The sequence below is a fragment of the Urocampus carinirostris genome, chromosome 2 (assembly GCF_059441175.1).
Source record: "Urocampus carinirostris isolate Australia breed hairy pipefish chromosome 2, RoL_Ucar_1.0, whole genome shotgun sequence".
Classification (NCBI taxonomy): Eukaryota; Metazoa; Chordata; class Actinopteri; order Syngnathiformes; family Syngnathidae; genus Urocampus; species Urocampus carinirostris.
The window spans coordinates 33,974,818-34,118,996 of NC_142350.1; the positions used below are offsets into that span (position 1 = coordinate 33,974,818).

Here is a 144,179-nt window from a genome sequence, read left to right on the forward strand (position 1 = left end):
CGGACTGGCAGGACGGGGAGTCGGAATGGCAGGCGTCAAATCCTCCCGGGACCCCATTCAAGGCACAGCATAGGCCACGACGGGCGGGGCCGTGGTTCGAACGGGGAGGGAAGGATACCTCAATGGGTGCTTGCCAAACGGCGTCCTCCAGCTCTCCCCAAATCGCGCAGGGATCGTTCGCTGAGTTCAAATGTTGGCTGGCTCATTCTGTCACGGAATGGAGTGGAAGGGGTGACCGGACCAGAACGGAGGCAGGAAGGGAGAACTCACTGTGACGATCCAAAACTTTTATTTACCAAAATAAAGGTTGTCCATAACTCAGGGACAAGACCGACCAAACAGGTTTTAACAAAACGTGCAAACACAGGCTTCTTCCAACTCCACAAAACAGGACAAGGCATAACAGAACGGACAATGTGTATATAATGAGCCAGCACCCGCAAAGCCCACAATCCAGCCTTAAATAGCAGACACGCGATTAGTTGAACTGCTTCAGCTGGTGTCCAGGGGGCGGGGCAGACCGGTTGCCAAGGCGACCATGACAGAGGTCTCCAGACCGGAACCTCGGGGGGGAAATTAAATCTGAAAGATATGGGGGAGCAAGTCCATGCATGATTTTGTATGCTACCAACAGAACCTTCAAATCACATCTTAAGCTAAAAGGGAGCCAATGCAGGTTAGCTAAAATCGGTGATTTGATCAAACTTTCTTGTCTTAGTTAAAAGCCTCGCTGCAGCATTTTGTACCGGCTGAATGCTCTTGATCTTGGACTTCGGGAGACCAGATAGTAGTGCATTACAGTAATCGAGACGGGAGGTAATAAACGCGTGAATTATAACCTCCGACAGAGACAGCATAGGGCGAATTTTAGCAATGTTGCGAAGATGGACAAAAGCTGTTCTAGTAATATTCTTAACGCGTGTTTGAAAGGACAGATCGGGGTGATATTACATTTGTCAATGTTCAGAACCGTTTTTGAGAACAAGTCACGGCATTTAGATGGACCAATAACTAGCATTTCGGTCGTTTCAGGGTTAATGCACAAGAAGTTGAATGACATCCATTCTTTTATCTCAGTGAGGCAGGTCTCCAAATTTCCACAGTTTAGTGTGGCAGATTCCTCCATCGGAAGATATAGTTGAATGTCATCTGCGTAGGAATGAAAACTGATATTATACTTGCGAATAATATCACCTAATGGAAGCATGTAAATGCTGAAAAGAAAGGGGGCAAGTACTGAACCCTGCGGAACACCACAGGTAACTCTAAAGGGCTCAGATGTCATTTCACCATATTTAACACAGTTTTCCAAGGGTACATTTATTGAAGACTGTTTAAAGAATTGTCGGCTTACCAAATTTGGCCCACCTTCTGAAAAGTTTCGACACCCCTTCCATAAGCCAATATAACACTGAAAGACTTTGAGCCAATGAAAATATTTAAAACGTTTTGATAAATGAAGCACAAAACCAAATGCGATAATGTTTGAAGCTTTTTCAAAACAGATCAACGGGCTCTTCAGCTATCCTTGGGAAGCACCCTTGAGCCAGTGTTGGAGACCCATGCTCTAGAAGATGATAAAAATCACAGTTTGAGAGTTGATTTATTACAGTAAATATTTTTATGAACGTCAATTTAAGCAACAGATTTTAGATTTGCAAATGTCAAGGTTGGAACAGTCCATGTTTCTTGCATCAGTAGATCATAATTGCACAGTTACAATATGTTCTGTTAGTGGTAATGACCTAATTTATATGCTTTGCTTGTTTGTATTGTCACATTTCGCCATTTCCTTCACAAAGTATTCGAATGTAATCATTTACAACTACTCTACAGTCGTTAAAGCTCTTTTTTGGCCAGAGATCAGCAAACCTGAATATCAAATGACTCCCTAGGACTGCAACTTTAAAAGCAAGGCGTCTGAAGAAAACCTGGCAACGGAAAAACGAATATTAAAGATTTATATTTCAATCATGCTAGGACTAAACAGCTGTAGATTATTTGAAACAGCTGGCAAAAGAAACAGATGAGCGACTCTTTGCAGGACCAACAGTACACCTTCTGCCTGTTGATTGTTTGTTTGTTTGTACATGATTCAAATTGAATCTTTTCTTCCGGCGCCGTCACGAATGGCAGCCACTCCAGCAGCTCCCGTGTTTTTTTCGATTGTCCAGCAGCTCCCGTGTTTTTTTCGATTGTTCTCGATTGTTCTCAGCTCAGGGATGCTGCTGGAAATGTGAATTTTCCTTCGGGGATGAACAAAGTATCTATCTATCTATCTATCTATCTATCTATCTATCTGTTCTCACATTGGTTACATAAGACTTGTGTTTTTCCATAACAGACCAAGTGAATAATTATTAGCCATGTCTAAACAGATGGTCATGTGACAAATTTCAGGACTTGTTGATCTGTTGTAAAACAATTAAAAATGTTCTTGGTGAGACAGGCTGACGACTGGATATCAAAACACTAACACTTCCTTTCTAGCAGATGACAGTCTTTCATTTGAGCATGAGCAAATCATAGCAGCAATTTGGCCTTGGTTGGGTGCTGGACTTACCTCTGGCACACAACCCTTGGTCCCTGGGCGTGGGTGGAGTTTTCTCCATTTGGTTTCTTTTTTTTTCTTTTGGAAGACTGAGGATGTGTACCTGTTCACAACAAACCGTTAGATAGCACAATCAAAAAACACTTGGGGTATGAATAATCCAATTTGAGTCAAAAATCAACTTTTTGCAACAGTATTAACCAACTTTTTTTTTTTAATTCAAATGTCACACTTTACAATTAGCTGCAAATAAGTATTTGAACACCTGCAAAAATTAATGTTAATATTTGGTACAGTAGCCTTTGTTTGCTATTACAGAGGTAAAATGTTTCCTGTAGTCTTTCACCAGGTTTGCACACACTGCAGGATGGTTCTTGGCCCACTCCTCTGCACAGATCTTCTCTAGATCAGTCAGTTTCCAGACTGTCTCTGAAAAACACGAGTTTGAGCTCCCTTCAAATATTTTTGATTGGGTTCAGGTCTGGAGACTGGCTGGGCCATGCTAGAACCTTGATATGCTTCTTACAGTGCCACTTTTCCTGGCTGTGTACTTTTGGTCGTTGTCGTGTTGGAAGACCCACCCATGACCCATCTTCAATGCTCTGGCTAAGGGAAGGAAGTTTTTCCCCAAAATCTCACAATACCCAGTTATCCTCTCTTTAATGCAGTGCACTCGTCCTGTCCCATGTGCAGAAAAACACCCCCAAAGCATGATGACCCCACCCCAATGTTTCAAAGTAGGAATCGTGTTCTTCAGATTGTACTCTTCATTCTTTTTCCTCCAAACCCGCTTGGTGGAAGTATGACCAAAAAGTTAAATTTTTGTCTCATCTGACCACAAAACATTCTCCCATGACTCCTGCGTATCATCCAAATGGGCATATGCAAACTTAGGATGGGCCTAGATATGTGCTGGTAGAAAGCAGGGGGACCTTTCATGCCATGCATGTTTCCAAATCATGACGTCTTGGTGTATTACCTACAGTGACCTTGAAAATGGTGGTGCCAGCTCTTTTCAGGTCATTGACCAACTCCTGTCGTGTAGTTCTGGGCTGATTTTTCACCTTTCTTAGAATCATGGAGACCCCACCAGGTGATACCTTGCATGGAGCTTCATTCCGGTTGAGATTTAGCTTCTTCCATTTTCTAATAAATGCTCCAACAGTAGACCTTTTTTCACCAAGTTGCTTGGCAATTGTTCCGTAGCCCTTTCCAGCCTTGCGGAGGTGTACAATTTTGTGTCTGGTGTCTTTGGACCGCTCTTTGGTCTTCGCCTTGTTACAGGAGGTAAGTCCTACTGGTTGTATGGGGTGGACAGGTGTCTTTATGCAGCTAACGACCTCAGAAAGGTGCATCTGATTCAGGATGATACATAGAGTGCAGGTGGACTAACAGGTATTTTAGGTTCAGAATTCTAGATGATACACAGGTGTTCAAATATTTATTTGCAGCTGTATCACACAAATAAATTGTTAAAAAATCATGCATTGTGATTTCTGGGTTTTTCTTTTTAGTTTCTCTCTCACAGTGGACATGCACCTATGATGAAAAATTTTAGACCCCTCCATGATTTCTAAGTGGGAGAAATAGCAAAATAGCAGGTTGTTCAAATACTTATTTTCTTCACTGTAGTTTAAGTTTTTCTATTAGCTTGGCTGATGGCTAGGATACAGACCTACCTAAGGTATATTTTTATAAAGCTCCATATGTGTATTCCAGTCAGATTCATTTTTTTAAAAATATGTCACAATTGAAATATGAAAGTAACTCTTGTAGCAGATACAAAAGTTAATCGTGTGATGTGAAACATGATTAGGGAAGCATACTTTGATAACAAGATGCAAAGGTGATCAATTGCTAGCAGTCAGTCACTCACTGTCTCTAAGAATTCGGCCAAACAGTTGAACGGTGTGTTATGTACTTGAAAATTGCCCCGGGGATTTCTGTTTTGGGAATTTTGGGTACGAAAAACTCTGATACCAACTGTTTTTAGAATTCAATTTGGTCCATATTGTAAACAAGTTTATGATGATGTTTCCTGCCCTTTGTAACATATTTTGTTCCTAACCTTCATGGACAAAACATCCAGGCTCTTCCAAGTCGTTGAGGGGGTCCCTTTTGGTGGCCTCAGTATTGCATCTTTGCAGATAAAACCCCTTACTGACGAGTCTGGGGACTCTGGGTCGCAACCAAGTGCAGATGTTTTGCAAGTTCCAAGAAAGACCACACAGAACTGACTGCACTATAGCGTACTGGTGGCACCTGGTCCAAAATAACAAATCATTGTTCATGCTTCAACTGGGATGGTTCAAACTGACCCATGCGATCCGTATCAAGTATGATCCAGGCCAAAACTGCTAAGGTGGAATCAATTGTTTTCCAGATAAAAAGAAAAAAAACAATCGACTCCTAAAACATTTACTGTGGTATATTCTCAAATGTGTTTCCGCAGTGCAGTGGTTAGCACATTCACCTAACACGCAAAGGTGCCAGGTTCGAGACTGGGTGGAAACATATTTTAGCCTGGAGAGGGATGGGCGCCACCAGGCTGTACTAGCCCAAGACACCACCGGAAATGGTGCTGCTATGACTCTAGTGGTTAAGGGATCCAACCAACCAACCAACCATCCTGCTCTTTGTCTTTCAGAATTAAATGCTTCGATGCTGCAATTTCATCTTCACAAACTGGTATTTTTTTTTTTTGTATTGGAACTATTATATTCTCAGTTGCCAAAAAAAAAAAAAAGCATAAAGGCATATGTATCAACTGATCCATGCTGCTCCAGTATCGATTATCGGATAGGAAAAGTGGCGTTCAAGGTACCCCTATATCTAAAAAGAATCAGAAGAGTCGTTCTGTGAGTACAGTACACTGGCAAAGAGAACAAATGGACATTTTTATGACAATAATATACCAACAATGTAAGAACACCGCTTATCCTGAGTAGGGTCGCGGGGGTGCTGGAGCCCATCCCAGCCATCCTCGGGCAGTGGGCAGGGGACACCGTAAACTGGTTGCCAGCCTGTCGCAGGGCATACAGGGACAGACAACCACTCACTCATTCACACCTAGGGACAATCTGGACCGGCCAATTCACCTAACATGCATGTTTTTGAATGTGGGAGGAAACCGGAGTGCCCGGAGGAAACCCACGCGAGCACGGGGAGAACATGCAAACTCCACACAGGAGGTTCGATCGCATGACCTCAGAACTGTGCCGCACACGCGCTAACCACTGCGCCGCCGTGCTGCCCTACTACCAACACTAGTAAGGACAAAATACCCACAATGTTAAGAGAACAGACATACATTACAGAACAAACTAAGACCCTTGCAGTGCGTACTGTGACCAGACTAACTGTTTAAATTATAGATTAAATCTGTAAATATTTTTGCATAATTTCAGTCGTAAACCCAGACTGTACCGGAGTTTCACACCACGTAAAGACACACAACCTTTGCTCGTTGTTCAATTGTAGGGATTTTAAATTCTCCATATCCTTTCAAATTATGAGCTCTTTCTTGAATTTCAAACATTTTCTGTACATTTATTGGCAACATTTTGTGAAAAGTTTTCAATAAAGTTATAGTTCTGTTATATTTGACAAGGTCCTAAAATTTAACAGCTTAGACTGCAGAAAGAGCTTATGCGTATGGTCTAAATAACCAGCATTGTGAATAATTCGCAGAGCTCTTTTTTGCACTGTAACTAACGGTTCTATTGAATTTTGATAAGCGTTTCCCCACAATTCACCATGATATGCCAAGTATGGAAGGACCAAGGTACAGAACAAAAACTGGAGTAAGTCTATATTAAGAAATGGTTTTATCTTGTTCAAAACTGCAAGGCCTTTGGAGATTTTACTTTTTATGTGTCTGACTTGAGGTTTCCAGGAAATGTTTTATCAATTATTGTCACGACCGGTACTAGCAGGCGACCCAAATGCATAACGTTTCACACAATGCTTTATTAAGGGATACGGGAAGGTCTCGCAAACGAAAAGTGGCAGGAGATCGGAAAAAGTCGGGCAGCCGGGACGAGCGGAAGTCAGGGATCGATACAGGAAATGGAATCAGACAGGATACGGGTAGCCGGGACAGGGGAACGGCGCTAGGATCGGGGATCGATACAGGAGACAGAATCAGGATACGGGTAGTCGGGACAATAGAGCTGAGCTTGGTTTGGGTATCGATACAGAAAACAGAATCAGGATACGGGTGGCCGGGACAGCAGAATGGAGCTTGGATCGGGGATCGATACAGGAAACAGAATCACGATACAGGTAGCCACGCCAGGAGAACAGAGTTTGGATCGTGGATCAATACAGGAAAAAGAATCAGGATACAGGGAGCTGGAACAGGAGAACGGAGCTTGGATCAGGGCTCGTTACAGGACATAGGATAAGGGTAGCTAGGACAGGAGAACAGAGCTTGGATCGGGGATCAATACAGGAAACAGAATCAGGACACGGGTAGCTGGGACAGGAGAACGGAGCTTGGATCGGGGATCGATCCAGGAAACAGGTAGGGATCAAAACGGGAGCCAGAGTCAAAAGGGCTTGCCTTGCATGCCCTCAGGTTCGCAGACGGACTGAACAAGAATGACGTGTTTAAATAGGAGGAGGATCAATTAGGGCTAGGGCTGAAATGGTGAGCGCAGGTTAGGGCAGTTGACAAATCATGACAATTATGACTCCAAAGAATTTATTTTCAAGTCAGGTCAAGTCAAGTCATTTTTATTTGTATAGCCCTTAATCACAAATAATCTCAAAGGGCTTCACAGGTTATTACACATGAGCAGTTTAGGTTATTCATATGCTATAGAGTAGAAGTGAGTTTTAAGCTTAGATTTAAACATTTCCACTGAGGTTGCAGATCGGATCTCAGGGGGTAGAGCATTCCACAACACTGCCCGGATGGAGAACGCTCTCGAACCAGCGGAACACTTCTTGGCTCTTGGGATCACCAGAAGACCGGCGCTCTCAGAACGAAGGCTTCGGGCCGGAACATAGCGGGAAATCAGACCTGAAAGATATGAGGGGGAAAGTCCATGTATGATTTTGTATAATAATAAGAGAACCTTGAAATCACATCTTAGGCTAACAGGGAGCCAATGCAGGTTAGCCAAAATTGGGGTGATGTGATTGGACCTTTTTGTCCTAGTTAAAAGCCTCGCTGCGGCATTTTGTACCAGCTGAAGACTCTTGAGTCTGGTCATCGGAAGACCAGAGAGTAGTGCATTACAGTAATCGAGACGGGAGGTAACAAACGCGTGAATTATAATCTCCGCATCCGACTGAGACAGTATAGGACGAATTCCATATTTTCCTTACTTATCTATTAAAATTGAGTGATTGATTGTGTCGAATGCCATTTTCAGATCTAGAAAAATACCAACTGCATACTTTTTCTGATCAAGTGCATTTGAAAAATCCTCGACTGCCTCAGATATCGCCATTGAAGTAGTTCTTAGCCTTTGGATCCATATAGACCTACATGTCAAGTCAAGTCAAATTTATTTATATAGCCCTTAATCACAAAAATGTCTCAAAGGACTGCATAGGATTACAGTTACAAAATTACACAATTACCTGATCTTAAACCAGCATGCGGGCAAGGAAAAACTCAAAAACCTCAGTGTGAGGAGAAAAGAGAAACCTTGAGAAAGGACCTCACATGTGGTAATCCCCCTTCCAGGATTGACCAGGGTGAATTACAATTAGCATTACTGTACACATAATAGTAAACATTAGGTAAGATGTTGAAAATGTCCGGAAAGTGCATGACATCAACGACGCCCCCAGCCTGCAAACCAGTCCAGAAAGTCTATGACGGCCACGACGCTGCCTCCCGTCTCTGCCAGCTGGTAAATGCAGGGGTTGACATGCTGCAGGTCAGACGCCGGTCCGCTGACCCATCCCAAATCATCCTTCTCCTTCGTATCAGCCAGGCAGGCGTCGGAAAGAGACAGGACAAAACAGAATATGAGGTGGGCATCAATCATATGCTTTGGAATAGTAGTGTGTCTTAAGCCTCGATTTAAAAACTTCCGTTGAGGTTGCAGATCTTATCTCTAGAGGCAGGGCGTTCCATAACACTGGGGCCCGGATGGAGAACGCTCTCGAGCCCGCAGACTTCTTTGCTCTCGGAGTCACGAGTAGACCGGCATTTTCCGAGCGCAGACTCCGTGCAGGAACATAGGGGGAAATCAAATCGGAGAGATAAGAGGGTGCAAGCCCATGCAAACATTTATATGTTAATAAGAGAACCTTAAAGTCACATCTTAAGTGGACTGGTAGCCAGTGCAAGTTGGCCAATATAGGAGTAATATGCTCAAACTTTTTGGTCCTAGTCAAAAGTCTAGCTGCCGCATTCTGAACCAGCTGCAAACTTTTAATGCTAGACATCGGGAGACCAGAAAGCAATACATTACAGTAATCAAGCCGAGAAGTAATAAACGCATGAATTAAAATCTCTGCATCTGATTGGGACAGCATCGAACGAATCTTCGCAATATTACGGAGGTGGTAGAAAGCTATTCTAGTAATATTTTTCACGTGTAACTGAAACGACAGATTAGGATCAAATATAACACCTAGATTTTTGACCGAGTCACTATGGGTGATATTACATTTGTCTAGGTTCAGGGTAGTGTTTGAAAACAACTGACGACAGTGAGCTGGACCAATAATCAACATTTCAGTTTTTTCTGGGTTAAGGCGTAAACAATTATTTGACATCCATCTTTGAATCTCAGTAAGGCAAGCCTCCAGATTTCTAAAACTTAAATGTCCATTTTTTTCCAGTGGCACATACAGTTGAGTGTCATCTGCATAGCAATGGAAGCTAATATTATACTTGCGGATAATGTCACCAAGCGGGATCATATAAATACTAAAAAGAAGGGGGCCAAGTACAGAGCCTTGAGGAACACCACAAGGGACATTAGATTGTTTAGAGGTCAGATTGCCATAGTTAACACATTGCATCCTGTCTGACAGGTAGGACCTAAACCACGAGAGTACAGAGTACCTACATTTATTATTTGGTGTTTTTGTCTTAAATTAAAAAGCTTTTCCAAAATTTTAGAAAATTGGGGCAGCAGAAAAACTAGTCTGTAGTTGGTAGATCTGTTTTTTTCATTACTGTTGTATAGTGGTATTACATTTGCAATTTTTATTTTTGTCGGAAAACAACCAGACTAAAAAGCTAAATTACAGATGTATGTTAATAGCTTTGCAATATTTAGAAAAAAATGTTTGACTACTAACATGTTAATATGTAGTCAGTTGAGGTTTCACTTTTACATTTTTTTCACAATATTGGCTACTTCCCTTTCATCTGTAGCTGGTAGAAACATTCTAAGGATGCAAATCGTGTCTAAAGCAATGAGTACTCCAGCTCCCAAGAACTGAGCTCTCTGTCACTCGTAGTAGTTTTGATGATTATAGTGATTAGAAGAAGTAGAAGAAGAAGAGCTTTACTCAACCCAGACCATACTCCGGTTTTGCACTTGAAAGAGGGCATATTACATGCTCTAATCTGGGATTGCAGCATGTTCAGTTAAGCATTCAAGTGCTGATTGTGCAACCTAATTACTTATATAATGGGCTATTTGAAACTGTTAATTGGTTAGGTCGTACGTGCCGACTGTCAAGTCCTGAGTGTTAGCTGATGTCATTTTGTATCTAGGTTGAGGTCCAACATTCTGCCTTGGATAAGATTTGAATGAGGTGTTATATAACTAAAATATCAATATTTGAGGAAGGAAATGAAAAGAACATTTTCAGTTAAATGTCCATCTCAGAGTTGTTTGCCCCTTTATAGAAGAATACGCATATGTTTGCAAGCAGGGTCTCATCATCCTTACATCTCCAGCAGCTGCTCCATTTTTACTGCTCTTGCGGTGGCAAGTTTAAGGTCGGATGTAGGACAACAGCAGGCGTATTACATCATGTCATGTCCGCAGCAGGAGGTTCTTGGAAAACTTGCCTTTCATCCTTGATGGTGCACACTCTCATGCTGAATTGGAACCCGAGGCTCACCGTTGCTCCCATGTCACATGAGGGAACTGGGTCAGAGGCCAAAAAAGGAGGAGGGGTGCCATATTTGTGGCACTAAATCAAATGACTCAAATTTTAACAACTGAAACCTTCTACAAATCTCCTGCAGGGAAGTTTTGGATCATATATCAAGGACTTGTCATCAGATTTTTTATGGGGAGTCATCATGCTTTTTTTATTCTTTATTTTGCTTGGTTTAAGGATACAAAATATACATGTTGTTTTGTAATATTGTATGCTGTTTTTCCATCCAACCATCTATTTCACATGAAGAAGAGATCATTCAACTTCTAGTCTGTCAGCACTAAGGCATTCAGCTGTCAGCTACTTAAAGCTTTGCATAAGAGATTACCGCAGCTACTAATTACAGTGATGCATAAGGTAGAAGGTTAAATGTCTTAAGGAAGAGGCGTCAAAGTCAAACGTAAGGGCCGAATAAAAAAATTAAGTTGCGAGCCAAGGGCCGAGCTGATCAGAAGTAGAACATTCTAAAAAGACTCGCAAAGTCAAGTGCAGGGGTCGCCAACCTTGTTCAAGCTAAGGGCTACTTTTTGTTACTACCGTATTTTCCGCACTATAAGGCGCACCTAAAAGTCTTAATTTTTTTCAAAAGCTGACCATGCGCCTTATAATACCGTGCGCCTTATATATGGATCAATATTAAGTCGCAAAGTCTTGCAACTAATGCAAGCATCCGCCGACTAGATTTTCCCCCGAACAAGAAGTAGTCTACGGTGTATGCTGGGATTTACCGGCGTTTCATTGGCTAACCAATGTGTCAATCATCATTTGAATCGATCACTATTGGCTAAAGTTATTTGGAAGTAAAGGGGGCGGATCCTTTTTATCATTTACAGGCTTGCATAGGCTAAAGGGGCAAAACAAACCCTGCAATTGGCCGAAAAAGATGTGTCAATCATCAGTTGAATCGATCTCTATTGGCTAAAGTTATTCGGAGGTAAAGGGGGCGGATCCTTTTTATCATTTACAGGCTCGCATAGGCTAAAGGGGCAAAACAAAGCCTACAATTGGCCTGAAAAAGATGTGTCAATCATCAGTTGAATCGATCACTATTGGCTAAAGTTATTCAGAGGTAAAGGGGGCGGATCCTTTTTATCATTTGAAGGCTTGCATAGGCTAAAGGGACAAAACAAAGCCTGCAATTGGCCGAAAAAAAAGAATGTGAATAGCATGTTGGGTAGAACTACAGCATAGAGTAAACAGTATTTTACTATTCTGTACTGTATTTGTAAATATTTTACTCTCCTAGATTTACTACACTCACGGATATAAGAGGACCATGGTTGCACATTATTATTGAACGCAACGACTTCGGTGAGCTACTCCGGCTATATATTTTCCCAGTATCTTGTTTCAGAGTGATATCGATGTTTCTGTGATGAGTGTTTTTTTAAATTAAACTCAATTCCAAGTGTTTATTGTCATATGCACAGTAAAGTTGCGAGCGAAAAAGAAAATAGAAACTAAGGAATGGTTGGCATTTCTTTAATCCCAAGACTTTAACCTTCCGAATGATATTTGGAACGATGCATTTGAGTGACATCGTACGGACACCGCATCCGCACGTGTCTACGACACGTATTTGCTTCTTTGCAAGCTTTCGGAATGTTAAGGGGGTAATAAGTTTGATTGAACTATCTGACTGTTTTGTCGACGTTCCCATTGTAGTGCCTTATAATCCGGTGCGCCTTATGTATGGAAAAAATAGGACCAAAAACTATTTTTGGGGGGTGCGCCCTATAACCCGGTGCGCCTTATAGTGTGGAAAATACGGTAATTAGCACAGATGACTACCAGTTTTGATATGCATTTTTAAAATAACACCTTATCATGTTATTACTATGTTGCTCCTATGTTATTACCAGTCAACTATTGGTAGTAGGGTATAAGACTCAGTCAACTATTCAAAAAGTCATGTTACAAGAAAATCACAAGGACCGCAGGCACCACAATGGTGACCTGTGGTCTAGTGAATATATTTTAACCCACTGAAAAGCTAACAGATAATATGATCAGACAAATAAAGCAGTATTTTCTTTTAGTTCTGTCAGTAATCTTTTATTTTCAACAGGCACAAAAGACACATTTCCATTGTGGTGGGCCGTGAGAGCTTGCCAGGCCTCCTCTGCTGCCTTTAAAAATATCAGAATCATGTGATTTTAATTGTATTTTGTCATCAATGCTTATTAAAGAACTCCTAACTTCCTTTCAGTGCTTTTCCCCTTGGTTGTGCTGCTGCCCTACGTATGTGTTTAATCAAGCATTTCACCAATCACATTTAAGCCGTTTGTTGTTACCATGCTCATAAATTTGCCCAGAGGCCTGCAGAAGCAGCTCTAGAGGCCCTCGTGAGACCTAACAAGTGACAATGAAACTGTAGGTTTAGCCAATTTTTAGTTTGGCCACATCAAAGCCTTCTTGCAGGCGTAATGAAACGTACCCTAAGGAGCGAGAAGGCACCAAAGTGATTGCGCCAACAGCGGTTAAACAAGGAAGTACAATGTTGAGTTGATTTAAGCTTTTCTCAAGCAGGAAAAGTTTTTTTCCGCCACTTTTAGCCCACGAAATACAAGCGATACCCATGGCTCTTATTAGGTAACCTTGGCTGGGCTTCCCCAAAAGATTTATACGCAGCGAGTACGTTTTCAGGGAAATGTTGCTCCACAACAACAAGGTAAAAATATACGGATATCTTATAAAGACTTGTATGGGTCATTGTTTGGGGCAAGCAGAAACTTTTGTTTTGGGGACCTAATGAAATCCCTAAATCCCAAAACAAAGAGAATTATTTGGAGCTTCTTTCTCTCATTGCTGAGACACAAGGATTTATTTAACACCTGTCCACCAATCAGTGTTGAGAATAATAGTTATATAACGGCGTTATTTTTTCAATAACGGAGTGATCGAACTACCGCTAATAATTTTTTCCATCGTTACAATGCCGTTTCCATCACTGACGGACAAAACGATTAATGTGTTTGTATAAAAATATAAAGTATATTCTTTTTTCTTGTTTTATTTTTTTTTCCTCTTTATTGTATTTTGTCCTTTGATTTTTCCCCGAATTTTTTTCTTTATTTCTCTATTTTTTGCCACTTTTTAAATCATTCCGTGCATGTTACATAAAAATAATTGTAAATGTAGCAATTACAGCATCAAAAACAACCTGAATAGGATCCGAAAGAGCCGAGTTAAAAAAAAAACGGTTCTTTAAAATTTGTCAGAATTCCCATCTCTTCAAGTGAACTCCGGTCAAAGCGTCACCACGATGTTTCGTATTTGCTCAAAAAAAATTCAGATTCTTTGACATACAACTCTCTTTCAAGTAACATAGTTATTTTCCGGGCAGCACGGTGGCGCAGTGGTTAGCGCGTGTGCGGCACTGTTCTGAGGTCGTGAGATCAAACCTCCTGTGTGGAGTTTCCATGTTCTCCCCGTGCTCGCGTGGGTTTCCTCCGGGCACTACGGTTTCCTCCCACATTCCAAAAACATGCAGGTCAGGTTAATTGGCTGGGCCAAATTGTCCCTAGGTGTGAATGAGCGAGTGAATTGTCTGTCCCTGTGTGCCCTGCGATTGGCTGGCAAACAGTTCAGGGTGTCCCCTGCCCACTGCCCGGAGATAGCTGGGATGGGCTCCAGCACCCCCGCGACCCTACTGAGGATAAGCGGTGCAGATAATGGATAGATGGATGGATGGATAGTTATTTTCCCGAGCTACTAGTCAAGTCATGTTTATTTGTATAGCCATTAATCACAGGGAGTCTCAAAGGGCTGCACAGACCACAGATGATTGCAAACTCCAGACCTTACAATATCCCCTGATCTAAAACCTACATGAGGGCAAGGAAAAACTCAAAACCTCAGCATGAGGAAAATGAAGAAACCTTGAGAGAGGACCGCACATGAGGTAATCCCTCTTCCAGGATGACCAAGCTGCAACAATTAGTTTTACTATGGAGTAATTCAGTTACTCAGTTACCTTTCAGAAGAAGTAGTATCTACAACAAATATATATTTTTTAGAAATAATGTGCCCAACACTGTCTCTCATCGAGCATTTAGTGGGACATCTGGCAAAATACAAAACAACATGATCACTGCTATTGCTGAAGTGATGGGGGAAGAGATCAGAAGGGAAGTTAGAAACTTGTTAAACACCGTTCATCTTGGATGAGACAACTAAACTATTGATTAGTAAAGTAAGCCTAAAGAAACTCTATAGGTTAGATGAGACAATAATTCCTATTTTAATTATAACATTTACAAAATGATCTGTGTACACACACTACGAACAAATCTTACCTCATCATTCGAAGTATTTTTAGAGATCAGAAAAGATTAGCAAAAAATATTTAAATGAGGACAACAACATAGCCAAGTTTTCCTTTTTTTCCATCCATTCATTATCTAGCTATGCTCGGGCAGTGGGCAGGGGACACCCTGAACTGGTTGCCAGCCATTTGCAGGGCACAAAAAAAACTTTTAATAAGAAAAAATTATACGTAAAATGTGCAAAACTTTCTAGCAATGGCTTAAGAATTGATTTTTTTGCCGTACAAAAAATCTTGGATATGTATCTGATCACAAACATTTAAAGGACACGTGCATCTCTCCTCATTTGAAGGATTTTCTCTTCTACGGGTTCATCTTTGAATGATGGCAGCTAGCAAAAGGCCGCTGACCCACATTGACCTCAGGCGGACCTGCGTGGGAAAGACGGGGGTGGATATGGACTGCTTCCCCACAAACTGCAGAATTCTGAAGTCTGGGAAAAGAACTATCGTGTTTTCCATTGGTAAACTGCTGTAGCCATTGAGAAGTACAAATGGATTTATTAATTGTGTATTAACAAGAACCTTAGTCAGTGAACATAGCAGTGACGTGTGGTGGGGTTCAAGTCCAACGAGGTACTGTCAGATTTACAAATGAATGAACCTTCAGCTTATTAAATCTTTAATTTTAATAAATTCATAATTAATAATATATTTATAAATGAAGTCTATGCGCCGCTATCAATAGATAGATAATCCTCAATTATAAAAAACTCCAGTCAACGAGAAAATACTGGATGACTCTAATTCATGTTAGCTTGCTAATACTTTGACTAATGATTTTTTTTGTTCATCACTTACTTCAGGTTCAATTTTCCTTCTCACAGTTGCGGTCACCTGTCTTGCTTGTCTTGATTTCTCACACACAACTTTGTACGGCCACCCTTTCTCTCACAACTCTCACTCATCACTTTTTAAACACTCTGTCTTCTTGGCTCTAGCTAGTTCCATGTCTTCCATTTCATGTACCAAGAACTCTTGTCTCTCTTGTTATTCCCGTACCAGCCGTTAACGATTACATGTATCTTCGGAACTCTTGAACTATCACCATCACTGTTTGGGATTTCCGGAACACTGACCCGTTGCCTGCATCTTGGACTACAATTGTACCTGACATCCCGTGTACCGAACCCTGCCAGAATAAAAGAACACCTTTGCTGTACGAATCAGTATTCCTGCACTTTGCTTTCGCACCACCCCGAAAATTACTTTGTCCCTCCCACGTGTAATTGTTTCCACTTCATGATAATCCTTGACCGTAAAAATGTCATCCATTCCGTAGTCAATCTCAATTGGGCATTTGCCAGATCAGAGGCTGTAATTTTCCAAATACAAGTAATATCCAACTTGCAACCTGCTCCACTTATGTCCACACATGCCACAATGTCACTTGGTACTCAATTTTTCCAGCAGATGCAAAAACGTTTTTAATTCAATGTCTGGCACTGCAACACCCTAGAATTTCAGCCAACCGGCACAGCGATTTATCACTATAGTTTATTAATAAAATTGGACCTGTTGTCAGAAATGTCTATGAAACTGGTAGCCCTTTGCACTTAACAGCAACAAATAGGTAGTAATCAGCTATAGACTGATTGATGGCCCCTTTTATATGTACAGTAATCCCTTGCTATTTAGTTTTTATGGGTTTGCTAATGCAGGGATTTTCAGTACTTTTACAGTACTTTTATTTGTTAAACAAAAGCTTCAAAAATAGTTTGGTTTTGGGCTATAATAGAGTTTGTAATTGTGTAATAATTGCGTAAAAACTGTGAATAAAGCTTTCTACTGCACAGATTTTGCCTATTACGGGGTCAATTTTCAACCTAACCCTGTGGTAAACAAGGGATTAGTGTATTGCCGATGGGAATGGTACACAAAATGAAGAGAAAAGGAATAAACACTGGAGCACACCTGAACTGACTGGTTGATAGAGAAATAATTTACAATCAATGAAATAAGAGACAAAAAATCATGGTCTTGAGTGTCAAGGGAAGTACGTCCCTAGACAAAAAAATCCTTTCTCTTAAGGCCCGGTCACACAGCCTTTCACAGGCGTATTTTGGCTGAATCACGGCCAGAAATTTCTGCCCGTGAAGCAGACGCTGTTGGACGCTTTGAGATCGCGATACAGACGAGATACAGCAGTGCTTTACACGCGGTAAGAAATTCACACGTGGTTGGCCGCGCAAAAAAGTTTTGCGCTGCTCAAAACTTTAGACCACGGGTAACCGCGGGCGGCACACGCGGTACACACGAGGTAAAGACGCGGTGCGAACGTGCTAGGACGTGCTATGGCCGCGGCCAAGACGTGGTTACACACGGGTAGGACGCAAAATTTTAGCGGGTAATCACGGGTGAGGCACGGTCATAGCACGTTTGTTCTGCGCCTGTATCGTGGTGTTATCACGTGCATTAGCGTGTGTACCGCGTGTAAGAACGGTCAAACGCGATGCAGCCGCGGTTACCCGCAATAAGGACGCGGAACAGTCGCCGGCGTCTGTTTCGCGGGCATACCACGGGTAAACAGCGGGTTTAGCCAATTTTGCACATTTTCCACCGCGTCTGTTTCACGGGCAGAAACTTCTGGCCGTGATTCAGCTGCGATACGCCCGTGAAAGGCTGTGTGACCGGGCCTTTAGGAATTCCAAAATGTCAAAAGCTGGGAAAGTAGTAAAAATTTCAGCAGATGCATTCCAGGCTTTGATGACAAACAGCAGACCCAATTTAAGGTCTTCCATACATCAAAATTGTACCCCTCACCATTGGCAGATTCTTTTCTATTCTTTCTGTGGTCAAGGAAAACAATGCACATCTGGTTCTCCCTTAACCAACCGAGCTGCTAGAGAAATTTTATTTCTGCCACATTTAAAGAAAGTACGTAGCACCAGGAGGTTTTCCAAATCCTGCTCCAGGAATCCCCTTTTAAATTTGAGCACCCACCCGCCCAAAGTTCTATGAGTGGTCCCTGTAAAGAGATGCAGCTTACTGTTATAAATACAAGACCACATGCTGTGTGCACCTTGACCTTCGTGGAGCATGATTCAGAGGCCCTCTCAGAAATGTTATGGTTCTTTGGAGAAGAACCTGAGAGAAGATTTCAATATTGTAACAACATCTTGTGTTATGTGATGCTGGGCGCATTACTGAAAAAAAGGTCATTATTTACAGTTACTAGATACTTCATTTAAAAAGTAATTGCGTTACCCAGTTACAAATTACCGTATACTCTCACATTAAAGCCCACCTCTTAAAACGTATTAGAAGAAGCCCTATAATGACATAAATTGAAGAAAACCGGTACACCAAACTGTATAAGGAATGAACCCTTCATATGTCTTGAGAGCTTGCAAAATAAAACAGCCAAGACACTCCATATCCATTTTGTCTTTTGTCTTCAAACCACTTGAAGAATTCCATCTCCATTTCTGTGTAATGTCTAAGACAGAATAATTTTATATCAAGAGGCCCTGCCAGATGAAACGCGCTGACTACAAAAAGCTAACTGGAAAGAAACGCTGTAAAAAGGTAATGCAACTGAAAGGTGTTTTAAAGGCACAGCAGCGCTTTTTCATGAGACCCTGGAAGTCAAATGAAAAAGCAACAAAGGCAAACTACAAGGTTGTGACGCTGATTGCTAAGAACTTCAAACCTTCCACGTATGTAAGTATATTAAAGACTGTTTCATGAAAATAGTTGAGAAAAGTTTGCAAATATTTGTCTGGCTTGTAAAACTTTGGTCCAGAGAATTGAAGACATCTCATTAAATATTAAGAGAAAATTAAAGGCAAAAGGAACCAAGTTAAACCTTTTTTGTTAGCCTTCGATGGATGCATCCGACACGGCTCAGTTACTGATTTCTTTGAGACTTGTGGACAATGAATGAATGATTGACTGAACATAGCTAACTGGAAACGAACGCTGAGAAAAGTTGAAGCAACTGGAAGCTGTTTTAACGGCAAAGCAGCGCCTTTTCACGAGACCCAGCAAGTCAAATAAATATTCTACAGAGGCAAGCTACAGACGCGAGTTACAAAGCTGGGCTACGAGGTCGCTGCGCTGATCGCCAAGAACTGCAACCCTTTCACCCGGGTGAATTTATTAAAGACTATTCAAAGAATGCCAGGCTAAATAGTCGGCCCTCATACATTTTCAGCTCACCAAATCTGGCCCTCTTTCTGAAAAATTTGGAAACATCTAGTGTAAGAGGCACGTTGTATTGCAAAAATAATTTTACCAATAAAAAAGACCATAATTCAGCACTCTTTTACCGTAAATGATATTCTCATATTTGCCCCATTGATTTCATTGTTCCCGCATACGCCACTCCCCCTAACCACGCCCTGCCAACCATTTGTGACTGATGACACAACCAACTTTGCACGTATAAACTGACCCCCTGATCTCAGTATTTTATTTTATAGATTAAAATACTTTTTGGATGAGAGCATATGCGGGAGGGAGAGTATAAGAAAATAAATAGGGACGAATTACGTCCTCGGACTGTGCTTGAGATGACACCGCTCTAACTAATTAGTTCTGATTGGTACATAGCTATAAACACGCCAGGCTATTGCAGAATCTTGTGATCAGCGTTGTGTTGCTGGCACATAGGGAGTCGTGTTCTATTTCAAGAGGGATCGATTAAAATACAGAAAACGTGATCTGTAACAAAAGTTTAGTCACAAAATTGTATTAATAACATGTTACAGTACTCGTTACAGGGACATTACTCCTATCACTGGTGTTGCAACAAAGTGTCATTTAATTTAATCTACAGATTTGTTAATCAAAAAGATCAGGAAGGCTAAACCAAACAAGCTTAAGCAAGATTAGCCTTCCCAATCTAAATGGATTCATCTGCATGACCTTGTTTCCCTTCAAAAGTGAACGGGGAGGCTCACAGTTTCATCAAGTAAGTGACTGTCTGCAAGGAATGATCAAGGCTAGTAATGCTGCTGATGGAAACTTGAAGGGCCCTGGAGAACTTCTCAGTGTATGCTGCCACTTAGCGGTGAACCTAGTTACACATCCTGAGAAATTCCCAGAACAACTAAGAGGGCTGACATCGTCGTCATGGGCGGGATATTTTTCCTAATTTAATCAAAAAATAGTCAAACAAAAATATTCTCACAATTAACGCTTTAAACTGCTAATGAGGCAAGTTTATTTATTATTTATTGAATTTAAGTACACAAAGTGGCACAGATATAATATAAAGAGAATCCTTGTTTATCACTGGGTTACGTTCCAGACTGAACCCGTGATAGGCCAATTTTGTGAAATAGTAACCCTTTTTTACAATTACTACAGATTTAAATGCTCCATTTTAAATTTTAATGATGGACAAAAAACGTTTTAAAGGCCCAAACATTTGTTTAACAAATAAAACTTTATACTGTACCTAAACAGATTTATTTATTCATTTTTCTTACCAATGCTTACTCTTTTTAGGACTGTTTAGCTGTTTTTGTGATGTACTGTTTTAGTCAAACTAGCTGACTGAAATATGAGTATAAATAGTAACAACAGAGTAAAACTATGATTATTTCGGAAATGCATAACTAATTGATAGCCCTTCGCGCTAATCCTAAACAAAAAAAAGAAGCTCTCGGCTTCCAAAAGGTTATTAATCCCTGATCTATCTTTATCTAAATATTTTGGGGGGGAACAAGATGACGAATAATATCAGAATGTAAGGGCAAGCAGATCAACCAAAATATCAATATAATCGATACTGAACTAGTACTTGGATAGGATCTGTACTATTTTCTTTTGTTGTTGGATGATCGTGACAATCATCACAGTTCACGGATCCCTTAACCACTTGGGTCGTAGGGGCACCTATTCCTGTGGTGTGTCTTGGGGAAGTACAGCCAGGTGGTGCCCACCCCTCTCCGGACTGTATTTTGAGGTAGGGGTTTGATCCTCCACATGAAACAGATAATACTTGTGTTTCCATGTTTACAAGTAGCAGGAAAAGCCTCCCGATCCGACTGAGATGCAGCACCTACATCATCTGGCCACCATTGTTTTTCATTGCAATGCTTCATCCCACTTTTCAGAGATGAACCGGACCTCTGCATTGACAGGCAGCGACATGTGACTATACTAATATTAGATCCTAAATCAGTGGGAGAAAGCTCTTGAGGATCATGATGTACAATTTGTGGCTTTCATATTTTGTATTGAGAAACAAACTTCATGGCGATCACGTTACGTCTTTTTGTTTTCTGTTGTGATAAATTAAAGGCATTTTGTTTCTTAATTTTGAGTTTTCATATTTTTGTTGAGAAACAAACTTTGTTGTCGGAAATGATGCCCTATTACGTCCTTTTGCGTTTGTGACAATGTGAAAACCCTTATTTTTTGTAATATTTTGTTAATAAAATGACAATTAATCCCATAATATGTCAAATAAATTCTATAAATACATAAACAATCCAATAAAATGGCTCAATTAAAATACAAATAGATGTGAAATGAAGACATACTCATACATACATTATAACTTTACAATTTGATCCAAATGTAGTTCCACTTTATTTGCACTGTTGATTTTATTATTCAAATTTTGTGCCATGAAAGGTACCGTATTTTCAGGGCAATAAGGCCCCCTTAATCATAGGAGGCACCTTCAAAAATACCCCCTTTGTAATTTATAGCTATACATATATATATATATATATATATATATATATATATATATATATATATATATATATATGTATATATATATATATATATATATATATATATATATATATATATATATATATATATATATATATATATATATATATATATATATATATATATATATATATATATATATATATATATATATATATATATATATATATATATATATATATATATATATATATATATATACCAGCTCAGTAGCCTAGATGGTAAGGCGCCCGCTTTGAGACTGGGAGGTTCGGGTTCGCGCCCCGGCCGAGTCATTCCTCAGACTTAAAAAGTGGTCGGCGGCGCCCTCTGTTGGCTGCGGCTGCATCGGCTCGCTACAACGGGTCAGGTGCAATCGACATTTCGTTCTGTGTACATTGTTACACAGAATGACAATACAAGGAAATTATTATTATTATTATTATTATATATATATATATATATATATATATATATATATATATATGTATCCATCCATCCATCCATCCATCCATCCATCCACCCATTGTCTGCACCGCTTATCCCCAGTAGGGTCGCGGGGCTGATGGAGCCCATCTCAGCTATCTTCGGGCAGTGGGCAGGGGACAGCCTGAACTGGGCACAGGGCACACAGAGACAGACAATTGGCTCGCTCATTCATACCTAGGGACAATTTGGATCAGCCAAATAACCTGAAATGCATGTTTTTGGAATGTGAGAGGAAACCGGAGAGCCCGGAGGAAACCCACGCAAGCACAGGGAGAACATGCAAACTCCCCACATGAAGGTTCAATCTCATGACCTCAGAACTGTGCCGCACACGTGCTAACAACTGTGCTGCCGTGCTGCCCTATATATATCAAACTACAAGGCACATGGGTTTCAAACAGAAAATAAAAAAAAACTATTTCATCAAACGTAAAAATTTAGGGAATCTGGTTTCACAACTAAAACGAATCGTTTCATTAATAAATGGTTACCATATGTAGAAGCATTTCAATATAATTATGTATTTTAGAATGTTATTACTGTATATCCAGCTCTATAAAGGCGCACTGCAAATTTTGGGTTTTTGGGTGTGCCCTGTAGTCTGGAAAATATTGTATTTTAGTTGTCTTGTTGACATTTTTAGATAGTTTTTGTTATTTTGTTAACTTGCTGCTTTTTTGGTTCGACTCTCTTGACATTTGCTCTGTCGTTGAAGTATTTTATTTTTTATACTGTTAAAAGTTTTTACATTTTATTGTTTACAATATTTGCACCGTGACTTAATTTTCAAATTGTTGTGCAATGGAAGGTATTATCGTTATCATGTTGACTTTGTTATATTTCTATTCTTGTTACATTGCTATTTTTTTTTTGTTTGACTAGCTTGACTTCTGTTCTGAAACAGTTGTAATAGAAATATTTATATCTATTTCACAGTTATTAAACAAAAAAATAACAATATAGGCTGTTTTTATTGTAATTACAAACAAACTTAAGGGTTTAGGGGTTCAACTATGTAATGATCATGAGATTTCAAGCAAAAATTATCAGTATGTGAACTTTATCGACTGATACTACCATGTATTTACTTGGATCAGACTGATACCAAAAATCCCAGTACTGCCCATCCCTAATGGATGAAACTCAATAATGATTTATATTATGTGTACAATTTGCTATTCTTAAAAAGTAAAATTTTCGCATTGAAAGTTTCCGTCTGTCATGACATGTTGAAAGCAAGTGAGTAACCTGTTCCAGTGCAATCTTTGCATAAGTTATGTATTTTGAAGCATTACCTGAAATAGATTATAACAATCGTCCCTAAAAACATGCTGTTTGGATACTGTAGAACATTTACTGTCCATTCTTTAAAAAGCATTCGTCATAGCAAAGACATAGGCAACAAAAAGCTGTACTGCGAACATGACAAAATGTAAATTGCCTGTTAATAATGTGCCGATTATCAGACCTGCTACGGCTCCCAAGCTTTGTTGCCATGAAGAACTCTGCACTGCCATAGCGGCTACTGCTCCAATAGACACCCCAGATGTCCCCACTACCCCCAGCAGTGCCCCAGCTTTCCCTCCCTGTCCCAATACTGGTGATAAAATCTCCACCCCGGCTAATAAAACGACGGAAACGATCGCAGCCCCGACGATGACTTTCGCCCCTCCGGCTGCATGTCTGACAAGGGGCCCCCCGACGGTGGCCCCCAAAGTCAGCTGGCAAAGTTTTGCGGCGATAATTGCCGTCTTCAAAGCTTCTCGAGAAGAACTATCGATCATGCGATCGCTGATATTGCTCACATCCTGCTGTTGGCCTTTAGGAACGTCCCTGATGTGATCTCCGGCTTGTACGGTGAGCATGGCGATAACAAAAGTTGCCAGCATTCCCATGCATCCTACCAACATCCAGAACTTAAAATCGGATGACCTCATTATCAAATAACAGATAACTGCTACTAATGCCACCAGTGCGATAAACACATAATGGTGGCCACCATACCCAAGCAAGCCGGATAGCGAGGTGACAACAGCAACCACAGTCATGGGGATACCAGAAAACGCCAAAAAGTCCACATATTTGATCATGACGGTTTTGATCCAGTCTTGGAGAGTTCGTTGTTTCACGCTTGCCTCCTTGGCCTCTGTCTTCTTCCTCTCCAGCCCCTCTCGCAGCTTCCGCTCAGCGGCCCACGTCGTCGCATCTGCCGGGTCCTTCCCATTATTGATAGTAAGGATCCTCTCTTCTATTTGTACAGCTACCCTTTCTCTCTGCTCTAAATCTGAAATTTCGAGTTCTTTCCTTTCCTTGTCCCAAAGTGCAGACCCTTGAGTACAGCAAGCCTCACCTTGCTCCCAAAGAAGGTTGAATAAAAATCGCAGAAATGGTTTGAGAATGTTGAAAACGGTCAGTGCACACAGAAGTCCAGTCATACTGTAATTATTCACGATCACTTCGATGAAGGAACCTAGCGTAGCCCCGCTGATCGTGGTTCCGCAGGCGCCAGCTAGTCCGGCGTTTACCCACAAGTTTGCATAATTCAGTCGAGTCGCTCCGCAATTCCTCGTGGTGACAAACAAAGAGGCCACCACGGCAGCCATGACGACGCCGGCGACCACTGAAGTCATGGCAATGGTCAGCGCAGAAGCTCCCATGAGGGCCCCGAGTCCGAGAGCACCCACAATTTTGATGTCTTCGATCAGCGGTTTCAGGTAAGTGGTTGAGGTCAGGGCAGCAAAGGTCTTGTCAACCGGATCATCTGTGGCTCCCATTATGGCACCTCCGACAGCTCCTAGCACGAAACCCGTAGCTGCTTCCTCTGAAAGGAAGGGGGAAAGACTTTGAAAATATTTAGATTACAGATGTTCCATACCACATGTTTTATCCAATTGTTGGCATAGTTTTTTGTCTTTTTCCTAAACCTTCATTCAGTGGACAACTAGGAAACGAAATGTTGCTTCATTTATTTTTAGCTGTTTATCTTAACGTACTGATTGCAAGGGGCAATTTGAACCCCCTAATCGACTTGTTATGCATAAAATGAATAAATGAACAAAATAGATACAAACATTATATAAATACACTACCCACTCAGATAATTTGGGGTTTCCCATGAAAAAGTGACACTTTTATTCATCAAATGAATTGTCCGATATCTGTTTCATTTTGCCCAGATTGATCTCCTTTTTTGGGTCAGTCTCACGTATGGCTTTTTATTTTGCCACTCTGCCTTGAAGGCCAAAATTTCAGAGTAGTCTCTTCACTCTAGATGTTGACACTAGTGTTTTGCGAGTACTTTTTTAACAAAGCCGCTTAACAAAGGTGTCTATTTCTCAAACTAAAGACCTTGTCCTCTTGCTTGGTATTGCTGTGGGGATTTCCATTTCTCATTCTCCTTTGGTTGGAGTTTGTACTATTTTCACAAACATACCGTAGTAGGAGAGTCTGAAAATTTCTTAGCAATTTATTGAATGGATTTTCCTTAATTTCTTAGAACAAGAATAGACTGTTGACTTTCACATGAAAGTTCTGTTTGTCTGGCCATTCTGAAAGTTCTGTTTATCTGGCCATTCGAAAGTTGAATTACGCCCACCAATGTGATGCTCCAGATACTTGATTGGCCAAAAGGAAAGTCAGTTTTATAGGTTCTCTAACCAGCTAAACTGTTTTAGCACTACATAATCGCACCAAGGTTTTCTAATCATCCGTCAGCCTACTAATCACACTAGCAACACCAATGTACTAGTAGAACTCTGAAGCGCTGGTTGATGCAAGTAGGCCTCGATACACCTATTGTATATATTACATTTAAAATCAGACACGTGCAGCAAAATTTGTCATTTACCACATTTAACAATGTGTGGGGTGTAATTCTGATTGGTTGAGTCTCATCTTTATTGAAAAAAAATGTGTTTTTCCTTTAAAAATAACAACATTTTGAAGCAACAGCAGACTTTTGAGCAATTGTGTAAATTTTGGTATAGTTTTTTTAATTCTTTAGTTTATAACAAGAAAACTCAATTTACAATCTACTAATAGGAAACCAAATTAACCTTCTTTTTTTACTCCCCAAAAAACATTAATTCATTTACTTTCTATCCCCTTATCTTATTACAACTCTTTTCAAGGGACAATTTGAACTGGTCAATCGACCTACTATGCATGTTTTAAGGACATGGGAGATAACCAGAGTGCCGGGGGGAAACCCACTCAGACATGAGAAGAACATGCAAATTCTAGAGAGGGAGATATATTTAAAAATTATCCAAACCTTTTGGAAATTGTCACATTTCTGAAATGTTGATAGTTGTCAAAATCACACGGATGAAAAAAGAGTGGCTGTATTAACTAAAACCACCCAAACATTAATTTGTCTACATATATGTATCTATTATCTGCATCGCTTATCCTCAGTAGAGTCGCGGGGGTGATGGAGCTGATCCCAGCTGTTTTCGGGCAGTGGGCAGGGGACACCCTCAACTGGTTGCCAGCCAGTCGCAGGGAACACAAAGACATTCAACTCACTCGCACGTTCACACTTAGGGGCAATTTGGACCGGCCAATTAACCTGACATGCATGTTTTTGGAATGCGGGACGAAACCGGAGGGCCCGGAGGAAACCCACGCATGCACGGGGAGAACATGGAACCTCCGCACAGAAATCTGGTGGCTGGATTTGAATCCATGACCTCAGAACTGAGGCCGCGGATGTGCTAACCATTCAGTTGCCGTGCCATTTATTTTTGGTTTTCATACTTCCTATTTTATTTTAAAACTCTTTAAACATACTGTGTTTTGGACAAAAAAAATTGGAGATTTTCGATACCAATTTTTTATTCATAAACCATGACAATACTCAAGCCATCGATGCTAGTAGTCATCGATGCTGGACCTCATACCTGTCCAATAAGTACATAGATCAAATTCTGTTCCCGAATATGACTGATATCATTAAAGAAATATCTTTAAATCACAAGATATATAAATCTTTTTTATAATATTGCATTCATTGAATAATGATGTATTATTCCTTTAAATAAGAGTTTATACGTTAACTTTCCACTAGAAGTAGGACGATAAAAGTATTGCCTATTAACATGACTATGATCCCTTATAAAAGGCTTGTAGTACCACTGATACAACAAATATGTATCAATACTTGCCTATCCCTAATTTCATTGTGGACATAATTGTATATTTAGATTTGGATTGCTTTTATATAGGGAGGTTTAATACCACTTTTTTCAGAGCCAAATCGATACCCAAATCGTGAATAGTCGTCAGTACCAAACTACATATTGATTCAATGAATGAATGAAAACTTTATTTCGAACATTAAAATAAAAACAGGACCAAAACAATGACTCAATAACAAAATAATGTCAACATAACATGTTCGAAAAGGGGTAGTATGAAGCAGACGCTTATTTTCCCTACCCCTTCATCTTCCCTATTAATTACATTCTATAGAAAGCTCCTCTTTTGTGTCTAAATACAACACGGTCTAAACTTAAAGATACACACATTACATAGGTCGGGTTGTATATTGATAGAATTAGTTGAGAAAGTTATGTTCCCTGTGTAAAAAAAAAGATATTTTAAAGAAATACCCTTAAATCCCAAGATAGTAATTACCTTAGTAATGTAATTATTTAATTTACCATTCAGTATGGTGACTGAAGTACAGACATACACAACAGATTGGTTTGCTCATGCTGAATTTCACGTACATGATTTTTTTCCAAAATGAGTTTGCATAATCATTATTGTCTATCCTCAAGGTAACATTATAGTAAAAAGCTGGTGACTTCTGATTATTTCAATTCTTGCAACGTGAAGTCTACAGAGACTGGTTAATCAGGTTTGACAGGCAAACCACCAAATGCATTTTTGTGTCAAAACTAAGTGCTGGATACGATGTTATGTATTATTAAAGGACTTAACTTTTGAAAATATTGTAAGCTTTAAGCAAAATTGAGTCTTGAGACAATTATATATAGTCTTTGTCTTATCCCCGAGCAAGAAATCGGTTTTATCAGTGCTATTTTGAGAGACCTAAGACTACAGTTTAGCTAGTGATGATTTACTCACTCAGTTTTCTTTTTGTCGTCATGTTTGCTGTGCAGAAAACTGAAAAAGAAGTCCTCCAGATATGCCCACCAGGACTCGGCCTTGTCTTGTCAATCTAACTACCTAGCCTCTTGTTGATAATGCAACTTTTAGACACACCCACGCAAAAACCCACATGTTCTAATCACCCGAATCACTATGCAGTACCGGTTGAGTTTCTTGTGTGCACATGTGCAACAGCATCCCAGCATGACGGTTTTTTTTTCAGCACCAGTGACTTTTGTAAATTGTGAAATAGGAAAAAACAAATCTGTTACAAGGATTGTTTACTGTATATCATTTTCGCTTTTTCCTGTCATTGTGTGAATCATTTTTCCTTGGCAAATACAGTAACCAACCTTAATTCCAGCAGCCCCCAGTAAATTGAGGTTTGAGACCCCTGCGCTAAGTAATACACTGTGTTCCTTTAGGGTTAGGAAAGTGGGAAAGGAAATATGCTATGTCAAAGGGATGGTGCCACAATATATTTGATCTAGTTCTCCCATAAAATAGAAAATGATTTATGATGTAAATTATTGTTAAATAAGTAAATGAAGGGACCAATGAAGACAGGTTGCAAAAAAATTGATATGGGGGAAAAATCAAGAGCTGAACATGACAGAAAATGAGCAAAAAGAAGACAGAAGAGATGAAAGATCGAACATATCTGAACAAGACACAAGCCTAAATAAATTAGCTTTAGTCATTCAGAGGAATAAAATAAGGAGCATGAGAATATTTTGGAAGAATACCACCCAATCGTGGAATTAACTCAAGACTGTCTTTTGTTTAAAGAATGCATTTCAATTCCACTAAAACTTAAAAAGAAGAGCTCGACAAAGGACACGTGAACATAATGCACATGTGCAGTGAAATGGCGCGTTATCTGCAAAGAAAAATGCCAACATGATAACATCACGTCCTACCAGAAAAGCAAGAAATGGGGGTAAGAATCACACACACAAAACCAATCTTGCGAAATATAACATTCCTAAAGAAAAGTTTAATAAGAATTGAGCATTGGTGTCTAATGTAATCCCTTTCCAGTAAATTTGCTCCCAAATGGCTCTTCACTATATTACCAATAATCATGAAGGTAGATTTGATCTTGGTGGGGTCATTGGCCTTTTTGTTTTAAAGTGATCACATAATATTGGTGGAGACAAAATACTGTTTGCTCTATATTAATGGGGACACGCCCCTTTTGTCCATGCCAAAACTAGCTGTTAGCCAATAATAATGTAAAATTATGCACATATTTAATTTGTCTTTGTTTTACATGTATTACACTCCTATTTATAATAGCCTTTATCTGTTTCGCTAGGAGCGGCAGTGGCTCAGGAGGTAGAGCCCTCGTCTTGGGATCAAGAGATCCGTGTTACATGTCGAAGTGCCCTTGGGTAAGACACTGAACCACTAATACCCCCAATAAGCAGGTTAGCGCCTCACATGGCTGCACGGCCGCTATTGGGAAATGTGAAGCACAATGTAAAGCGCTTTGGGAAGTCTTGCGCTGTATAAATGTATAAATGCAGATCATTTCATATTCAGGGAACATTTAAAACTTTTAGACTTTTAACTTTCTTTAATCATAGTTCTCTAAACAATTAAGTTCCATGGTCGTCGGGGGACCACTTCCTGTGTTGTACCTCGGGTAAGTACAGCCTGACGTACAGTGATTGGTGAGGAGCTGGCTGGCTCCCTCGCTCACTTTAAAGAGTTGTCTAATGAAGCCGTTACGTTTGCAACCTACACACCACAAACTCGGGGAATTAACTCTAAAGTGCTGAGATTAAAAATATCGTATTTTAATTTTCCGATCTTAACAAATGTAAAGTCAACAAAACAAAATCCATGAAAATTCTGACCAATCACGTCAGCTCTAAAAAGGAAAAAAGTGTCCTGACGCCGATTGGCGGCTGCTGGATCCTTTGTCGGCTCATAAGGCCAATACGTTCGCAGACGACACATAATTTAACAGTTTTACGAAGGTGCCGCAATTTCCCGAATTCTGGAAATAAACTCTGAGCTGCAATGAATCTAAAATGTTACATTGATAAAATGTTTCATACCAACAATGCATTGTATTTTTTTTTCTGCATCAATACTTGATAATGGTAGCCACCATTAACGTCTCAGCTGTCTTTTAAAGCAAACGGAACGTATAAAACGCGGAACCATTGTTTCTTTTTGGTTGCGTTCAGAATAATTTTTGTGTTACTCTGTGATGGCCGCCTTGTCCGCGCGTGGGTAAACCATGGGAGATGTCGGTAAATATTTCATTTTTCTTGTATTGTAGTTCTAACATATACAAAACATCCTCCATTATTTATGTAAATCATCTTAAACTGTACTTAAAATGAATGTTTGAAAATAAATAGTGACGTAAACGCAATATATATATATATATATATATATATACAGGTATATATATATACAGGTATATATCACCAACTTTACAACATAGGCCCAGTTTCCAAGGATTACCTTGAAAATCGTTTTGCCTATTCTTTTCTGACATACTTTTTATCTTATTTTTTCTCTTTAAAGTCTTCATTACCTGATTATCTTGAAGCGTCTAATCTTATTCCTAACGATATTCTCAATTGTTAACAATGGCAAACACGACAATTTAAAATGATTTTTAAAGCAGCAACCAACTACACGATTCTTATTTGACACATTTGATAATGGAATTATTTTCTGCTTCCTCTTTTCATGTGAATTTCTAATGTCCACCTTTGGATTTTTACATGATGTATGTGAAGCTCACCTAAATGGTATATCCCACAAGAGCTATCAATTGTGTTTTCATCTGCAGATGTGCTTGAGTCTCCTTTGGAGGACACAAATGAGCTGAGTAACTCAGACGAGGATAGTGTTGACAACATGTCATCTGATGGAGAAGTTGACGAAAATGTGGATGGAATCAATGATGGAGAGGATGCAGAAGATGAAGATGGAAGCCAAGAAGAAGAGGAGGATGCCAATCCCAATGCTGGCTGGGCAGAGGCGATGTCCAAAATTCTGGGAAAGAAAACCTTGAAAACCCAACCTATTTTAGTGAAAAGCAAACAACTGGAAAAGAAGAAGATACAAGAAAAACAGGAGCAATTGGAGAGAATAGAAAAGGTAATCGTCGGCCTTCCACAATCTCTTATTAGATCATTGTTCAATTTTGAATTTATAAAAAATGAACAAACAAATCTATCTTCATTCAAAATTCGAACATGTTGTTATTCTAAAACGGCTCAAGAGAATTTCAATGATCACTCATTAGCTTCTATTTAGCTGGTATGATGGTGTAAAAGGCTCTGCTTGAATTTCTTGTTTGCCAGAATGACAAGAAGCGAAAATGGGAGATGATGTGCCGAGTGAAACCCGATGTAGTGAAGGATCGGGAGGTTGAAAAAGCTCTGCAAAGAACTGCTACACGGTATGTTAGCGATTTGTGTTAGTGGTAGGACTTGGCAATACTGGAATTTTTTTTTATATCCGATCCAAGTAAATACTGACCAGTATCGATCAATAACGAACTGTTAGTTTCTTTTGGCTTGGAAATTTCATGATCCCTGAATAATTGTAATGTATCAATGTAACAAAAAATACATATATTGTATAACAATCTCATCAAGACAACAAAAATACTGTATTTTCTGGATTATGAAGGCGCACCGAAAACCCTTAAATTTGCAGTGCGCCTTTTATAGAGCAAGAAATACGGAAAATAAATTCATAAATGCATAATTACAACCAAATGCTTCACCACAATAACAATTTATCAATAAATAAATTCAATTCAGTTGTGAAACCAGATTCCTCTAATATTAATGTTCGATAAAGGACGTTTTTTATCGTCTGTTTTAATCACACGCGCTGTATAGTTCGAAACACATTATACATAAAAAAATTCACCAGGAATTATTTAAGAAAATGCGAATTATAACCCCAAAAATTCGGCATCTTTCATCGCACAATATTTTGAAAATAAAATCACTCGCGCAAATAAAGTAACCACAATCTGATCCAATCCAATAGTTCTAATGTACGTATAGTCATACAAGAAACTAACATTACTGCAGTAATATCTAAAATGGGAAGGCAGTATAGATCTTTAGACAATTGTTTTGTTCCTATCCAACTACTTTGATAATGATATTTGGAAAGATCTCCCCATTTTAGTGTGTGGACTGTGTTGTTAACACAAGTAAACGTAAAGGCTGATTTTTTGCTCATTTCTTTTCCGCTCAGAGGAGTCGTGCAGCTGTTCAATGCGGTGAGAAAGCACCAGAAAATTATTCATAGTCAGGTGAAGGAGGCTGGTGGCTCTGTGAGGAAGAAGGCAAAGATACTTTCCTCAGTTTCCAAAAAAGACTTCATCGATGTATTGAGGAACTCCGACAATGGAGCCAAAATCACAATCAAAAAAGAGGAGGACGTCGGCGTGAGTGATGACAATTGTTTTCTTTCTGTGACTCCTTAGTAAGTTATTTTTTGTCTACAAGTGCAGCGACTAACCAATTAAAAACAACTAGTGTAATATCAAATTAGTCAACTATTTTATACTACATCTGTACGATTGGGGCGGCAGTAGCTCAGGAGGTAGAGCGATTGTTTTAGGATTTAAGGGTTTGTCCGTGTTACATGCCGAAGTGTCCTTTGGTAAGACACTGAAACCCCAATACCCCCAATAAGCAGGTTAGCGCCTTACATGGCTGCACAGATCACGGCCGCTATTGGGAAATGTGAAGCACAATGTAAAGCGCTTTGGGAAGTCATTGACTTGAAATGCACTATATAAATGCAGATCATTTCATACGATATGCAAAATACCTACTGTATGGTTTAGCTTGCTAATACTTTGAATGATTCTATTGGGGGCTGAGGTATTCGCCAAATTGGATTTGTGTCTCTTTGTATGTGCAGTCACACAGCACAGTAATACTGTAAATTCTGGACTATGGAGCACACCTGGTTTTAAGATGCCCCCAGGACATCTTTATAGGAAAAAAAACATTTTGTACTGTAATTGAAATTCTCTAACCCTTGTAAAACTAAGATACAATTTAAAAAAAAAAAATCAAATATCTATATACAAAAGGGAAAAGACTATACGTTTTGTGTGGTTTTACCGTATTTTCCGTAATATAAGACCCCGGGAGTATAAATTGTAACCGCCAAAAATGCATAATTAAGACTTGAAAACCCATATGAGTCGCGCCGGAGTGCAAGTCGCATTTTGGGGGTAAATTTTTTTGATAATATGCAACACCAAAAACATACATGACATCTTGAAAGGCAATTTAAAATAAGATCAACGGGCTTAATAAGTTTGTACACTATGCAAAAGTTACATGGTTGACATGTCTGTTAATATCAATAACATCAATACCTATGTTATTTAGTTGAAACTAGCATAAAAAACATGCTTCCAAACCATCACTTTCACTCCAAATCACTAAATCCAATCAAATGTCCTTTCCATGTCACTGTCACATTCCCCCCTATCAACCCAGGCCTAGTTTAGTGCGAGAATGTGAAATCATTTCCGTTAATACCGAAAATGTACAACTCAAAGACATAATACAGTAGTTTGCAAAATTTTACATCAGTCTTACCAAAAGTATGTTTATTACAGGCCAAACTATGAAGAAAAAAAACGGCTACTCATAATCCGGGAAATTTGGTATATATACATCAAGGCGTGGCTGGGTTTAAACAAAGCGTGCTGTGGCTGACAGCCTATAGCTTATTTTGTATGTGTGTGACTGTTTAAACTCCGTTTTGAATGTTTGTATTTCATGTTGAAACCAAATGTGTCCGTTTATCTCCACAGGGTGATGAAGTGACGGAGAAACCGGCATGGAGTGTCCTTAGCGACGACTACATGATGGGAGCGAGCATGAAAGATTGGGATAAAGAATAGGTCATGTTGCAAACAGTACCTTGTAAAAATGGAAAACGTTCCAATTGATAACTAAGCCAAACAAACGTTGCTGACGACTGTGAAATGGGTTCGATTGACCGTGTCAGCAGGGGGCAGTGTTGTGTAAGGGAGCTCCTATACTCTCCGCTTTGACCTCTTTAAATAAAATAGGACGACATTCTTCATTGAATTTGGGCCTACTCCCAAGAATGTCGTTAATGTGAGGACACGAAGACAAACATTATGGATGCGACTCTGTAAGCTGAGGTTTTGTTAAGGTTGTTTTTTATCATTTATAAATATTTTGTGTGTTTATAAATACCATGCTTCTTCAAAATTAAAAAAAGGTTTTTGAGACTGCAAGGTATAAACGTAGCTTATCATTTTTAAGCTTGCTGTACATTTAAATATATTTTTGGTCTGTGTTTTGAGTGTTTAAAGTCACTTGTTTTAAGACATGTTCTGTCTTTCATTGAATGTTTAGGGGACATTGTGTATTGTTTAGTGCCTCCGAGTGGTAAAAGGAGAAAATAAGTTCTTCTTTTTTTTTTTTTAAACTGATTAAGCAAAAATACATAAACGATCAGCATTCTTTAAATGGACAGTGTAAGATTTTGTGTGGTCTGTGCAGCCTTTTGAGACTTTTTGTGATTAAGTGCTAAACAAAATAGGCAAAAATAAACCAAGATAGATAACTGAACTGTTTAAAATACTCGTAGATTGAGAAACTTGCATTTTACTGAAAAAGGGCCTCACCTATAAAATGCTGACATGATTGTCTGCCATCTTGCTGCTATCTGTACCCGAAAAACCATAACCTCATTAAAGGCTGGGCAAAAGAATAACTGCAGTTTGGTCACTTTGCGTCTCCATTGTTTGTATTCTTACTTTTTCATGATTGTGCGCCATTTTGATGCTAGCGGTACACCCAAAAATTTCAGAAAAGCTGGGCAAGAATATGAGAAAGTGACACGAATTGGTCACTTTGAGTCTCCGTAGTTTGAATTCTTCCTAAAAAAAATAAAGAAGTTTGTATCGTTCTTTGTTTTGTACCACTCATTTTCTGATCATATGACACAAAACGGTGAACTCTAGTGGGTGGTCAAATATTGCACAGTGTTCTTTTAAGTCCACCTCTGTCATGAGACCAAATTTGAGGTATCGAGCTGGCTTTGTTATTAATTTGTGTATACACCTCAGGGAAACGTCTGATCAAAGGTCGGACCGGCACAACTGTGGTCCTACGTTGGCACACGTCGTGATGCCATCCTGGCCAACAGCCCTGCCTGAAAACACCACCACGCTCCAAAATGCCTTGGACAAGTTAAAAGCTGACCTCTATTTCCAGGCTCTCAATGTCATACGGAAACTACTGAGTGACAGACCAGCTAGACTGGTTTCATCGGATCAAGATTGATTTTTGGCTCATGGTGTAGGAATTAAACAAATACTAAATTTAAAAAAATACAACTCAAAAATGGGGGGGAAATATCGAGGAAAAAATATAACAAGAGTTGATGAAAAGGGGGAAGAAAGTACAGTATGTCCAATGAAATCGACATGATTGTGCTGATTTAGATATTTTTTTCTTTTTACGTATGATTATATCTCTTGTGTGGAGATGAGATGTAATTTATGTTACTCAAAGTGCCTTGTTTTTAAAATCTCATTTTATAACATAATTAATTGTAAAAAAAAATTGGAAACAGGACCAAGATAAGCTGCGTCTGTTTCCTGTCTGGCCTTTTTTTTACTCTTCTGTTTTGTCAACTGTTTATCAAAGCTGTTGTTTTTAAACTTATAACCTTAGGAATGAGTGGACAGGTGTAAAAAGATAGTGGGATGTTAAAACGTGTTCCATGGGATGGGCAGGGCACCTGTATGATGCGACAGGGGTAAACCAGTCAAAGCTGTCGGGCCCTGCTGTCTTGTCCCGTTTCATCTGGAGGGATGAAAGCATGACCAATCTGGTTTGCCGAGGTGCTTAACTTGTTTGGGCATATGGGTTGGCCATGGTCCAAACATTTTTGTGTGTGTTTTTTGCTACTTTTTCCCTTTTTTAAATTTCCTTTGTTTTAGTATGTGTTTGTCTTGCTGTCGGTCACCCCTCTCGAGGGATATGACCAGGGTAGATAGATGGATAGGTGTCTTGGGAAAGTACAGCCTGGTAGCACCCATCCCTCTCCAGGCGAAGACGAGTGGGAAAAAAATACAAATGTCGGTCCAAACAAACCAAAACAAAAAATATTCTGCTGACCTTAGAAATGCTGCTTCTTGTTATTGCAACATTGTGAAAGTGATCTCCAACAATGACCTCATTAGCATAAATGCCAACGTTTTGACATAAAAAGCAGTAGAAAGCGAGCACCCTATTTCTAAGTGCGACAACACAATCCGTTTGCATTATATAACAAAAAAACATGTGCTTTTTTTAAACTGGAAGTGGAAAATTTATACCGAAACGGAAATCAAATGCAATTGTTGGAGCGGTATATATTTACGAACAAAGTCAAGAATTTGTTGTTATTTAAATTGAAATAGCGGTAGGTTCTTTTTAAAATCCGTGGGCATTTCTATGGGGAGAAAAGCAGTAGTTTAACGCATAAAGTTGTAATGTTGCTGAATATGCATTTATTAACGAGTTCCATAGAGTCATGTTTACAAAAATGATGTTTTGACTCGGGTGTGTTGGGGGGACCTCGAAAAAACCTTGATAGTCCTCCCGAGGATCTATATTTAAGACCCCTGTTTAATTTGTGGTTACATCCAGGATTCGTGCGAGTACTTAAACCTGTTAAAAATGCTTTTTATGTTGCGTGGTAATGCTTGAATTCTGGGTCAAGTGCTTGAAAATGCTTAAAATTGTTACAATTTCCATGTTTCCTGGCAGTCTGACACATTAAATGAAGAAAAATAAAACAAATCTGCTTAATAATAGTGTGGCACCACAGCTGGGTGGTTAGTGCACAACCCCAGGGTGTGGAAGGTCTAGGTTTTGATTCCAGCTATTGCGGCCTCCTTGTGCAGAGTTTGCATGTTCTCCAGGTGCCTGTGTGGGTTTTCTCCGGGCAATCCGGTTTCCTCCCACAAATTAAAGAAATTCATGTCAGGTTAATTGCGCAGTCCAAATTGTCCCTAGTTGTGATTGAGCGAGTGAGTTTTCTGTCTCTGTGTGCCCTGCGATTGGCTGGCAACCAGTTCAGGGTGTCCCCTGCCCACGGCCGGAAGACAGCTGGGCTGGGCTCCAGCACCCCCGCGACCCTAAATTGCTGCACTTATTTTCATTGCCCTAAGATAACTGGGCTCCAGCACCTCCACGACCCTAGTAGTGCAGTGGATGGATGGTCATATCCAAGAGGGTAGGTGCATTAGACTAGTCATTGGAAATCTGGCCCTTTTTCGAGAACCAGCTCTTTCGGCAACAACAAAAAAACATTCTTTTGATCGCTGCAGGATTTCTTCCTTTGAACGTACTGGAAAAATTGAAAAAATTGCCTTGAGAGTGCTTAAAAGAGCTTAAATCTGCCCCTGAAAATAGGTGTACAAACCCTATGCAAACGCGCTAATATGAGTAATTTCATAGCCACTATGGACATGATAGGCTGCCAGTGGTACCCTGGGAATGTTTTTGATATTTTTTTCTTTGCTTAATATTACTCCTGAAATTCCTGAGTATGGCCCACATATTCGCCTAAACCTGGGGAATATATGCACGAGAAGTTATCAACAAAAGAAGGCGGAAGAGAGCTAGCTAGACAGGTTGTCTGCACACTGCTGGATGCACATCTGCTGTAACAGTATGTCGCGTTTTATCCTGGCATGTTGACACAATCTGCCGAGGTCACGGGACCGACCGCTTGACAATTGAATCACCGTCCTCATCCGTCTAAATTTGTCCACCTAAACAGTGACATCATTTGATAAAAGTGGGAAAGAATGTGTATCTGTAGCTCGGCTCCCCTTTGGACTTAGGTTTAAAAATTCCTATTGTGCTTTCCTGGATTTCACTAGAAATACATTTCTATCAAAACGGGAGGTAGTGTTGGGCCAGACTTGTTCATATTTGGGACATTTAAAACCAATAGATTTTGCTGTATGATGTAATGCTACCAAAAATGAGTGCTCCAATGCACAAGGCAGAATATAAACAAAGGAGACTCTAAGTGACCTAACCACACCATTTTACTTGTTGTTCCCGACATACATTTCAGGTGGATTGGCCAAATTGTCCCTAGGTGTGAATGAGCGAGCGAGTAGTCTGTCCCTGTATGCCCTGCGATTGGCTGGCAACCAGTTCAGGGTGTCCCCTGCCCACTGCCCGATGATTGCTGGGATGGGCTTCAGCACCCCCGCGACCCTACTGAGGATAAGCGGTGCAGGTAATGAGATGAGAGATGAGAGAGATAAATATATGACAAAATACACAACAAAATAAATTACCAAATACACAAAAAAATACATGACAAAATACAAAACAAAATAGCTAGATAGCTAGATAGCTAGATAGCTAGATAGATAGCTAGATAGATAGATAGATAGATAGATAGATAGATAGATAGATAGATAGATAGATAGATAGATAGATAGATAGATAGATAGATAGATAGATAGATAGATAGATAGATAGATAGATAGATAGATAGATCCTTTATTCATCCCCGCAGGAAAATCCACAAAAATACACTATAAAATAAACATAGAAATATATACCTGACCAAATACACAACAAAATAAATGACAGACAAATGACAAAATACATGATAATTGAACCTGCGACCTCTTTATCCCAAGACGAGCGCTTTGCCTCCTGTGTTACTGCAAAAATACACAACAAAATACTCAACAACATACACAATAAAATATAGAAATAAATAAATGACAAAGTACAAGACAAAATAAATGAAAACATACACAATAAAATACATAAATTAAACTAAATGACAAAATAAATGACAAAATACACAACAAATTACACAATAAAATACACGACAAAATAAATACCAAAAATAAATGACAAAATAAATGAAAAATACATGATAAACTACAAGACAATAAATGACAAAATACACAACAAAATACACTAAACATACGTGCCAAAATACACAAGAAAATACACGACAAAATAAATACCGAAAATAAACGACGAAATGATAATAATAATATTAGTATATCATTTATTTAGGTATTAGAATATGTGTTGATGTGTTTATTCATTTATAAGACATGTGTTAGTGTATTTGTTTGAGCGTTTATAGATTGATTTGTACCTAATATGGTCCTGTACGGTAAAGTCATTGTTTCGGGAGGGAAGGAGTGGAGTTAAGGTGCGCAGGGGGACACGTGGTCTAACGGTTCTCTTATAAATACGATCCAAGCGACCACGAGGTCCACAAGCCTGGCGCACGTCAGACACAAGCAGTTGCTGGGATGAGGAGGACGTGCCAACGCACCACAGCGCAAACGAGGAATTCGAACGTTCAATTCTTTGGGTGCATATTGGAACGTGTCACACTTTCGGATTCCCCCACGTGGATTTTATCGAGAAAATCACCTCGAACCGCAGCAAAACCAGTCTGGATCATGCATTCAATCCCCGAACCCATTTTGGGAGCTGCAACAAGTCCTCCGATGCGGTGAATGTGTATTCGAACCCTGCGGGCCCACAGCATTATCCACTAGCCTCAATTTGTGTTTCTAATCTTGTTTTCGCTTCACTTCGGAGACTTTTATGGCGAGCCAAGAATTGGCTACACTTTTACGCACAGCAGTGCGCCAGCGCAGTTGAGCGTAGAGCACTTTAAACGAGTGTTTGAGTTGTAAATAACCCAAAGGAATTCTTCCCAGAAAGCAGTCAGACGCAGATTTTTATTCAGGAAACGCTTTTGAATATTTGTGAATCTGCGATTGTCTTTTTTTGCGCGCAAATGCAGTCAGCGGATTTGGGCCCCTATCGTCCATCCGCGTCTTCCGAGTCAAACCGTGAATATTCCTCGACCCAAGAATAGATTTCACCTTAAGGGGAAAAGATGAACCTGTGTTTTGTGAGTTTCCTCCTCACTTTGGATTTATTCACCGTTGCGCTGAGTTTGTCCACGTGCAGCATCCTGGACATGGAGCAATTTAGGAAAAAGCGCATCGAGGCGGTTCGGGGGCAGATCCTGAGCAAACTCAAGCTCGCTGCTCCCCCGGAGGACTTTCCAGAACCGGAGGACGTTTCTAGAGACATTGTGGCCATTTATAATAGCACCAGGGACCTGTTGCAAGAGAAAGCAAATGAGCGGGCGGCCACTTGTGAGCGCCAACGAAGCGAGGAGGAATATTACGCAAAGGAGGTGCACAAGATCGAGATGCAACCCATGTATCCATCCGAGAGTAAGTGCGCTTTAAATTTCAATCGTAGCTATTGCATATGTCAACCTCAACCAATTGATTCCCTTATTAATGATTGCTATTCCACGCATTAAAGGTGGGGTGTGTCGTTTGAGGTGTCCTTAAAAAGTTGAAAGTTTAATATTTTTTCTTTAGAGTATGTGATAGAAAATGATCAGCTGAGTTCAAAGAACCCTTATGCAATATCTTCTACTGCGCTAATCTTCTTTTCTTTTACTTCTATCAGAGCTGTTCAGGGCGGAACACATTAGGTCAGAGGAATAGTGCTTAATAGTGATGTCATGCTCGTTCCTGCAAGTTTTTGTTTAACTCTTGGGGTTATAAATAACTTTATCTACACTGGAGGTATTTCAACCAGGCAATGCCCACGCCTTTGTGGTGTTTAAACTTTTTGATAATTTTTTTCTTTTACTTTTAACCACTCAAAATGTTCAAGGAGACCTTAGCTATACATACATACATTCTGGGGATGCCCTCAATAAATTGTTTCTTAAATGTTTTTTTTTTATGCTAACTCATCAAAACCATCAAAAAGACAAAATGTGTAAAAATACCTTGAAAGGTTAATATTTCTATCTTTCAGTGTAGCATGAAAATGGTGAAAGTAAGAAAATGCCTGCTTCTAGATGAGTCCAAATGCCAACCAAACCCAGAGAAAGATAAAAAAAAGAAAAGTTTATCCGAGCGGCTCTAAAAAATGCACATACTTGCACGCGCATTATGAATGAGCTGACTGAGCCTGCAATGATAAAACAAGCCAGTAGGTGGCAAAGGAGAGTAACAAAGTTTCAAATTAAGTACGTCTCCTTTCAGCAGTAATGCATCTTACAAACAAAACAAAACACCTATTTATTCACAGCAAAAGAGACAATGTATAAAAAAAACTAAAGTAATCAGTGTGAACAAGTTCAGCTAGTGTTCACCGTTCACAAATCTCTTAACGTCCAGGGTCGTTGGGGCACAACTTGGTGGTGTGTCTTGGGCAAGTACAGCGTGGCGGCGCCCGCGACAGTATTAGCAATCTATGACGACTTTGTCATCTGCTACCAGTGACTGAGACATTCCGCGTTAGAACCAAAATGGGCAATTTGAAATGATTATTACGTTATTGTTCTTGGTTGCACTAAACCCTACCATTAATTCCATTCCACTTGCTTCCATTGCTCGTAAACAAAGTAGCTTTCACTCCCATAATGGCGAAAAAGAGAACTAACACATTTTCTGAACCAATGACTATGCTGAACAGCTTGCATTTAGAAGAACAATATAGTGGAACCTCGGTTCTCGACCATAATCCGTTCCAGAAGCCTGATCGAAAACCGATTTGTTCTATCACAGAAATCATTTTTCCCATTAAAAATAATGTAAATCGTTTTAATCCGTTCCAACACTCTGAATGTTTACCTTCAATGTTTAACGTAAACATAAAGCTAACCCAGGCTATTCGTACGTTCACGTTATCGTAATCTTCCGTACGAAATATTACGCTAACATGATTGTGTAAAAATAAAAAAATCAGGTCGTTTACAAGTCATTTAGCACCCGGGTCTCCACAACAAGTGGTGAGCGGTTCATTGGAAAAGGGGGTCCGTTCCAACACTCTCAATGTTGGGCTCTGTTCCAACACCCTGAATGTTAAGCGTAAACTTAAAGCTAACCCAGGCTAATCGTACGTTCGCGTTATCGTAATCTTATGAATAGGATTTCTTACCTTTGTGGTGGTCAGCAGAAGGCGCTCGCACACCTCCTTCATATTTGGCTATTATTTCTTTCTTACGCACTACTTTTCTTTTTTTACCTGTAGCAACTTTGCTGCTTGCACTGACTTTCTTCAGAGGCATAATAAGGGGCTAAAACACCCGTACGCCGCTCAGCATCGCACCCTAGCGTACGCACTTACGTGTTACCGGCGTTCAAACTCGGATTTTTTTGACCGAACAGCGAAGCAAGAATTTCTCGAAATTTTTGGTCGGACTCCGATTTGTTCAAACTGAGAGGCGTTCGAAAACCGAGGTTCCACTGTATGTAGACTTTAGCGCTCCCAGTGGTAAAATATGTAATTCATCAACACCCTACATTGTTTTTGACAATAAGCAAAATTATACAAAGTATCAAACACTTATTTTTAAGTACTCATAAGTCGAGATATTTCCATTGATTTTTAACATGAGCCTCACCTAGACGTGGCTGATATAATTGTACCCCATCTTGCTGCTATGGGTATCCCCAAAAACAAAAAGCCTATGAAAGGCGGGGCAACAAAATTGTGGGAAAAAATCAGTGCGGTTTGCTAACTTTGAGTCTCCGTGATTTATATGTTTCCTTGTGCTTTGTCGCGGTCACTTCTGGTTACACTACACAATAGTAAAACCTAATGGTCAAATACCACACTGTGTCCCTTTAATCCCCAATGCAGAAAGAAAGAAATTCCACAGGGTTCATATATGCAAGCGACGTCACAATGAAAAATGCAGGCGCAGGAACGGTAACAAAAACAAACGTAGCATGACATTCTGACTGCCCTTTAGCTTTGAATCGTATCCTGTGCTGTGTGAATGCCTTTAATATGAGGCAATTGGGCCCCAATCCAAGTGCAGTCAGGAAAGCATTAACAGGTATAAATAATACCAAAGGGGGGGGAGAGCACAAACGGATCACCAATGATGTGAACGGGTTACACTGGCCAAGTTTCTGCATCCTAAGACCGATGCTCAGCAGAGGGGAAGACCGCATTGCTGCTTCTTCAGTTTTGTTGATTTAGTCTCTTTCATTTGAAACGGATTGTGAAACTGAGCATAAGCCTTTTTCAGCTGGTTGCCAGATAATCATCAGAGGCCGTAATGTTTGGCCCGAAAACAGATTTTCGAGACCTCTCGCAGTAATTTGAGGTGTCTAGCTTTGAAACTCAACAGGCTCCGCCCACAAGTCTAATTTGCTTTCCTCGAAAAATCAACCCCACACGCATCCATACGTATACACGGTATGCTATATATGTGCGCACATTTCTGACCCTCACACAAGAGCCCAGTGTCTTCTTGCGCAAGGACTGTGATAGTGAAATGGCAACCAAAAGGGGAATTCCAACCATTTTGCACGCAAATGTTAACTTGTCAGTGGGAATTGTTCCAGTTACGCAAGGTCGAGGGGGCTCTGCAGCTGTTTTGTTAACCGTGACAAAAGTAAACACTATGTCACCGTGATGTCACTGATTTGCTTTTCTCGAAAAAAAAAAAGCTCTCGTGATGATATTCGTCTATGCTCTCATTATTTGCTCAAGATCCCAATGTTGATTTGTTTACATCAGTTATGCCAAACATAGCTCCCGCAGGCCTGATCCACCTTGTTGAATGATTTATTTGCCATAAATTTCTGAGTATGTCCCTCTGTCATTTCTATAAAAAGTTATGATTTGTTTTTTTAAATAAATGCCAACCAAATGTTCTCTCTGGCCGTGTAAAGGCAGTGTTGAGTTTGTATAGTATGGTGAGTTGGTTTAGGTCTAAACTACATTCACTCAACTGTTAAAATAAACTTGTTAACACGTTCAATGTCAAACATGTAATTGTTTTCTTCCCATTTTCCGTGAATAGAGTTTGTATGTTCTCCCCGTGCTTGCGTGGGTTTCCTCCGGGCACTCCGGTTTCCTCCCACGTTCCAAAAACATACATTTCAGGTGATTTGGCCGGTTCAAATTGTCCCTAGGTGTGAATGAGCGAATGAGTTGTCTGTCCCTGTGTGCCCTGCGACTGGCTGGCAAACAGTTCAGGGTGTCCCCTGCCCACTGCCCGGAGATGGCTGGGATGGGCTCCAGCCCCCCCGCGACCCTAATGAGGATAAGCGGTACGGCTGATGAGATGAGAATAGAATATACCTTTATTGTCATTGTTACAACATGGGTTGAATATATTGTGACAACGAAATTGGACGTGGCACTCCAGTACCACATTTTACAGTGAGGATAAAGAAAACAAAGAAGATAAAGGAACAAAGAAGATATTTGTACTGTCCTTGTTACAGGCTTTGTTTTCCTCCGGAGGGGGGTGTATGAAGGGGGTGAGGGACAGACAGAGATGGCCGGATCCAACTAGATGTTTGATATTATACATGTGTGTAGAAAAGATCCCTTGTCATCCATGATTATAATATGTGGAATAGGTTTCTGAATAATAAAGCATCATCCTGAAAGATAGAGGTAAAGATTCGGAGTTGACATTCTTTACCGATCCGGCCCGCCTCTGAACAGAAAGTCTGGGTCCGGCCCCAAAGCAGAACTGAGTTTGACATCCCTGGTTTATATTTAATAAGGTCATTCATGCTTTCTTTTATTTTACTCACTTTCTTTTCTTTTAAATTTTAGCACTTATAATAAAAAGGTAAAAAATAATGGTTGGCTTCATTGGGTTGAAAAAATTGGTTTTGGGCTGGGCCAGGAGAAAAAAGTGATTATTTTTCATTATATCTGCTGTTAGTTTTGAACACAATACATACGGAATTCCAGAATTATAATTCAGACCTATCTAGTTTTTTCATCTGCGTAGATGTTTAAATATACACGCAGACACATGTTGTTATTCATTTTATATCTGTTTCGAAATTGATTCATCAATTTGATATTGAAACACCCATAATTAAAGATAATATCAGTGTCTGAAATAACGTCTGCCCGGACGCCCGGGGCGTGCATCTTTTACGTCGGGCGTACAACTTAAAAAAACTTCTCCGCCCGGGTGTCCGACAACTTGGTCAAGAAAAAAAAAATCTTTCGTTTTTATTTTTTTATTTTTTTTCAAATCAAACGTTTGCTTTATTCCGATTTGAAATCTTCGTTTGGTTTGGAAATTTTGGAGTTTTAGTTCATTAGGAAATTTGCATACACGGCAGCCAATCAGAAGCCTTCAGCTAAAGCTTTTTCATATCTAGGGTATCCTACCTGACTTCCTGTGCTAGATGGTGGTTATATCAATATTCTTTCCTCCTTTTCTTGGGTGAACATACTGTCACGACCAGAACGGAATCAGGACCCAATTGCGTAACATTGACCACAAGTTTTATTGAAAGAAAGAGGAAGGGCTGCGCCCACGATCCGGTGCTTGCTGGGTGCAGGAAGCAAGTCGCTCTCGCAATCGGATTGTCATCCGAATACGGAAGTCGATCTTCCGTAGTGGGCGATGGCGGTGTCAGGGACAGAAAAACAGGTCGATAGCCGGGACAGTAGAGCAAAAACCTGGTCGGGGTCAGAAACGGGTCGTAAGTCAGGACGGGAAAGCAGACGATGTCAGGATCAAAAACAGGTCATAGGCAGAGACAACCTGGGAGATCAGGAACGGGCAGGTGGAAAAACGGGTGCAAAAACGGGACAGGCGGGAGTCAGGGTCAAATGAGGCTTGCCAAGTAACAACAGAGGTTCGCAGACGGACTGACAAACGGAAAGTGACAGGACCGAGCTTAAAAAGGGACAGGGAGCCAATCAAATAGCCAAATTAGCGGGCACAGGTGATCCAAATTGGTAATCATGACACAGACACATAAAACAACAAACACGCAAACATATATATATACACTTACTTCCCAAACAAAAACAAAAACAATCTATCGTAAAAAACACTTTCTTTTAGGAGATTTATCGGACGAAATATGCAACGATTCATGGTATATGATACATTAATGTAGCAAACCTTCTTGCGGGCCATGACTTTTTGTGTTCCGAATAACAGACAATGTGCCTTCTGTAGATTGGTATTGAGTTCATCTATCCATCTTCCTTGGAACCTATTACGAAACTGGTCATTTTTTTGTGTGAATGCACGACATCGGATAATATTACAGTCAACACATTGCCGCTGGGAGGTGTAGCTATCACGTTAAAAAAAAAAAGAAACTTGAAGCCATTTACCTTTAAGTGTTGAATAACATTGTGCTTCTAATATTCAAACGACATTGCCAATTGAGGTTCTCAAATCACTCACATAATCATGTTCTTTTTGTAACGACAACCAACACAAATAGCACATCGGGAATTAACAAAATCAAAATAAATAAATTAAAAAACAAAATATTTTTCTGCTGGTCCAAAAAGTTTGCCTAACCCTGATGTAGACCATATACATATATCTTTTTTTTTTTTTTTTTTATCCTAGAAATGATACTTAGAAATAAAGCAAAATCTGTTGATAGTCCATCCTACCCTTTTTAAATACATAATAGAACGCCAACTGCAAAAGGTTAAGGTGAACGGTGGGGGAAAGTGTTAATTTAAAAAAGTAGAATACAGAGTTTAAAGGTGGGGTGTGTCATTTAAGGAGTCCTCTAATAGTTGAAATTTTCTCTACTTAGTACGTATTGACAATGCCTAACTGACTTCAAAAAACCCTTTATTTGCTTCTGCGCCTATATGTTTTTATCTTACTTGTATCAGAGCTGTTTGGGGGGAACACATTAGGTTTGACGAATGGGGCCTGGGGGGAGTGCTGGAGAGTGACGGCATGAATATGGGGAAAGTAATAAAAGGCATTCTTCATATAGAGTCCAAAGGCCGACCCTAACAACAAGAAAAATGAAAAAGGAAGAGTTAATTCAGGCATGTCTAAGAAATACTCAACTTTGCACGTGAATCATAAATAAGCTAAGGATGCAATCATAACTTTAAGCTAGAAGATGGAGGGTTAACAAAGTTGCAAATTCCATACGGCTTCTTTAAATATATACATATATATATATACACACACACACACATATATATTTATTTATATATATGAGTGTTCAGGGTTCAAGTCCAGCTACCGCAACCAAACCGTATGGAGTTTGCATGTTCTCCCCGTGCCTGCGAGGGTTTCCTCCAGGCACTCCAGTTTCCTCCTAAATTCCAAAAACTGCATGTCAGGTTAATTGGCCTGTCTAAATTCTCCCTAGGTGTGAATGGGTGTGTGAGTTGTATGTCTCTGTGTGCCCTGCAACTGGTAACCAGTTCAGGGTGTGCCCTGCCTAATGGTGGCCATCCCTCTCCAGCCCAACATATGTTTCCACCCGGTCTCAAATTGGGGACCTTTCGCGTATTAGGCAAATGTGCTAACCACTGCACTACAGAAATATATACTACACTTATAAAAACATGTATAAAATGTAAAGATATCGTGGATACATGGATGTCCATGGATGGATAGATAAAACTTCAAAATACCAAACCTTCTTCCCACTGAAGTTTTTTTGTTTGTTTGTTTTTGCCGGCACATAATCCACTTGTTACCCTTTGAACTCCATGAGTAAATACGCTCAGTGTGTTGTAAACTGTGCTGGCTGCTTAACACAGCGTCTTTCTGTACGCGTAAACGCAAGTGAACAGAGAGGTCGTTTGTCCGAGGCCCGTGTGTACCCCAGTGTGCAAAACGTCCCTCGGGTGCTCTCGAATTTGCTGCACACCAAAATGTTTTATGAAGCCGTTTGTGTCGGCCAACCCCACAAAGACTGATGGATGGATGGTACGCGCACGCTTTGATATTGCATCTTTGCTTTAGTGGTTTCTTTCCAACAGCTGTCGTCTTATCTTGTCAGCTAGCTTAGATGTTGGTGAAAGGGGGTGGGGGGTGGGGGAGGTAGCTGTGTGTTAAGTACTCTCCTAAAAAATACTTCATTCTAGTTGTACCTTCAGAGTACAGGTCAGCAAAAAAAGAATGCAACATTATTAAACCACCATATTTTTTGGGGGTCAGGGGTCGGCAACCCAAAATGTTAAAAGAGCCATAACGGACCATTAAAAACAAAAAACAAATTTGTCGGGAGCCGCAAAAACATTTTATCTAATAATATGATGAATGCACCACCTGATATGTGTATCTAAAATAGCTATATTAGCCTACTGTCAACATGACGAAGCTTAATGCGGCGCATCCTATAGAGAATGCTGCACCACTTGACTATGCTGTTGTAGGATACTTCCTCAATATTAATCAACTACATAATGTTTCATTTCTCTGATACATTTAAAGAAATACAATAGAGAAAAACATTTTTTGATGTTATTTTCATTTTGAGGATTGAAACAAATAATGGAATGAGCACGATAAAAAGAGTGCAATAAAACGTAGCATGCATTTATATCATCGTGCCTGAGCAACAAAACCTAAATGATATCCCCCAAGTGTCCTTCAAACTATATACTGACACAAATGTAGAAAATACTTAACAAAAACAAATTTATACTAAAAAGTGCTTATAATAGCATTTTTCTCTTACCCGTTTAGTGTGACTTCTGTGTTAAAATTAGGAGGGCCGGAATTTGTGCTCTAACAGGAAAGACAGGAGAGAGTATACAAGCAAAGGAGTTGATTATATTTTCGTCTTAGTAACACACGTTGTTGAAATATAATATTTATTCCACACATTTTTACAGCATTGGAAAATGTTAGTCTGTGTCATGTTGGTCCTCCTACAGAAACCATATTAAAAGGAAAATGTATTTCCTCCTCCCATTTTTTTCTGCAGCTCCTAAGCTATGGGTTGCTGACCCCTGAGTTGGGTAGGACAAAATATTCGTCACAATGGAAGTTGACTTTGATGCAAAAGTATTGAAAAATGCTTTTCCTGCTGAAAGAGGACGATGCTGGGTTTCAGTATGAAAAAAGTAAAAAAAAAGCCAGTAAACAAGCAGAGTTTTGGGCCTCAATGGAAACATTTGCTGTCTGTGCACAATAAAACATGGAACCAGGGTGGGCGAACTACGGCCCACGGGCCACATCGGGGCTTTTTAATCCGGCCTGCCAAATGTTAAAAATATGAAACACTCACACTCTCTCTCTCTCTCTCTCTCTCTCTCTCTCTCTCTCTCTCTCTCTCTCTCTCTCTCTCTCTCACTCTATGTACATATGTATATATATATATATATATATATATATATATATATATATATATATATATAAATTTCTGGGCTGGCCATGCATATGATCAAATTAAGTCCTTTAAATAGGGACAGAATTCTGATCCCAGCATCCACATTTAAAATGTTAAATAAGTTAATAGCAAAATTCCTTTGGCAAAACAAGAAACCTAGAATAAAATACAAAACCCTGTTAGCTCCTAAAGAAAAGGGGGGCCTAGACCTACCCAATATTAAATATTACTATTGGGCAGCTCAAATTAAAGCACTCATCTTGTGGATTACTACAGACAAAGATGCGATATGGGTGGACATGGAGCAACGATCTTGTCCAAATATGCTGGTGGAATCGTTACCATACATATCAGTCACGAGGTGGAAGAAATTAAAAATCCAGAATGAATGGATTAAGGGAACTATTAAAACTTGGTCAACAATACAAAAAAAATTAAAAATATCAAGATCTGTGAATAGGGCTACCAAAATAGCGAAAAATCCAGACTTTAAACCTGGGGGTATGGAGGTAGGGTTTCAAAAATGGGCCCAAAAAGGACTGATGTTGATTACCCAAGTATTGGAAGCACAGGCAATGAAATCATTCGAACAACTCCAACAAGAGTTTGACCTACCCAGAAATGATTTTTACAAATATTTGCAACTAAGGCATTACCTCCAGAAACACGAGGAATGGGGGAAAATATGTAAGGAGCCAACTAAGGTAGAGGAATTATTAATATCGTATACAAAAGGACAATCAATAAAGGGGGTTATATCAAAACTATATAAAGCCCTGAGAATGGATCTCAGTAATGAGGACATGGCAGTTAAGGAAAAATGGGAACAAGAAACTAATGTAGCGATAAAAGACAACGAATGGGAAAAAACATTGAAAGAGGGACACAAAATAACCAACAGCCCGACATGGAGGGAGTTTGAATGGAAAGTAAAAATGCGATTCTTCTATACACCCTCTATCACTTCAAAATATAAAAATACCTCAAATCTATGCTGGCGTAACTGTGGGGGGGTCGGTGACTTTACGCATATTTTCTGGAATTGCCCTGTAATATTAAATTTTTGGAGAAGTATCCAGAGAGAAATAAAATTAATCACGGGCTGGGAGTTGCGGTTGGACCCAAAGGCTTACGTAATAGGAATTTTGCCAGAAGAATTACTATCTGGTCAACAGAAATATATACTAAGGGTAATGCTTCTGGTAGCAAAGAAAATGATCACAGTGTCCTGGCTGAAACCACAACCTCCTGACATAAAACAATGGAGAGACAAATTAAAGCAAATGTACATTATGGAAAAAATCACTGCAAAACTTCAACTGAAACTTGACCAATTTGAGAAAAGATGGAAGCCTATCACACAAATTTTACTTGATGTCTAAACACCTCCCCCTATTTATTATGTGCGTTGTTGTTTTTTTTGTTTTTTTTTTTTTTTTTTTTTTTTTTTTTTTTTTTTTTTTTTTTGGGTGTATATTTTGATTTATTATTTTATATATATATATATATATATATATATATATATATATATATGTATATATATATATATATGTATATATATGTGTGTATATATATATATATATATATATATTTCTTTTTGTATGGATGTATTGTATGAACATTTATTCTTCCTTTCTATTAATAGTATTTTTTTCTTCTTTGTTGTTTCTTCTGTTATTTATGAGTGTGTCAAGTGTATATATTTTGTGTTGATGTATGATGGAGGAATCAAACCTCTGTCAAAATTGGTGTGAGAAATAAAAAGTTAAAAAAAAAAATAAATAAATAAATAAATAAATAAATAAATAGGGACAGAATTAATATCTTCGCTTTACTTTGGAGTGTTTCAAAACTAATTTGGTTAAGTGGTTTATTTGTAGACAACAATAAAATATATAACTCGTACTTGTAAATGTCTGCATGTTTGTTTATTCATAAATGCATATGGTCGCTGTTACTATAAAGACAATTATTTCCATTTAATGTCATTTTTTATTTTTACCTGAATGGAATGTGCAAAAAATGCCCCAAAAAAAAGATGCGAAAAAATAAAGATACGACTTTTAGAAATGGCAGCGATGAAATGAGAAATTTTGGATCTTTTACCCTAATGTATTGCTAAGGTATCGGATTTAAGACTGTTTCGGTAGAAGAAATAAACAATATTTATAACTTTTTTTCTACACTTTGGACACATTTTTAAACCCATTACAGCCCGTGGCTCCAAAAGTCTGCCCAACCCTGCTATAGACAAAACATGATTAACAAATGTAAAGAATGCAAACAATTTTGCAGCCACTAGAAGGAGCCAGCCAGATCTAGCCTTAAGCGTAATCGCAGCCTTTGGGAAAGTCTCGTTCATGACGGCACTCAACCCGTCCAGTCCCCAATATACTTACGTGTCCAACTCAAAATAGTCTTGAACTACAACGATACAAACTGTAAAGCTCATTTTCAGCTAAAGCCAGGGCTCTTTAGACTCATCTGGGCATGTGGTGTATTGTTAACTGAGCCAATCGGTGCAACATCTGTTTGTGTCCGTTTGTCCGTGCAACATCTCATAAATGAGGCTTTGCAATTTATTTCATTTTTTCCCCCAAAATAGACAGCTCTAGAGAGGAAAACTCTGAATCAAACCAGAAGGCATCCGATTGTTGGACGGCACCACGGATACAAGGAGTATATTTCTGCGGGACACTGTGATAAAAGTTGATCGCCCCTCTAAAGCCAATAGACTTTTCCTTGTGGATGATCCGACCGTCTCCTCTCAGAACCAAATTTTCCACGGTTAACAACGATACGAGCCGTCTGATTTATTCTTTTGTGTGCTTTGGAAGTGGCGTGGAAATGCACTCAAATAACAGTACACACTTCATCAGTGCCGCAGTCACTGACACAGTTTGCCCACAACTATAAATCCTCCCCCAAGACCCCCCCAAAAATAACGCAGCCAATGTTTCTAGCAGCGTTAAGAAAGCCCGTTTGTAAGACACAGTAGCCCCAGTGAGCCAAAGCCTTGCGTTTATTTACAAAGCAAATGTAAACCACATGTTGCTGTCTGCTATTATTTAGTGAGTTGGATTCAAAAGCAGTAATTAGCTCCCCATTAGCTCTTAATCCATTATGCTGGGAAACATCTCAAACTGTGTAAACAGGGATTGTTTGTTGTGCTAGATAATTCCTAAACATAATTCTGGTTCTGACTTGAGAAACTGCGCTGACCCGTGTCAGCTTTTCAAATATTATTTCTTTTCACTTATCATCTTTGAAGCACTGTGATGGGTTTTTTGTGGTCTAACGTGATATTGGTGTCAAGGCTCAAACTGATATTTCTATTAAGCAGAGCTCTTAAAAGGAAAAACTATAGTGCATGTCTGACAAAATTATGTTTTTTTTAATGTGTCAAGAATCCACTCGGGGTGGTGCGGGAGTACAGTGAAGAAATACAGGTTAGGTGTGTAAGCGGTGGTCTTCTATTTAGACAGGGTTCAGTACAACGAAAGTAATGAGGCAACAGTATCCAGAACACCAGAGCCAACAATTGTGATCCAGGGGGCAGGCGAGAGATGGGTTTTCCGATGTATCCAAGCAGTGAAGGTGACAGTCCTGGAGTTTATCGGGCAGCACGCATGATTCAGAAGGCTGGGCAGGGATTCAATGCGCTGGAAGAACAAAGAGCTGAAACCAGGGTGCTTGGGACATGAAGAGGAAGACAACAAACTATCAAGGAACCAAGGGGACTGAGTAATGATTTAGGGAACAGGACAAGTTGTAATAGAAAGAAAAAACGTATGGAGATCAAGAGAAGTGACCCCAGGTTTAAGGAGGAAATTTGAACTTAGAAGTGAGTGGCCGAATAAGGTTAGGTTGGGAGAGATAGGATAGAGAAAAGAGAGCGACATAGAGAGAACCTACAGAACACCAGGAACCTTGGTGCAGGATCATGACGTAATTATTGTAAATGTTATAAATCATATTTTCAACTGGTATGACCAGTGAAAACACTAGAAAATGTGAGTGTAGTTAAAAATATCCTTATTACTTTTTGGCGCGAATGATATTTGGAGAAAAATTCTTATCGCCCTGAACAGTTTGCTAATTTCCTTTAGTGTCATGTTGCTAGACTAGAGCAAATCATTATGATCTTGCTGTCCCTGATTATCTTTCGGTGGTTAAATGACACCCAAGATAAACGTTAAACTAAATACAGGGAAGAACTACATCCACTGTTTTCTTGAAGCTGAAGTCAACCCAAGGTATTTCCTAACAATACTATGCTGAATGGGCATTTAGTAGTCTACACATGGCATTTTCTGTATGTAGAATATAATGTTGATTGGTCATTGGCTGAATCCTCAGCCTTTGTGATATTATCTTTACCCAGCAGCATTCTTAAACTCTCCTTTCTTGATATCATGTCCCACAGATTTGCGCTGCACTGCACACAATAGTTTGCGTTGCATAGAGAAACTCAAAAAAAGTCAGGAAAATCCTACCAGAACATTTGATTTTTGTTTTTTGTTAATTTGGGAAAATGTTCAATGCCCGAACCTTGTTTCCATTCAACTGAGACCTTGTGCATTTATACAACCATACAATCTCACTTGCTTTTTTTGCCAAGTAGCTCAGTGGCTCTGATACATGATCATTTCTAATATAATTTGCTGCGTACAGATGCTGCCCTACTTACGAACGTGATACCTTCCGGACTATCGTTCGTGAGTTGAATATGTTCGTAAGTTGATCCAGTGCTATATTTTGTATCGAATGTATGTTAAAGTTTATAGAAGTATGTTTAAGGCTTGTATAAGTAACCTGTATTGTTTTCTACTAAAATAAATAAACATTTAATAAAATAATATGCCCTATAAAGATGAATAAAGTTAAGTTTAACTTACTTTTGGAAGATGAGCTTCAAGAGTTAGGGGACTTCCTCCTTAGTGGTAGAAAGTGACTGAAAAAAAAGCGATCCAACCATTTTCTCAACCGCATCAAGCTTTCTTATTCCACTTTCATTTCAAAAGAAACGGCTCACCCTTTCTTTACACTTTACACCAACCATAATGAATGGATTCACGAGATACTAAACAACAAAAATGTCAAAGTTTTTAGCGCGCTGGAGATTCAGTACAGTACGTATACACACGAAATAGGAAGACAAAGCTGGATTTGTTCTTCGGGGTGGATGCTGGGTGAGCTCTCACAGCACCACACCCCGGTAACTGCGGAAAGAAGCACTGTAGTACTGTTATGTACTCGGATAAAGGTGCACAATACAAAACCTAACTTACAGCAAAGTCCAAGTATTTTTTGACTTACCGAAAAAAATGCTCGTATCTACCGTTTTTTGTAACTCAAATGTTCATAAGTAGGGAAGCGTCTGTATTTTCGACTCCCAGAGGACTCATATAGTCTGAAATCAGGAGAGGTAAAAGAGGGATTTAACAGTTTGCCAGTCCAAGTGCCTTTACCAGAGTCAAAATTTCACCAAGAGCAGCGCCCGTCTTCAGAAAATAGAAGAGAAATGAGAGTGTGATTAAAAGAGACAAAAGTGCTAGCCACGGCCACAAGGCTCCACCATAACTGTGGTGGGGTTTACACATCAAGTCAAGTCAACTCACATTTATTTGTATAGCCCTTAATCACAAGAGGTCTCAAAGGACTGCATAGTTTACAATTACACCATTCCCTGATCTTAAACCAACATGTGAGCAAGGAAAAACTCCAAACATCAGTGTGAGGAAAATAAGAAACCTTAAGAAGGGGCCTCATATAAGTGGTAATTAGGATTTGGATAAGTGCTGGTGTGGTTGAAGAGCCTTACATGCAAAAAAACTCTTTTTGAAAGGGTGAAGAGTTGTCACACAGACGCCGACGGGTCAACACCCCATCATCATGCCTCAACCTATCAATTCCCCGGGGCTTGGTCAGCTCCAGGGCATACCATTCTCATCCCATGGCAGCAGGACCAGCCAGGAGAACCAGCCCCAGAACAACAGCCGCCACCTTCAGTCCAGCACCATGGGATAGAGCCTGGCAGGGCCCACACAGCCCCAAGCGGTCACAGCCTCATCTCCCCCTACACCATTCATCCCCATGACATAGGGCAGTGTTTTTCAACCTTTTTTGAGCCATTGGAATTTTTTTGCGGCACACCACTAACCAAAAATGTTGTAAAATGACACTGAACAGTGTGTTTAATTACATCATAATTTATAGTATCCCTTTTTTACAGCACAGACACTTGACAATGACATAGTATGTGCAGAAAATCATTCATAAATGTTTTATAAAATTTTACATTTTAAAAAGTGACATTGGATAATTTCTCACGGCACACCTGACGATCTCTCACGGCACACTAAAATCACTGCCATAGGGGACTGCAACTGGAAGAGAGACACTCAAGCAGTGAATCGTGTTGCCGATGATCTTTGAGGCAGACTCTCAAAATAAGGAAAGAAGATATCGGTGAATTTTGAAATTGCAAGGCAAACTGGAGAGGACTGTACTAGAAATCCTCACAAATTAAACCTGTTTTAAAAGCCCTTCCCAGAACCCTCTCTATTCATTAAATTGCCGGTTGCAAAAAGCAGATCCGCCGAAAAGGTTGTGGAGGTCAAAGAACATCAACATGATTGGCCGATAGTGACAAAGATGTAAACAGTGTATAATAGTCAAAATAACAAACAACAGCATATTTTTCAACATAACCGCTTTTTCCCTTAAAAAACGCTAACCGATCAAAAAATTTAAAAAAAATGAATACCGCTTGTCCCCCTTAAAAATGCCTACCGATTAAATAAAAAAAAAGATTACTGCTTTTTCAGATTTCAACAACAACAGCAAAAATATCTTAAAACAATACTAGTATTTTATTCTACGGCTGCTTCATTCTAAAGCAAGAGTAAGTATGAGAGTGAATAAACCACTCCAACAATTATATTACATTTCCCTTTTTGGTAGAAGTTTTCGGTTTTAAACCAGCACTGTTTGTATTTTTAATATTCTGGAGACGGATTATGATTCGTGCGTAGAGATTTAATGCGCAGTAATAGCTACCTCTTTTTAATGTCATGAGTTGGCATGTATGCAACAATGAGGTATAGTAATAGTCAAAATACCAAACTGGCATCCCATGCGATCTCTTTTGCAGATGTCCCAATGTTAAAAACAGACTAAATTTATCACTTACCTAAAACCCTGAATTGCCTGTTTGAACTTATTCCCTGCTTTTGACGGCCAAATATCCCAAAAACCCATTTTAGCAGGACTGGCAGCAAATGAGTAAAGATCTCTGGTGACCTTGCCTTCACTGACACGATTGCTTTCTTCGCCCTTTGCCAAGACCTGCACACTGCTGCTATTCCAAGTACTCCGCCACTACGGCCAAGCATCATTACGTAATGTATATGTTAAATAAAACTACTTTAGAGCTTTCTTTTATTATGCTGAGCAGTGGTAATGTCTTGCGTAAGATGATCCTCTTGACTGGAGCAAAGGTGCATCCAGAGGGTGCATAGTGCACATGCTCAGCTGTGTTGCCGCTCACATGAAAATCTCAGGCAGCGTTTTGGACTGTGCTCAGTTTCAGTCTAGCAACAGAAGAACCCGCTGCAACTGTGATCTCAGTGGTGTTTGTCATTCTAACCGATATAGAGTGGTACTTCTTTATACGAGCGCCTCTAAACACAAGAACGAGTTTGTTTTAAGAAATATCTACCTCACTTTACAAAGGAAGGTCCAATTTACGAGCAGAACCAGAGCCTATCATTTGACACCGCTCGAGACTGCTCACCACATGTGACTGCTCATTGCCTTTAGCTGATCGTCTACTTTGGGCATGCAAACTAATACAGGCAAAAATTAAATAAACGTGCTGTAATTTTTTAGTGTGTACATTCATTTACTTACAGTAACTTTAATTTTAGGTGTACAGTAACTGCTTACGTATAATCAACAATTTCTGAATCTCATACCTAAGAACCTCAGCCTATTGCGTCCATTATTATTGGTTGCGATTGACCTCACAAACACAGCACAACAACTATTCATTCGCAGCAAGACAGACTATGTAGAATACTGTGACAATTTTACGATAACGTTGTTGTATGCTGCCAGTAATACACGATCCGGATTAAAGATGAAATGGGCAAAACAGGATTGGTTTATTCTTTTATGACCAAATGAAAGACACAATGTAAAATAATCCAAAAAAATGATATAAAATACAGGGAGACGTATACGTTGACACATATGGAATGTCCGTGAATCCACCTTTCAGGAGTACCCATTGTAGAAAGGATGGTGGACAAATATATCAACTCCCTCTTGGTGAGCCTCATTTAAAGTGAATACACATTTCTCGTCCGAAGACTAATCAAAAATAATTCATGCTTTTTTGACAGTCCATGAATTTTTGCTTGCTATTCAAATCATCATTGTTCTTTAACGAATGGCTCTGAATAATACTCAATGTCTCTTGAAATTTTGTTCGTTGTTGTTATAATTATGCAGTTATAAAAGTACTAATACTGGGTCCACTTTTTCAGACTGATGTTCAGTCATCAGTGATACTGATACTGATACTGTTAATACATAAAATTCCCCAAATAAATTCCTTTATACCCGAAAGACATATTTTTCTTGTAGTTATTTTATTTGATAACAACTTACCATTCCATTCATTTCAGTTATGTGATTGTCACAGGGACACTGGAAGGTAAATGATACTGGTGTCGGGTATCATTTTAAGTATAAATGTTATAACGGTTATTTAGTCTTGTTATCAATTGAATTAAATTGCCTTTATTGTCATTTATACCAACTTAGTGAACATTGTTTGCAACAAGATTAGAAATGGCACCCCAGGATAAACACACAGTATAGGCTTTAAAGAGGAAAAAATAGGATAAAAGAATGTCAAGTCAAGTCAAGTCATGTTTATTTGTATAGCCCTTAATCACAAAGAGTCTCAAATGGCTGCACTGATCAAAGACTATTGCAAACTATTATCACAGACTATTATGACACCATCCCCTCATCTAAAACCCACATGAGGGCAAATAATACACATACTATCAACATAAAATATAGGTTATTCATAGGCTATAGAGTAAAAGTGTGTTTTAGGCTTAGATTTAAACATTTCCACTGAGGTTGCAGATCAAATCTCAGAGGGAAGAGCATTCCACAGCACCAGGGCCCGGATGGAGAACGCTCTCAAACCTGTGGATCTCTTTTTGGCTCATGGGATCACTAGTAGACCAGCATTTTCAGAGCGAAGGGCCCCGGACCGGAACATAGAGGGAACTTAAGATATGAGGGAGCAAGTCCATGCATGATATTGTATAATACCAACAGAACCTTAAAATCACATCTTAAGCTAACGCAGCCAATGCAGGTTAGCTAAAATCGGGGTAATGTGATCAAACTTTCTTGTCTTAGTTAAAAGCCTCGCTGCAGCATTTTGTACCAGCTGAAGGCTCTTGATTTTGGACTTCAAGAGACCGGAGAGTAGTGCATTACAGTAATCAAGACGGGAAGTAACAAACGCGTGAATTATAATCTCCGCATCCGACTGAGACAGCATAGGACGAATTTGAGCAATGTTGCGAAGATGGAAGAAAGCTGTTCTAGTAATACTCTTCACTTGTGTTCAAAAGGACAGATCGGGGTCAAATATGACACCTAAATTTTTAAGTCACTCTGGGTGATCTTACATTTGTCAATGTTCAGAGCAGTTTTTGAGAACAAGTCACGGCATTTAGATGGACCAATAACTAACATTTCGGTCTTTTCAGGGTTAAGGCGCAAGAAGTTGAGTGACATCCATTCTTTTATCTCAGTGAGGCAGGCTTCCAAATTTCCACTGTTTATTGTGACAGATTCCTCCATCGGAAGATATAGTTGTGTGTCATCTACGTAGCGATGGAATTTGATATTATACTTGCGAATTATATCACCTAATGGAAGCATGTAAATGCTGAAAAGAAGACCTGAGAGACCAATTAATTTTTCCAACCGTTCTAGTAAGATATTATGGTCCACAGTGTTAAAAGCAGCACTAAGGTCCAGCAGCAGCAAGAGTGATGAAGCGCCAGAGTCCATTGCCAGTAAAAGATCATGGGTTACCTAAATCAGGGCTGTCTCAGTAGAGTGGTTAGCCCTGAATCCTGATTGCATTGATTCAAAAAGATTGTTTTCGGGTATAAAATCATTCAGCTGCTGTGCCACAACTTTTTCAACTACTTTAGAAAGAAATGGTAGGTTTGAAACAGGTCTATAATTACATTTCTGGATCAAGGTTGGGTCGTTTCAGTGTAGGTTTGATAAGAGCCGAGCTAAAAGCTGCTGAAACTACACCTGAGGAGAGTGATATGTTTATAATATTTAGAACTGAAGGTCCAAGGACAAATTAGTGCATTGTTACAATAGTGCAATGGAAAGAAGTGCAATGACATTTGGCAGCAACAACATTTCTCAAATAAGTCAATGGATAAGATATTAATACACATGTTTCTTGATACAGGCTAGATAAATTATTTTCACAGTTTATCGCTCTTGTTCAGGGGGGTGATGACCCCGGGAAAGAAACTGTCTCTTCCTGCCTATTAGTCCTTGTTTTAAGGGACCTGTAGCACCCACCAGAGGACAACAAGTTTAGAGGTGGGTAGAGTAGCCAAAAGTTGTTCTCAAGTAAAAGTACTGTTACTTCAGAATAATATTACAAGTAAAAGTCATCATCAAGAAATTACTAATTAATTTAAAAAGTCTTTACTTGGTAAAAAAATTACTCAAGTACTGAGTAACTGTAGCGACGTCTTATCTATTGATTTGTTGAAAATACCATTCAGTCAGATCATCAAATCATCAAAATCCATCCAATCAACAATAGATTATGTCCAACACAAAAACAACATTAAAATCTTCAACGTATTTTCAAGTGCTATAACTAATAATGAAAGTATAGATAGGCAGTGGCTCAGATGGCTCAGGTAGAGCGCTCGTCTCGGGATCAAGAGATCGCAGTTCGAATCCCGGCTCCTCCGTGTTGAAGTGTCCTTGGGTAAGACACTAAACCCCTAATGCCCCCAATAAGCAGGTTAGCGCCTTACATGGCTGCACGGCCACTATTAGGAAATGTGAAGCACACTGTAAAGTGCTTTGGGAAGCCTTGACTTGAAAAGTGCCATATAAATGCAGATCTTTACCAGCTCGGTGGCCTTGGGGTATGGCGCCCGCCCCGAGACTAGGAGGTTGTGGTTCAAGCCTCGGCCACGTCATACCTAAGAACATTGGTACCCTTTGCCTCCCTGCTTGGCGTTCAGCATTAGGGGTTGGAATTTAGCTAACCTGCATTGGCTCCCTCTAAATCAATCTCCCAAAAAGAGTCAGAAATGACTCTAGCCACCTCCCACTAGGGGATATGGCTCCAGTATATATAGATAAAATAAATAAATGAAGCACAAGTGGCACATATAAAGCCGGGTAAATTAAGCATAAAGTAGCAGAGTAAGAGTACTGTTTCTTCTTCACAAATGTACCAAAGTAAAAGTACAGTGATATAAAATACTCCCAGTAGTAGAAAATGTCCCAAAACTTACTCAAGTAAATGTAATCCGTTATTACCCACCTCTGAACGAGTCATAGATGTGGTGGCCAGGATGGGAAGAGTCCTTTAAAAGATGGCGGTTGTAAGTTGGGGGTAGAGCTAACTTTGCTGAGATGACCAACATCATCATTGGATATGAAAAAGCGTCCGGCCGATAACTCACATTCATCCACATTTACTGCTTACATACTGTATGTATTGTGTTATTGTTACTTTATTATACACATTCAATCATCCTATTTTGTAGACCGTGCAATAATATTTGGCTTACATTATTGGTGCATTTTGTTGAAGTGATAGTATTTGACAAGGGAGGCCATCCATGGAGAGATTACCTATAAGAATCACAGAAGCATAAAGGAACACATGCAATAATAGATTCCATCGGAGAAATGAAAGTATATCCCCTGCGGGTGGATCTCCAAAACGTCTCCTGGAGAAGAAAGCGGAGCTAAATATGATTTCTATTTTGACTCTTTTAGAGCCAATGTTTTGTTTTCCTTGCTCATAGTGGAGCCCTCCAGGTGTTCCTCTCATGTGGTGGAGAAGCCCTAATCGGATTCCGTGGCTCGTTTCCAGTCACGGAAGCTTTCGTGGCGAAGGCTGCCTTCAAATGGCTCCCCTGACCCAAATGAAACATTCAGCTGCTTCATGTGTAAGCAAGGATAGATGGCTGAAAAGGATACAGTAATCCCCCGTTTTTCACGAGAGTTCCGTTCCCCCCCCCCAAAAAACCTGCGATAGTCAAAACCCGCAAAGTAAAACCATTTATTTATGTTTTACATATTAGTAACATGAGATGAGATATTAGTAACATATAATACATATGACTGTAACACAATAACAACTATAGATCTATAAAGTAAAAGACAGAACTCAGAACTGCAGTTGAATGAATGCTCTTTATTGTCATGATAGAATAGTACAATGAAATTGGAGGGATTCTGAGCCCGCCTCTTCTCCTGTGAGAAAGCAATGTAGAGAGGAGCTAGCTAGCAGCACGCTAGCATCAGGGATCCTCGGTCTTCGTGATGATAAAAAAAACAAGAGTCATGAATGCAGCGGTTTCCCACAAGTTTTAGCTCCAGGTCATCCTTTTCATGGATAAGGGATCCGCCATTGGTGAGATACAGGACCGGCAGTTGTGGCTTGTCTGAGGTTTTTACTTAGCCTAGCTGTAGCAGTCATTGTAAATGGACTGCATCTATATAGCGCTTTAACCAGTCACTAAGGACCTTAAAAGCGCTTCACAATGCACTTCACACTTTTACCCATTCACATATAAACACTCAGATGCTAATAGCGGTGTCAGCCATGCAAGGCCCACTTGCTTATCGGGGGCATTAGGTGTTCAGAGTCTTGCCCAAGGACACTTCAACATTTTATTCAGAGAAGGCTATTTGGTCCCAAGATGACTGCTCTACCTTCTGAGCTATTGCCGCTGGACCTGCAGTACCACTTTTGCGTTCTCTTCTGCTACCGCCTTAGTCTCTTCCCAGACCTGAACACAAACCACATAGCACCCGCTGATGATCAGTATATGTTTCCACTCTTCTGATTTTCCTCACTGTCTGACTTAATTGACTTATAATTTGCATGTTCAAATTTCTGACCAATTTGGGGTTTTTGAGTACACACTATAGTCCGAACTATACAGTTATGTACGCTATAAAAGGTTTGTTTTTGTCACGAAGCGAAGCGGGGAACAGGAAATAAGAAATCATTTGCGTAGACTCACTCACACAATTTATTGGGGAAGGATGAGAAGGGTGCGCACACTCGATCCGGGGATCGATGGTCGCGGAGTGGATTAGAAATCCAAACAAAAGAAAAGTTGTCCAAAACACAAACGGACCAGACTAAAAACAAAGCAGGGTCAAACGCAGGCAAAATTACAAACTAGGCACTTCTCAGAATAAAACAGAACTTGAAGCAATCTCACCGAAGTCTCACCAAAGTTTAACAGGCATAACAATGTTTAACAACCGATCTGGCGAAGCACATTTCAATAGGGCGCGTTTAAGTACCCACAGAAGTAATCAGTCAATGCGAGTCAGCCGGTGTCAATGGGCGGGGCCATCTGGGCGCCATAGCAACCGTGCAAGACATGACAGTTTTAATTTACAAAAAAACCTCTGCTCTGTTGAATTATAATTTTAAAGATAATCTTGCTGTTACTTGCCCTATTAATTTTATTATATTAAATATGATTGTTTGACTTGCAGGTAAAGCACTTCATATACGGAACCTGATTTAGGCAAAAATCTAAATTTGGCCCAAAAAGTGAATAATGCACTTATTATTAGAGTGACAATATAATATCATTATAAATTTTAAAATACCTTTCACAGTAATTCTGAACGTGTTAAAAATATACATTTCACTTCATATGATATTTCATCACCATCATGTGGATGTTATGGACTTTTTTGGCGGTAGGAAGCATGTTCCTATGTCTTTTGCAGTCTATGAGCATTTTATTGATATCATGGCCAATGTAATGTTGATTTATCAAGATTTTTTACATATGCGTAGAGCTTTTACTGCAACGTTATTGACGCAAAGGCAGTTACAGGCAGAAAAGGGGCGGGGCGACTGTTTAGCCGATGAGAATGCAGAACATGATGCAAAATGAAAATCCGGGAAGTGGTGAAACCGTGAAAAGTAAACCGCAATATAGGGATTACTCTATTTGCCCTGGAAGAAATGACATCAGCATCCCCATCCACTGTTGTTCCTCAACAAACTGAGACACACAAAGAACACAGGATAAAGTGCGAAGTTGTTTTCAATTTTCTATTGGCAGATAAGGGACTTAACAGAGAAATATTTGAAAGAATCAACTTAATTGGGAAGCAGTAGTTTGACCTAGTGTCATCTTTTCAGACTTTTCTTGTATTCTCTAGTAAGCGAATGCCAACCCCCTCCCCCATTTTCACTATTCCATCCGTCGCACTATCCGCCTTCATTTCCTGTTGGCTGTGGCCCGTTTCAAGCTGTCTGCTCCTGTCATTTCCACTCTCATTCTTTCATATCTTGCCCTAATGCTTGTCAAAGAAACTTTAAAGGCGTCTGCTGAGTTGTTGGATATCTTTTATTCCCCTATACACGGTCCAGTTTAGAACTACTTAATTCATTAAAATAGGAATCTTGCTTTTTTCATTATTATTATTAATTAACACAGTTGTGCTTACAAGCCTATATTTTTGGGGTAGGCAACATTATCACTTACCGTAAATTCCGAACTACAGAGCTCAACAGATTAATAGCTCTGTGCTGAAACTTTGTTCTGCTCTGAGTTTTTACGTTACGTGTTATCAGTGCATATGACCATTTAAGATTGCGATTACTGGGACGAGCACATATTTACTACTGCGCTAAACGGATATTCGAATGGGGGCCGCGTCTCGTATAATAGTCGTAAAAGCCCGACGGCACTGGGGAAACCATACTGTGGAGAATAGTGCCAGATTGGAACACAGACGTGTCTCTGTGCAATGTTGTCATTGTTGGTTGTCATGGCAATGGACCACATTGCATTCACTTGTTATCGTCCTTCAGAAATGAAACGAAACTCCAAAGACATGACGCAGATACAGAAAGAGAGGTGTAGCATTTTTAATAGATAACGTTCACTGCTGTTAAATCCATATGTATAATTTGAGGACTTCGTAGGTAAAAAAAAAAATCGTGAGTACGTTGTAAATATTGAATGAAGTACTGTCAAACCTCATTTTTTTGGCTCCTGTTAGGTATTATATGTATAACTTTTCCAAAATGTAGATTAATTCCTCTCAGGCATCCAGTTGTCACCGCGGTGTTTTATATTTAGAGCGCATGCATTGTGGAAAAAAGCAACTCGGCGTTTTCCTTGGTGCCGCCATGAAAAAAACAGTAAGCCTCGCCGTATTTAAAGCCGCAGTGTTTAACATGTAGCAAGAAAGTAGCAGCTTGTAGTCCGGAATTTACAGTAATTAAAAACATTGTTGTGCTAATAAGGTTGCACACCCTTCGTGTATGCAAAGAATATCAGTGAGCTCCCATCTAAATAAGCAGTGGTACAAATTACAATGCAAAGTTTTAACCCTAACCCTAACCCAATCACAAACCGGTCAATTCTTCTGGACACCTTCTGTCCCTTTATTACCCATAATAAATTTTAGTTCTCACATTCTGGTTTTTATTTTTATTCTTTTTTAAAGGATACAGGGATTTCAGTCTAGTTCTGGGTTCAACTACTGTATACTCCCCTTTCAAAGATTTTAAAAGACATCAGGTGCAATATGAATTTTAGTGGTGGCCTTGACAAGTTAGATAACCACATTTTATTGAATAGACTCCGAAACCTGGTGGATATCTAATTTACTGTTTTGAACTAGTATTGTTCCTACCTAGAAGACCGACTTTGGACACATGTTCCTTAGGAACCCCTGAAAGTAAATATGGGGTTCCCCAAGGTTTAATTTTAGGGTCAGTACTTTTTAATCTTTGAATGCTCTCCCTTGAGGATTTATTCAGGAGACACTGTTTCAGTTTCCATAGTTATGCGGAAGTCAACCAGCTGCACATTGCCGTGTACCCTGATGACTCAAGTCCTATAGATGCACTTTAAAATGCATTTTATGTATCAAGTCATGGATGGAAGAGAACTTCCTCTGCATTGGTAGTATATGCTTAGCTGGCTGAAAATCATTCCTTCGGGTGTCTGCTGCCATCCCCATCATTATGGATCAGTTTCCCGCAGGTCCTTTTCCTTACATGGTTAGACTGTGTCTTGCCATACTTTTATCTTATTTTAACCGTTGCGCGTGTCTGTGTGTTTGGCATTCGGAGTTGTTGTGTGGGGGGAAAAGTAGGATTTTTTTTATCTTACTGTACAGATTTTTTTTATACAGCACTTTTAGTTCCAATTTGTTGCCTAAAAAGTGATATACAAATAAATGTGATGGGTCCTCTTTATGCACTTCTTTTCCCCGGCCAGGAAGCTAAATACGAATAATAAGGAAACGACACATGTTCGTCTACAGCCCATGCATGGAATTGGTCTTCCACACCTGAGAAACATTTTTTGGAGCCAAATGTTATTTCCAGTCCATCTCTGACATGAGCAGTTATGCTCATAAATTTATACAAGGGCTGAGTGTCCAAAATGAAGAGACATCTTTTATCCGCCATTGGCAGATGCCCATTCATAGACATGTAATTTAATATATGAGAAATTTAAAACGAAATCTACACGAGGCACAGTAATAGCAAATCCTTTTATTTTAACTCGGGCGATCATATTTCAGATTTACAGGGCTGTGTGATATTTGAAGACCTGTTGAGTGATGCTGGAGTCAGTTTGTGTGAGTGTGAAATTGACTGGCTGTTAAACTGGCACATTGTTAACCCCTCAGCATATTGAGGCACTCAGCAGTCTCGTGAGGCTGCTCCTTGTTTTGTTTAAGAATCTGACGTCATCCAGAGTCCTTGATTATGGAAAGAACGTCATTTATCAATTAAATCCGGCCATATTTGAGTTTAAGGCAGTAAAAAGAGAACACCAAAGCTTTCTTTAAAGGGACAGTGTGCATAATTTGACGACTACATTTTGCTGTATTATGTAATGCAACCTAAAAAGTGCTTAAAACCACACAAGGAAGAATACAAGCTGGGGAGATTGTATAGACAAAAATTCAACACTTTTCTCAATTTTTTTTTGGTAAGGATCATGTCATGTAAAATAAATCCAAATTTCTCGGCCTGGGAGTGTTTCAAAGAATGCATGTTTAAATGACAGTTCATTAATTTGTATTTTTTTAAATCAATATGGGTTTTTTGGTGCATTCTCGATATGGTTTAGGTCATGGGTGCTTCTTTTTATGGAGTTCTTTGAAATAAGCAGAAAAGGTATAGATAAGTTTATTCAGTTCTAAATATTGTACACCCTTAAAGCAAATTGCATAGGCCAGGTCGTTAGTTTGATTATACCTCACTGAAATCTTGAGCATTATGTATTGGTGTAAATCATTGTCACCATTTGCCATAATGCAGCTGTTCTTTGATAGCCACACCCTTAAGGGTGGATGTGCTTTTCGTAACCTATGAGATTTTAGAAAAAGAAAGGGAATAAGGGAGGGCTTTTAGAATAGGTTGTAATTTCTTATTTGAAGGTTGGGTCCTCTTCTGTTCTCCTTGCAAGTTCTCAATCAGTTGATGTCTTTTCAATATCTACTAATCATTGACTTTTCAGCTAGCTTGAAATGGCAGCTCTCTTGTTTTTATATTGGTTACACTTGAACACTTACTTCCATCAAGTGCAGTTCCAAACAAAATCTCCCTAACCCAATGTTTTTTGACACATGCTTGCAATAAAACACTCATCTCTGTCATATCAGCTGGATTCAACAACAGTTGCTATCTTCCACAATTTTTTTTCAGGCTCAGATGTTAGCTGGAATTGAAAATCTGAAATAATGCTCGGATATTTATGTTGTAAAATAATTAAACTTTAGAAAGTGATTTTGTTGCATATAATTTAATTTTCATCCATTCACACATCATAATTTGATCTAAAACTATTAAAATCTGGATTACCTTCATTGGTATTGATTACAACGTAGTGCACATTTGTTTGCAGCGAGAGTAGACATGGCACTCCAGGATAAACATGTAATAAAGACGTAATGGAGAAAAATAACACAGAAATAATGTCAGGATATAGAAGCAGATATTTTCAAGGCAGTAAATATTTTTGCCTATTTATCCTGACATTCTTTCTTCTCACCTCTGCGCATAAACTACTACCACAGTGAGAAAAATTCAGAAGTAGGTCAAATATTTTTATCCCAGTCATTCCCAGAACTTGGGTCTTGCAGACCAATATGCAGTTAGTTTCCATTCTGAAATTCAGAGCTTGCAGACTTGCATCCGCTAGTAAATTAGTCCCCGGAAAGAAACAACAGGTGGTCATTACAAAGTTGCATTATGTGCGTTTTACTTGAAATTATGCTTCACAAATGCACCTCATAAAACTCACAAGTGTAAGAACAGAACAATGATAACGATCGCGATGCAGAGGCCAGAAGCTGCTAACAGCGCAGAGGAGTCACAGAGCACATGTGGATTTCTTCAGGCCGGTCCTCCCGAAACATCTGCAAAAGCAGTCACAGCTGAATTCCTAACAGCTCGGGATCACAGCGCAATTATTTCACTGCAAATGTTTTCATTTATGTATTCCCACACTTTCAGTCTGTTTTTGTTAAGCTCGTGCTTTGGGCCCAATCGTATGGCTGTCACCTGCTCCGGTCATTGAGGTTTGGAAAATAAAACGGTAGAAATATGCTCCCATGGCCTGGTCTCAGTTTAAAAACAATACAGCAAATGGGGGGATGTAGTGGCTGCCGAGATCTTCATCAAGATTCCAAATCAAACAGTTTTGACTCAAATTGCTCAGCATGTCTTTTGATCAGATGTTTGCCCACTGCGGGTGTCCTGAAGCCAAGGTTGTAATAACTCTTATTTTGTACACTGCTTCCTGGCGGTACTTTAAGGTTGGGGCCACTAAACAACTCTAAAGGTGTGATTCATTCAGCCAAAAATGTCATGAGTTACAGGCCGTGTTGGGTGTGTTACTTAAAAATAGCAATTACTCACAATTGTTTAATTTCAAACTAAACTTAGTTGCGCGTTATTCCGAAATTACCTATCTCGTTATACATTACCGTATATACTCGCATAGAAGCTGACTGAAGCAGAAAAACGCTTTAAGATAGTCACTTTGTAAAAGAATAGAAGAAAATGTGTACACTAACCTGTGGAGGGGTGCGCTAGGCTCCGACAAGGGGGGTGCAGGTGCGTTTGACTTGTGAGAACTTTGTTGTCTTGTCCTCACCAATATTATGTGATCAGTTAAAAAAAAAAAGATGGGGGAGAAAGTTTTTTTTGGGGTTTTCCTTGCCCTCATGTACGTTTTAGATCAGGGGACGGTGTAATAATAGTCTGTAATGATCTGTGGTCTGTGCAGCTCTTTGAGAATTCCTATGATCAATGTCTATGACTTGATCTGAGAAATATTGCTCTATGCGGTTCTTATTCTCGCTCTCTCTCTCTCTCTCTCTCTCTCTTTATATATATATATATATATATATATATATATATATATATATATATATATATATATATATATATATATATATATATATATATATATATATATATATATATATATAATGCATTTGGTGCTAGTGTCTTGTAGTGATTTCTGCTCTACTTTATTTAAAGTTCTTTAAGCAAAGTTTCCCTGGCTCTTGTATGTTTTTCTTTACTTAATCTTTGAAGACATATTTAAGTGCTGGAATACCCCCAATTTGTACTCGTTTCTGTCCAAAAGTAACAATGACTGAATGAATGAATATTATTTGGCTGGTACCTATTACGCTTACTGTTAATTAACAGTTTCCTCCACGCAGGCACACCAAGAATAATATATAATAGAACAATAGCAAAACCATTAATGAAAAGGTTGTACATTTCTTTTTGTACTTTTGCTTTGAGAGAAAAAAAACTAAAGAATCTGATTGCTTGCCTAGTGTAGCTAAACAGTAACTCAAGTAAATATCTGTCGAATATCAGACAGGCAATTTCAAAAAAATAAAATAAACAAGACCATTGCTGTGGTTTAAACGGGCACATCACCAATCTGGACAAAAGGCAGACTCTTGAGTGGCACAAGTAGGTTTTTTTTCCTGTCTGTGTGCTTGTGATTTATATTGGCTCCACTTTTTTCATTAATACCGTACAACAACCGTGTCGGGTGTCAAAGCAGCAGGGGGCTTGAAAAGTTCAAGAGAAAAAGCCGTAACGAGACGTTTGTGACGCGAGCAAGGTCTTAAAGTAGCCCCATGTGACGGTGTTTCCTCATTAGCTTGATTGTCCCCACCTGTGCGTGTGCTGCATTCGAGGAAAGTGTGCGCTTGGACATTTTTCAGACTTCGTTCCAGGAAGTGTGCATGGGTAAGCCCGTACGAGTTTTGAAGTCGCAAAATAATAAGTATGGAGGGCCGATCTTGTAGGAAAAAATGTATACATAAAGAAAGACCCAGAAATATACAGTATGCCAAATTACTGCAGGCACCAGGGAGACCCCTAAGGACATTTGAGGTGCCCACGGACCTGTTCAGAAAATAGCTCGGCAGTGCTCGGTCATTGTTATTTTCTAGTCAAATTATTTTGTATTGGTTGACTGAGTTTAATTAACACTATTATCAATCATTAACCTGGTAATATAGTAACAACTCAGTAATAACATGAAAAGTTATTATTTTGGAAATTCAAATAAATACATTCCAGTACAGTAATCCCTCGGTTATCGCGGTTATTGGGGACCAACACCACTCGCGAAAAGTGAAAATCTGCGAAGTAGCGAAATGTTATTCTTTTTACCTTAGCTGATCAGTGATGAATGAATTGGGTGCTACCACTATACACCAATAGGTAAAAAGCTCAGCCAGTATGACCCACCCCCTCATTTGAATAAGTCAAGTCAAGTCAAGTCATTTTTATTTGTATAGCCCTAAATCACGAAGAGTCTCAAAGGGCTTCACAGATTGTTACACTATATTACACAAACTATTTTCAACCGACAAGAGGAGTAGGTTATTCGTATGCAATGGAGTAGAAGTGAGTTTTAAGTTTAGATTCAAACATTTCCACTGAGGTTGCAGATCGAATCTCAGGGGGAAGAGCATTCCACAGCACCGGTGCCCGGATGGAGAACGCTCTCGAACCAGCAGAAGACTTCTTTGCTCTCGGGATCATCAGAAGACCAGCACTCTCAGATCGTAGGCTTCGGACCGGGACATAGTGGCAGATCAGATCTGAAAGATAAGAGGGAGCAAGTCCATGTATGATTTTGTACAATACTAAGAGAACTTTGAAGTCACATCTTTGGCTAACTGGGAGCCAATGCAGGTTAGCCATAATCGGTGTTATGTGATCGTACTTTTTTGTCCTAGTTAAAAGCCTCGCTGCGGCATTTTGTACTAGCTGAAGAGACTTGATTCTGGACTTCGGGAGACCGGAGAGTAGTGCATTGCAGTAATCGAGACGGGAGGTAACAAATGCATGAATTATTGTTTCCGCATCAGACTGAGACAGTATTGAACGGATTTTACAAGACCTTTTTACAAGACAAAATACATAATAAAATACACAACAAAATAAATACTAAAATAAATAAATAACAAAATACATAACGTTTGTTTATTTGTATGGCGTACATTTGCAGGCATTTATTTATGCATTTATTTCGACATATGACAGTATTGGTCCTACATAGACTTCAAACAACACACGTTGAACTAGTGACACTAAGGTGTTGGACATTTATCATCCTTCAATTCGATTGTTTTGTTTGTTCACATAGCACACCACGATTTAGGAAAAGGTAGAGAAACCTAACACTTTCAGGAAGCAGCCATCTTTGTGGTTTCCTTTTGACATGAAACCTGCGAGCTCAAAACGATCGGATTTAGATATGTACATCTAATTTCCCAATGTTCTCGGATTTTGACTGGAACCCATAAAACGAATGACGTCTATTCAATATTTTTTTATTTTCTTCCTTTTTATTTGTTATAACATGTTTTTGCTTATTTTGTCCTTTATTTCTACCAGTTTTGTTGTACTTAGAGTCGCAGATTTTCTTGTATAACAGCGCTGCTGTGACATAATTTATAGTTGCATTTTTGTGTTTTCCACTCTCGTTGTTTAACTAAATGGATGGAAAGTTAGTTGTTGCAACCTGTAAAAGTTTTTTGTTATGGTGGATTTTAAATGACAAAAGTGGTAGTGCTGAATTGTTTCTGACCACGTTTTGCATGAGTATGAGAACCGGGAATCAACTTCGATGTTTGTAACAAAGTAGTCTGTTATCACTCGGCACTTATAAATTAACAATTTAAAGATTAACAATTGAAAAGTTAAGTGTTGCCTTAACCAGAATAGTAACAGAAAATACCAAACATAGCAAATTAATTGAAACTTACCAAGTTACAAAAATTCCAATGTGTAGTATTTTTTATTTTGTCTCACATTACTACAAGCTATTGCTAAAACCATTAAACTAATCGATGAACTTTTAGTGCTCCTTTAACATTGGGCCAAATAACAGACGTTTTAGTACTTTAATATTGGTATGTGAGGTAATGGGAGTGATGAGTAATGAAGTGAGGGATTACAGGAGTCTGGGGGCCCTGTGTCGACCCTGTGACGGCTCTGAAGTGACATCAGCCCGAAGGGAGGACCTAATGGAGGTGTAGCAATGTCATCTGTCATGTGATGTCACCTGCCTGAATTCTTGCTCCCGCCCGTCAGTGAAATTCACTCAACATTTGTTGTCCCAATTCACCTTTTACAAATTTTGTACATAACTGGTGAAAAGTATTCGGCTGCTTATTTGCAACAAATGTTACCATAAACCGGATTACATTTTAACCCTCTTAATACCATGGGGGCGCTTTTTAAATTGGGCTAACTCCACGAACATTGGCCGAAAGATAAAATTCAAACGGTTCCTTTACAGCAATATACAAAGTAAAACTCAAATTGAGTCATAGTAATTCTCCAAAACTCCCACAACGTGAATCCACCTTCCCATAATTGTATCTCCCTGGACTCCATGTGTGGCAATGGACCAAATTCAAGAAATGAAACATTCAGGGCATGATGAGTAATGCATTTTGTAAAGCATTTTTTTAATCTATAAACAACAAAAAAACGGTGTCAGCTACAAATTTGGTCTTTTTGGCTCTGCATGTCTACAGGCTGTTGTGAATGTACCTCAACTTACGAATGTAGCTGGTTCAAGCAGTTAAGTCGTTAAAAAAAAAAAAGTTGTAAATTGAAAGAACCTTTCCCATTGAAATGAATAGATATGGGATTGGTCAGCTCCAAGGTCACCAATGCAACCAAAACCCTGTTAAATCAACTGTAACTGCCCTGGAGGTACACTAATAAATAATGAACCAACATAGATATACCACAAAATATAATTAAAACAAGAAATATGGCCAAGAACAGTTCAAAAACAAAAACAAATGAAACTGATAAAATGTAAAAAGTCAGTTTAAATGTAATCCACTTCCTGGAACGAAGTCTGAAAAATGTCCACTCACTGGACACATAACACAGGGATCCAGCAATTGTTGTGTCTGTCTGGAACAAAACATTTTCTTAAACAGTTTACCTTTGCTTGTCCGCTTCTGGCTTTATCAGGATATCTTTGTGTCATGAAAGCCGGCAGTTATTCCAAGCAAGCGAACACATTCTCAATTTTTGCAGTCAGTGGATCATTGTTTTCGTCAGAGGCTAGGTTCACACTGCAGGAAAATCTGGGGGTTTTCTGTACAAATGCGACCTGTATGTGTCTGAACGGCACATATTTATTTTTTTCACACTAGACCTAGGGCACTTTCATATGTGATCCTAAATCCGATGCATACCTGATCTTTTGGAATGCGACTGTTGTGTGAACAGTCGAGACGCATTCATGTGACCTGCACTGCAACTCTGCACCCACACATTTCTCTGCCTCACAGAACACAGTAGTCAAAATCCTGGCTTTTTCTTCTTAATCTTCTTCTTAAAATGATAAAAGTGCTGCCTGCAGTAGCACAAACTTTAAAATTTCTAGATACGCTCCGACGTTAGCATCCATGAGTACTTCCGCAAACACTGAACACATTGCGTGTGACATCACGTGTCCTCTTCTGCGCATAAGGGACACTTGGGGTGTCACACAGGAAGATCAAGTCGCATACAAGTCACATTTACAGTATTTGGAAATGGGAACAATCTCACGAAAACGTCAGATTTTACCCCCAAAATCAGAATTGAACATTAGCCACGGTGCAGGTGACACAGCACCTCTGAGTGCTGAATTTTCCTGTTTTTAACCAATGAATAAACAGACTAAACCATTTGGCAGTGTAATGCAGAAGGGTTAAAGGTCTCACCTAGCTGATAAACCGGGGACGCTGTTGGCGCGTACCTGTGTGAAACTTTAGTTGTAGCATCACATACTTCGGATACTGGAAAACGATCTTATAACAAGGAAGATCTTAGTCCGATGCGAATTTCAGATACCATTCGTAAGATGGGTCGATCATAAGTAGAGGTACCACTGTACAGTACATTGAGTTTTGTTTTGAGAATGTTTTTGTCACACTCGTTAATGCCAATTTAGTTAAAATTGTTTGCTGCCCTAATTGATTTAGGTTGACAGCAGTAGACAGAGTCCACAATTGAGATTGTTAATCATGACAAAATGTGTTACTTTTCTGTACTGGACATTTCCCTGCTTATTTTTTAAAATGGAAGAAATAAACAGAAATGAAATGATTGTTAAAATCTGGTGCGGGTCCTTAAAAAAAAAAGACATTTTGAATTTATTACTTAAATTTGCGCATCCAGCTTCAAAACATGTGCACTCTGTAGTCCGATATATATGGTAATTTAATCTTTTTTTTGTTGTTTTAAATTTAGAATTCAGACCGTTGTAAAATGGGAAATGTAAACATTAGGGTACTATTCATTTTTGGGCTAGTCCATAAATAACAGTAGCGGTAGGAATTTTGTTGGCTTTGGTGTCATGGTTCCTGGAGAAACAGAAAATGTATTAAGTAAAAGTATTAAGTGTTTAAAAACTGGATGATGTAGCAATGTAGATGTGAGGGCTTGGTCCCGGTGGTCCATGGTCCTTGAGGAGAACAAAAAAATTTCAATTGATATTCGATAAGCGATGACTTGTCTGGCCTTCCATAAACAAATTATTTGATTTGGCTAGCCCAACTAGGCCAGTTACTCATCCTGTGCACAGCAAGGAAATTGTCAAAGAAAATGAAAAGTATTACATAAAATTGGTTTAATATTTTGTTGTCTGCCCTTTGTTGATCATAATTACTACAGATTAATTATACAAGTAACTAATTTAGTTTGAAGATTATATTTGAGTTTACGCGGTTAAACAAGTTCAATTGAAGAATAATTTGAGTAAAAATCTTTCACCAAAGAAAATGTAAAAACAGTCCTTTTTTTAAATTTGTGTTTATTTTAAATAAATCCACTAAGGTTACATTGTCAGTATTCATAGATGCATTCCAAAAGCATTTTAAACATTTATATTGTAAATAAAATGTTTTGAATTTAGTACTGATTGTTTTATAGTTTAGTAGTCACTCAAAATAGGGAGAAGGAATCCATTCATTTTGAACTTGCAAAGAGAACAGGACATAACTGTACAACAATCCTCAGGCTGGGAAATTTCAATCTCATCTAATGTTCCTCCCTGATGCCTTTCTTTTTCTGAAATCTACTAGGTTACAAAAAGTAGATCTGTCTAAGGGGTGTGGATATCAAAGAACAGCAACATCATTAGTGACGATAATGCATCATAGTCAAAATAACAAAATGGCATCCTTTGCAATCTCCTTTGCAGGTGTCCAATATTAAAAAACTGAAATATATCAAATAACCAATAATGATTAGATTAATTTAATAATTAAATATTGAAATGTATTTTTACAATTTCTACAGGCAATATCCCTTGAGATTTATTCAAAATAACTTACTCATTTGATAAAAGTAATAACAAAATCCAAGGAATCAGTGCAAATATAGAATCGTGCCTTCACCTGCACAAAAATGAGACATATAATGGGCTCTGCATCTTGCCTCATACCTAATAATTTAATTTGACAATGGCATGGCACACTCTTGCAAGCACCGTGTGTATTTGTATAACCTTAATCACAAAAAAGGGATGCAAAGACACCACCATTACTACATTCCCTGATCTGAAATCTACGTGAGGGCGAAAAAACAAAAGTAAGCATGAGGAAGATGAAGAAACCTTGATAGGGGGTCACACATGAGGTAATCCCCCCTACCAGGATGACCAGGCTGTAATGGATGTTGCAAGGGCATCAAGAGACAATACACAGTAGACATCTAGAATTAACATAATGTAGTAACCAAAATTGTGGAAAAAAGTCCAATCGACAGCAACGATAAGCTTTCTGTCTCAAAGTACCGACCGATGCAGCATATTTTAGATGATGGCTTGCATCATGCCCACTAGTATTTATTTTTACTTGCTTTAGTACTCATGAATCCAATGACGCTGTCTTAATTTTTTCATGTGATGTACTAAATGATGGCAGTCAAGCCCCTACTAATCCATATTTGATGTATTATTCTGTCTGGGAAATCAATAACAAAGCATATGAATACACCCATTTTCATTCTTCTCAGGGGGCTGACGTTTTATTCTGTCCCACCACTTTCTGAGGACCAAAACTGACGTCAGCGTGCGGTTGACTTTGCGTCGCCTCATTGTTTTTCTGTGTTTGATCACCTGGCTTTTCACGATAAAGCTTTGATCAATCAGACAAATTCTCCCATAAAATGTGGGAAATCTTGGCATATGTCATCACTCTCTGCCATTGGCAGTCACTCAATGTAGTTTTGATGTACGGTTATGCATTTATTTTATATTATTTGTAATAAAAGTGGGGCGTACCTACAGTATATAGGTTTGATCTTGCTCTGAAAATCAAAATGTGTCTGCGAGCACATTGTTGAACAGTGTGGCTAAATCGTTCTCTTGAATATCTTCTCAATGCAGCCAATTTTGTGTCAAAGCCTCAAAGCACAACGCACTCTTTCACAAGAGTCTGAAGCGGTTTGTGTAAACGCTTTTCATTCCGGTCCCCTCGGAGCTGGAAGTCGAACTTGCTCTGTTGACAGATTGGAAGGAAACGAACAAGAGCATCATTAGTCTTGGCTACCGCTGCTCACTCTATAATGGTGAAGGATGTCAAGTGATCAGCACCAGTGAATGTATGAGTCCAAGCATGTGAAAGAAAATGCCTTTCTCATAAAGTCGGCTGTATGGCTCCTGTTCCTCTCTTTTTCAATATTTTCTTACATTTAAAATTGAGAAGCAAGTACCTCTAACTTTTTGGTGACGCCTCCAATAAAATGGGATCGAATGACATTGCACATGAAGGCGTTATTGTCTTCAGCTCCGTATTTTAACTGCTGTTGTGGTACTTTGCCACAATTGACTACTATTCGAAAAGACAAAATAACTACTGAAGAAGACCGAAGCCCTGTTATTTTTGCAAGTGAGCAAAAGGCACTCACCGTTTGTCACCAAAATAATTAAAATGACCTTTTTGCAATCAAATTTATTAGTCTGTTCCCAAAATCCTGATTCATACCCAGCGAAAAGTAGATGATCTTATTTCATATTAAGAAGATATCTTAGGTGGCCAAATGAAATTCCCTCGCATGCCGAAGAGGGACAAAAATCCTTTTATATAGCTCGCAGTCAGGGTTTGTATGTCTAAGTAGTGACGTTCAATACACTATAATTGAAGCTTCCGTGGGCTTTCACCAAAATTAGCTTTGTTGTAGCCTTATTGCTCCATAGTGAAGCCTTATTGCGCCATAGTGACGTGGTGAAATTACATGAGCTTCATGTGCTGCCCCGTCGATGTTGTATTTCTGTTGTTCACAGCAGGGGTGAACCAGAGCCTGCAAAGCCTTCTTTTGCTGGCCTAAAAAATATCTGAATCATGTGATGCGATTCCTTAGTGCAGTGGTTAGTGACCTGCGAAAGGTTCCTGGTTCGAGACCAGGTGGAATCATATAGGTACCACCAGGCTGTGCTTGCCCAAGATACACCATAGGAAATTTTGTCTCTTTGACCCTACCGGTTAAGGAATCCAACCAACCAACCATACTTATTTAATAATTTCAAATACCACATACGGTACTATTATTGGCCGGGGGGCAGTATCACAACAAAAATGTGAATGAAAAAAAATCCTGTGTCCACTGCTTTTGTTGACAGACTTTTTCACCCCAAGTTGAATAAAAACGTATGCCATAAATAAAACAGGACAGGCTTGACTTTCAGAATTAATTTTGATGATGATATAAAAGAACTTCTTGATGGATCTGCACTAAATCTGTACGACACAGCAATTGAAATCTTGAGGGGGGAAAAAAGATGTATTTTGGCACAAAAAATAAGGATTTTTGGCATGTAAAATGTGACTATATTCCTTAATAATATTGTAATTGAGGTTACGATTGATGTTTTTTATATGTGTTGCTGCGGTAGTCATAAAACATTGATCGAGTGTTGGATTGATACAGCCTCTTGCAGGCCGCCACAAAGGGCAACGTAAAAATCTATGGTGCTGATCAAAGCAAATGCAAATTAATTTTGAAATGCAATTCAAAAGTGATTTATAAAAACTACATACAGTAAAAATTGCCCTCTTTAAAATAAATTCTCAAGTGTAAAATTAATGAGAGAGAAAATTGCATATGAGTGAAACAGAAAATAAAATGTAATACTGCAAAAGGTGAGAGGTAGAAATAACCTAACTGGAAAAGCATGATCAATTAAAAGCCATTCTAAAGAGTGCTTTGAGCCTCCTTTCAAAAATACAGTATCATGGGTTCCCGTAGGCCTGTTGTTCTCTGGAAAATTATTCCGTTAGCGAGGACCAAAGGGGCTGAATGCTTCCTCGCTTTAGGTTTTGGTACTCACACTGGAAACATTTGACAAATCCTTGCCAGAAGACCCGAAGGCCCACGAGGTTTAAGATAATAAAATATAATAAAAGCGTTGTCAGACATACGGTACAAGATTCCCTAAGACCGTTAGAACAATGAAAAATTGGTAAAAGCACCTTAAAAATGATCCTGCAACACACAGGGAGCCAATGCAGCTATTTTAAAACCGGTGTATTGTGATTCATCCCCTGACCACGGTTAGCACACATGCTCTTGAACTTTTCAGCAGTTGCTTGCGTGCTATATTCCTTTGGGGAAGTACAGCGAGCAGGAGATTACAATAATTAAAAGCAGACAAAAGCATGCATCAGCACTTAGTTGTTTGCCTGATAAATAAATGAATGGACTCTAGACGCATCCTCCAAATAATAAAAAAAAAAAATCAAAGTCTTTTTTTGACATCTGAAATTAAATCAAGCTCAGAGTAAAAACCTGCAATCAGTGATTTAACATCATGGATTGACGATACTGTTAGTGCATCAACATCAATATTTGTATTCAATTATGGCAAGATGTGGGGCATTTTAATAGTCTCATAACATGATGGAGATAATATTTTTCTCGCATAATTAGTGTATTTGTTTTAGATGCAGTATTTCATTTTAAAGAGACAATTTCTCTAAATAACAGATTTCTAGTCTTATTTCTTCATTCAAAGAATGTCTTGTAAGTAATTATTAGCCGTGCACATTAAACCATCAGAACACTAACATTACAACTTTCAAGCAATTTTAATTGATAGTGGTTGTGTCAGCATTGTAAGCATGGGTCAATGTTAAAATTCTTGAATTGTGACTGAAATTGATACCAAATATTGATACATTCCCTACTCAGGGTTATACCAAACAGTATTATAAAATCATTTAAAATACAAATATATTTCCTTCCTCTTTATTAAATTGCTATTCCTATAAATTCTAATATTTAGTTTCTTATTATAAGATGCAAGAAGGTATCCAGGATTGCAACACCGTGTACACTCACTCATCCTTAGTTTGGATCGTACTACCCCTGCCTCAATTTGAACCAGAAAAAACCCTGTCAAACTCCAGTTGAAAGGTTTTAAAATGTGATTAGTAATGAACTTTTGGCAAGCAAAGAATTTTATGACGTACAGAGAGTTTTGTACTGAAACAGCAGCAGAGCAACTGGAAAATAGGATTGTCTTTATAGTTTACAACGAGATCAGGTGTGGCCCTTTGGGATAAGCATGTAATAAAAGACTTAAAAGAAAAAAGATAAAATAGCCAAATGTTTACAAGGTAGTGCTTGGACACTGGCCTTGGTTGTAAAGCCTGGCCTAAGGTTTAAGCTAACAGGTTGGATCTCGTGAATTATTTCAAGTTATGTATTTTAGGACTAAACACAAAAACAAATTTGTTCTCGATCATCTTGTTATAAATCCTTTTACTCATCAAGTGACTTAAGTGTGTATAATGGATTTATTTAGAACACTTTCACGTAGTTACTCCAAGGAATTTGAGCAATAAACATCATTAAACATGTTGAATAATCGTTACAAGGCCAGTTTAGTGAAGTGCCGATGCGAATTGGCAGGTCATACTTTGAAAGGTCATAAATGAAAATGAATGCTCCCGTTCATATCTCATGATCCAAATAAGTTGCGTCCAAACTTTTCCCTGTAAGGGCCTACTATGGAAAGATTGAAAGATGCAATGGATTGCTTTTTCTATAGCTATTTTACCATGCATGCTAAATTCTGTTTTTTGTTTATCTTCTGTTTGTAAACCGAATCAAAATAGCTTTCTATAACAACCGTTAAGATTTTACGAAAAATATTCTTAGGATATACATTCTAAATTGTAAATATTAAAAAAACAGTACTGTGTCACAGTCTGGCTGTCTGGTTTGGTTCTCTCTCTCTCTTCTCCCCTCATGCTTTTCCTTTTCATCTTTTGGTCACCAACTTCTTGGCTCTGATTTCCACTCTCACCTGGTGTCACTCACTTGCCCTGATTGTACCCTAATTACCTTTCCTTCCCACGATTTAAGCACTCATGTTTTTGGGCATGTTTGCTAGTTCGTTGCCACTCTTGTCTCGTTCTTGCATTGTCTTAGCCTTGATTTGCGTACAGTGTTGCTTATATCCTTGCTTCTGCTTTATGCTTCCGCGTCACCACAAGTGGGTCCTTGACGTACTGTAAGTAAAACAAAAGTTACGAATGTAATTTCAGTTGTATGAGTCATGTACGACTGCCAAAAGCGGTGCTTCAAGCTTCAGAATGACTAATGGCAGCGAAGTCACGAGGAACTCCAGAAACAAACCTCACTGAAAACTCGCAGGACCAAATACAATGTCGAGCGGTGTGGGAGAGGCCACAACAACGCTGTAGAACCTGGCAACAGTGCTAGGTGACGCCCGAGAGGCGGCAGAGCCGATTTCTTCTATAGACCACCCCTAAAGGGCGGCCCAGGAAGTGGCGACGGCCCTAGTAGAACGGCAGCGCACCCCTGGAGACAGTGGGCGGCCAGCAATCGCATGAGACACTGAGTCCAGATCACAGTCCCTTACATCATGCCTTAAGCGGGTTCCACCTGTTGTCGTACTGCAGTGGAGTAGATGGCTCCCTGACATTAAGAATGGTGTGCCTGACCCGGCCAGCACTGCTACTCAGTGCCAAATTAGCCCCCTCGGAGGCCAAACACACAAGCGGAGGTGGCGTGGGTTGGGATGCCAAACCCGCCTCCCTTGCTGAGACAATGTATCCTGCCTGTCGGGGGAGGCTACGGACTGCCCGAGCACAGCCTGCGCAGAAGGGAAAACCAGGTCTGGGCTGGCCAAAAGGGGGTGACCAGCAGCAACGTGTGCCCCCACCTGAAGTACCCTCTGGGGCGTCCAATAGATGAGAGGCAGCAGTGTGAAGGCGTAGAGGAGCCATGGTGGCCCAAAGGACTGTATCCAGCATCGTAGCTGATTCTTGAATATTGTTCGTCATTATATGTTGATACTGACTGGAATCCATGTGACCTAAAACTCTAACGAGATTGTCAGTAAGTAGCCTGGCCACACAGCCCCACAGCATGATGGAATCACAACCATATTTTACTGTGGGTAGCAAGTGTTCGTCTTGGAATGCTGTATTCTTCATCCGCCATGTATATGGTATGTCCCAAATACTCAATTTTGATTTAACCGGTCCACAGCACATTATTCTAGAATATATTCGGGTTGTCCAAATGGGTTTGAGCATACCTGAAGCAGACTCATGAATGTAAATGGCTATTGTATGGTCTATGTACTGTATGTATGGTCTATTGTCTAAAATGCTGTTACATGCCTCACAATAAGGCACCTGCTCTCAGAAGATATTTGATCCTGTTTTTACTGGAAAAAGAAGAGACAGAATACATGACGTGCATTCACAATGGTGGCTGATAATTATCTTTTATTCAACAGAATATTTTTTTTCTTTTGCACTCACAGTTCTTCACTTAACTATTTGATTCACCTAACAGATTCCCAAAATGAATAAACTCAATCAGGTTCAGAACAAAAGATGAAACAAAATATTTTTTTTTACTTTTCCACTGTTTTTGGACTAAATTCTGTTCTAGGGTTTTTTTTTTGTTCTGTTTTTTTACCACATAGAATGTCCCTTATCAACTCTGCAATACTATGACACATCTGAACATATTTACACACATAAAGAACCGCACTAAAACGAGATTAAGCACACTTTTTAACCTAACACAGTCATCTGCATAAACATAACCTCAAAAAACATAGACGGAACTAAAAAAACTTTTACCTTAATTCGGAAAATCTTGAAAAATGATCAGCTGTGCCCAAACTTTTTTATACGACTAATCGGGGATTTTTGGTAATGTATTAATATAACGATGTGAAAAGGACTCGTTTTCTTTGAAGTTGTGTAACTAATACATTAGGAAAACACATATTGTGTACCCATCCTTGCCATAAGGTAACAGACAAAACAGAGACACGGTTAACTACTGTATCCCTGTTTAGTGGAAATATTGCACACTGGTTCAGAAATGTTATCTGTAAGAGATTGCCAAATTTGTGCTTTGCTGCAGAAAATGTAAGGATGGAGCGATGGACACTCCTGCAGCAGAGATATTTCACAGGTGGCTGTAAGAAACCCAAGACTTGTCTGGACAAACACTGTAAAGCTGAATCAGTAAATCTGACACAGTAAATCCTTCTTTTGCTGTATTTGGGCCCAGCAGGCTTCCACGTGGAAACTTTATTTCCATTTGAATAGTAACGATTCTCATTGGATTGATGGAATCCAAGACAAATGTATGACAAATGAAAATGATTGAATGCATGATATTCAATGGGTTTTGCAGAGTTCCATACCACGCAAATTGGTGAATCAATTTTTGTGTGCACATACTAAAAGTAGAGTCAGCGTGTACTCAGCTTCGGCCAGCTCAACCGTACCATGAAACAATATTTTCCTCATTGGTCCCTGCTCACACCAGCTTGGACTGATCCAGCTCACCAGTTCTGGTTCATTGTGATTTTCTTGTGAGTTTGATGTTTGTAAAAAAAAATATATTGTACTTCATGTTTTCGAACTGGTAAAAGAAATCATTAACAAGGTCTTTGTCTCCACATAGATGTTCAATCCTTAATATTAATTATGAATGCATATTTTTATAATAAGCCTATTAATGTGTAGCCAGTGCTCCTATTCAAGCAATATGGTTTTTCTAAGACTATTTAAGCCACACTCCTACAACATAGTAATAATCTCATCTCATCTCATCTCATCAGCTGCACCGCTTATCCTCAGTAGGGTCGCGGGGGTGCTGGAGCCCATCCCAGCAGTCATCGGGCAGTGGGCAGGAGACACCCTGAACTGGTTGCCAGCCAATCGCAGGGCACACGGGGACAGACAACTCACTCGCTCATTCACACTTAGGGACAATTTGGACCGGCCAATTCACCTGAAATGCATGTTTTTGGAATGTGGGAGGAAACCGGAGTGCCCGGAGGAAACCCACGCAAGCACGGGGAGAACATACAAACTCCGCACAGCAAGTCTGGAGCTGGATTTGAACCCACGCAGGAGGTTCCCAAGACATGAACTGTGCCGCACATGCGCTAACCACTGCGTCGCCGTGCTGCCCCATAGTAATAATATAATAATATAATAATATGATATTATTAACATGATAAGACTTTGTATTCAATATATGAATTTTAAACTGGTTACTAGTGATGGGAATTCCGGCTTTCTTTTAATGAACCAGCTTTATGGCTCAGCTCACTAAAAGAAGTTGGCTCTTATGGCTCCCAAAACAGTTTTGCGGATTTTTGTTGTTGTTGATTTAATCGGTCTATTCCCTATTTTTACAAGCACCATAGAACACCGGACAAATATACGACTCAATGAAAGTAAATTAAAACATTAATTTTATTTAAAGATATGAAAAACAACTTTTTGGCAGGGGGTTGCGTCCCCAAAAAGTACTGTGACAGTCAAAATTTGCAAAGTAAAAACATTGATTTATTTATTAGATAGCAGTAGAATATTAGATCTATCACTTCCAAAATAACAACTATAGATCTACAACTAAAAACACAGAACAGAAAATTGCAGATTAATAATTCATTCACATTCATTATACAATAGTACAACAAAATTGGAGAGCTTCTCTTTTCAATGTAAGGGCCCGGTCACACAGCCGTTTGCGTCTGTATCGCGGGTAAAATTTTGCGGGTTTTTTTTGCCCGTGGTTGCCCGCGATGGAAAATGCGCAAAATTGGCCAACCCGCGGTTCATCGGTGGTATGCCTGCAAAGCAGACGCCGGCGACTGTTCCGCTTCCTCATCGCGTCATTTCCGCGTCATTTTCTCGTGTGGACCACGGGTATAAAAGCTGCCGAGCCGGCGTAATGCCGAGAAATGCATCCTTGCTGGGATTTGCATCCCCTCGCTACTACAACTACTTTTACCTCGTTTTATCTCACTTTTAGGGAATTTAATGGCGAACATATAAACAAAACCACTTCGTCTTGCATTTATTGGGAATGTAATACAACTTAAACCATTCCGTCTTTGTATTTGTTGTGAATGTAATCGAACGGTAATGCACGCCGTATACAAATCACTTTTGAGCAGGTAACATGTTTATTTTGCCTTTTTCTATTCAAATCGCTCGTATTGAAACTGTTATGCACTCTACCATAAAGCTTATTTCTGCATAATAAGCTTTACGGTAGAGGGCATAACAGTTCTCAAAAGTGATTTATATACGGTGTGCATTACCGTTCGATTACGTTCACAACAAAAACAAAGACGGAATGGTTTGAGTTGTATTACCTTCCCATCAAATGCAAGACGAAGTGGATTTGGTTATATGTTCGCCATTATATCCCCTAAAAGTGATATAAAAGTGAAATAAAACGAGGTAAAAGTGGTTGTAGTAGCAGGGGATGCAAATCTCGGCAGGGATGCATTTCTCGGCATAACACCGGGCTGTAGAAATCATAACCGCTCAAGACACAGTCCCGTGAAGATTTCAAGCCATGGCACCGAAGAAGCCAATATGTTATTATTGTAATAGTTTTTCATTTTTATTTTATTATGTTGTTATGAAATGAAGAGAAATATCAAGAAATAAAAATGGATTAAGACGAGGTCACTACGGTGACGGGGATCCATGTTCACCCCTTGACGTCTCGAGCACAACTGACGTGTGCTCGGCAAATCGCGCTGTATATACGCGGAGAAAGGCGTTTAACCGTCACACGCGTAACACGCTAATTTCACGTAATAACACCGCGATACAGACGCAGAACATGCTATGACCGTGCTCCACCCACGATTACCCGCTGAAATTTCGCATCCTACGCACGTGTAACCACGCCCTGGCCGCGGCCATAGCACGTCGTTCCGCGTCATTTCCGCGTCAATACCTCGTGCGTACTACATGTGCAGCCCGCGGTTAACACGTGGTCTAAAGTTTTGAGCAGCGCAAAACTTTTTCGCACGGCCAACCGCATGTAAATTTCCGACCGCGAGTAAAGCACTGCTGTATCTCGTCTATATGGCGATCTCAAAGCGTCCAACAGCGTCTGCTTCACGGGCAGAAATTTCTGGCCGTGATTCAGCCTCGATACGCCCGTGAAAGGCTGTGTGACCGGGCCCTAAAGTTTTGAGCAGCGCAAAACTTTTTCGCACTGCCAAATGCGTGTGAATTTCCGACCGCGTGTAAAGCACTGCTGTATCTCGTCTGTATGGAGATCTCAAAGCGTCCAATAGCGTCTGCTTCACAGGCAGAAATTTTTGGCCGTGATTCAGCCTCGATACAGACACAAACGGCTGTGTAACCGGGCCCTAATAAAGTGATGTAGAGAGTGGCTGGCTAGCTGCACCCTAGCATCAAGGATACTTTGGTTGAGTCAAGTCTCTGTGATGATTAAAATACAAATGACGCAAATGTAGTGCTCTCCAACGTGTTGAAGCCTTAGGTCATCCATTTCAGGGGAAATGGATCTGCCATTGGTGAGATACACGCTCGGCAGGGGTAGCTTGTGAGTGTTGTTATGTAGCCTAGCCGCAATAAGCCAGACTGCCGCGCTGTTATTGCCTTCTCTCCCGCCGCCGCCGCTTCAGTTTCTTTCCGGACCAGATAACAATCCACGGAGCATCCACTGGTGATCAGAATTTCATTGCACTGTCTGGTTTTCCTCAGAGTCCCATTTGTATGATGAATTTATTTTCAATGTTACGAGTAACTAATCTAACAGCTGTAGATTCACAGTCTGTTTGGGGTGGCGGACACATTGAGTTGTGCGCCTGCCTACCCCAGCTGTTTGACTGACAGCATACACCAGTCATAGTCACGCCCTCAGACAGTCAAGCCCACCCAAAACACGTACTTCCCAGTGACAGCATTTGCGCTGTGTAATCTGCTGCAGAATAAATGCACGATAAAACACTTGCCAAGTTTTGAATGGAGTCATTACGTTAACTAAGGACACATCACTACTGGCAGCTTTTCTTACATATACTAACAAATACCTCCCAGCTTTAAATGTTAGGTGACCCTTCATTTAGAAAATACATCCATCCATTATCCGTCTCACTTATCCTCAGTTGGGTCGCGGGATGAAGGAGCCCATCCTCGTCATCTCCGGGCAGTGGGCAAGGGACACAGAGACAGACAACTCACTTGCACTTAGGGATCATTTGGACTGGCCAATTAACCTGACATGCATGTTTTTGGAATGTGGGAGGAAACCGGAGTGCCCGGAAGAAACCCACGCAAGCACAGGGAGGACATGCAGTGGATGCGCTTACCACTCAGCTGCCGCGTCGCCCTATAGAAAATACATTTTGATACAAAACAATATAATTAAAATGACTTATTTGAACATTTGGTTTCTTATAATGTCCTCTGGCAAAGCTTTTTTTAGTTTGGCAGGGGAATTTCTGATGTCCATTGCCTACCGTCTTTCTGTGTTGTGTTACAAGAACACAACATGTTTAGCAAGTTTGATGTTCTTGGAAACGCTAAAGATCAAATTAAAGGGAATGTTTAGGAAAGTAAAAAAGTGGCACAGTTCCTGCAATAATTCTGTTTGAGCCCAATATTGTTAGAAATGCACAGCATTTTAGAAATGTATTCGATCTTTATTATTAGATCTCCACAGCTGCTCTTAATAAAGAAAACATTTTAATGCTCTTACAAATATTGGGAGAAAAAATCATATTCCAAACATTGTATTCTCTTTTCGGTTTTTTTTTGCAAAACAATGGCAAAAATACTGAAGCTGATATTAGTGATGCCAATATTTTTACAGACTATTATAAGCAACACTAAAACTTCTCGTTCCACTGGCATATAACTTTGCTAGTTTTATGTAGTATTTTAGATATATTACTATGATTTTTTTTTACTTTTGTTTCTAGGTGGATCTTTTGTTAAAGTTGATTTACAATTTTCAATACCTTTAAATTGTTTCTCTGTTTTCGTGAGATTTATATCTATCTAATACAAGAACCATAAAAAACATCCAAAACTGTGAAAACTTATTTTACGCTTTTTTTAATTTATTTCTATTTTTTTTTGTTGCCAAATGAAACAGTAAATAAATTTAAAAAAAAAAAAAAATATATATATATATATATATATATATATATATATATATATATATATATATATATATATATATATATATATATATATATATATATATGTATATATATATATATAGATAGATAGATAGATAGATAGAGAAAGAGAGAGAGAGAGAGAGAGAGAGAGAGAGAGAGAGAGAGAGGCAGAGAGCAGCATGGCAGATTACATTCTGGCTATTTGAATTCCACCCACCCGTTTTGAGAATAATAAACAAATTTTATATATAAATAAAGTTTGATTTCATTGGAATCTGTCTGTCTCCTGTGTTCCAGATGTTATTTCTCCTACTCTTTTCAACCCATACTTCAGACGACTAATGTTTGATGTATCACCTATGGAGAAAAACGCCTCCAACCTTGTGAAAGCTGAGCTGAGGATCTTTCGTCTTCAAAATCCTACTGCCAGAGTTGCGGAGCAGCGCATTGAGCTCTACCAGGTAATGCTGCGTTGATTGCTCGCCAAAGTACCATTAGGACAAATTACATCTAAACTTCACTTTTTGAAACTCATTTTTATCGATTAGTTTATTTCCCTCCAACCAGTGCGTCATCCAATTTCTTTCCAACCAAGCGAGCAAAGGTTATTTTGTGTGGAAAACAGATCCTACCACATGTAAAAAAAAACATAAATTAACAACATTTCGCTGTGACAAAAATACACAACAAAATACATGACAAAATGAATGAAAAAAATTAACGCCAAAACAAATGATAAAATAAACAACAACAAAATGACAAAAACCCAGACAAAAAAGACAAGATACACGACAAAATAAATGACAAAACATTTGACAATATACACACCCCAAAAAAAGACAAAAGAAATCACAATGTAAACAGCAAAAAAACGACAGGATAAACAACAAAATAACAACAAGATAGACGGCAGGACAGAAAAACACTCGACAAAATACATGACAAAGGAAAACAACAAAAGAAATCACAACATTACCAAAAAAATACACGAATAAGTAATCGTGAAAATGACAAAAAAAGGACAGAAAAAACAATAAGATAAATGACCAAATAAAAAAACAAAATAAACAAGAAATACACAACAAATATACAACAAAATACCTGACAAAATAAATGATAAATTATTCGAAAAAATAGATGACCAAAAAAAAACCCCAACAAAATACACAAGAAAAAGGACAAAACAAACAACAAAATACCTGACAAAATGACCCCCCAAAAAATATAATTACATGGAAAAATAAATACAGAAATAAATGACAACATAAATGACAAAAACAACAACAAAATAGCAAAAGACATAAATAAAAGACAAAATCTATGAATAAATGAATACATTGTATTTATGTCACCTATTTAGGTATTATGTGATTTATGTATGTGTTATATTTCTTTATATGTCATGCATTTGTGGTATTTATACATTTATTTCTACATATGGCAGCATTGGTCTTCATAATTTTGTCTGCACTCACTGGCAGCAGGCTGTTGGTCAACCTTGTCTGCAGCAGCCGACTTTCATTCTATGTTTACATCCAGAGATGGAGATGACAGCTGAGCTAAACATTGCTCCGAAATGGGAAAGTCTCATGAAAACATATCGCCTGTAAATGTGGGAGGGAGGAAGGGACAGGCCGGTACAACCAGGGAGACCTGATAACATCCACCTTTCCTTCATTCATCATGTACACACACATTCACTCTTGTGTTTACATATACATAGCTAAACACAACACTTAATCTAGACGTGTTATAAAATATACAGGCACAATTGCTTATAAAGACTTTGCCGTGATGAATGGGGTATAATCAAATTGTTTTTGTGCTAGACAAGGCAGATGGAAATGACTGTTGTTGATAAAGAAATATGTCTGTACGATGTCACCAGTAACTGAATTTCATCATGCCATGTATGATTGGAAAGCTTACTCTTGTAATTCAAGATATGCTGACCATTTCAAAATGTACTCTATCACAGAAACATCCCAATCAGTCTGATGATACCTAAAAAGCCAGCGTAACTCACCATTAGCGCCCCCTGGCCGTCATCAAACAAGTTGAATGTCCACAACAATAGTTTTGTTACATCCAGGACCATCCACAGAATCCAACTGTGTAAAATATTTACTCTAAAGCACAGATTAATGCAGACAGATAAAAAAATCTGCCTAAAAGCATTTCTGCTTCGTTTTACGTTCCTTAAAGAAAACTCCCATTAAAAAATAAACAGACTTGTAAAATTTGCCCTTATAATGTACTTAGTCTCTGACCTTTTTGATCGACACCATTCTCAGCCAATAGCAGTTTTTTTTTCACGGTCCACAGCCCGCGTTAGCCTATACGGGCCTGTTTGATAAAATGGAGATCTCCCCCTAGCTGCGAATATCTTCTGCCAATAGTGACCGATTCGAATGAAGATTGCCACATTGATTAGCCAATAGAATTCCTGACATGATTATATGCCATTTTTCGGGGGTGTATTCAAATCAGAACTGAAAATTAACGTGCGTAGAATGGAACCTGGGATAACTTTTTCTGCACGATCATTATGTGCAAGTGTCACCCATCATTCACTGACTTCTGAAAAGAGTAGACAAACCTGAACTTTCATATTTTATTTGTGAGGAGTCTGGAGGATGAGGGGTGATTATAACGAAGCTGCATGCCTGCTTCGCTGCGCAAATCCTCCACAAAAAAAAAAACTAACGAAGAACAATGATGGGTGGTTGTTTTTATTTTATTTTTTAATTCAGCGAGAAAGAAGCCAAGCCTAGCCCAAACCCAGACTCAATGATAGGCATTTTAAGCTTAATCCGGCCTGAATTTTGGCCAGGCTTAGGCCTAAATGTTACCTCTAGTGTGAACACAGCCAATGGATAAAGTTTCTCTCTGCTTCCATTTGAATTTGAAGCACGGGGACATAGTCTTTTTATAGTTAAATAAAAACAAAATACTAAAGGTCTTGCAGGTACAAATCATGATTACAAGGAACTGCTAGAAGATGGATGTAGTAACGTTGGTAATGGTGAAGTTTATTTGGGGAGGAGCTTCTGAGGGATTCAAGACCAACAATCTTCTCGTTCAATAGAACAATTTTCACAACTTTTTGTTTTTCCTGCGATTAAATTCACGGATTAATTTTTTCAAAAGACTTCTGGCTCTGGTCAAAGTCATCCTCAGCAATAAAAATATATCGATATGGAGGTAGAACAAAAGTACCCTGTTTAACTGAATTGTATTGGAAATAGAGTAGTTAAAGTGAATTCTCAAAAATGTAACCTGAGTGTTCACTTTTTAGGGGAATACTTTTTAAAATGTATGTGGATGAGAGAAAATGTTCTTTATTTTAAGTATTTCTTATTATTTAAAAATATGTAAACTGCCAATTTTTTAAGTATTGCTGATTTTTAGGAATCTCTTTATTTTACTTGACAAATAAGATAAAATAATGCAGCACGATTCAAAACATTATGCAAAGGTTTTTGCCAAAAGGGAAAGAAATTGTGAACATGAATAATCCTCAAAACGAGCAAATTTATCTGCCCTGTGACATAAAATTTGGGTCGTTTTTAGTTATTAATTTGCTTCCAATAAATTTGGGAAATTAGACATTTTCTGTCTTGGATTTGATCCCTCTTACCTTAAAATATTGTACTGTAATTTTTGTTTTAAAATCGCAACTAACTATTGATTTTACAGTATGTATTGCAATATCTTATCTAAGTAAATTCATAAAGGGACAGTGTGTATTATTTATCGCCTCCTAAAGGTAAATTTAAAAAATAAATCAATAAAAAAACATTTATTTAAACAATAAGCAAAAATACATTACCTATCATGTAAACGTGCATGTATTTTAAATACTCGTAGGTGGAGATATTTGCATTTATTTCACATAACACGAGCTTCCCCTAAAGAGATAAGACATCATTACCCAAAAGCCCAAAACTTCACAAAAGGGATGAATGATAAGAAAAAAACGGTGCAGTTAGGTCATTTTGAGTCTCTATAGTTTGTATTCTTCCTTGTGCTCTTGAGCACTCGTTTTTGGTTGCACTACACTACGGTAACATCTAGTGGTCAAATAATACACACTTTGCTTTTAAAATAAAAAATAACAATCTGCCATAATGACCATTTTTTTTACTAAATTTCCTGATAAATTAAGATACCATTATAGTAAAAATAAGGAAATGAGTAAAACGTTTGTGTCAATAGGGTACACATATTTCTTTTTATGGTCAATATAGTTGGGCACTTAAAAATATGCAGATTTGACCATCTTCCGCTTTTAATTGAAGACCCCTTAACTTTCTACTTTACTCAGATTTTAGTGCACAAAGACTTGACATCCCCAACCCAACGCTACATTGACAGCCGGGTGGTACGAACGCAGGCGGAGGGCGAGTGGCTGACTTTTGATGTCACCGAGGCAGTCAATGAATGGATGAATCACAGAGGTGAGCGCAGCCCAGGACGTCTCTAAATACATCATACAGGGCTCTGCAATTTAAACGTAATGTGATCTTTCCTCAGATAGAAACAGCGGATTCAAGCTCAGCCTCCATTGTCCTTGCTGTACTTTTGTTCCATCAAATAACTACATCATTCCTAACAAGAGTGAAGAGCTGGAAGCACGGTTTGCAGGTTATTTGATCTACAAGCCTTGCAAACAAAAATGCTGTAAATAATCGTTTTGAAGAAAGAAAGAATGAACTGAAAAAGGGATTAAAGAAAGAGAAAGAAAGAAAGAAAGAAAGAAAGAAAGAAAGAAAGAAAGAAAGAAAGAACAAAAGAGAGAAAGAAAGAAAGAGCAAAAGAGAGAAAGAAAGAAAGAAGGAAGGGACGTACAAAAAAGAAAAAAGAACTGAAGAACAAAAGAAAGACTAAAGAACTAAAGGGTAATAGAAATACTAAAGACTAAAGCATGAAATAAAGACCCAAAACCTAAAGAACAAAAAAAAGACTAAATTGCTAAAAAACAAAACAAAAGAAAGACTAAAAAAATAGAAAACTAAAAGAAGGCCTTAACACCTTAAGAACAAAAGAAAGACTAATGAACACAAGAACAAAAGACTTATGAACTAAAGAACAAAAAAAAGGACTAAAAGGCTAAAAGAAACCTAAAGAATGGTTTTAAAGGCTAAACAAAACTAAAGACAGCACAAACAGGGTAAAGAAAGAACTAAAGAAAGTCCTAAAATGCTAAATGGAGAACTAAACAGGTAACTTAAAATTAGTTTTACCTGGTTATATCAGTATCAGAAATTATTTTCCCCCCATTTTATTAACACTCCACTTATTGAAACATGAATAGTTTGTTTGTTTGTTTGTTTGTACATGATTCAATTGTTTGTTTGTTTGTACATGATTCAAATTGAATCTTTTCTTCCGGCGCCGTCACGAATGGCAGCCACTCCAGCAGCTCCCGTGTTATTTTCGATTGTTTTGTTCTCGATTGTTCTCAGCTCAGGGATGCTGCTGGAAATGTGAATTTCCCTTCGGGGATGAACAAAGTATCTATCTATCTATCTATCTATCTATCTAAAGGAAAGACTAAAATGCTAAATGGGGAAGTAAAGAAAGGACTAAAAGGCTAAAGAAAGGACTACAATTCTAAATGGAGAACTAAAGAAAGGTCTACTAAGGCTAAATAACTAACGAAAGCACTAACAGGGTAAAGAAAAAAACTAAAGAATTGACTAAAATGCTAAATAGAGAACTAAATAAAGGTCTAAAAGGCTCACTAACTAACAAAAGCACTAATTGGCTAAATAAAGAACTAAAAAATGACTAAAATGCTAAATGGAGAACTAAAGAAAGGACTAAAATGCTAAATGGAGAAGTGAAGAAAGGGCTAAAAAGCTAAAGAAATAGCTAAAGACAGGACTAAAGAAAGACCTCAAGAGGGGACTAGAGAAAGACCTCAAATATGAACTTAAGAGAGACCTAAAGAAAGACCTAAGGAAAGACTTCAAGAAAGAAATAAAGAAAGTCAAGTCAAGTCAAGTTTATTTGTATAGCCCTTAATCACAAAGAGTCTCAAAGGGCTGCCCAGACCACAGCTTATTGCAAACTACATACTATTATGACACCATCCCCTACTCTAAAACCTATCTGAGGGCAAATAATACAGATATTGTCAACATAAAATATAAGTTATTCAGATTCTAAAGAATTGACGTGTGTTTTAAGTTTAGATTTAAACATTTCCACTGAGGTGGCAGATCGAATCTCAGGGGGAAGAGCATTCCACAGCACCAGGGCCCGAATGGAGAAAGCTCTCGAACCTGCGGATCTCTTCTTGGCTCTTGGGATCACTAGTAGACCAGCATTTTCATAGCAAAGGCACCGGACCGGAACAAGGGGGGAAATTAAATCTGAAAGATATGAGGGAGCAAGTCCATGCATGATTTTGTATACTACCAAAATAAAGGAATAAATGACTACAGAAAAACCAAAGGACTAAAACAAACTGACAAAAGAAATAAGTAAAGAGCTAAATACAGAAAATTAAAAATAAATATGAAAAACATAGATTGATTTCAGATTAAAATTGATGAATTATTCATGTTATTCCCAGAAGAAATCATGGTTAAGTGACAGTGGTATCAAGCGCTTGTTCATTGATGCTCTAGGTATTGATGACAGCTTCATCAGCGGCGGGGATCTGAAAATATCAAAGAGGCTTCGCCACAACACTCGAGCGCCACATCTCTTGATCATGCTCCTACCCTCATACCGGTTAGAGTCTCCGTTTCACCATAAAACCCATCGGACGAAGAGAGCTCTAGATGCAGCCTACTGTTCCAGGTACTAAGACTGCTAAACTTGTTTTGTGGTAAACTAAAAACAAAATATTACCTAAGACGATGGTGGGCAAACATTTTGACTGGCGGGCCACATGGGATTAAAAAAAATGGCAAAAGGGCCGTGAGGAAAAAAATGATTTGTTTTTCTTCTTTTTTTATCTACCGTTACACTCTCGAATCCGATACCATGGCAGTACATGAGGGAAAAAGATAATATGGTCCCAATTTTGGGGCACTTTTAAAAATATGTTTGCATTTTTGTACATTCCATTCAAGCAAAAAATGAAATCACAAAAATATTCAGATAGATAAACAAACAAACATACATACATTTAGAAGTACATGTTATACTTTTTTTCTCTTTTAAAAGTAAACCATTTAATCAAATTGGTTTTGAAATGTTCAGAATTAAAAAAAGGAATGGATTATGTCCCTCAAAATGCAATAAAGCAGGTGTCTTCAATCGTTTTCAAGCTGGGAACTATTTTTTCTTACTAATTAGGAAAAAAGGACTCCGTTTGATATGCATTATGAAATAACAACTTATCATTTTACCACAATGTTGTTACTATGTTATAACAAGGTTCATTGGAAGTTGGTTAAATAGCCTCAGTCAATCACTAGAAATATCCTAGAAAATATCAATGACCCAGTACTGGTGTCATTATTTCAAAAGAGGGTCGCAGGCTCTTCAGCTGTCCTTATTTGGAGACCTTTGCAATCCTGCTAGCGTTATTAAATTTGATAAATTTCTTCCTAAATAAAATGAATACATGATAAAATTAGCCGTTATTTGAATGTCGGCAAAAACACATTTTATTACAGGTACATTTTGAAATTGTTAGATTTTTAACATTCTTGTTTGGCAAAGCAGTTGGAAAATCCTGATTGGTCTTATATTTTTATTTCATGTACTCATAAAAACGTGTTAATCTATATTTCTTGATGATGTGTTTGTTGTTTTACAAAAGTATGTGACATAACACCTGGGAACTATTAAAAATGAATGTAAAATAAAGATACATTTGTCCTAGGCTAATTCTTTGAATTCCAAATGCTTTTGGTTTTGTTCTATGAGATTGCGCATTGCAAAGGTTTTCAATTTTTTCTACCTTCTGCCTAATTCTGTAACTGCACCCTCTTTGTCAAGCTTGTTCATGGTGCCACCCCACAGGATTACACATCTCGTCTCTTTTCTCCCTTAAAAATCGTAGAAATGTTCAAGACAATTGTTGCTTAAGGACCCTTTACATCGACTTCAAGAAGGACCTCGGCTGGAGGTGGATTCATGAGCCCAAAGGCTACGAGGCAAACTTTTGTGCAGGAGCCTGCCCCTACCTATGGAGTGCTGACACACAGCATGCTAAGGTACTACAAGTTTAATAAGGAGTGAGAAAATTTGAAACACTTTAAGTAAAACTGGCATTTTTCAAATGGGGGTATGAGCCTCCCTCGGGATACCATATTTTCCGAACCATTAGGCGCCCCTAAAAACCCCAAATTGGCCAGAGGTTTGTAAGTGCCCCTTAATCCCCGGTGTGCCTTGCATACCACTGAATACGGAGGATAAGATTGGAAATGCATACGGTATTTTATAAGGTTTTACAGTATACTACCGTAATTGAGCAATGATAGAATAATCGATAAACATTGTCGGCCCTAAATGCAATACATTTTAGGCAATGGGATTCAAACCCAAATCATGCCAGTCAGGGCGCTGACACTTTACCACTAGAGCACTAGTGGTAGAGATGACATATGAAAAGGCATTACAGCTTATGTCATTACTACACTAATTTTAGTGTCAAAAACACTGATTTGGCTAGTGCATTTTGCCCTGCATTATGATGGGTTTAACATTCCCCCAAGGTCAATAACTGTGTGAAAGACAAAAATGGAAAACGGAAAGTCAACAAAATTTGTTTTTCGTACATATACATATTAAACCGAAAGGTTATTCACATACAGTCAAAGAAGTGTAGAGACTGTTAAACCAAATCAGAATGCACTGGGTAACCAGTGCTTTTGGCACCGTACGAATTGTGTAATAATGAGATAAGATCTAATGCCTTTTTGTATGTCATCTGTACCAAAAAAGGTCTGGTGGTAAAATGTTGGTACGCTCACCGCGATGAGCCGGTTTCAATCACATTACATACAATGATTTGTAATACTGTTTAATGAACAGTGTATAAAGAGCCCAACAGTTACTCAGAAAGCTTAGTGTAGTCTCAACGTTGTGCGCCTTATAGTCGGGTGAGCTTTACATATGAAAAATATTTGACAAAAGACTATTTTTAGGGGGTGCGCCTTATAATCCGGTGTGCCTTATAGTGCAGAAGATATAGTAATTATTGGATGGTGTCATTGTTTAAGGAAGATCGGGGGTTTGGGATGTGGCTCCTTGGCATTTAGAACAGGTTGTAATTGCTTATCTGAGGTTTTTGACCCTCCTCTGTTCTTCTTGCAAGTTCAAAATATATTGAAATCTTCTCTTCTTATTTTAGTTAACAAACTTAAAAAGCTTTATTTTCCTTTTTTTAATGTTATCCTTGAATGACCGACCTACCAGTTCTTACAATCTTCGATGAGTAGGGTTGAAAATTAGCTGGGAGAAAAAGATAAAAATACTAATGGCATCATGTCATAAATATGCTTTATGAGAAATAACTGAAATATGACAATATTACAACTGTTTTCATTATTTTTAAATATTTTGAAGAATAACAGCCCATTGGGTCATTTGGACCCACTTATGCATCCAAGGGTTTAGATCAAATAAAGATAACAAAAAAAGTAACAGTAGAATGAGCAAGCATTTCTGTAAGAAGTTATCAACATGATTCACATCCATTTATTAACATGAGAAAAAAAAATCCACAGGGCTCTGTACTTGGCCCGCTTATTTTTAGTATTCATACGGTTTCGCTTTGTTGATATTTGCAAGAATAATATTAGTTTCTATCGCTACGCATATGAACCTCAACTGTATCTGCCACTGGAGACAAATAGAAATATAAATAAATGTGAATTGATTTGACTTGAAAAGTGACATCCATTTATATATGTGTGCCCAATGCAAAACAGTTTTGTTTGGGCTACGAAATATACCACACGGGTTACGTGTCTTAAAACATTTGATTTGTGATGTTATTTTTGGCATTAAAATACCCCGTTTAATCATTATTGTTGCATTTGCAGGTGTTGGGCCTTTACAACACAATTAATCCCGATGCGTCAGCGTCACCCTGCTGCGTGTCCCAGGACCTGGAACCCCTCACCATCCTCTACTATATCGGCAAGACGCCGAAAATAGAACAGCTCTCAAATATGAAGGTCAAGTCTTGCAAGTGTAGCTAGAATCCAGGCCACCACAAGTCACGACACCCCCTCCCCTCCCTTGGTACAATAACACACACACGCACACCGATTGCAACCACGCTACATATTCTCATTCCAAAGACATGGATAGAGGTGGTTTTGAAGACTGAACAAATAAACCTCATTTCCAAAATGTCACCGCTGTTACAAGTACATAGCAGAGACTGTGATTCTATGAAGTCATGGATGGTCCAAGCCTCGGATTTCTTTTGTTTTACGTGCTGTTTAGCACGCAGCGAATCTAGCTGATGGGGAAATATTTTGATGATGAACATTAGTCCATGTTAAATTCCTCGTCAGTTTGTGTTGCTGAGCTTCACAAACAGCAAGCCCCTCTCAAGTCCCCCCAGTAGACTATCAGATGTCGAGATTCAACCTGTCATTTCCAATCAGGCTTCGTTTTCCTGGATGGGGAACAGTGCAGTTATTTTGGTGCTGACAAAGTTTAGCTGGGGTATTATTCCCTTGCAGATGAACAAAGGAAATGAAAGAAAAACTTATTGAAATGGCAATAGATAATCACAAATGTTTTTTTACAGAAACACGGTAAAATTAATGTCGATGATTTTATATCAGGATGCTCATATACACAGTTATCATATTCTCCCCCATAATTGAAAGAAATAACCAATGGTAGCTCTGTCACTTGTTTGCTAGAATTGTTAGAGCACCTACTGTATGTTAGGGCCCGGTCACACAGCCGTTTGCGTCTGAATCACGGCCAGAAATTTCTGCCTGTGAAGCAGACGCTGTTGGACGCTTTGAGATCGCCATACAGCAGTGCTTTACACGCAGTCGGAAATTCACACGCGGTTGGCAGTGCGAAAAAGTTTTGCGCTGCTCAAAACTTTAGGACCCGGTCAACAAGCCTTTCACGGGCGTATCGAGGCTGAATCACGGCCAGAAATTTCTGCCTGTGAAGCAGACGCTGTTGGACGCTTTGAGATCGCCATACAGCAGTGCTTTACACGCAGTCGGAAATTCACACGCGGTTGGCAGTGCGAAAAAGTTTTGCGCTGCTCAAAACTTTAGGACCCGGTCAACAAGCCTTTCACGGGCGTATCGAGGCTGAATCACGGCCAGAAATTTCTGCCTGTGAAGCAGACGCTGTTGGACGCTTTGAGATCGCCATATAGACGAGATACAGCAGTGCTTTACACGCGGTCGGAAATTCACACGCGGTTGGCCGCGCGAAAAAGTTTTGCGCTGCTTAAAACTTTAGACCACGTGTTAACCGCGGGCGGCACACGAGGTAATGACGCGGAAATGACGCGGAACGACGTGCTCTGGCCGCGGCCAGGGCGTGGTTACACATGGGTAGGATGCGAAATTTCAGCGGGTAATCGTTGGTGGAGCACGGTCATAGCATGTTCTGCGCCTGTATCGCGGTGTTATTACGTGCAATTAGCGTGTTACGCGTGTGACGGTCAAACGCCTTTCTCCGCGTATATACAGCGCGATTTGCCGAGCACACGTCAGTTGTGCTCGAGACGTCAAGGGGTGGACATGGATCCCCGTCACCGTAGTGACCTCGTCTTAATCCATTTTTATTTCTTGACATTTGTTTTCAATTCATAACAAGATAATAAAATAAAAATGAAAAACTATTACAATAATAACATATTGGCTTCTTCGGTGCCATAGCTTGAAATCTTGATCTTCACGGGACTGTGTCTTGAGCGGTTATAATTTCTACAGCCCGGTGTTATGCCGAGAAATGCATCCCCTCGCTACAACCACTTTTACCTCGTTTTATCTCACTTTTAGGGAATATAATGGTGAACATATAACCAAATCCACTTCGTCTTGCATTTGTTGGGAATGTAATACAACATAAACCATTTCGTCTTTGTTTTTGTTGTGAACGTAATCGAACGGTAATGCACACTATATATAAATCACTTTTGAGAACTGTTATGCACTCTACCGTAAAGCTTATTATGCAGAAATAAGCTTTATGGTAGAGTGCATAACAGTTTCAATACGAGCGATTTGAATAGAAAAAGGCAAAATAAACATGTTACCTGCTCAAAAGTGATTTGTATACGGCGTGCATTACCGTTCGATTACATTCACAACAAATACAAAGACGGAATGGTTTAAGTTGTATTACATTCCCAACAACTGCAAGACGAAGTGGTTTTGGTTATATGTTCGCCATTAAATTCCCTAAAAGTGATATAAAAGTGAGATAAAAGAGGTAAAAGTGGCTGTAGTAGCGAGGGGATGCAAATCTCGGCAAGGATGCATTTCTCGGCATAACGCCGGCTCGGCAGCTTTTATACCCGTGGTCCACACGAGAAAATGACGCGGAAATGACGCGATGAGGAAGCGGAACAGTCGCCGGCGTCTGTTTTGCAGGCATACCACCGATGAACAGCGGGTTGGCCAATTTTGCGCATTTTCCATCGCGGGCAACCACGGGCAAAAAAAAAAAACGCAAAATTTTACCCGCGATACAAACGCAAACGGCTGTGTGACCGGGCCCTTAGTTAAAGTAAAGCACTCAATTTTGCCAAAGTGACACTTTTTTGTACATTTATTGAAGACCATTTCCCTGCTTATCCAAATATTCCCCACACATAAATGGATGAACAAAAAATAATGGATACATAATAATTTATTGAAAGATGAGGTGGAATTGGTTGAACTCTCTATTAAAGTAGACCTTTGACATCTGTACCTGGCATTGAGATGAATTGAGGCCATGTTCCCTGTCCCTGAGTGAACATGTAGATATAATTATTTGTACAATGGCGACACGGCCTAGAGGACACACACTTTTGTTTTTATTCGCCTTCTAAAAGAGGCACAGTCAACATGAATCACCTCACGCGCTTGTCACAAGAGACAGATTAAGGCAAACACTGGAAGTTGATGTGATAAGTGTCTATATGTGAAACCAGTTCCGAATATCACACACATCCAACCTAACTTCATCTTTTACACCAGGGGTCGGGAACCTATGACTCTCTGACCGGATACCACTCTTCTCATGAGTGCATATGGCTCAAAAATAATATGCTACTTTCTCCTCTGTTGCATTTCAATTCTGATAGGCTCAAAATTGTGGTTTGTGCGTGCATAGCCGAAGCAACGCTGACAATAGAAAAGCTGTTCAGCCCATTAAATAATGGGCCCGGTCTTACCTACAGGTTACAGTCAAATCGCTAAATTATCCTTTATATGTATTAAAGAACGTATGTTCACTATTCAGACCCATAGAGCAAACTGTAACTACCCAAAAACGCTAGCCAAGCAAACAAAACAATTTGATTGGGTAAGTGGTAGGGGTGGGCGGAGCTATACACACACAGCGCGCTCCCCTCTCTCACAAGAGTCCACTGCGCTGAAGGGAAATACATCCTTGAAACTTTTGTTTGCCGTTTTTTGTGACGTATTTACAAAAGAACTCTGCTTGCACCTTGTTTTGAAACCATTATTTACGAAAAAGATGAAGGTCAAAATGAGCCTCAATGATCTTAAGTAAATAGTTGGAGAGAGACAGATTTAAAGCGGTATATTTGTTGATATGGGACACATGCCTTGAAATTATTCTTATTTCATAAATTGTATCAAGTCATCTAATGTCACACTAGGAAAAAATGCTTTTGCTTCATTTTTTCTTATAATATATGGTATGGCCCTTTCTAATATAGCCCTCTCTAATACACAAATAATATATATATATCATTCAATGTCAATGTTTGTAATATATATATATATATATATATATATATATATATATATATATATATATATATTTAAGCTCTTTAAGAACAAGTAGAGTTTAGCCCAAAAAAACAATGACTTTTCCCATTCTCCCCTCAAACCATATTTAGATTACTATTGTGTACTCAAGCACAATATATATATATATATATATATATATATATATATATATATATATATATATATATATATATATATATATATATATATATATATATATATATATATATATATATATATATATATATATATATATATATATATATATATATATATATATATATATGTATAATTGCTATTATGGCTCTTTGGGTCAAAATGGTTCCCAACCCCTGTCTTATACTCTCCTGTGTTTACCCACATCTCAACCTTAAATGCATTTGTCTTTGTTTTGTATCCTTTGTATTTTCTAACGTATTCATTGTTTTGCTATTTAAGATGTTCTTCACCCCCACACAACTTTGATTATATTCGAGAGGACAGTCAACTTTGTATCATAGAAATGCAACATTTTCAAACTTTTGTATTTTTCAGTTGCTCTAGTAAAGATTGTTTTTGTGTAAAATGTTCATCATTTTTTTTAAACAATTGACTGCTCCGTTGGTTGATTAAGGTTGACATCTGTGGACACTATCTGCAAAAGAGTTTCTTAATCGCAGCAGGAATGTGTTACTTGTCTTTACTAGACATTTCCCCGCTGATTATTTTTTTAATTGTAAGAAATGGAGTGAATGAGTTTATTTTTAAGGATGTTCAAGCATGTGGCTTAAAATTTAGTGTTTTCTTTACAAAATCAAATATGAGGTTCTTCCGTAAACTTGCACATGAGGCTATTAGTCAGGTGCGCTCTGTAGTCCGCAATTAAAAGTATTTGAAAAAACGCACGCCTCTAAAATTGCTAATGTATTTTTGCCATGCTTTTAAATCAAAAATGTGATGTTTTCCACCACTAGTTTTTCCCTTAACCACTTGGGTCGTCATTTCCCGTGGTGTGCTTTAGGCAAGTATAGCCTGGTGGCAGCCATCCCTGAATAGGCCAACAAATGTTTCCACCCGGTCTCAAACTGGGCACCAGTCACATGTTAGGCGAATGTGTTAACCACTGCACCACAGTTTGATGAGACACAATGTCCCTTTAAGGTAATTTTCTGACAGATGGATTCTAATGTGATGACATGCAGTTGTTTGCCTGTAACTGTGGAACACGGTTTTTGTCTCTTTTATTTAAAACGGCAAATACTTCACACTGCTTATTTAAAGTGATCATGTTGATAACACCGGCATGAAAACAGTTAGTAGGATCCCTGTGCTGCAGTGGTTAATGGTAAAAAAATGGAAGAAGCTACCGTTCATAGTTTCACATGATGCAAGCAGTCATTCGTTTTTCGTAATCGAGTCTTTTCCAAGAAATGTCTTTTTTTTCTTTGCTGGACTCGTATTTTATGGAAAAAACAACATTGCTTAACCGTCTCTTTCTATGTCATTTTAAAGTAGGCCAACATGAAGGGAATTTGGCCATTTTAAACCGCAACATAAATGGAGTGGCCAATTCCAGGATCAAATATAAAAAGTTTCTTTTGAAATAAATGAACAGTTATAGAAACTAATCAGTGGGAATAAATTGTACAATTTGTGGTTAGTTACTGGGGAATTTGATTAAATAAATGTTGAGTATTAGAGGACAAGGTTGAATATTTGCTTCTTTTTAACCCAATAGTGTTTTTTTACCAGTATAAGGCACTAAATAATACACACTGTCCTTTTACGTGGTTTATTTATTTTAGATATCTCCAGGGCCCAGATAGAATTCTAAAAAAGTAAAGTCAGTCTGGATTTAAGTGCTATAAGGTACTTGCTGTCCAAACATTTGAAGTACTCCATGTTTTGATGATCATTTATTGTCAAAGAAAGTTTTTTAATGAGTAATTTGAAATTCCTCCATCACAAACATTCATTCATTGTCTGCACCGTTTTTCCTCAGTAAGGTCGCGGGGGGTGCTGGAGCCCATACACAACATCTTCAGGCAGTGGGCAGGGGAAACCCTCAACTGGTTGCCAGCCAGTCGCAGAGCACTCAAAGACAGACAACTCGCTTGCTCGTTCACACCTAGGGACATTTTGGATTGGCCAATTAACCTAACATGCATGTTTTTAGAATGTGGGTGGCAACCGGGGTTCCCGGAGGAAACCCACGCAAGCACGGGGAGAACATGCAAACTCCACACAGGAAGGTTCGATCTCATAACCTAAGAACTGTGCCGCACACGCGCTAACCACTGCGCCGCCATGCTGCCCCCATCACAAACACTGACATTTTAACACACAACCAGTATCGTTTCTTTTTGTTGTTGTTGATCGTACCTCGCAAAAATAATGTCAGAAAAATACATATGTGGTGACACCTCCATAATTTAAAATTTAAGAATATCAGGAATTGGTCGCAAATCTCATAATATAGTGCGTCAGCAATTACTAACCTCTGATACAAATAGATTTTTTTTCATGGGCTAGCTCTTTAAGAACTTGCTCATCTACAAGTACGGTATAGCTTAAAACAATGGCTTTTTGCATTCTGCCCTTTAACCGTATTTGGATTTCTATCGCATACTCAAGCAAAATCAGTCAGTACTCATTTGCACCCTGTCCTGAGAGCAGTTAATGGTGTTGTCTTTTGCAAGTTCTTAAAGTGCACACGAGGAAACGCTGAATGCAATTAGTCTGATTCCACTTATTTTGGAATGTTGTTTCCTAGAAAAAGAATTTAACACGAGTTGAGATCCAAGAACCCTCTCAAACGTATCATCAAGTCAAGTGGTCAAGTGTTCCACTTACCGTAGCCGTGCCAATATAAAGCTTTTGTTTCAACCTCAGCTTCTGTATGTCATCCGCTTTAAAACAAATTGCACTGATGCTGTTTTTTTTTTTTTTTTTAGAAAAGGTCTTTTTGGTATTTTAGTTAGTTTAAATGCCCTCTATTGCCTTCAGCAAACTAGGTTTTGATGGACAGCCGTGTTCGGGGTATTGGTGCCAGCAGTCCTGATGAGCAAGGGAAATAAATTTCTATATAGATCTTCTTTTTTTGGAGGGGGGATTTCTTGTTTTATGTGATTGTCACATCTTATACTGTACTGTAATATGGCGCTCGAGTAGTGAATAAATTATTTCTGTTACAAAGAGTTCATTGTTGTGTGATTATATGCAATTCTTTGTGCAAAACAATTTACAATGTTAAGGGTTTTTTTCCACAAGAAATGCCATTTGCTCCAAAATGGCAGTACAGTAATCACTCATTGTATCGCGGTTTGGATACTTCATCATGCATTGTGTTCTGTAGCAGACAACCATGCTTGAGGAATAACATGTAACGGTGTAATTGTCATGAATACTCATTACCTGTGCCCGCTCGTTTGGCGCCAGCTGCTGCTGGTTACCTGATTGGTTCCCCCTCCTATTTAGGCTCAGTGCTCTCACCCGACCTTGTTGGTCCGTCAGCAAACCTCTGCCTATGCAAGGCAAGCACTTTGACTCTGACTCCCGTCGTTCCTGTGTTTTCATACGTATACCACTCGTCTGTTCCTGATTCCTCGTTTATGTCCGGCTACGACCTTTTTTTGACCACTAACCACGTTCTGATCCTTTGTTCCGGCTAACAACCCGTTTTCGACCACCCACCATGCTCTGATCCCCCGCTCCGGCTATTGACACGTTTTTCTCGTTTGACCACATGACGATCTCCCGCTCCGGAAGAACTACTTCCGCATTCCGAACACGCTCCGATCCCATGAGCGTCTTGCTTCCCTCGTCCAACGAGCCCCAAATCACTGGCGTTTGTTTTTCCTCTATACAGTATCTCAATAAACTAGTGAGTAAACGTTGCGCATCTAGGTTCTCCTCCTGTTTTGGTCTTGACAGTTATGTAATTAGGATCATGGTTGGGTAGGGTTACTTTAACTTGATTACTTTCAATTACTTTTGAATTACTCCAATACCAAATATGCTAATAAAAGACAAAAAAAACTAAATCTGAATAAAATTATGACTCACAACACGTGGTAAGCTTTCTCTTCTGACTTTGATCTCTTTGATCTCCGGCAAAACTAACATAAAATGCGACAGAAACAAAATGAAAATAAATCCAAACAGCTTGCCAACATCATTTTTGCCGTTCCATGTGTTCCGTTACTCCCCAAGCCTGCACAAAATTTAGTAATTGTATTCATATTTAGTTTATTTTGTCTTTTATTAGCATATTTGGTATAGGAATAATCCAAAAGTAATTGAAAGTAATCAAGTTAAAGTAACCCTACCCAACCCTGATTAGGATACACAAAAATTGTAATGGAATTACATTACAGTTACAAAAAAAAACAATCGAATTACAGGTGTATTGTAAAAATAATTATTATTTTGCAAGATTACATTTAGAAAAAATTAAACAATTATGTTGCACACTACAGGGGACACTATTGAAGTTGTGTGTACATTAACTCTTTTAATTATTTTTCTCTTTCGCAATACCTTTGTTCATATTCTCCGTGTCCGGTCGCGCCGCTCTCTCTCATTCATTCCACACACATGCACCAAAAGGAATATTAGAAACGGAACAAGATTGGGTTCTTAATGTGCTCTTAATGTAAACTAAAACAAAGCATATCTTATCCGCCATGTAAAAGAGAAATTTTTATATAAGCTCAACAAAGCTACGTGATTTAAATGTGAGCAACTATCTGATCCACTATTTCTTTTTCAACTTTAAATTGCTCATTGAGTTTAATCTGTGTATTAATGTATGTATTAATTTTATTGATATTTAGTTTATTTTGTTTTTTTATTAAAATATTTGGTATTGGAGTACTCCAAAAGCAATCGAAAGTAATTACGTTACATTACTAGAATATTTCATTTGGATTAAGTGATTCCATTTTTCAAAATAAGTAACTGTATCGGATTACATTTTTAAAGTAACCCTCCCAACCCTGCAGACAACGCAGAGATAATGCTATCACAGGGGCAGGTCATAGTGGGCTGTGTGTTGGATGACTGTCAGCACGCCTAACTGTGATAAGCTGGTGTACACGGCCAGTCAAACATCCGGCCGGGGGCACATGTCAATGTGGTGAAAAACCAAAATCAGACTGTGAAGCACAGTGACAGATAGTATTTTAGCGACTACATTGAAAAGAAATGAATCAATTAAATCGGACTTTGAGGGAAATCATAGGAGCGAGGATGTCAGATGGTAGACCCCAACCCGCACACAAAAGTTTATTGGGATATCGAGGAAACAGGGGAACAGGGGGAGCAAGCAGCTCTCGGGATCGGAGCGTGATCGGAGCACGGGAGTGAGTGTATTGCCGAGGCGGAAGATCAGAGCGTGATCAAATGGGCAAAACGGGACAATAGCCGGAGCGGAAGATCAGAGCGTGGTCAAATAGGCAAAACGGGTCGGTAGGCGGAGCGGGAGATCAGAGCGTGGTCGGTGGTCAAAAACAGGTCAATAACTGGAGACAAAGACAGGAAATCAGGAACACACGAGTAGGATACGGATGAAGACGGGATCGACAGGAGACAGAGTCAAAGTGCTTGCCTTGCGTATGCAGGGGTTTGCTGACGAACTGACAAGGAGTGACTGGAGTACTGGGTATGAATAGGAGGGGAATCAATCAGGCATCTAGCAGCTGCTGGCGGCAAACGACCGGGAACAGGTGAGTGCAATAAGTAATCATCACAGAGGAGAAACATTGATCACCAGCAAGAGGTCTCCGGATTGTTGTCAGGCCCGAGAACAAAAAAGGCGTCCTCGGAAGATGATGCAAAAGCGGGTCCGGAGGTCCGGCCTACTTCTGCAGGTATGTTACAACTCACTCAAGTCACCGCTGCTAAGTCTGTATCTCACCAACGCTATATTATTACCCATGAAACAGATGACCTGGAGCTACAACTCGTGGGAAATCGTTACATTCGTGACGATTGCATTTTACTTATTATGGAGACCTGGCCATCCCAGGAATCCCTGATGCTAGCGGCCGCTTTCTACATCGCTTTCTTACACTAAAAGGAGAAGCCTTCCAATTTTGCTGTACTATTGTATAATGACAATAAAGTCCATTCTGTGATGTTCCAGCTGGAGTGCTGATTTATCACACCTGTTGCTAATTACTCTGAGCACTTAAAAACAGCGACCACCAACTATCCAGTGTAGGTTTGTCCTGCCGTCCCAGAGGAAGCTGTCAGACTACATTTCGTAAGACCTTCCCTAAACCACTATTGTTGCTTATAGTTGTTAGTCTTATCCTTCCTCCATTGTAGCGCTTAATGCTAATCCCCATTAAAGAAAAAAACTCTCAAAAGTCAGGCTGTGTCTGCACCTGTGTCCAGCCATAAGTCCTAACACGTTCGTTCATGAATTCAACTGCAATTCTATGTTCTGTGTTTTATTTGTAGCTATATAGTTGCTATTTTTTCAAAATCGTATGTATTACATGTTACTGATATCTAATGAATAAATAAATAAATGATTCTACGGATGCCCACATCATACCTTTGTTATCCTGTCTTTTTCCTATTGCCTGGCTGGTGTTGAATCCAGGTAGAAGGACGGTTTGAGATGAGTCAAGGGAGCAGCATCTGGACCTTAAGCATGTCAACGCCTGCATCGCCCAGCCGGCAGAGATGGGGAGCTGCGTCGTTGCTGTTCTGGACCTTTTGGAGTAGTTCACAGGCTTGAGGCGTCGTTGCTGTCATGCATTTTCTGGACAAATTTTAACATATTACATATTCTCTTTTATTGATCTTCACTGTTTTGTGTACTGTTACCCAATGCTAAATCTATTGCACCCTGGTCATCCTGGAAGGGGGATTACTACTTGTGAGGCCACTTCTCAATGTTTCTTATTTTCTTAGTGCTGAGGTTTTGAGTTTTTCCTTGCCGGAAGGTTGGTTTAAGATCAGGGGATGGTCTAATTGTAATCCTGTGCAGTCCTTTGAGACATCTTGTGATTAAGGCCTATACAAATAAATGTGAATTGACTTGATTTAATAATGATTTGACAAAAGCGAGACTCTTTTGGAACGCAACCCTCTACGAAAAACAAGGGATACTTGCTCACATTAGTCTAGACCAGGGGTGGGCAAACTACGGCCCGCAGGCCAAATGCAGCCTGTCAGGCTTTTTAATCTGCTCCGCCAAAGAAAAATAATGTACAAGGAAACGTATAATGGTAAATAAAGTACTAGTGCGCTTAAGGCCAACATTCAAATAGCTGGCAAAATTTTTCCTCGCTTGATTTTCTTTCATATTAATGTTTTTCACTGCTCGTGTGCATAAAAACAGGGACTACTACCTCAGCTTTATTTTTGTTCGTATTCTAACCAATTTGAAGAAATGAATCTATGAATAAACAAATACATTATTTAATTTCCTCCTTACCTGCCCACCCCTGGTCTTCCTTTTTATAAGCACCCTGGTCTAAACTTCTATTAGCAGTGCATGATCTAAGAAGTAACAGTAGCCTCCTGTGACACTGATTCAGCACATACAGAACTACTGTATTGCCACTGCAATTACTTTTTGCTCTCACCATGTTTTGCACACAAATAAGCAGAAATTGTAGTCCGCTTAATCCTTTTGTTGGCCTGCGTCATTGCGACCTCATTTTGAACAGTCATGTATTTTCCTCCTGCCAAATCCCTGATTAAAACTGCAGTTAAATTGAGACCAACTTGATGGCTGTACCTCACAAATCAGTTACATGCCAGTACTGGAAGTTGTAATCAACTGCTTAAGTGTACAAGTATGACTAATGTAGTGGCATGGTTTACAGAAAAATAAATGATAGTACATAAGTCTGCTGGTAAAAAATCTGACGATTTATGCTACATTCATATTTTCCATTTCATGCCGGGAATATGTCTTCTGTCCCGACACATTATAATCATTTCTTTAGATGAGGATGTCCGGAAAATTGGCAATATTATGAATAATTCTTAAAGCAAGACTGTGTCAATGTCTTTCAATCAAACTAGGTAGAACTTGATGTTATAAGACTATTTTGCATGTACATTTACATTCATTTACAAAAACCACAAAATATTAAGTGACCATTCTGGTGCATCCAGCTACCCAATCGGTCATAACAAAGAAGTGGAACGATAACAGCGCAATGACACAATATTCCAAATTAAATCACTTATCTAGCATGGTGGATAATATTCTTTACCGCATCAAGACCGCAGTTGATCTGATGCATCCATCCAAGTCGTGACTGTTTTGAGTACAAATTTCTGTAGGAAGAGTTCAGTATGAGGAACAGGTTGACCTGCCAGCAATACCGACCAGTCGACCATAAAAATGCACAAGACATTATGGATTCCAATGGGGGCCATACAGCAATTTTCTTAATCCGGAGATTTTTGAGTTTTTCTTTGTCATTATACTTGTATAGTTTTCAGATCACGGAATGGTGTAATGGTGGTCTGGGCAGCCCTTTGAGACTTTTTGTGATTAAGGGCTACACAAATAAACATGACACGACTTATATAGATATACTGGACTGTCTCAGAAAATTAGAATATTGTGATAAAGTTCTTTATTTTCTGTAATGCAATTAAAAAAACAAAAATGTCATACATTCTGGATTCATTACACATCAACTGAACTATTTCAAGCCTTTTATTATTTGAATATTGATGATTTTGGCTTACAGCTGAAAAAAACTCAAAATATTAGAATACTTCCTCAGACCAAGTAAAAAAAATAATTTTATAACAGCAAAACTAAATCAAACATTTGAAAATGTCCATTGATGCACTCAGTACTTGGTTGGGAATCCTTTTGCACGGATTACTGCATCCATCCGGCGTGGCATGGAGGCAATCAGCCTGTGGCATTGCTGAGGTGTTATTGATGCCCAGGATGCTTCGATAGCGGCCTTCAGCTCATTTGCATTTGTAGGTCTGGTGTCTTTCATCTTCTTCTTAACTATACCCCACAAATTCTCGATGGGGTTCAGGTCAGGGGAATTAGCAGGCCAATCAAGGACAGTGATGCCATGGTCAGTGCACCAGTTACTGGTTGTTTTGGCACTGTGGGCAGGTGCCAGATCATGCTGGAAAATGAAATACTCATCTCCATAGAGCTTTTCAGCAGATGGATGCATGTAGTGCTCTAAAATCTCTTGGTACACAGTTGCATTTACTCTGGACTTGATGAAACACAGTGGACCAACACCAGCAGCTGACATGGCTCCCCAAACCATTGCTGACTGTGGGAACTTCACACTGGATTTCAAGCAACTTGGATTTTGCTCTTCTCCAGCCTTTTTCCAGACTCTGGCGCCTTGACTTCCAAATGAAATGCAAAACTTGCTTTCGTCTGAAAAGAGGACTTTGGACCACTCTGCAACTGTCCAGTGCTTCTTCTCCATAGCCCAAGTCAGACGCTTCTTCCGTTGTCTTGAGTTCAGAAGTGGCTTGACCATGGGAATACGGCTATTGTAGCCCATTTCCCGGATACGTCTGTGAACTGTGGCTTTTGATACCTGGACTCCAGCTTCAGCCCACTGTCTTTGAAGCTCCCTCAAATTCTGGAAGCAGCTCTTCTTCACAATTTTGTTAAGGCTGCGGTCATCTCTCTTGGTTGTGCAGCGTTTCCGGCCACATTTTTCCCTTCCAACAGACTTTTTGTGGATATGCTTTGAAACTGCACTCTCTGAACAGCCTGCTCTTTGAGAAATGTCTTTTTGTGTCTTACCCTCCTGATGGAGGGTATCAATGATGGTCCTCTGGACAGCAGTCAGATCAGCAGTCTTCCCCATACTTGTGATTTAGTTTACTGAACCAAGCTGAGTGTTTTTAAGGCTCAGGAAACCCTCGCAAGGTGTTTCGAGTTAATTAGATGATTCAGGTGATTAGTTGAATAGCCTACTTGTATACTTTTTCATGATATTCTAATATTTTGAGATAGGATTTTTGAGTTTTCTTAAGCTGTAAGCCAAATTCAGCAATATTAAAATAATAAAAGGCTTGAAATAGTTCAGTTGATGTGTAATGAATCCAGAATGTATGACATTTTTGTTTTTTTAATTGCATTACAGAAAATAAAGAACTTTATCACAATATTCTAATTTTCTGAGACAGTCCAGTATATCAGTCAACATCAGTTGGATGTTCTTAGATATTGGCTCTGATATTTGCTAAGATATTATATTGGCATTTATACACAAGCAGCCCATTCCAGTTTTGATACGTTTTCTTCTTTCTTTTATCTGTCAGTGTTTGGATGTAGCATGCAGGGACTCTGTGATCAAATTAACTTTCTGAAACATCAGACACAGATAGAATGAATTTGAGAAGGGTAAAATTAAGGCACCATAAATTCCGGACTCAAATCCGTTCCTTTTTGTGCCCTCTGATGGTGTTGCTGAGTGGTTAGCGCATCTGCGTCAGAGTTCTGAAGTCATGGGATCAAATCCAGCTACCAGCCTTCCTGTGCGGGATTTGCAGGTTCTCCCCATGCTTGCGTGGGTTTCCTCCAGGGTCTCCGGTTTTCTCGCACATTCCAAAAACATGCATGTCAGGGTTATTGGCTGGTTCAAATTGTCCCTAGAAATGAATAAGTGAGTGAATTGTCTGTCCTCGTGTGCCCTGCAACTGGCTGGCAACCACTTCAGGGTGTCCACTGCCCTGCCCATTGCCCGAAATGGGCTCCAGCACCCCCGAGACCCTACTGTGGATAAGCAGTGCAGATAATGGATGGATGGATATATAGTATTGCATCTCAATGTCCTGGATTTTATTTTCCTTTGATTTCACCACTGTTCTTGTCCCTCAAGATGGTTTTAACTCTGGCATGTACGGCTTGAATGTACAAGTTATACAAATATAGAATTCATAACATTCAAGAACGTTGAAGGCATTAACCCAAGTGAAAATTATGCTCTTCATCATATAGTGATTATTGCTTTTTAACAGCCAAATGGCATGCTGTTATGTTGAAAACTGAGAATTGCTTCAGCGTTAGCTAATCATTAGCGCTTTATTTTCCTGCCGTGCATTTGAAAAAAATAGGGACATTGAAGCCAAGGTTTCAAAACATTTGAATTTGGGTGGATTGATCTGAGTTTAAAAATCTCTCTTTTAATGTTAGCAAACCTATTGTTGGTGTGTTTGCATTCTAAGTTTCTCACTAAGGCAGCAGAAATAACTTGTTGGGTTTTTGCAGATTACTACTAATGTTACAAAAGATCGAACCTGGAAAGCTCCAGAGGACTTTCAAGAGTGCAGGGTATCTTTTTTAATTCTTCACTGTTTCTAGTTTTTGACAAAACATCCAAGTTACTGTGTTGAGCTTTACCATTATGCACACACTATAGAGTCAACGTTCTCCATTAATCGACCATTGTTCTTTTATCAGTCTGTCACTATCTCTCTTATACGCTGCTTTCCTCCAGCCTTTCCGCTCTTTCTTTATCCCGCTTTCGCTGATTAACAGGCCAAACAGCGGAAAGCTTACAGCTCAGGAAACCATTGTGCTTCAGTGAGAGGAACCTTCCTACCCAAGTCAGGAAACTTGTGTTAATGTAAGTATCTTTATGAGTGTTCAAAGAGGAAAACAATAGTATATGTTGTTGTCTTGTTTTTAACCAATTCTTTTGGGAGGTTTTGAAGAACAAAATATGTTCCGGTCACACCGTTGGTAAAAGGGAACAGCTGCAGGAAAAAACCCATTATCCAAGCATGCTCATTTGACTTATGAAGGATTTACTGTCTGTTTCTTGACAGAATTCATTGATTTTTTTTTGAATGGTGCTCCAGACTTTTATGCATGGCCAATACTTTTCTGTTGGAAAGTTAGACATGTATCCAGAAACACCAAATACATGCAGAGCAACCTTTCTTATCTTGCTTTTTTGTATGGGAGGTGCAGCATGAAAGACTAGACAAGTAAAGCTATGTACAGGTTATGATTTGCAATCTCACTTTGTGACCAATTTGTTCAGAATGTTATATCAAATAAAGGCTGGTGTGCTGCAACCTCACTTAGATGGGTTCAGGACGAAGTCTGCAAGCCACTGTTTGTTCAACTTGATTGATTGCTGATGATTCAACAGTTCCTTAATTTCAGCCTCCAGGTATTTGTATAGTATCATTTCAATGAATTTGGAATGTCTTGCGAGTGGGGAATTACAAAATGCCCAGGAATTACATTTTTGTAAGACCCAATAGCAATTTTTGCTCAAATTAATGTCAAGCTAAAATTGGGACACATTTTCTCCAGAAAGTCTATATCTGGACCCAGATTGGGTGGGATTGAGGTATCTTTGTTCCTTGAAAATGTTTTGGTCGCCAAAAGAGGCAGACTTGCTCGTTAAAAAATGACGGGATTAGTTCAAAATATCAAGAATTAGGGTTGCCTAAGGGCAGCACGGCGGCGCAGTGGTTAGCGCTTGTGCGGCACAGTTCATGTCATGGGAACCTGTCGTGGGTTCAAATCCAGCTCCAGACTTCCTGTGCGGAGTTTGTATGTTCTCCCCGTGCTTGCGTGGGTTTCCTCCGGGCACTCCGGTTTCCTCCCACGTTCCAAAGACATGCATTTCAGGTGAATTGGCCGGTCCAAATTGTCCATAGGTGTGAATGAGCGAATGAGTTGTCTGTCCCTGTGTGCCCTGCGATTGGCTGGCAACCAGTTCAGGGTGTCCCCTGCCCACTGCCCGGAGATGGCTGGGATGGGCTCCAGCCCCCCCGCGACCCTAATGAGGATAAGCGGTACGGCTAATGAGATGAGATGAGGGTTGCCTAAGACCACAACTCACTAACATCAATGCAACATTTCTTAAAATAATTCAAACTTGGGCAATAATGTGATATGATTAAAAAACGTAAAAGTGATAAATGTTCAGACTGCCGGGCCATTTTCAGTTTCAAACATCCTAAGTTGAACTGAATGCCTCTTTTGTAGTCAGGTACATGTGGGGGAGCAAGCCCCCTACCCAAAAACTCGCCTGGATTGGTGCTGCCAGAATGTACTTTCCCAAGAATCACCGTAGGAAGTGGGAAGCCCTGAGCCCTTTCTTTTTATTAAATGTTCTAGGTTAGGTAGACCCCTCACCATAATTATTGGCTGATAGTGACAATGATGTAAATACAGTGGGACCTCGCTACTTCGCGGTTCGACGTTCGCGGATTAAGAGCTTGGCGGTCTGTAATGGTAAAAAAAAAAAAAAGGGGTGTCGCTACTTTGCAGATTTTCACTTTTTGCGGGAATCCCCCTTGGCCGACGACCCTAGTCTTTAAAATGGAGGCGCTTCACACACTGGCCCGGACCCGTTCTCGTTTCCCGGTGTTGTGCCAAAATCCGACTCCCGTACAGAATCCTCCCCCCCTCGCGTGAACGCGCATTCTGCTGCACTTCCGACAAAAGCGATTGCATTCTATATAATACGCTTATTGAAACCATAAAGCGAGCTAATTAAAATAATTGGGCAATCGTAGTCTATATGACGCATTTATTTAAACAATAAAGCGCGATTGTATTCCACAAAATGCGTTTGTTAACGCGGATGAAAAAGTCACCAACGTCTCCCGTTCGGGCCGCGATGGCTCTACATGGCGCTACACGGCCCTCGATGACTCCGGCCGACGGACAGGGCCGCGGGAGAAAGGGGTAGGGGGGACCTGTGGGGTTAGGGGGGCGGTGAAGCAGAAGCCGCACCAAAACTGCGCGCCGGTGTTGTGCCCAAATCCAATCTTTTTATCCATACACTGTATGTAATCATCCGGTGCCCTTTCCAAAGAAAATTTTTACTATCGACTAAGCCTATGTCAGCCCCCAAAGTCGGTTTATTCTATTTTAAACCTATCCCCTAGCTTTTCCAATACTGTACTGCAGTAGTTTAACATGGCCAATTTATTAAATATGACTTACCTGCAAGGCAGGCAAAATAACGTAGCTCATAAAATAGAAGAATAAATATTTGTATCCACGTTTCAAATTTTTAGTTTACTTACATAGAAAACAAATCGAGAAAAGTTGGCTCAGAGACAACGGTGTGCTGTTTATTTTTTTAGGACATACCTCTGTGCTGCACCCCAACATACTAGCGCTATATCGGCTTTCTGTAAATCTATCTTCATGTACCTTCCTCGGTCAGGTCTCTGGCTATAACTGCAGCTAACTCGTCAACCCTGATGGACAAGGGCAGTTGGGTTTCCTGGCCAAAAATCAAGACCATCCTAAGGGACAATGGTCTATTCAGGGGGTTCAGGTTATGTTGTCTCACACAAACTGCACTGAAATACTTTCCAAACAGTCAATCACATTGAGCCATGTAAACTCATGCAGACAGTCTGCAGATATTCAGTAGCACCAGCAGTCAAATCGCAAATCATTTTCATAAACACACACTAAAGTGTGTCAGTTATAAGATACTGAAGGAAAAACAGTAAATATGACAGGTTTTGAGATGAAGTCATGCATCTGCTAAGCCCCATACTATAAATCAGCATGTTTACTCACTCCCGGGATTTGATTTTGACAGTGTAATTGTCTGCTTTCCTGCATGCGAAATTTCTACACTACCGTCATCGGGATTACATGTTTAAATGTTCACGACCTGAAAAAACATTCTCAAAAGATTCTCTTACTTTTATCCTTTTGGCATATAATTTTTTTGTTTACGTTTAATTGCCTGTTTTTCTTTTGTTATCGTACCTTTGCATGCATACGACGGTATGTAGAAAAATATGCAGGGTTTTTTTATTTAAAAAAAAAAAATTCTTAAAAGAACAGAGTCTATTATTAAGCGCCTCCTAGTGGTAAAATGCATACATTAATTAAAAACGTAAATAGATTGAGAAAATAAGCACAAATACATGAACTATGATTTAAAAAAAACAGTAACATGACGAGAAATGTGCATTTAGTGTACATACAATTCCCTAAAATATAATACCCTTTTCAAATTTCTTTGACAATAAATGATAATAAAAAAATGGAGTACTTTTAATGTTTAGACCGCAAAGGTATTGAACCTTATATCGCTTTAATTAAGACTGACTTTTACTTTTTTTAGAGACCTATTAAAGGGATGATAGCGATTCTCAGAAATATAAAACATAAAGAACGTAATTTCATAGTTGCCTGCTATCTTAGATCCATGGGTACCCAAGCACCTCATCTAAGTAAAGACCAGATAAACGGTGCGGTATTCTCCTTCGTGCTTTTTAACACTAGTTTTCAATTGTACTACACAAAACAGGGACATCTAGTGGTCAGATAAGACACACTAACCCTTTGAGAACATGTTTTCATTTGAGAATAACATCTAAAGTAATTGTAATTCTTATTAAAGTTATGTAAACATTAAAGCAAATACATTTTCTCTGTTTTCTCTCACTACTTTTCAAGGAGATGTTTTGTTTTGTTTTTTCTGTTTCTTGTATGATGATTTTATATATTATCAGTGTTTGTTTTTGTTAGTGTTAATGTGTTGTGTCAATTAAAGGTGTTATTTGTTTTGGACTGCTAAAAACAAAAAATAAACACAATCAATTATATATTTTATGCCTGCCAACTAATGTAGATTCAACATTCAGGTTTTAACGGCATTTGTGGAATATGAATTAAGTACCGAAAAATGTTTAAGCCATCACACAGGGCATCTTTTACACTTTTTCTCGAGTTTAGATGACATTAGAGTTGCTCATGACTCAGGTGAGGATCAAACATGTAAGGAAAAAAATAAAAATATGGCAATTCTCAATTAAAATTGAATTTACATACAGGAAATGTCACGATTACTGATTAGCATCACCTGTGCCCGCTCATTTGGCACCAGCCGCTGCGGGCTACACGATTTGTTCCCTGTCCCTTTTTAAACCAAGTCCTTTCACTCTCCGGTTGTCAGTCAGTTAGCAAACCTCTGTTGTTACAAGGTGAGCATTTTGACCTTGACTCCCGCCTGTCCTGTTTTTGTACCCGTTTTTCCACCCGTCCGTTCCTGATCTCCCCGTTTGTCTCCGGCTCCGACCTGTTTTTGATTCCGACCCCGTTTGCTCTTCCGTCCCGGCTTACGACTCGTTTTTTATCCAGACCACGTTTTTGCTCCCCTGTCCCAGCTATCAAACTGTTTTTCCATCCTTGATACCAACATCTACCGCTCCGGAAGATCCACTTCCCTAATCGGATCACGATCCGATTGCGTGAGCGGCTTGCTTCCTCCGTCCAGTGAGCACCAGATCGCGGCCGCTGGCCTTCCTCTTTCAATCAATAAAGTTGTGGTTAAGGCTACGCATTTGGGTCCTGATTCCTTTCACCAATAAAGTTATAGTAATACATTTTAACATTCTACATAACATTTATCCAATCAGTTATCTTAAACGTATATTTACTGATGGTAAACCAATATTTTATGTAGTTTTTGACAATTTTGTGTCTGATATCTTGGCTCATTTCTTAAGTTTCTGAAACCCCCTCTACGCATAGTTTTAAGGATGTTACATTCTATGTCAGTAAACCGAATGACCCAGACCATAGATATTTAAACCATTTAATTGTTCTTCATGCAAATGCTTTTATACACAAACTAAAACTATCGAAAACATTTCACAGATTTGTGTCTTTTTTTGTTGTATTACAATACTTTTTCAATTAAGTATGAAATGTATCCGTCTTTTAAGGACATTTTTGGAATGAGTTTTAGGTAACGAGTTCTAAAGATTTATTGTTGTTGTATATTTTTTTGTGGGATTTTTCTCCTTAGACAAAAAATCAAATCAAAACAAAATACAGAATTTGCTTGTAAATGTTGTAAAGTTTTGCTTCAACGTGTTTGATTGTTGAATAAAGCAAGTCAATAAAAACTAAACAATGAATCAGGGCAGGTGAACTATGATGATACTTTAGTCGGAAATTTTGACTTCATTCTAGTGAGAAATCGGTAGAAAAAGATCTTTGTTGTAACAAAAAAACCCAAGATCTGCTCCATGACCTGAATAAAACAGAGACAGTTTCCTACCACAGAACGTCAATAAGGTATGACGAGAACAGTTAACTGTGTGTGTTCGAAATATTCTGGTGGAAAGTTGAAGTATTGTGGTCGCAGTGGTGGATAGATTTACTGCTAAATGTAGAAGAGCATCTTCAATTCCAACTCAAATAAGATTCACCTACATCTGCCAAACCGTCTTAAGGGTAAGGCAGCCTCAAATTGTATTGTTAAAAATATGTCACTGTTTTTTGCACCTCCATTATTCTTGATATTAATTGGTATTATGAGTATCAATAAAGTGCTGCTTAGAAATAGAGCAGCAGTATCTCTCTTATTGTATTCATCTCAGAAGGCAGCCATTTTGCCAATCGCTTTCCAGTCTGATGACATCACAGATCGTAAGGGCTCGCCTGACGACCAATCGTGGCTCAGCTTAGGGAAGCAATAGAGTTATTTTGAGCAGTGGTGGGCAGTGTATTTTACACCTTGGCCTTCAACTACAGTCTGTATTAGTGATATGTCATTTGTGAATGAACCAGTTTTTTAGGCCGGCTCTTCAAATGGAAATTTCCTATTTGATTTGTGAGGACTCGAGTGGAGGGGATGTGATTTTGCCCAACCCGGGCCGCATCTGCGCAAACAGTTCTCTGGGTCCATTTGTGGCGGCGGTCCACTAAGGGAGCTGGCACGTGTATCCGCAAAAGGGGGAAGGGAACGTAAAGGGCTTTAAGTTAAAATAGGACTGTAAAGAAGGGAAAAAAAGAATAACAATGACAGGTGGATGAATGACAAAAAAAAGTCAGCAAGAGAGAAGCTCGGCCCGACCTGAACGTAATGGTTGACATTTGTAGGCCCAATCCAGGCTAGAAACGCAGGTCGAGTTAAGCTTGAACTTTTACCTCTAAGCAGATTGTGTCACACAAAACATTTTCCTGCTTGCAAAAAGTGTGCTCGCTTCGGAGTTGTATATTTCCTTGCAGCTCGTTCTCTTCAAGTTAAATTGCTGTTGATGCAATTGCTTCGGTAATTACCATCCCTTAGCCAATAATAATTTGTGAAACCAGTGACGTTTCCCAAGGCCCTCTAGCATACTCCGTCTCTCCAACCTGGATTCTGATCGTGGAAAAATACAGCTTGATCAAAAAGTGGAGGTGCACATTCTCGTGAAGGCCTCTGGGTGGATTTCTGAGCCTGGCAACAACAAATGGCGTAAATGTGTTTGGTTAAATGCTTAAATATAAAAATAAAACATCTGGAAGCAGCACAACCAGGAAGAAGGAATGAAAGGAATTGATGGACAAAGTAGAATTAACATCACATGATTAGGATATTTTTAGGCCAGCAGAGAAAGCCTTGCAAGATCTGATGGACCACCATTGATTTTGAATATTATCCATCCATCCATTATCTGCACTGCTTATCCTAAGTAGGGTTGCGGGGGTGCTGGAGTCCATCCCAGCTATCTTCTGTAAGTGGGCAGGGGACACCCTGAACTGGTGGCCAGCCATTCCCAGGGCACACAGAGACAGACAACTCACTCGCTCATTCACATCTAGGGACAATTTGGACCGGCCAATTAACCTGATATGCATGTTTTGGTATGTGGAAGGAAACTGGAGTGCCCAGAGGAAACCCACACAAGCACGGGGAGAACATACAAACTCCACACAGGAGGGTTCAACCTCATGTCCTGAGAACTGTGCCGCACACGCGCTAACCACTGTGCCTCCGTGCTGCCATTTTGAGTATTATATTTTATATTTATATTATATTTAAAGGGCAGGGTTCTGGAACTACAAAATACCAACTGCAAATTGTTTCTGCTAAAAGTTTGCTGTGGTTCTCAGTGACAGTGGGCCAGTGTCCCATGATGTTAATAGCAGATCTTTGGCAAATGTAATGAGCCCCCAGTACAGAATGAAATCCTCCTTGAGACTCTTCCAAGCTCTCCAAGCACCTCGGGGCACAAGTGAGGATCCTGAGCTTTGTTTTAGGCCAGATTTCTTCTTAGTAACGCTTGGTTATTATCTTTGGTGAGATTTTACACACACAAAGTGATAAGGTTGTTTAGGTCAGTGACCCTACATTGAAAATTGGTTACTTAATCTCCGTGTTCTCATCCCTGAACTCAGGCACATATTATTTATAGTAGATTTAGTTTGGGGTTAAAGAACTGTCCCATGGCCCACCCACACCACTTACACACGGTACTCGTTACAATTTGGCCCAAAAGGAAAATAGAAACATAAACTGTAAAGAAGATTCCATGTTGCACTTTACTTCCCACACTTCAAAACTAAAAGGCAGCTGTCAGCACTTGAAGCCATTACATTGTTCTACATTTATCTGAATCATTTGACTTAAAATTTGTTTTCAACACATAATTTAATACACAAAACGGGATAACATTGTTACCGCAGTAACATTGCATTCACTTTGATTAACAGTTAATGTTGTCCACAGATAACATTTTGCTACGCACATTTTGTTAGTGACACTTGGAAAAACTTAAACATACTAAAGCTGCTTTTTCTGCAACCTAATTCTGGAGTTGATCCCTAGTTTATGTGAAATGCGTAGGCCGATAAAAAAAGGGAAGCTAATGTTAGCCAATATTCAGCTGTACAAATGGATACTAGTCAGATCACATGTATCTGTATAGCTCTTAATCACAGAGAGTCTCAAAGGGCTGCACAAGGTTGTTGCAACATTTCCTGATATCAAACCAAAATGAGGGCAAAAAAAAACTAGCATGAGAAAAAGTCAGAAACCATGGAAAGAGTTCAAACATGAGGTTAGCACCTACCAGGTCAACAAGGCTGCTACGGATGGGCACAAATAGACAACAAATAATCAACATCAACAATTAAAATTATGGGCTGAATGTTATAGTTATATTACCTCACTTTTAGTGGTGTATATATAAGGTTTAAATCTGCTCTCCAGGCAAAATATCAACTTTCAGCACATTTTAATTCACTGTGTTATTTGATGATTTGATCAAATTTATGAAATAAGAATATTGCCAAAGCCTGTGTCCCATTCTAACAAATATACCACTTTCAACACTTCTCCCTTCCATAATTACTTAAGATTGTTGATGTTTATTTTAGCCTTCATTTTTTCATAAATAATTGTTTCAAAACAATGTCCAACCAGAGCTCTTTTGTAAAAATGTCACAAAATACTGCAAACGAGGATCCCAATGTATTTACCTTCAGTGAGGACAGTGTTGTGTGCAAAGTATCGCCCAACTCTACCGCTTACCCAATCAACTTGCTCTGTGTAGACCTAAGATTTATGGCCCGAGCCCGAGCCCGAACCCGAACCCGAACCCGAGGCAATTTCGGGCCGGGTCGGGCCTGAAATGTCAGTCATACGGTCGGGTCGGGTCGGGTTCGGTCCTGCTTTTTTTTTTTTTTTTTTTTTTTTTTTTTTTAAATTAATTAATAATTATAAATATATGTTCATTAAAAATATATACTTAAACTATGTATGGATACTAGACCAAGGAATACTTGTTATAAAATAAATAATTTGGATAAAACGGAGAAGGAGCTGTAATTGCTATTTAACGGAGCCAGAGCATGCTCTGTGCACGTGACGTGTACTGCTGCTGTGGATTATGGCCCAATGATCAAGTCGTCAAAATGACGGACGCTCTTAAATGTTTACGCCGCCTCTAAAAAAAAACCCGTCAATGACAGATTGTCGCTTAATGTAACATCTGCAGTGCAGACACAGAAATATAAAAGATGTAAATGTTTATACAGTTTTATTTAACTTAGGCCTAGATGTTGTAACAAAAGGCAGAGTTTAATTTGTTATCATAAATCACCCCTCCTTATAAATAAAATATGTAATTTCGGGCTCCCCTCGGGCCGGGCCAGCAAATCCAGTTAATTAGTCGGGCTCGGTCCGGGTCGGGTTTAATACCCCTCGGGCCTGCGTCGGGCTCGGGTGCTTTTTTTTGGCCCGATCTTACCTCTAGCTCTGTGTGCCTGGCTTGCATTTCTGTCTGTCGGTTTCTATTTTTAAGTGTCTTAACAGAAAAGGTGAATTGTTTAATGAGCTCCCATATAAAGATTTCCTTTATTGACGTACAGCCAAAACGGGGTCTGTTGGTGTGAGACCGTGACTGTAAAATGTAGTGTGCAGTGTGATCATTGTATACTTGACCAAATTATCATATGATCAGAGCCATGCCCGGTATGCATACGTTTGACTCAACTTCAGAATCAAAACATTAAAGATTAAATTTGCCCAAGTATTATTAAATCTACAAGCCATATGTACTCATGAAAAGGGTATACAAAAAGTCATACATGGCTTGCAAGCCATGGGTTCCCTACCCCTGCTCTAGGGTGACCTCCTCTTTTCACATCTTTCTTGGGGTTTGAGTTTACGTTTGGATTGGACTTGAAGCAGGCCTTTTCTTACTTTCAACATTTTCATGCTTCACATCCAAATTGAAAGGAAAAAAACCTGCGGGAACGAGCACAGACCTCTGTCTCCGGCACCACCCCCAACCCATATTCCTCCTACCTTATATGTTCCACCCTAAACAGCTTTGCTAAAAGTAAGATCAAAACTGACAATGGTGCAATGGGAAATATTGCTACCGTTTGTTTAACTCAGTTGGAAAATGTTTAACTTTTCACATTTTTAAGGACAACTCAAATGACCCCACCTTTGTTTATTAAATGTGATTTTCCCCAAACTGATTTTTTTACTGTATTGTTTGAAGGTAGTGGCGAGGTTATGTGTCGTGACTGTCCTTTGTTTTAGTGCTGGGAAACCTCAAGTCCTCTAGAGCCACAGTCCTGTATTTTTAGGTGTACTTTGCTCTAGGACTGATGATTCAAGGTTTCTTTTTTCCTCATGCTGAGGGTTTGAGTTTTTCCTTGCCCGCATGTTGGTTTAAGATCAGACGATGGTGTAATTGTAATCCTGTGCAGTCCTTTGAGACATATTTTGATTAAGTGCTATACAAATAAATGTGACATGACATGACGAGGATCGGTATCAAACTCAATTGAAATAAGACTACAGTATTGTCAGTATTTGAGTTATGTGCAGTCATGTAAATGCACATAGAAATCCAATTATGGTCTGAGTGATCAAAAAAATCAGTTGACTGTGGCCCACACTACGAATGGTAGCTACAAAGGAGCGCTGCTCACAAAAATCTGGAATACAGTACAATGCATTTGTAAATGTCTTCATTGGTTCTAAATACAACATAGTGAAGGGGACTCCGCTAACAAACGTTTTTTGTTTTGTTTTCTTCCTGATCTTTAGTCATGAGGTGACCAAGCCCCCCAATTCCAACCCTTAATGCCAAGCACCAAGCAGGGAGGCAATGGGTACCAATGTTGTAAGTCCTTGATATGACTCGGCTGAGGCTAGAACCAGCGTACCCAGATTCAAGTCGGTCGATCCAACCCAAGGCCACCAAACTGTTTCCACTGCAAAAGTTTTTAATCATATTAAAGAAAATCATGGTTGAATTGCAACACTGAGGTAGCATTTTCTCATGAATTCTTACAGAACACAAAGCCAACAGCACTCCCCAAAATATTCCCAGATATTATTTAACTCCCAGCTGTTTTGCTCTAATCTTGTTTTACATTACAGGCCCCTAGTTCAGTAACGCTGAGGTCAATGTAGTGAGGGAGTGGAAAAAGTGACTTGTATCCCCTTCCTTGATTGTTTGCCTTATTTTGACTCTGATGAACATAACATGTTGAAAACCATGAAATTCAACCGAACATGAAAAGTCCGCCCACCAGCGTTTACTATATATTCCAAGTTTTTAAATCCAGTGTAGTCATTTTCCCATAGTGTTAGATTGTCAAACGTGGGTGATAAATCTTGTTTCATTTTGTTCTGCAATCTAATGTGCAGGGTTATTCAACTATGGTTCTGAAATTTCTATCCCAGCCTGGTTTCCCACCAATAATGAAGGTCTGGTGCTGTAAAGCACTTTCACATATTGTAGTAATCACAGCAATCTAATTTTTTTAGTCACTGTAGAAGATCAAGACAGCTCAACACGGGAGCTTATTGGCCACGTACTTAGTAATGGGGGATATATATATATATATATATATATATATATATATATATATATATATGTGTGTGTGTGTGTGTGTATGCCGTTTTTGTAAGTAAGACTAAACATCCTGCAGTTACAATGGTTCTTGATGCATTCACCTCACAAAAGACTTTGTGGTTGGAAACACCGCATTATACATTTTCAATATAGTGACTACATCATCACAACCTCCTATTTCTTTACAGTTTGAGGCTTTCATGTGCTAAAAACTTACTGAAGTGGTCATAGTTTAGGCCTTGAGGCTAAAGGCACTAAGGAGCCCCAGATTTTACAGTGAAGTACCAATAAAGTCATAAAGAAGGGACGTGTTCATCAACGAGTATAGGAGCTGTGTCTTAGTTGCACACAAATATGCCAGTCAGTCACAATTTGAAAGAACATCTGCTGGATGCAACTGGTACACATCATCAGTGATGTATGTATCCTGGGTTCATTGAGTGTTTCGGGTCTCGCAACATCAGACACTCTCGCCCAGGTGACCCAGCCGAGGTTGATCAGGCCTCAACTTGCATTCCAGTAGCAGTCCACGGATCTGCCCTTTTGGGCCAAAGCCACCTGGTGGTTTTTTCTGCAGCTTCACCAGCGGATTTAATGGCTTTCTTCTTGGCTGCCCCTGTCACACCCAACCGTCCTAGGACTTTGCAGTAGGATCGTCCAGCAAAACCCCTGCAGCCGACCTCTATTGGCTCAAAGAAAACTTTCCATCCCCTGCCCCTGCACTCCTCCACCAGTTCCTGGTACTTTGCGCGTTTCCTTTCATTGGCTTCCTCAATGCGCTCTTACCACGGGACTGCGAGTTCCAGCATGATCAGGTGTTTTGAAGTCTCAGAGGTGATTATCATGTCTGGTCAGAGCGATGTTGCTGATAAGTGCTAGGGGAACCTTAGTTGTTTCCCAAGGTCGACATGCAACTGCCAATCAGAAGCAATGTGGAGGAGTCCTGATGTTGTCCGTGCACAAGCCCTGGGTTTCTCACCTGCCATGATGAAATAAACTGCCTTGAATGTGGCTTGATGGTGTTTGCCCCTGTTGACTGCTAGGGCAATGCACTCAGCAACTGCTTTCAGAACCTGGTCGTGGCGCCAGCGTTAGCGACCATCAGCCAGGGCCTTTGGGCAGCTGCTGAGGAGGTGTTCCAAGGAGCCCCTTCCAGAGCAAAGGGGGCAGGAGGGTGTCTCGGTCTTTCCCCACATGTGAAGATTCGCTGGGCTTGGTAGGACATTGTAAACTGCCTGGACAAGGGATCGGACACGATGGAAGTCTGCTTGCAAAATGCTTGACCAGGTCACTTTGCGCTGCAATGTGTTCTCCCACCTTGTCCATGCTCCCTGCTTCCGGAGTCCGACTGGCCTGCTCACCCGCTCTTCCTCCACACCTGCTCGGACCTCTTTCTGGAGAAGATGGTGTCCCTCCTTCCCTTGGGCTTGAATCACTTCGGTTTTTGGAAAGAAGCCCAGACCTGCTCTCCCCACTTCCAGGACCCCAATCAGTGTCTTCTGCCTCAGCCGTGACTCTGCCACCTCCACTGCCTTCTGAGCTCTCCACTTCCTTCCGGTTCTAACTTCAACCCCGGCTGATGATACCTTGCTGTCCTTGGAATCCCTATACTGAAGAGCTTCTCTGGTACGTGCCACCTTGAACTCCTCAATGAGCCCGCTGAAGGGTAGCTGGACTGTATTGCTTGTCCCGTACAAAGCAGCGCTGGTAAGGCTGCAGGGAAGCCCCAGCCACTTCCGGAGAAAGCTACTGATCTTCCTTTCGAGTTGATATCGGTATTGCATAGACCAGACCTGGGCACTCCGGTCCTGGAGGGCCGTATGTTCTGCATGATTTTTGAGGTTTCTCTGATCCAATACAGGTGATTCAAATCACCAGTATCGTTAACGAGCACTTGCTAGCTTGCTAACGAGGTTATAATTTGTATCACCTGAGTTAAAGAAGAGCAAACTTCAAAATCTGGCAGGACGTATGGCCCTCCAGGACCGGAGTGCCCAGGTCTGGCATAGACTAAGAGAGGCCACAAGACTCTGGGAAGAATAGAGTGGTGGTAGATCCAGGCTTTAGATCTACCAGGCAGGCCGGAGTTGTCCACCTTGGTGAGCCATGTTGCCAGTTGTTTAACAGATTCTTGGATGGCAGTAGAGTCTTTCAGAGTTGAGTCAAAGAGTTTACCCAGGCTCTTTACTGGTTGTTGCAAAATGGTTGGGATCTCAGTTCCAGAGATCGAAAACCTGAACTTATCCACCACCTTCCCCCTCTTCAGAACCATGGATCACAATGATTTGTGTTGTTTCTGGACTTGTGCATTTGTCAAAGAAAGTAAACAAGTTAAATAAATTAGTGCTAGTCCAAGGTCGGGAACTTATGGCTCGTGAGCCTTACCGTGTATAGCTTTTTTTCATATGTACATCTGGCTCAGAGCTGAAAGTCCTGATAATACAAATCTTATTTGTGTTTTTTCAATTTAGATATGTTCATCAACAAACCCCGTTTTTGCTGTATGTAGCTGAGAAATCTTTTATATGGAAGCTCATTAAACCATGTATGTTCCCTGTTGATGTACTTTATGATAAAACAGAACAAACAGTAAACACCCCAAAACACGGGCCGAGCACCCTGAGCAATTTGATTGGGTGAGCGGTAGGATAGACAGAGCTGTGTACACAGCGCACGCACTCCCTTCTCTCTGTACAGCGTCCTCTGCACCAAAGCTAAATGTATCGGTATGCTTCGTGTTTGCAGTATTTTGTGACATTTAAAAAAAAAAAAACTTGCTTGCACCTTGTTTTGAAGCCATTATTTAGGACGAAAATTACGGTCAAAATGAACTTCAACGATCTTAAGTATTTACGAGAGGAAGACAAGTTTAAAGTTGTATATTTGTTACTATGGGACACAGGCTTCTGCAATATTCTTATTTCATAAATATTATCAAATCATCAAACGTCACACAGTGAATTAAGATATTTTTTTTGGAAAGCAGGTTCGGCCATTTTGCTGAAATTTGTCTTAAAATATATGGTACATAAAAAAAATCCAAATATTTTGCCATTATGGATCTTTGGGTCAAAAAGGTTCACAACCCCTGTTCCAGTGTGTCTAAGAAATGGCTGTACTTTTATGCGCATCATGAACTTAGCTGATAAAGACTTAAATGATGACACTAGCCAGGCAGTGGCGTCAGCAGGTAAGTAAGTCCGGAAGGGAGACATATTTTAAGTGAGTTAAATTGATATGGGACACAGGCTCTGGCGTTATTATTATTTCATAAATTTGATGTAATCATTGAATGCCACACAGTGAAATAAAATGTGCTGAAGAACTAGCTGATGGAGATTGGGTTAGGCAGTTTTTTTTTTATTTTTTTGTTAGTAAATATGGGATGGCCCAGATGTCACAGAAAAAAAAAATAATATTTTGTTTTCAGTACTATTTGAGTCAAAAAGGTTCCGACCTCTGTTTTAGTCTATGCTTGTTGTCCAAGAACATTTGTGATTTGAGAATTTGACCATTTTCAACAACAATTTTGCACTAGAAAAATATTGTTTGGTAGTCAATCTTGTGACCTGAGTTTGTATTATTCTACCTAATGTAAAGGGTGTTGTATTTGACACTATGGCGGCGCTAATCAAGTCCAAACATTCGTTTTTTGTGTTAAATATATATTGAGTTTTCTTCAGAGTTTCTGCAATTTAGTGACACAAATGTGCCAGCTATCCATCCATTCATCCATAAAGCATGGGTGATGCTTTGGGTGGAATTTTGATATCAATCCACTCCAACAAATCCTATAAAGATCACAAAACGCTAGTTTTGCTAGGATGTATGTAACTCCGCTCTTGAGTTACTTTACTGTAATTATGAGAAACACCACACTAAGAATTTAGGCACAAAAAATGTTTCATTTTTATCAATTACCTACAACACAAAAAACAATGCAACGAAAACACAAATATAAAAATGTCAACATGACAAATATACGTTTCATTGCACAATATTTTGAAAATTAAGTCACAATTTGCAAATAGTGTAAACAATACAAGTGTGCACGGAGAAGTGGCACTTTGAGGAAATTGCTGGAGGAGTGAAGTATGGATCCCAGAACAGTAGTATCTATCGAATTCAAGTACTTGCTTAGTATCGATAGTATCGATATTTAAATTGTGACGCTGCCACTTTAAAAGGGGCAGAGCTTGCGCTTCGCTCGTCTCTAACAGGAAAGACGGGAGAGAGAATACAAGCAAAGGAGCTGATTTCACTCACGTCTCATAGTTACGTATTAACACTGGGAGTATAAATGTAATTTTTATCCTACACATTTTTACAGCATTGGCAAACGTTACTTTGTGTCATGTTTGTCCTCCTACAGAAACCATATCAAAAGTTAAATGTATTTACTTCCTCCTTTTCTGATTTGTAAAAATTTGGAATATAGTGCCAGCAAACCACCAATGTTTCCTCTAAGCTGCGTGTGTGCGCAATTGCGCACTACCCAGAGCTTTTCCGCACACAAGAAAATCTAGCCAGCTCACAAAAATCAGGGCTCGAATTTGCTAATTAACAAGCGAATTAAGTCAAAGTTACAGTGCATGAAGGTAAAAATACAAGGGTTCCCCTGACCAAATGCGGTATTTTTAAGTCAAGGTCAAAGTGAACGAAGTTGAGTAAAGTCAGTAGAGTTTTTCGAGAACCGACTTCTTAGGCTCGGCTCACTAAAAGGAACCGGCTCTTGGGGGTCCTAAACGGCTCTTCAGGTTGTTTTTGCTTCTTTCATCCCTAAATGACCAAATATTATGTAAAATTATGCACAAAATGACTTAAAGGAAGGGGGAATAGAACAAAAAAGAAAAAAATACCAAAATGAAAAAGTAGTGAAAAGCTGAAAAAAAAGAAACAAAAGAAAGAGAAAAAAGAAGGAGGAATTCAGAAAAAAGCCAGAAAATAAGAAAAGAAAGAAACAAAGGAAAAAAGTAAATAGAGAACAAAAAGAAAAAAATGACAGCTAGGAAAAAATAAACACAATGAGATTTTTTTAAAGGAATTTAAAAAAATAGAAAAAACAGCGAAAAAGAAGAAAAAGTTTGTGTTGCATTCAAGTAATTTCCAATTATACCAAGTCAATCTTGTTGTCAACATTGTACTTCCACTCAAAAATGTGATTACCCGGTAAATACAGTTGTGCATCGTGCAACCGACTAAATAAGCCCCCAAAAATGTTAGTATTATGCGACAAAAGATACCAGGAAAAAAAAGAAATGGAAATCTTGTGAAAGAATTGTAAAAAAAAAAAAGGATGTTTTAGGCCCTACAACCTTTGCAATAGTACATCGGTTATTTCATTCAAAAGTGAAAAAAATTACCGGAAACTCAGCAAACTCAGTTGCTCACTGTTGTTTCAAGCGTTGCTCACCGACTTTGTGTGAACGCTCAGACCCGTGGAAAATTAGAGGGAACATTGGGAACCACACTGCAGCCCTATAGACCCCCATGCCCCCGGACCTAAGCTATTTTGCAGACCATTATATCTTCATGAGCATGTCTGTTGGACATAACAAAGTCGTAATTTATCTTGATTCAAATTGCTTTTTTTACAATATTTACTATATGGATTTTGGATGGATCACATATTTTTCTGTATAAATCAGCTAAAATGGCTTTGGACTAGGGTTTATAACTGTATCCATCATTTTTTACACCCACTTAGATTCAGCTCGATTTTGGCAACATACTTTTAGCAACTGAGTCCTTAAGTCATGGTGCTCGTGTGAAAACGGCCGAAAAGCTTTAACATAATCTTCTTCTACAAGTCTCAGGAAGTGCCATCCAAATCATTAAATTTATGGCACAATGGGCAGAAACCGCACGCTGTTACACATTCGCCAGCTGCCAGAAACCCTGAAAACTCGTCACGGTGCTCCTTGAAAATGGGATTTCAGTTTTAACAGGTGTTGTTGGAGTGCGGAAAGAGTCGTAAATACGTTGCCTCCTGACTCAAAGGCTTAATAGTTATTATGATTTTAAGTTGTAAAACATAGCAGGGCTTGCTCTGTTGCTGGAATCTACTTGAGCATCTGGAAAATGAGGCTTTGTTTTGACATTCTCACAAAATTATCACCTCATTATAACCTTGCTTTGCTAACACAATTAGTATTGTTGAAACTGACTATTCTTTTGGAAATAGGGCCAAAATAATGCCACGGTTTTTACAAAGTAAAGAGTTTGGATTATTCTTGAACATCAAAATAAAACATGAAGACCAGGAGGGACTGTCCAATGCAGATAGTATGGCAGAGAGGCTGTTATATTTTATATCTTCTCATGTACTGACTGCAAACCTACTTGTTGATTGTCTGTACTGCACTGAAAAACTTCAAATATTGGAAACTTTTCTAACACAACTTATTCAATAGGGGCTGTGGTCCAAAAACTTACAGGTCTACTGTGTTGAAATTCAGTTACCTTGCATCAGCTATTCTGTCATAGACAGTATATCATGAGCCTTTGACATCCTACCAAACATGTTTATTTAGTGTACCAATAAATGGACTCCATTCAGGAGCATAACATGTTTATTGAGTGTACCAAAAAAATGGACTCTATTCAGGAGCCCTTTAATAGGCCTCTGTCTCCCAAGCCTCTCCCAAGATCATGTTCAAGCATATATGACTCTGGAATTGAATCAGTGTCTGTTTCTTCACTTACCACACACATTTTCCACAGAGCTGGAACGTCTTCAAAACATTTTCGGATGGAAAATACTATAGGGGAATTTAAGATTGGTCAGCCGTGTTCACACCATATTATTCATTACCTTGTTTTTCGTTTTGTGCCAAATCCAGATCTCTCCTGGGAGTAGTATGAGAGTGGGATGTGTGGCTGTCAGCCTTATGGTGACCATTAATCACTGTAGTCCACCTACAATATGCCAATGCTATCTTTCCTATGTCTTTTCCCTTGATAAGATGTCTAACTCCTACGCATTCCAGAGTGTAAGAACCTTTCCACTTTGGTGATCATCACCTGGGTTGGGAGCACTTTAAGTAACAAAATTAATCTGTCTCGCAATGCATCAATCAATTACTTACTTACACACACAACCGCACAGCCAAACACACTTCTTCCTAAATTGCTCAGAAAATGATTCATTGAAATCAGGGCAAAGGTTAAAGTTTGTTAAACTGATTATTCAAAACATTTAAAGATGCCCTGACAAAAAAAAAATCTAAATAACAGTAACTTATATAATAAATTACAGCAGATTACATTCATATGTTATCACTATTTGTTCTGCCTTTGAACACCCATGTCTTTGGCTTTGTTGAAGAACTTCTCATTGGCCAGAAAAAAGCAAATCTTGGCTGGTAAAATAAAACGCACAGCCAATTACCCCCTAGTTTTCTCAGTCTCGTATGTCCCCATAACATAATTGGTCCCCTTTGAAATATATGCCTTCTGTTGAAGATCTTAGTCCTAATCCAAAGCAATTGAAAGCTGGCAAAGGGTCTTCTCGACATCTTTAAAGGAAGCCAATGCTGCCCGGTGGTAAAAAATAAAAATAATTCCACTTAAATCAATAGTACTAAATGCTAGTCAACCCACTCCAAATCGAAAAATTGGACAACATCCAGGGCTGTGGGCTGATGATGTTTGCATGTTTTAAATTTTACTTTTTTTTTGGCATAAAAGTTTCTGATTTTTCCTAGTATGTTCCTTATCCACTGGCTGGCACCAGAAGCAGTACCTATCCTTACAACAACATTCTTTCATGATGCAACTTTGCTCTCAGATCCAGAGAATTTTTTTCTGGTTCTATGTAAAACTAGCAACCAGTCCAGCTCAGGGGTGTGGTGCCCGCCCCGTGACTGGGAGGTTCTGGTTCAAGCCTCGGCTAAGTCATACCTAAGACTTAAACATTGGTACCCGTTGCCTCCCTGCTTGGCGTTCAGCATTAGTGGTTGGAATTGGGGGGTTTGGTCACCTAATGACTCCCAACACCTCAGTTGGGTTGAGCGAGGGGGCTGGGAATCCCCTCCTCTGAATCAATCTCCCAAAGAGAGTCAGAAATGACTCTAGCCACCTCCCACTAAGGGGATATGGCTGTGGTATATCTCCCCGTGCTTGCGTGGGTTTCCTCCGGGCACTCCGGTTTCCTCCCACATTCCAAAAACATGCATTTCAGGTGAATTGGCCGGTCCAAATTGTCCCTAGGTGGGAATGAGCGAGCGAGTTGTCTGTCCCCGTGTGCCCTGCGATTGGCTGGCAACCAGTTCAGGGTGTCCCCTGCCCACTGCCCGAATATTGCTGGGATGGGCTCCAGCACCCCGCGACCCTACTGAGGATAAGCGGTGCAGCTAATGAGATGAGATGAGATGAGATATATATATATATATATATATATATATATATATATATATATATATATATATATATATATATATATATATATATATATATATATATATATATATATATATATATATATGTGTGTGTGTGTAAAACTAGCAATAAAATAAATACAACAAAACAAATTTGTCATTAATTTGCTACGGATGTCTCACTCCAATTTCCCGTTTATTTGATTTTTTTTTCTGGACTAAACTACAGGTGTGAAGATCCAAGACGTAGCTCGCCATTATGCATACATGAGAATTTCTCAGGGGCCCCCAGTGGTCCAACATATTTCAGACAAAGTGCATATCTTGTTTTTTCACTATGACATTTGCCTATCTCAACCACTCAAAATAGGGCTCCAGTAGACACACTCATTTCTGCCACACTTATTGCCACTGCATCAAGGCTCGCAAGGCTTTTTTACGTAAAAATATAGTAATAATGACAGGGAAACCGAACATAAAAGAGGGGAAAAAGAAAAGACAAGATATTGGTGAGTTGAGTACAATAATAAGAGTTGTTTATGAAGTTCTGGATTAAAACATTGCTTATGTGATCATGAAAGCCAGTTTGTTGCTCATTATCAAGTAAAAGGTGTTTTTGTCTCCTGTGTATAATAATGGATGACAAAAGAAATCAAAATCAAGACCTTTAGCCAAAAGTCATTATCTAATGCATGTATTGTTTTTATTTTCTCTGATGAGTTAATGTGTATTTTTTCATTCAGTTTTACAGTTTACTGCTCCCTTAACCGCATCGGGTGCATTTGGGTGCTACTGAGGACCCACTCTGGACAGCTTTCTCCACTGCTGACGGTACCTGGTTTTGTCCTCAAACCCATGCTCTCTTGGATCATGTAGCACAGCAACAGTCCAAAGTACACCAGCAAGTCCACCTCTGAATGGCTCGTGAAAACATTTTTTAAATGAAGGTTTTGGAGTGGCCAAGTCATAGTCCAGATTTGAATCCAGATGAAATGCTGTGGTGTGACCTAAAACGGGCAGTTCATGCTAGAAAACCCTCCAAAATGGCAGATTTGAAACAATTTTGCAAAGAAGACTTGGCCAACAATTCTTCACAGCATTGTGAAAGACTCCTTACCAACTAACGTAAATGTTTTATTTCAAGTTATTGCTGCCAAACGTGGCCCAACACGATATTAGGTTCAGGGAACAATTACTTTTTCACATGGGGCCTAATAGATTTTGATTTTGATTTTTTTGTGCCTTAATGAATGGATCAACATTTCACAACGGAATTTTATATTTCCTTGGGTTGTCTCTGTGTGATCTCTAAATTGGTTTGATGAGCTGAAACCTTTTAGAGTGCTAAATGTGCATAAAAGAAAACAGAACAAAAAACAGAAATGAGGAAGGTGGCAAATACTTTTTCATGGCATGGATACTGTATTCATGTATGTTCATTGTAAAATGTGAAGAACGTTTGTGTCATGTTTGTCCTCCTACAGAAACCAGATAATTTTCCATTATCAATCATTTTTGAAAAGCCAGGGAGCCGTTTTAAACCTGTTGATGCTGTTTTATTTATTTGTTTGTTTGTTTGTTTGTTTGTTTGTTTGTTTGTTTGTTTGTTTGTTTGTTTTAATGAAGACCTATGAGAACTGTATTTAATTTTCTTTTAGGGTTTTGGAGACAAAAAAATATTCTGCAAATGCGCTAATTGAAAATGAAGAAGCCGACTCATCGAAAACATCTGAAGTTACACGAGCGTCTAATGTGGGTCTTGGACTGAAAGGTTTTGGAGAACCTAAACATCTGGCAGTGACTGTTCAGTTGAAACAACTAAGTAGCAGCAGTATAATGGTGTTTTTACTGACACCCAGTGGTCTGGATTTTACCCTGAGGAGTACTACGCTTTGGCATCCCATTACTCTCTGTCAGTAACTGAAAATGAAAACTGTAGGGGGGAAACATTTTTGAAACCTTGTCGAGCATAACCAGGTTAATGTAAATTGTAAAGTAGACTTTTGAGGGACAATCAAACAGTTCCATATGGGCAATATACTTGCACCATTTCGTTTTGTTCCCGTTGACTGACAGAACAATATGCCTTTAATTTTCAACAAAAAAAAGTTAAAGTCCATGAACTTCACAGAAAGACCTGAGAATAAAAAGATACTGCCGGCAAATTCTTTGGCCTTCAATAAGCATTCCTCAAAATCCAAAACTTCTGCTCCTATGCTGTTAAAGAAAAACAATTGCCAATTTCGAACAAAAGAGAAAAGATTAAAGTAGGTTGCACGGAAAGTAAAAGTTTATTGTCATTGTTTAAAACAATGAAAAGTTCACATATAACTGAGTTTGCCAATTCAGATTGTGTATGAGGTGCTGGTGGAGTCTCTGCAACACCCACTGACCAACCGCCCACTTATCTACTACATTAAAGGTTCTGCATGTTTACTTTTTTTCCTCTCTATAAAAAATTTACACTCAGGAGCTCTTTCATGTTGGTTGAGCTATGCTGCACACTCTGGCAAGGCTGCAGGAAGGGGACTTTGATGTGAAGCCATAAAGCTGGAAAAAATTGCAGAGGCTGTGTACTACACTTGGACTGAGGCAGGAGGTCAACAGTGCTTACGTTGTGGAGCAAGCTTAGACAAATTTTACATCAACATCAGAAAAAGTTAAAGTTAGTAATGGACTTTTGTCAAACCCTGCCTTTTTCACCCCAATTAACATAGTATATTGCTGACACTTTTCCACTCCGGTCCTGTAGGTGGCAATGAAACACATTTGACAATAACATATGACTCTTTTAGTATTGGGTCCTGGCCCAATGCAAGGACAATGGAATGCAAGAAAAAAAACAAAGTAATTGACAACACCCACAGCCTTGTCTAAATCAAGACTGTTCTTGGACCCAACAAGGGGATGCATGGCCCTCTCTGCGGGCCTAAAAATGTCCGAATCATGTGATTTTAATTATATTTAGTCCATGAGTACTTGTTCAACAATTCCAAATTGTCTGTCAGCTTTCACTCCTTAATTTTCCCCTTGGCTGCTTCCATGTGTGCTTTCATTTTTAAGCATTTAACACATCACAATTTAGCCATGACTTATTGTCAGGGTCAAAAATCTACCCAGATTTCTAGCTGGCCTAGCAAAAGGTCAGCAGTTTCATGAACTATGATTGGCTAAAGGGTGGTAACAAAATTATTACAAAAAAGGTGAGGAAAAATATCCCTGCCTTTTGAATGAGATGTTGCCATACACATGAATGTAATGTAAAGGACACTGTAAATTTTGTCTGGGTGAAGTTTTTATTGATCAAAGACAATAAAGGCAGGGCCTCCCCAAAAAACTGTTGGTGACAGCATTACAGTGCAATTTGGTTTCCTCATTCAAGTGAATCACGTGTCTCTTGTTCTTTTTACTCGTGGACGGAATAAAAGCGCTAAAGAAGATATCTTACAAGATGAATCCTTCGGAAGGGAACTAGCGCCATTGCAGAAAGGCCATTGCTGAAAGGCCATTGCTGTTTCAGCTGCTTCTGTTGAACAGACATTTTCAGCCCTAAATCGAATAAAAATGAATGCTTGATATACAACAAGACAGGCTCAACCTTCAGCATAGAAAAGAACTTATTGATGGAAGCGAAATGCATGAATAATTTTAGATATTTCTTTTATCAAATTGTGATACAACCAATCAAAAAAGCCAATTAGCTTAAAAACAAATACAAGGCTGTCAGTCATCAAAAGAAGATTTTTTGGACGGTGCCCTCTCCATTCTAAATGGTAAAAATGTACATGAGCCAAAGTTACAACGCTACATGCTACAACTTAGCAGGCAGCTAGATATGGTTTATCTTTAAACCGCTTATCTTCACAAGGGTTGTTCGGAATTTGTCATTTGACTTATTTTTCTGGACAATTTGTGACCAAGGCCAAATTATTTTTCAAAAATCTTCTCTGTTTTACCCCATTTGTGTTTAAGTGATGTATTACTGAAGTTCAAAGTAGCAGGGTTGGATTACTACGTAAGGATTTGGAGTGCTCCCGTGTTTTAGTGTTATTTGTGTTTCAGCTCTTATCTCATCTATACCTCATTTCAATAGATTTTACAATATGTTGTGGATATGCTATAGCTGGGCTATGTATGAATATTCTGTTGACTATCTTTCGGGGGACAAGCAATGTGACTGTCAAATCTCAATATAAGGAGTTCAACAGTGACTATATTTTCTTTGGACCCCCTAAAGTAACACTTTCCCCCTCATTGTATTATCAAATTGGGTTCAGGGCAAGATCACTCTCTGTGTGGTCCTCTGAGTGCATCGCTTAGGAAAATGTGCAGAATTCTAGCTAACCAGACTAAAGTTTATACAAGATAAGATACTCAAATGTGTTTGAACTGATATGCAGATCCAGACATTCCATTAGGTCACCACGCAGTATGACATGGTGCTGGAAAACATGTTGTATTTATCAAGATAACAGCAACGGTTTAGGACTTATTATATTGCATGCCTAAACTACAGCAGACCATTTTATACCATTATGATAATATTGCAGAATATTAGGTTTGAAAGCACATTGTTTGTTTAACATGACGTAAAATATGTTTTTAATCCTCTCCAAGAACTGGCATTAAAACCTTTTGGCATCCACAACCCACATATAAAAAAACAATGTATAGTTAAGTAATATATTTACTGCATTTCATTACAAGACAATACCCTGGATTGACATTAAAACTGAATATGGAAATTGAGACATCAAGGGCAGAACAAACAAACAAAACAAAAATTGGCATTGTATATAAATATTACTGAGTTTAAGGCAGGTGGGTTTTAACCCATTCAAATTGTCTAATTTGCATTAACAGTCAAAGCAAAAGTAAAGGATAAAGTAAAGGATTCCAATGAATTGTTTGTTGTTCCATAGAACACAATCGTTCCAAATTATTTAAAATAACATCTTAACATGTCAACTTTAGTGATGTAAAAAAAAAACTAGTTGGATAAAATCTATGAAACCCATGAATGAAGTTAGAGTAATTTCTCTATTTTCCGATTTAGCAAAAGAAATCTGATCTAGGATATGTATACAATACTGAACCATTTGTACTTAATTTGATGTTCGCTTATTTGGTCCTCCATAGTCAAAGCAATGAGTTTAATACAGTGGTACCTCTGTTTACGAATTTAATTTGTTCCAGCAGTGACGTTTTACAATGAAACAGTTTTAAATTGAAACATGTATTCCCATTGAAATTAATCGAAACGGGATTGAGCCATTCCAAGGTCATCAAATACAACCAAACCCCATCAAATCAACAATAACTTTGGTCGCTGGACGCATAAAATAGCGATAGTTGTTTCTATCTGGATCTCAGATTTTTTTTTTTTAATGTTTCAAACAGTTTTCATCGAACATCTCCATTGATCGTCTTCTTTTGGCTTTTTCGAGATGTTATATTGTGCTAAAACCCTGCAGTTTTTTCCCAGCAGGCGAACGCTTCCTTTATTACAGCTGTAGACAATGGCGCGATCGTGTCTTTAGCGAGCTCTTTTTCGTATACAAAACATAAGAAGCGTTTTAATATCTTTAACCACTGCCATCCTCCGCCTTGATAAAGCAGTTTTAACCGTCGCCACTGTCACAGGTCTTAGGGTCTCTTTTTGTCATATGGCGGTGGCGATCGAGGACGTGCTTCGCCCGTATTCCCTCGCCAAATCTGCAACTTTTTATATTTTGCGATAATATTTTCCTTCTTTTCAAACGTAAGTGGAGCCCTGGCTCTCTTTTTCTCTCCTCTTTCACAGGACCTGGAAATTAAATACTGTACAGTGAACAATGCACGATGGTGAAATTGAACTGAGCATTAGTGGCTGCAACCAATGAAATGACGCACTACACCGTTTGCCAATTTAATTCAGGGAGATTGCAAGGGTCTCACATAACTGATAAGGCATCCTGGATGCTGTTGGTGCATACCTGCACGAAACTTTTAACAGCGTCTTCTGGTACTGGAAATCTGATCGAGGAAGATTATAATTTGACGCAAACATCAATACCGAAACATTCATAAGGTGGGTCAATCATAGAATGACATACCTCTGTACTGTAAAACCTTTTTGTTTTGTCTTTTTTGTTTTTAAAGAAAAACATAAGTATCTCAGAAAAATGTTGGATATTTCCATGCAAACCAAATATTCGTGTTCATGAAACAGTTGAATAATAAGTGATGGAAAAAAAACCAACATATTTTGCGGGCTTTGCAGTTATTTGATTAGGTTGGTCATCGGTACTTCTTTAGGATGATTAATAGAATCACATTGCGAAAATATTTTTAAATATATTGATGTTAAATGCAAGTATTCTTTGCATACTAAAACAGTAATACATTTATTTTGACACTGCCCCTAGGTCCAAAAATTACGAGATTGTAAAACAATGTACATCTGAGAGTATTGAAAAATATTCCAGTTATTGTTTTAGTTATTCTGCAAGGCGCCAGGATTTAGCTCAGACCATTGAACAACAATGCCAACAGTGCGGTACTTATCAATGCTACCATTCGGAGCGTGGTTTTAAACCAAAGTCGGTGTGAGAAAAGGCTGCATCCTCTATCCATCTTTATTCAACATCTTCCTGGAAAGGATCCTTCACCTTCACATTTATTTATATAGCCCTTAATCACAAAAATGTCTCTAAGGACTGCACAGGATTACAATTACAAAATTGCACAAATACCTGATCCTAAACCCGCATGCGGGCAAGGAACAACTCAAAAGCCTCAGTGTGAGGAAAAAAGAGAAACCTTGAGAAAGGACCTCACACGTGGTAATCCCCCTTCCAGGATTGACCAGGGTGAATTACCATTAGCATTACTGTACACAGAATAGTAAACATTAGGTAAGATGTTGAAGATGTCCGGAAAAAGCATGACACCCCAGCCTGTAAACTAGTCCGGAAAGTCTATGACGGCCAAGACGCAGCTTCCCATCTCTGCCAGCTTGTAAATGCAGGGGTTGACATGCTTCAGGTCAGACGCTGGTCCGCTGACTCATCTCAAATCGTCCTTCTCCTTCGTATCAGCCAGGCAGGCAGTCGGAAAAAGACAGGACAATACAATCATGTGTGAAGCAACATGAAGGTACAGTCAGTATTGGGGAACACAATGTCACTAATCTCCGTTTTACTGATGGTATTGCCGGATTGGCAGGAGACGAACAGGAACTCAGAGATCAGCTCAATCACTGGGACAAAGCATCAACCCAGTAAGGGATGGAAATCAGCACAGAAACAAAAGAAAGTAATGACCAACAATCTGCAAGTTATCACCACAAAAATCACCATCAACCACAGAGAGCTAGAACCTGTCACCAAATTTAAATATCTTGGAGCTGTCATTTCAGAAGAGGGGTCATAACCAGAAATCATAACCAGTAATAGCTCAAACCACAGCCGCACTTGTCAGACTTAAACCCATCTGGAGGAAAAAGAACATACCAGTGCAATCAAAGATCAGACTCATGCAAGAGCTAACTAACCAAGATAAATTTTCAGGGCACAGTCAAAGGGGGCAGGAGGAGAAGAAGACCGAAAAAGAACTGGGCTGACAAAATTAAGGAATGGACTGGTCCCAACTTTGCCACGACCCAAGGACAGGCAAGGGATTGTCAACAGTAAAGAAGGCTGTCCAAAGTTGCGTCCTCCATGGTGACCCGATGACCTATGCAGATAAGGGATCCGTGAACCGTGAACAGTACTGTTATAGATAATTATTTTTCAACCAGTGTGCCATAAGACCTTGTCTTGTGTGCTGCAGGAACTTGCCCAATTTTATCTTTGGAGAAAAGCTTGTCATTACTTTATATTTTTCCTTTATTACAGTGGGTACTGTAACATTCATTCACATCAGTAGGTGGCAGAAGATTGCATTTTTTCTTCTTTTCATATTCTAATTATCTGCGCAGGGAGTAGTACATTCTATAAAATCACTTACTTTGTCTGATGAGGATGATTAAAATGGCTCTGCAAAAATATATAATACATAAAATAAAGTAAAAATCCTGCACATCATTTTTCTGATTTAATTATTGTTAATTTACCAAAAAAGAAAGAAGAAAACCTTTTTTACTACTAGCAGATAATTCTAAATGTATTTCATTTTAAGTATTAATTTTTGTGATTTTTATGGAAAAACAAGATTTAAAGACACGTAGATTTTCAAAACCAGGTTAGAAATATCGGAAAATCCTAAATTACAACCAAATTAGTTACCAAAATAAATAATCTGTATTACCTCATTAGCCGCGTGACCACAAATGATTTAAAACTTTATACTGTAAATGTTAAAAAACATAATAATGTATGCCTCAAAAAATATATATTCTACTTAAGCAAATAAATTAAACTTGTAGGCTACCGAAAATTAATTTTCGGATGGAAAGGTTGCGCAAAGCTCAGTGAGAAGAAAGGAAAGGAAAAAAAGAAAAGAAAAAAAAGAAGAAAAGAGAAGAAAAGAGAAGAAAAGAGAAGAGAAGAGAAGAGAAGAGAAGAGAAGAGAAGAGAAGAGAAGAGAAGAAAGAGAAGAGAAGAGAAGAGAAGAGAAGAGAAGAGAAGAGAAGAGAAGAGAAGAAAAGAGAGGAAAGGAAAAGAAAAGAGAAGAAAGGAAAAGAAAGGAATAGAAAGGAAAAGAAAGGAAAAGAAAGAAAAAGAAAAGAAAAGAAAAGAAAAGAAAAGAAAAGAGAAGAGATTGTAATTCAAACGTGTCAAATGCACAATGAAATCAAAAAAGCGTCATCCTAATTGCGTCGGGAAATTCACACTAAGATAAAATATGACGGGCAAAGTTCTGAATTATAAGTAAACTGTGATAAAATTAAAATAAATGACATCACATTAAGAATATAATAAAATTAACTTGAAAATATAGGAACAAAACGTATTCCAATCCACGCATACTCTCGCGATATTACGTGGCCGCTGTCATGGCTGCCATTCAGAAGCTTCGGAAGTGTGTTGTGACTCCAACAGGGAAGCATTCTGCTTCTGTCATTTTTCTGCACGGTTCAGGTGCGTCGCATTATAAATTCATATTGACAACATATCGTTTTGTTTTTTTTTTAAGTCTGACGTGTAGTTTATTTATTTTTAGGAAAGACAAGTTATATTTCCGAAGTCTGGTGTAAACATTTCAAGTTTTGGCACAGACTTATCTTCTGTCCAACATTCATTATGTAAATAACGTTCTATATGAGATGGGACATGTTATGTCTTGAAATAGCTGTGTAGAACTTGTGTATTTTTTGTCAAAGTTTCTCTTAATACAAAATATAACTAATGTTGTTTTTGTGCTTATGATTGAAAAGGGTAGTTGCATGTTAAAAGCATGCTAACATTACACAAGATACACGTAAAATGTCAACAATACTATGTTTTTTTGTATCGAGCAAAAAAACAATTATTCTCTTTCACGTTGCAGCCAAGATTTGCTCTGTTATTGTTTACATTTAGAGCACATTAAAAACAAATATTGTTTTAAACTCTCAGAGTGTTCACTTCATGCATTTTCAACAAAATCTGGGACTTCTTGTCACCTCTATCTTTCTAGTGTCAGGGATTAAAATTATAATATTCACAATTTGTGGATGTAAATGTGAGAGACGTGAATGAGTGAATTAAGACAATGAATGGATGCTTCAAAGGATGCTGTGGAAGAGGTTACACACCCCAGGCATTAAATGTCATTAATCAGTTCATGTTATTTCATATGTTCATAATTGTTTTTTGGTTTAGTTTCGTTAGTTGCACTTTTAGCAAGATTTTTGGTCATACACAGTGAGAGTATACATTTTTTGATCCCTTGTTGACTTTTCCACATCCTCTCTAAATCATTAAGGTTGGGGGGCTGTCGTTTGCCAACTCGGACCTTCAGCTCCCTCCATAGATTATTAACCACAGCCCATTTTCAGCTTACTGGCAGAGGGGTGGAAGTTGTCCCGCAGAACTGCACAGAACCTGGCCAATACATCCTCCCACTAATACAGTGAGGTAGCTCTTTGCCTTCGGCAGAGAAACATCCAAAAACATTTGGTCTCCACCACCATGCTTGACGGTAGTTATAGTGTTCTTTGGGTCATAGGCATTATTATTCTTCCTCAACCTATGAAGATTTGAGTTTAGCCCAAATAGTTAAATGTTGGTCTCATCTGACCACAGAACATTTTCCCAATGACTTTGTGCATTTTTGTAGTGATCATTGACATACTTGAGGCGGGTTGCTAGATTTGTCTTTATTGAGCAAGGGTAGCTTTCGGGCACTGCAGGATTTTAATCCATTGCGGAGCAAAGTGTTGCCAATACTCTTCCAGGTGACTGTGGCCCAAGCTGCTTTGAGGTCATTCACTAATTCCTGTTGAATGGTTGCACAACCACATCCCACAGTTTTCATAATCGATGCCATACCACGAGGCGAAATCGTCTTTGGAGCACCTGACTAAGGTCTATTGATTGTCATGTACTTCTTAAATTTTCTCACATTTGCACCAATGTTATTTCGATTCGTAAGGTCTTGCTAATAATATTGTAGCCCATTCCAGATTTGTGCAGGTCAACAATCCTGTCTCTGTGATCCCGATAGAGTGCTTTGGTCTTGCCCATGTTGAAGGCTTTGAAATCGGTCTGATTGTCCAATTCTGTGAAAGGGTGTCTTTCATACAGGTGATTGTTAAGTACTGTACAAGTTGATTAGGAGTGTCTAACTGGTCTGTGGGAGCCAGAATTGCTAATATATGCCAGAGGATCGAATACGTATTTCCCTCAACGACATTAAATAAATGAAAATATATTCTTTCAATTATTTTGTTGATGTTTTTTTTTATATATTTGGTCTCTCCGTGTCAGAAGACATTTATGATTAAAAGAATGCAATCATCACGTCTTTATTAGTGGGCAAACCACCAACAACAACAACAAAAATCAAGG

The 144,179-nt window shown here is 39.1% G+C and overlaps 4 protein-coding genes across 4 annotated transcripts in view; 3 read left to right on the forward strand and 1 right to left on the reverse strand.

Moving 5' to 3' along the window:
* Positions 1-23,079: 23,079 nt before the first annotated feature.
* Positions 23,080-28,344, reverse strand: LOC148371691 (uncharacterized). The gene is made up of 2 exons (XM_088326245.1): positions 28,221-28,344; positions 23,080-24,948 (listed from the first exon to the last, which is right to left on the reverse strand). Exons 1-2 carry the CDS (start codon positions 28,240-28,242, stop codon positions 23,495-23,497), a joined length of 1,476 nt encoding a protein of 491 aa, XP_088182371.1. The 5' UTR covers positions 28,243-28,344; the 3' UTR covers positions 23,080-23,494.
* Positions 28,345-30,405: 2,061 nt separating this feature from the next.
* LOC148371692 (RRP15-like protein) lies at positions 30,406-35,009 on the forward strand. The gene is made up of 5 exons (XM_088327920.1): positions 30,406-30,508; positions 31,060-31,370; positions 31,577-31,674; positions 32,490-32,682; positions 34,075-35,009. The coding sequence occupies exons 1-5, from the start codon at positions 30,496-30,498 to the stop codon at positions 34,162-34,164; spliced, it is 705 nt and encodes a 234-aa protein (XP_088184046.1). The 5' UTR covers positions 30,406-30,495; the 3' UTR covers positions 34,165-35,009.
* Positions 35,010-39,574: 4,565 nt separating this feature from the next.
* tgfb2 (transforming growth factor, beta 2) lies at positions 39,575-99,881 on the forward strand. The gene is made up of 7 exons (XM_088326246.1): positions 39,575-40,536; positions 88,098-88,261; positions 92,128-92,260; positions 92,337-92,447; positions 94,439-94,613; positions 95,827-95,980; positions 97,814-99,881. Exons 1-7 carry the CDS (start codon positions 40,191-40,193, stop codon positions 97,970-97,972), a joined length of 1,242 nt encoding a protein of 413 aa, XP_088182372.1. The 5' UTR covers positions 39,575-40,190; the 3' UTR covers positions 97,973-99,881.
* A 42,287-nt stretch (positions 99,882-142,168) lies between these two features.
* The window catches only part of lyplal1 (lysophospholipase like 1), a 14,541-nt gene continuing 12,530 nt past the window's right edge, over positions 142,169-144,179 (forward strand). The window contains exon 1 of the mRNA XM_088327922.1: positions 142,169-142,268. Within this exon, the coding sequence (XP_088184048.1) occupies positions 142,184-142,268 (85 nt within the window). The 5' untranslated portion in view covers positions 142,169-142,183. The remainder of the gene's footprint in view (positions 142,269-144,179) is intronic.

Coding starts and splice junctions, on each gene's coding strand:
- LOC148371691 (XM_088326245.1), bottom strand. CDS start 28,242: ATGACGACAAAAAGAAAACTGA. Junction 24,949..28,220: donor GACGACAAAAAGAAAACTGA/GTGAGTAAATCA, acceptor CCTTCCTTTCAG/AGGAAGCAGCTACGGGTTTC.
- LOC148371692 (XM_088327920.1), top strand. Junction 31,371..31,576: donor AATTGGAGAGAATAGAAAAG/GTAATCGTCGGC, acceptor CTTGTTTGCCAG/AATGACAAGAAGCGAAAATG. Junction 32,683..34,074: donor AAAAAGAGGAGGACGTCGGC/GTGAGTGATGAC, acceptor TTATCTCCACAG/GGTGATGAAGTGACGGAGAA.
- tgfb2 (XM_088326246.1), top strand. CDS start 40,191: ATGAACCTGTGTTTTGTGAGTTTCCTCCTCACTTTGGATTTATTCACC. Junction 88,262..92,127: donor AGCGCATTGAGCTCTACCAG/GTAATGCTGCGT, acceptor TACTTTACTCAG/ATTTTAGTGCACAAAGACTT. Junction 95,981..97,813: donor CTGACACACAGCATGCTAAG/GTACTACAAGTT, acceptor TTGCATTTGCAG/GTGTTGGGCCTTTACAACAC.